This window comes from Ambystoma mexicanum, chromosome 8, assembly GCF_040938575.1.
Source record: "Ambystoma mexicanum isolate Mex_15411 chromosome 8, UKY_AmexF1_1, whole genome shotgun sequence".
NCBI classification, from domain to species: Eukaryota; Metazoa; Chordata; class Amphibia; order Caudata; family Ambystomatidae; genus Ambystoma; species Ambystoma mexicanum.
This window is the reverse complement of record NC_090929.1, coordinates 1,649,793,751-1,649,937,929: the sequence shown is the minus strand read 5'-3', so window position 1 is coordinate 1,649,937,929 and position 144,179 is coordinate 1,649,793,751. Positions and strand designations below refer to the sequence as shown.

The following is a 144,179-nucleotide window of genomic DNA, read 5'->3' as shown; positions in this document are numbered from 1 at the left end:
TTTGCGCCACAGCTGAAGTTTAGGTACTTGACCACACATTTCTTTAGCTCAATTTGGTACAAATACATATTGAAGTTTGGTTTTAAATACAAAAATTATAATCAACTTTATACAGATTACTTTAAAAATGCACAAGTCACATAATAAACTAACCTGATAATGTATATACATCATTGTAGAAACGAGTTGATGAAAATTAATAATGGGGTAATTTTGTTTTGTTTGTTTGTTTGTTTTATTTGCTTATATAGCAGGCTGAACCCTGAGGTGACTAGGCGCTTGACTTGGGTAGAGTTTGTTACATGCATGGTACAAATATACAGTCGTAGGTGAGAGTAGAGATAATATACAAGTACATAGGAAAATACAGTGGGATAGGAATACATACATAGTGGGTAGGGCAAGACAAGTGTGCAAGCGAGAAGAATTTACAAGAATATACAAAAATGTACAAGTTTTTAATCCTAAATTGCACAGAGGGGACCACTCCTGTTTGCACTTTTTTGCAAAAGGGCCCCTCCAGATAATCTGAATTGTTTCCACCAAATACTGGAAAATTAAATAGTAAAACTTAGGCAAAATCGCCTTACTCTTCACTTTTATACTATGGGCCTCATCACGACTTTGGCGGTAAACCTTAAACGGCGGTAGCGCTATTATCGCCGGATTTAATGGTTCGCCAAATCAGGACTTCGGTGGATTTCGCCCCAGCTCTGAGCTGGGGGGAAATCCGCTGAAAATTCACGCTATTACCGCTGGCGGGAAATCTGCCGGCGGTAAGAGCGCAAATATTCCCCATTGAACCCAATGGGGAATGGGGCATTCCCGAATGGGCTCAATGGGGAGTGGGGATTAACATTACTGCCGAACTCGTGATCCGCCGCTATTAGTGCCGGGAAGTTCGGCGGTAGGGCTAATACCGCCAGCGGTACCGCCAAAGTCGTGATCAGGCCCATATGTCTGGAAACCTGTAAATCTCTCCCACAAGTAGTACATGATGTAATCGTCTGGCAAATGTCTTTTTAATGCCTATACACATGCCAAAATGTTTGGCTTTGCGATTGCTTGTTTTAGACGGGTCTCCGGCGCAAGGAACAGATGCAACGACACACATATTGCTTTTAAATCTACTGGCTAAAGACACACGCTGTTAAGAGATTTGTATTACAACAGGAGATCCTTTACAGAGGCAATGACATCATTACACACTCAAGAGAAGGCTCAGATATAACATAAGTGGGTCATGTACAGCACAAAGCTTGGTGTAACTTTGTGACAGAACTAGCTCAAAGTGCACCCAATAGGTTATGTTTCAGTGGGGAGGGGCAGGTATACCATAGGGAATAACATGGAAATCGATGGGTAAATTACCAAATACGCCTACAGGATGTGTGTCTCTTCTAACACCCCATCTCCATCCTATGTGTGTTCCAATGCAATCGTTCTGGCTTATACCTAATAGCCTAATTCAAAGTCTTAAATCAAATCACTTTTTGATTTTACTACTCTCCTGTCCAGAATTTAATTTTGCTTAGTACCAATTTTATTGTTTCACTTATACTCAAGTAGTTAATGCAGCAGAACTTATACGTTGAATGTAATTTGTACGGGCCCTCAGTTTGATGGATGTAAGTCTCAGAGTCAATCAAAACCACTGGCATTGCTTTGGTGGTCAGCCTTCCATACCATTGTATGCACATCAGCCTTGGCCCTGCCACTAATGTGAGCAGCCCTGCCCAAACTGCTAGACCACAAGGCCTAAAAATGCTTGTGTGGCTTGTTTTATCAATGCAGCGGGGACATGGCCTAGCAATTGGGATTCAATTGTGCTGTTTGGTGGCAGAACAAAGACCCTCATCTGTAATGGCACAGACATACTAAAGAACTATGGAAGGGAATGTTGTGCAGAGCAAAGATAGTGGTAATGTTTAATTAAAAAAACTTGCATCAAATGACTTTTTGATTTAATACACTCTCCTCTTTGGAATTACATTGTTCTTACTACCAACCTTACTGTATCCACTGCTACATAAATTAATGCAGCGGAATATACACTTTGAATGGCATTTGTCTGGGTCCTCAGCTGTTTACGCACCTACTAAAAATATCTGTGTCCAAGCACAACTTCATAGGCTTGAAAAAATAGCTACCTTGTAACTGAGAGGTTGGAAACGAAAGTGCATTTACAAAAAGCAACACAGGATCTTGCTAGACAGTTGTAGGCTGCCTGCTTGAGCAAGTGTGCTACCTCTCTTAGAGGTGTGAATGACCCTCCATCTTCCTGGTCATTTCTGCTTTCATGGCTGGGTAGCATACATTACTGCCAGACCAAACAAACAAATCCTGACCGCGCCTCCTGCAGTGCAGCCCCTCAGAATGCTTATTGCTAAATCCCACTGCATGCAACCCCTTTGCCCCATCACCCCCCAGGTTCCAGTGGTGCGTAACACCACTAGCAAGGCCTCCTTTCTAGGGAGGGCCAGGGGGCGGCCTTGGTGGGCTCTGCCCCCCCCCTGCTGGAGCAGACCTAGGCTAACGTTGATTGTAGTCACCCGAAAGACAGGTTCAAATGTACACAGATTGTGGGTGGACCCCCAGAGTCTAAACAGTGAGGTAATTTCTGACAACCTTTCTCTACCAAGCATTTAACTGAACCAAACATGCAATTTAGGGGTGTCTCCCTTGCTAACCCTGTGGGCTCCCTTGCTAACCCTAAAAATAAAAATGTTTAAAAAAAGTTTTTTATTTACAATTGGGGCTCCTGGGATGTGACCAGCAGCATGAGGCTCTTTGTTTCTAGAGTGGCTGGTTTTCTGAAAGCTATAGCCGGTATTATAGCTCAGTGTGTTCAGCACTCACTGCTGCAATGTGTGTGTGATCTGCAGGTTGCAGGTTCGACTCCCGGGAAGGTCAACTCAGCCTTTCATCCTGCTGAGATTGATAAATGAGTACCAACACAGGTTGGGTGATACTGTATGTATATTTGTTCTATATGAAGTTCTATATAATAACACATCAGTATCGTTTGGCCTTGCACGTCTGCTTGCATTCACAGTAATTTGGTAATATGGACCTATATGCACTGTTATTAATGATACATATGGTGATCCTTTCTTGTATGAAATGTATATCACTTTGCAGTGATATCTTAACCATATTTTTCGTAGTGTACTTAGAAACAATGCTATGTGATGCCACTTGCTGTTTTGTCAAGGGGTGAAAGGTCGTGTTCCATTGCTTCCTGTGATGTCACTTCAGGTTGGGGTCAAATGACATCACTTCCTGTGATGTCATCAGAGGTCAAGGGTCGTGTGATTTCAATTCCGCTACCCCAGGCATTTTGATGACAGGACGTCCCCGCATCTAACAGAGCCACATTCTTCACACAAAAAGACACGAGGAGTGTGCCGGAAAGAAGAAATTTGAATTACAAACAACCCTGAGGAAATCACAGCTAACTTTAAAGAAGAAATTCTATTAGCTAAACATGATACTTACAATGAACGGATTGATAAAGTTAGCTCCAGCACCAGAGAACTAGTCACAATTCTCACCCACCCCCCCTTCAGACGACTGTATTAAGGACCAAATCTGGTGTACAAAGATTCAAGATGTTCTGGCTAATAAAATCACAATGCTACAAAATAAAATTGCGGACAAAAACTTAATTTGCCCTGCAAGGCAACACCCGGATACAAATTCCTAACCTCCCCAAACAAACCAACTCAATGTTTAAATTCACTGCATTATCCTCCCAAGAGGTGAACAAAATGATAGCCTCCCTCAAACCGTCAAATTGCCAATGGACGCATGCCCAGCCACCGTCATAAAGGAAGCAGCGAGCATACTCCCCCCTTTCATCACCTCCCTAATCAATGCCTCCTTCTGTAGATGCACTGTACCCACTAACCTGAAGAACTCGTGGGTGCTCCCTCTTTAAAAAAAAAACATCTCTTGACCCCAGTAACCCACCAATTGTAGACCCATCACAACAGTTCCATTCCTGTTAAAGATTATAGACAAAGCAGCCTATAATCAGATTCAAAACTATATGGAGACCAATAAGCTACTCAGCCTTCGTCAATCAAGCTTCAGGCCCCAACACGGCACAAAAACAGTCTTGATTGACCTAAAGATCCAGATCGATGATCTGAAAGATAAAGGAAGATCAGCCCGCCTGCTTCTGCTGGACCTGTCGGCTGTCTTCGATCTGGTTGATCACAAGGTTCTGCGAAAACACCTTTCTACAGCATCTCACTTCTCAACAGAAACAACAGCTTGGATGAATTCCTGCTTAAACAATAGGTCAATGAGAGTCTTTTCCGTGTTGGCTGCAGCTGACCCGATCCCCATATCTTGTGGAGTCCCACAGGGATCGTGCTTATCACCTACCATGTATAATGCATTCACCAAACCACTATTTGATGATCTGGACCATCTGGGTTTCACCTACACGAATTACGCAGATGACACCCAGACCCTTATACCACAGACAGGTGACTATGCTGAAGACCTGGCCCTCATAAACAAAATCTATCTCATCATTCAGGCTTGAATGGCCACACACGGTGTATGCCTGAATGATGAGAAAACTGAGTTGCTCCTCCTAGCCACTCCTACCAATATTATCAAATTGGGCGATCAATACCGTTCCTTTAACATCGATGGAAATAATATCAAGGTTGCCAATGAGGTACAAACGTTAGGCTTCTACCTAGACTCCTCTTTGAATATGCGCAAACAGGTTAGTGCTACAGCTCCGGAAAGAACATATACCTGTAAACTCATCCGTGCCTGCAAACTCTGCCTCTTCACAAAAAGTTGTATTACTTTGGGGATAGCCTTAGTACGATCCAAAATTGACTATTAAAATGCATCATACTTAAGGGCAAATAAACAGATCATTAAGAACTTCAGATCCTGCAGAATAATGCACTTAGAACAGCCTTGAGTATTCCGTGTAGTCAACACATCTCTTCAACCAGATGAGATAATAACTGGCTCTCTATCAAGGAAAGAATTAAACTTAAAAAAGCATCCTTAACTCATAAATGTCTCAATAACTCAGCCCCTCCGTACCTTATAGACACATTTTCCAAAGCCCATTGTGTCCGACTCACTAGATCCTCCAACTCAGGTTGTTTACATATACCTAAATACAAACTGAAAAAATCAGGCAGCAGTAGCTTCCCAGTCGTGGCAGCCCAAATTTGGAAATCACTCCCCACGACACTCAGATCTGACTAGTCCTTCCATAAATTTAGGAAAGAAATGAAGAATTGGCTCATCACCAATGATGCTCCCTGCTAGTCCCATCAACCCTCCTTAATCATACTCTGTATAACACTTTCTGCTCCACCTATATAGACTGTACATACTGAGTTCACATCTCCGGCCTCATTTGTACATAACCTTTATTGTAAATAATATTAATGTCTCCTACGTGTAAATGACTATATGTCTTCTTTTATTGCCGATTGGATATTTTCTGTGTGTAACTATGAAACTGTAATGGGCCCAGATACCTCAGGGTGAGGTGCACACTATAAATAATAAACAAACAAACAAAAAACAAACAAACAATGCATATAATGCAAGGGGCAGGTAATGCAGCCATCCTTTTTCCAGCGTTAACTTAAGCTTGGCTATTCTCTCTTTGAGCAGTCTGTTGAGCCTTTCAAAGATTCCGTTTGCTTGCGGGTGATAAACTGAGGAAAACGCATGCTTTGTACTGAGCAAAAAGTTAATCTGTTTGAACACTTCATTAACAAAATGTGAGCCATAATCTGATCTAAATACCTCACATATTCCCCATCTAGGAAATACTTCTCGGAATAAAAACTTTGCAGCACAAATGGCATCTGGATGTGTGCATGGGCCAGCTTCGGCCCACCTTAAGAAAGGGCACACCACCACTATCATATATCGATAACCATTATAGACCTGCACCATATCAACATAGTCAATATGTAAATGCTGAAATGGACCATTCGGTCGAGGAATAACACCTCTGACTGTTTGCAGCAGGTGCCCAGCAGTAAACCTTTGACATACGATGCAATTTACTACATAAAATGCAACGTGTTCTAATAAATTTGGTACAAACCATTCCTCTGCAATGGTTGCTGCAAGGCTTTCCGTAGTGACATGCACAAGGTAGTGGATCTGTTCCAATGCCACCCTTAATAAGGCTACAGGCATCACCGGTTTAACAGTGCTTTCCTGTCATCACAATGCCTCGGAAAGGGGATAAAGAACACCCCTCCGTTTCTACAGACCTTTTTCATCCTGTGGTGCCTCACCTTGAATTTCCATCAGTTAGGTCTTTGGTAAGTTATGAAAGCTTTAATTTACAATCATCATCACCACCATTCTTTCATTCACATCAGGTGTATCAAAGATCATAATGTCTGCTGAATATTCAACTCAATTTGCTTCTTCACCTGTGGCTTGATTTCCGTGTGAGATGAAATCTGCTCTCTTAGTGTGCGCTGAGCACTTTACTATTGCAATGGCTACTGGGAGCTGTAGTGCTTTAATAAGTCTGTCCAATAAGGTGGCGTGCTGCACTGGAGTGCCGTCCGCTCTGAGGTAGCCCCTCCTTTTCCAGTATGCTAGCCCTATGTGAACTGTCGATGTCACATAGGCGAAGTTTCTGTACACGGTTACTCCCTGGTCTGCGTGATTCTCGAGCGCGACAAGCAGCACCACTAATTCTGCAGCCTGTGCTGAAAAGTGAGACGGTAGCCGTGGACTTGTCATTACTTTGGATTCCCCGTCAGCCTGTTCCTTACCACAGCGGCACCTGAATATCTTTGCGCATCAGTTTGATCAATTTTTGAAGAACCATCAAAGAGAATTTCCCCAGCTGCCAAAGCATTTTCTTTCACCCTCGGGATCTCATCATAGAATTCTTCATAATTTGAGGAATCATGTACATGCTCGTCTCCTTCCAGTGGTTCAGCTAAAAAGGTGGCAGGGTTCACTATTTTACATATGACTATTTTGATTGCTGGATTCTAAAGAACCACCTCATAAGCAGAAGCTCTTTGAGATGTCAATGTACCCTTGGGTTTTCTAAAACAGCAAATAATGCATGCTCAACACACATCGTAATGGAACACCTCCTTACTATGCTGGCTGACCTTTCAATAGCAAACTCGGCAGATGCCAGCGATTGTTCACAAGCGAAGTGACCCGTATTTACTGGGTCCACAATCCCACTGTAATATGCTAAAGGCTTGTACCCCAAAGTAGTTCTCTGCATGAGTACTGCTGTCATAACTGTGCCATTAGTGTGTGAAAATAAAAAGAATTCCTCAGAATAATTAGGAATCCCTAGAACTGGAGCCGTGCAAATAGCATTTTTTCAATTTATCAAACCCTTTCTCCTCAGTCCATACAATCTTCTCCTGACTCACTTGAGCCTTTTTCAGGGCCTGCAACAATGGTTTTGTGTATGAGCTATAATCAAATACCCATGCTCTTACATAATTGCACAATCCCAGAAATTGCTGCATGTGCTTTATCGTGTTTGGTTTTGCAGTTGTCAAAACTGCCTCCATCCTTTCAGATGTGACTTTCTTTCCCTCATTCAAGATTAATTGTCCTATGTATAACATCTTTTCTTGGCAATACTGCAATTTTTCTTTGTCCACCTTCTATCCTTTTTGTGGCTAAGATCATCATTAGCTGAACTGAGTCACATCTGCACTCTTCCTCTGACATGCTTCAGACTAAAATATCATCTACGTATTGTAGCATGACACTTGGCAAATCAATATTGCTTAAGTCCATCTGCAGGACTCTATTGGAAATTGAAGGAGACTCACAATACCCCTGAGGTACTCTTGTGTTTGTTAAATTAGTCTGTCTGAACATAAATAATGTCAGATCTTGAGGCTCTTTATACAATGGGATTGAGAAAAATGCATTTTTCAAGTCAATCACAGTTAAATATCATGCCTCAACATGAATACTACATAATATCATCGCCGGGTTAGGAACTAGAGGAAACTCAGCTTCTACAATCTGGTTAATCAGGCGCATGTCCTGAATTAAACACCACAACCCCCCCTTAGATTTTTTGATAGGTACACTGTGGTATTGCACATCACTGACATCACTAAAATGCAATGATCCATAATGGTGGGTGTTGTTTTAAAAATACCTTCATCTGCCTCTGGAGACATTGGATACTGTTGTGCTTGAGGTAAAATTGCTCCTGGCTTCAGTTTAATCTTAACTTCCCCAACTCCCTTTAATAGGCCTACGTCATAGGCGCCTGTGGTCCATAAAGAAAATTGCACTTTCACCATGTCTTCATCAAAAAATGTGGGACGATGCCTCACTATCATCCAGTGGCGGCTCCTTACACTGGGCGGGGGAGCGCCGAACACCCACCCCCCACAGAGAGAGAAGAAGAGAAGAGAGTCTCTCTCTTCTTCTCGACTCTCGACTAAATGCAATTAAATTTGTGCAGAGTGGCAGATTAATTATTTATTTATTAATCTATTTGCCACTCTGCAATGCTGGGCTGCTGGCCTGTGCCTGGCCTGCTGCTGCGGAGGCCGGAGGCGCGTGTCCCGATTTAGGAAATATTCTGTAGAGTGCGCGGAACTTGTAGCTCCACGCACTCTATGTAACTATTCCCCCATTCAGGAGGCTGGCGGGGTGCTGGAGGGGTGGCCCCGCCCTCTTGGTATTGTCCTGTAAGCCCCTCCTACCTACTGTATGCAGCATACCAACAGGTAGTTGTGGATTGTCATTGGCTGTTTGGCAGCTAATGACAATCCGTGTGTGGTGTGGGTGGAGTCGGGTGGGCATACGGTGCTTCACCTTCTCTTTCTCGTTCTTTCGATCGGGCCTTGCTGGTGTGGTGGTCGTGTGCGTGTTACTAGACCAGGCAACCATGTTAACAGAATGTGCACCCCATAATGAAACACTCCTGGTTCCAACGGTACTCCTTGTGTGGCTATTTGTCCTGTAAATGCCATAATGAATTAGCTCACATTTAAATAATGTATTCCTGTTGTTGAACACACTATGCCTTCATCAGTAAAAGAAATCGTCATGTTGAACTTTGTCATTAAATCTCGACCCAAGTATATTAACTGGTGTCTGTTTTGAACATGTCGTATTCTCCTATACAGAGTGGTAATTTCTCAGTAAAAGGAATACTACTTGTAGCTCCTGTGAACCCTTGAGCATTCATGGCATTTCCTGACATTAAAAATGTTCCCTCTCGTATACATGAGCGAGTTGCACCCTTGTCTACCAAAAAAGAAAAGGATTTGTCTCCTATCGTGATTTCAACCCTCGGTTCCTCTTGAGGATTAGGCATTACAGATAGTACTGAACACATCAAGTCATCCAGTGAGCTGTCCTATTGTGGGTACATACTTATTCCTGTGCCCGTGAAAGGATGCCCACCCTCTATAGTGACACCTACTATCCTGGGAGTCAATAACTGTCCTGTGTTTGCGGTCTGCTATATCTGCATGGGTGCATGCTGGGACTGCCCTTGTGCGCGGATTCAATGGTGCTTGCTGTGATTGCAAAGCCTGTTGCGTTCTCTGTGCTTGTGCTTGATACACTGTTTGATCTTGGGCAATCCATCCCTATTTTGTGAGCTGTATGCAGGAGGATAAACTGCCCCCCCCTTGGGAACTGTCCATTCTGTACGTACCCTTGACTCCCACGTGTTCGTGCTATGTGTCCTGTCATTCCACATGTCCACCATACAGGGGGAAGTCTGAATCTGCCCTCCCTGCCTTGATTATCATTCTGCATAGACTGAAACCCACCTTGGTTAGTCTGGAAGTTTCCCCTGATTATTCTGAAAGCCTCCTCTTCCGCTGAAGTTTCCCCTACCTCGTGGTGCAAATCCATTCCCTCCTTGATCAAACGGCCGTTGGTTATTCACCTGCGGCATACCTGCTGCTTGCTGCGATCCTGGCCCTTCTCTCGTTTTTTTGTTCAGATTTACAGCTTGAAGATTTTTTGTTTTCTTTTTCTGCTGTTCCTTCTTTTTAGATTATTTTGTACGTTGATTTTTAGCGGTAGTTGCTGTGGGCTCTTATAAATATTGGTGTTCTGGTGCTCTGGCTCGGTTGATGCCCCCTGTAGGCTGCACTCAACCTGTATTGGGGCAACATCCCTCAGCTGTATATCAACCAGCACTGATGGGGTATCAGGAGTGGTACTACATTCCATGTTAGGTCATACTTGAGTCCAAAGGAGATGTTAATGGAACTTCCCATACGTCTTCATCCCCAAGGTTGCATTTAAGAGCAGTTGAAATAAGTGTTTGAAGTTGTTGATTTTTCAGCAGTTTGGACATCTTAGAATCCAATATGCCCATTTTGTTTGAGTTGCCATGCGTGATGTCTTTAATATTATCGAATAGCCTAAGCACAGATTCTTACACCAGATGGAGTGCTGAGATCGATGAAGGCCCCAAAGAATCAGACTGTGGGAATATCATGGAGTCTCCTCTCATATCGATGTTCCTGGACGTAAAAAGAAGTTGCCCGCCGGGGGCTGCTTTGGAATAGACTTTGGGTTAAAATTTGCTGTAGTCGGTGAAGCAGACAGGCTATTTAAGGGATGGAAATCATTGGAATAGATTGGAGTGAGAGCCCCGAAAGAATGTGACCTGTAGGTTCTGTTAGCAATTCCCTCCAGATTGGCACATAGTGTTTCAAAAGATTCATCCAGTGTCATTGAATGATTTAGAATTGTCATTGAGGCAGTCCTGATAGCCCAATGCCACGAGCTGCGCCAGTTAGAACTTGTGAGAAGAAAGGGGGGGAGAGGATATATTATGGGCAAGACATAACAAGGCCTGCCGCTTGTTTCTCTCCTGGGGGGTGGGTTATTTAATGTCCCCGTTGTGGAGGAGGTGCCCTCTTGGTCAGAAAAAGCCCACCCCCCCACTCTGTTTAAGGGCTGCTACCCCCTTCTCAGTGATTAGGAGCCTCCCGCTCCTAAGCTGAGGTGCTGGTGTAATGCTTAACTATGGTTGGAAGGATAATGAGGTGCACATTTGGGTGCTTACCATACCGTAGTTGTGATACGGGAGTAAGCGCCACACAGCACACTAGCCCACAAGACCAAAAGACCACTTGCCACCACTTGTGCTCTGTGCACGCTCCGCACAGAAGTGGGGCTTTTGTGTAGTCAGCCGGCTCTGGAGGCAGTGAGGCTCCTCCCACTGTAGTCAAGCTGGTAAGAAGACTCCCCGTCTGCTGGAAACTGAAAGTAGCTCAGCGCTGTAATGTTGTAACGCTGAGTAGAAAGGGCTCTGTGAGTAAAGTTCGGACTTTATTCCACAAAGTCTGAGAAATGGAGCACAGAGCAGTGGACCAAAAGACCACTTGCCACCACTTGTGGTCTTTCACTTGTGGGAAAGAGGATTGGCTCCTCTTTCCCACCACAGACGACTGTCCATTGTCTCATTCGGCTGTACCACATGTTTAGAAACCACAACATTGAGCTCTGCAGCTCACAATTATGAGGATTTATTTGGTTTCTGTGCAGCTGGTCCCCTTGTCGTCTGGATATTGGAATGTGTCCTCATATCTCCGACCTTGGCTGTGGGCCTGTCTTTTCACGTATTGCTTTCTGTGCAGCCTGAGTCAGCTTGGCTCGTCTCATATTCAGTGGCTTGAGGCCTGCTGTAATTTTCCTAACCCGTATAATGTGGTTTATACATTGTCCATATTATGCTATGTGTTTATAGGTTAGTCACACTTGGTCCTATCAGGTTCATATATACCCCTGTAGTTCCTTACTGCAAGCTTGCTCAGGATATCTTGTGCCTTGTGGTTATGCGTTACTGCATTTGGCTAATGACAAAATAATAAAAGAAATGACAGTATGTATATGTGTTTGTCCCCTAGCTATAGAACTTGGCACTCATGTTCTTCATGTATATGAGTATGTGTTTGTGTGCTTCATGTCTAATGCTGCTACGTCGTGGTGTCACTACTGACGTCAACATCGTGGCTTCGTAGTGCTCAGTCGAGGCTGTCCATACAGGCGTCTCTGTCCATGATCACAGGCTCCTCTCCAACATATGGAAAGATTTGCATCGCATTCGGTCTGCATGGTTGTCGGTATGGTTGGCTGAGAGGGTACCTTTCAGTGTACTTGTCAATCATTGGTGCACATTGGTGCACTTAGGATTCGTCCGAAATAAGATGGGCAGCTGCGGGCATTTCTGTGGTAGTCTCCAAACAACAAGAAACCATGCCAACTCCCCCCTCCCTCGCCCTCCCCATACTCCACTCCAATCCGAAGTAACTGTAGCCAAAACATTGCTGACACTCAAAAACTTAAGGCGTCAGCTTAACACCCCAACACTAACAAGACCTAAAGGACTACCGGTGGGGAGCCTCTCCTGGATCTCCATTTCCTGCACCAATTATTTGAGTCCTTCGTGCTGGATTAGGTTATACAGCAAAGAGCAGAGTTCAAGGAATACAGCGTTGTTGCACTGCAATGGTCCTTGATGTTTCTTAGTTGTGGGACCGTAGTTCATCCTTCGTTCTGGTTCACTGCTTGTCCTGGGGCCTCCGGTTCCAGAGAGACCTTTCGGGATCTCTTGCGGGGGAGGCGCGACCTAGTCTAGGCCGGGGTCTCCCTCTTTGTCTCGTTGGTCTCGCCCTCCAGTCGCCTTCAATGTGGGCTTCTGCCCACTTCCAGGCCTCCTGCGGGTCGGTGAAATGTACTGTGGTTCCCTTATGGTAAATTTTAAGCTGTGCTGGGAAGAGCAGCCCGTATTTTACATTCAAGAGGGCCAGTTGCCTTTTTAGTGGTTCGAAGGACTGCCACGCACGCTGCACATCCCGGGTGTAATCAGGAAAGAATGCGATTCGGGATCCATTGTGGGTAATTGTCCCTTTTGAGCGCGACATCTGGAGAAGGGCATCCCTGTCTCGGTAATTGAGCAATTTAGCAATCACTGTACGAGGTGGCTCACCTGGGATTGGTCTGCCCGTGGGCATCCTGTGGGCCCTTTCCACTGAAAAGAATTTAGAAAAGGAGTAGGGTGCAAAGATATCCACAAGCCATTGTTCTAGAAATAGCTCCATGCTGTGTCCTTCCTCTCCTTCCGGGAGTCCGATAATGCACACGTTGTTACGACGAGCTCTTCCCTCCCCTTCATCTACTCGGGATTCCAGAGTTTTAAGGCGAGTCAGGGTTTGCAATAATTGTTGGGTGATGCCTCTAATGCTGTCTTCTGCTTTGGAGATGCAGTGTTCTGCTTCTCCAGTTCGGGAGGTGAGTTTTTGGAGATCATGGCGTAGAAAGGAGACATCCGCCGCGATGCTGTCCATTTTGATCACCATGGAGGAGCGTGAGCTGGCAATGGCGGCCATCACGTCCCTTAATGAGAGATTATCCTCACCTGTGGGGGAGGTCGGCCGCGTTGCTTGGCCCGTTGGTGCTGGAGTGATGGCGACCACATATTGATCCATGCTACTCTGCGTGGATGCTTTCTTCTGTTTGTCTTTGCCCATTTTACGAATCGTGGAGGTTCTATGTTCCGCTGTTGTAGGATTAATCCTTGTTGTGACTGGGTACCTTTCCAGTGGTGCATTGGTTCAGGGTAGCCGGCCATCCATTGGCCAAAACCTGGGTCTGCCCGGTTGGTGCAGTAACTGCAGTGGCGTGAGGCACCAATGCCCTCTCTCACCCCCTGATCTTGGTCTGGTCTTTAGCACCAAGTGTTCCTTTTTTCGTCTGCCCTTTTCTTCAGTTAGGGTTCTCAGGGTCGGTGGGACATTGCACACCGGTGTCAGGCAGACCCTCTGCCAGCAGCAAGTATCGCGGGTCGAGAGTAGCAGGATCCAGAGGGCCCCTCCAGATGTTTTACTGTGGTGTTTTCGGGGGCAGCACCCCTCCTTTTATCAGGTTGGTGTTAGTCAAACAGTGGGCCCTCATCCAGCCCCCCGTTCGTGTGATCTGGCCGCAGAGGGGTTAAGTGGCTCTGTCGGGTCTCCTGATCCTGAGTAACCGGACTGCCTGTCTGTCTAGTCACTGCACCCAGTGATCTCACTGTAGGTCGTGCATGGATAGGCCCCCGGTCCAGGGCTTTGTGCCCTTAATTTCGGGAGGTTCTGTCAGTCTGGCAGCCGTGTCCCTCCCTGTGCACTGTGCTCCTGTGCTTCCCCACTCTCTGCAGGGTGATTGCTGCCATGTACCCAGCAAGGAAGGTAAGGGATAGCTGCCCCTCCCCAACTCACTCGTTAGTGTCAATAGCTGTGCTTCAGCTATCCCTCTGCAAATACCTCCCCTCTCGAGCTCTTCGCTCTTCTACCTCCAACTCCCTCAGGGTCAGTCGTTTTTCAAAGAAACGAGCTGGGGGTAGATCTCTGTCTTCGGGTGGGGCCTCCCTCTGGAACAGCCTCCCTGCCACTCTAAAACTTGAGGAGAACCATCTCCGGTTCCGTAAGCACCTCAAGACCTTCCTCTTTTCTTCTGCCTTCGCTCCCCCTCTCCCCTGCTGATCTGTTCTCTCTTGGCACTGTGCACCTGGCCACCCTCTGTCCTTTGGGCCCAGGTACCTGCTCACCTTGCCACCCTCCCGCACTGCCTCCGGGCCACCCCTTGCACTGGGGTCTGCATCTGTACCCATACAGCCCCCCCTTTTTCTTCCTGCACTTATCAGACCTACCCTGTCTGCTGCCTTAAACCTAGCACTTGCAAATTGCTGGCTGCATTACCACTGTTTGTTGCCTTTATTATTTATTTCTTGTTATTTATCTGTTTCTCCTCTGCTTCGCACTTTCCACTTCTCCCTCCTTCCATGCACTTTTCCCCTTCCCCTCTCCCATGCACTTGCGTGTTCTCAATGTCACTGGGCCTAGTAAGATTGCTGTTTTCCCCTGCTCCCCTCACTTGCCTTGTCGGGCCCTGAAACACTTGTGTACGAGTGCGATAGAAATAAAAAATCAATTAATCAATATGGCCTTGAAGACGGGAGTCCCGCTGCGGGGGTTATGCTCCTGGAGTGCGGCCGGAACTGATGTGGTAGACTCCCCCTGGGCCGAACTTACTTGTGGTATGGTGGTTTTTTCGGTTCTTCTCCCCCCGCCATGCGAGTGGATGGCTGACGGGGGTGTTCCTTCCTGAGGGGGGTCTCTCACTGTGGTGCCCGGGCAATCAGGAGTCCCAGGCAGGAGCGCAGGTCTCCCTGCTGTTCCCAGCCAACATCTATCAGCCATGTAGGATCTTGCTCATGGGTCTGGCAGTCCGCTTGTTTGCTGCATGGTGTGTTAATTGTCGATCACCTCCGGCTGCATGGTGTCCCGTTTAAAAGCGCTCAGGCACCACGTACAGTAAAGCGTGCAGCACTGTTCCGGCCACCACCCGCTTCCCGCTGCCGAGGTACACCGGGGGCACGGGTCGCACCGCAGCACCCCAGTCGGGCAGCTCCTCCGGATACACAAGACGTGCTGCTGCGCGCCCCTACTCGGATCGAAGGGATGCCCACCAGGCAAATTCACGCAATCCCCTCATGTGCACCCGCTTTCACCCGCACCGCAACCACCTGGCTTCAGAGTGCGGGCTGGTAAGAACACTGCAGGGTGCCACTCGGTTGCAGTCCTCAGGTGCTGCCGGACATTTTGAAGCTGTGCGCCAGCTTTCTGCTGCCGTATTTGATTTCGTCGGTATTCCACCGAGTGGTGGCAGCTAACTCGGCCCGTGGAGGCACCAAACGCTTAGGAATCGGTTTGTGCCACTTTTGTCTTTTCTGTCACGAAGGAGCGAGCATATTATGAAGGATATGTTCGGCGCCCGCAGGAGCTCCCAACACTCACGTCTTCAGCGCTTGCTAGCAAGCCACACCCTCGGCTGCAGGCATTTCTGGATTTTCGTCTTGTCATGAACTTGATGAGGCAGAGGGGTGGTCTTGGGATCCCGACCCCCTCTTCATACCCACAAATGGCTCCTCACCATCGCTTCAGTAATTTACCCACACAGCCCTGCTCCTTACCCTATCTGTAGATATTTAATCAAACAGCCCTGCTCCACACCTATCTTCAGTTATTTACCCACACAGCCCTGCACTTTACCCTATCTGCACATACTTACCCACACAGCCCTGCTCCTTACCCTATCTGCAGATATTTATCCATGCAGCCCTTCTCCTCACCCTACCTTTAGTTATTTACCCACACAGTCCGGCTCCACATCCTATCTTCAGTCATTTACCTGCACAGCCCTGCTCCTTACCCAATCTGCAGAGATTTATCCACACGACCCTGCTCCCCACTGAAGAGGGATGGGGAGCCTGACAATCTCCTCCCCTCCTACTAAATTCATGACAAGGAAGAAGGCCAGGAAACACTGCAATCACTCATTCTATTTCGGACGAATTCCTAGTGGACCCATGATAGACAAGAGGTATCCCCTCAGCCAGGCATAGCGACCAAGGGACATACAGATCTATCCATGCCTGAATGAAGAGCTGCAGGCCATGATCAGGGACACCTGCTTGGACTAAGACACCAAGAAGCCATGTTGCTGACGTTGTTAGAGACACCACGACATAGTAGCGTTATACATGAAGCACACGTACCATCCGCACTTCGGGACATAAACACACAGTCAAATACATGAAGAACACAAGCGTACAGTTCTATAGTTGGCGGACAGAGACGAGCAGAGCCGATTCAGGCTGGACAGAGACAAAGATATGTGAGACAGGACCCACAGCTCAAAGTCAAGAGATACGAAACCAGCTCAAATCTGTGGTCTCTGAACACGTGACGCGGCCACAGCAGACAATGGACAGCGATCAGCGCTGCGAAAGGAGAGCTGGTCCCAGGCTGTCAGACACAGAAATTAATTGATATTTTATTTATATCACGCTCGTACACAAGTGTTTCAGAGCACGACAAGGCAAGGGAGGGGAATAGGGGAGACCAAAACAACAATCTTACTAGGCCCAGTGACATTGTGAACGTGCAAGTGCATGGGAGAGGGGGAAGGGAAAAGTGCATGGAAGGGGGAGAAGTAGGAAGTGCGGAACAAGGAGAAAAAGATTAATAATAATAAATAAATAAAATAATAAAGGCAACCAACAGTGATAGTGCAGCCAGCAAGTGGCACGTGCTGGGATTAAGGCAGCAGATAGGGTAGGTCTGATAAGTGCAGGAAGAAAAAAAGGGGGTGCTGTATGGGTACAGATACAGACCCCAGTGCAAGGGTTGGCCCGGAGGCAGTGCTGGAGGGTGACAAGGTGAGCAGGTACCTGGACCTGGAGGGCAGAGGGTGGCCAGGTGCATGGTGCAGAGAGAGAACAGATCAGCAGGAGAGAGGAGGGCCGAAGGCAGGGGCAAAGAGGAAGGTCTTGAGGTGCTTCTGGAACTGAAGATGGTTTTCCTCAAGTTTCAGAGTGGCAGGGAGGCTGTTCCAGAGGGGGGCCCCATCCAAAGACAGAGATCCCCCCCAGCGCATTTCTTTGAAAAACGACTGACCCTGAGGGAGTTAGAGGTAGAGGAGTGAAGAGCTCGAGAGGAGGATATTTGCGGAGGGATAGCTGAAGGTATTTTGGACCCAGGCCCCAGAAAGCCTTGTGGACAATGCAGAGGGTTTTGAATTTAATCCTTGCATCCACAGAGAGCCAAAAAAGAGATTTCAGTGCTGGAGAGATATGATCCCAGTACATGATGCCAGGGACACGTCTTGCAGTCCTGTTCTGGATTAGTTGCAGAGGGCGGAGACTAGAGGCAGGCAGATTTAGAAAGAGGCTGTTACAATAGTCCAACCTAGAGAGAACCAGAGCTTGGGAGACAGTGATCTTCTGAGGGAAGCAGAGGAAAGACAGAGTAGCTCTGAGGAGTGCAGTAGGAAGTTTGACTTTTTAGAGCCATCAGAGATGTGGGCAGAGAAGGAAAGTGTGGAGTCAAAGATGACCCCAAGGTTCTTAGGCCCGCAGGTGGTGGTAGGAGGAGGGCCAAGGGAGGCCAGCCAGAGAATGAGGGGAAAGGATGGTGAAGGTGTGCCAATGAGGAGGATCTCCGTCTTGGTAGCATTCAGACAAAGATCGTTGGCAGCACACCAATCTTGAATGGCAGTTAGGCAATCAGAGATGAGAGAAGGAGAGGAGGTGGCGAGGGCGGCCTGAAAATGAGTTGAGTTTCCTCAGCGTAGCACTGGAAATTTGAGCAGAAAATGGCAATGCAGTGTGCAAGAGTTGCCAGGTATTGGTTGAAAAGCCAGGGCAAGAGGTTAGAACCCTGGGGAACACCACAGGTAGAGAGGGAGATACACGATAGGAAGGACCCAAGTTGGACCTGGGAGGGTTGATCAGAGAGGAAAGAGGTTAGACAAGCCAGAGCCTGATCGGTGATACCCAGGTTATCACGGAGACGGTTGAGCAGGATGGTATGGTTGACCGTGTCAAAGGCAGAAGAGAGATCGAGTAGGATGAGGACAGAGGAAATGTTAGAGTCAAGGTTGGAGAGCAGATCTTCACAGATTTTCAGGAGAGCAGTTTCCGTGCTTCTGGCAGCTCTGAAGCCAGACTGGTGGTCATGGAGACACCCAACAGAATTGGAGTGAAGGTTAAGCTGAGAGATGGCCAGCTTTTTTCAGGAGCTTTCCCAGAAAGGGAATAATGGGAATTGGGCGATATTTAGCTGGACAAGAAGGATCAGCTGTGGGTCTCTTGAGAAGAGGATGCACAAGGGAGTGCTTCCGAGGGAAGGGGAGGGGAAGGATCCTGAGGCAAAGGAGAGGTTGCAAAAGTCGGCATGGGCCAGAGTAAGGGTATCAGGTGGTCCTTCATGATTTTAGAGGAAATGGGATGAACCTGTTTTGATGAGGCTTTCATAGATCGAACTTGTCTAGCAACCTCACCAGGGGAGAAAAGAGGAAAGGATGAGAAAGAGGGTGGGGGGTGGCTGAAGGAGGGTCAGCATGCATAGATGGAGAGGGGAGAGGAGAGGCAGGTGAGGTGAAAAGATGTCCTGTTTCTTTTTAGATAAAGTGAGAGGCAAGGGCATTGCAAAGAGCCTAGGAGGCAACAGGAGGGGTAGAGACTGCAAAATGGTTGACCAGCTCCTTGCAGATTTTAAAGAGTTTGGCCGAGTAGTTTGATGCCGCAGAGACATGGGCTTGAATGTGGACTATCTTCTTGCTGAGGACAGAGTCGGTATTGCCTTTGGAGCAGGCGACAGGCCAGTTTGTCAGAGGATGAACAAGAAGCCCTCCATTTCCTCTCAGCCGCCCTACACTTACGTTTAAGTGTAGCTAGGTCAGAGTCAAACCAGGAATTGCACTTGGCTTTGGACTTCAAATGGATTCTCATGATAGGGGCAAGAGCATCAAGAGTATCAGAAATAGAGGAGCAGAGCAGAGACAGGGCTGTGTCAGGATGTGAGTCAGCCAGAGGTAGGGGGGGGGAGAGGTGGCACATGCTTCATGGGCCAGATGTCTGAGAAGGTAGGTGGCAGTGTTCAGGTAGGCTTGGCTTGGGGGTAGAGAGGGAGATATGAGAGGAGAGAGTGATCGCTCCAAGAGAGAGAGAGGAGTGGTCAGAGGGATGGAGAGGGGGAGGTCAGAGGAGATTAAGATGTCAAGTGTGTGTCCTGCAGAGTGATTCAGGCCAGAGGGGAGGATGGGCATGGACAGGGAGTCACAGAGGTCACGGAAGCATGAAGAGGAGGAACAAGGAGTGTCTAAATGGATAGTGAGGTCACAGAGGAGGAGGAGTTGAGTGGTAGAGGCCAGGAGGGAGTAGGAGGGGTCCTCCCACTCAGAGAGAAATGAAGTGATTTGACCATGAAGCCGGTAGATGGTAGCCACAGTAAGAGAATGGGTAGGAGAGAGAAAGAGAGCCTACAAACAAGGCATTCAAAAGAGGAGTAGATCTGAGTGGGAATGATAGAGGCAGGAATCCAGTCAGGAAAGATCAGGGCTACACCCCTTACCAGACCAGGAGGCTCTGGGTGCATAGAGGATCTTGTAGCCATCAGGTAGGAGAGGGTCAAAGCTTGTGACAGAGCTGGCCGTGAACCATGTCTCAGTAAGACCAAGGAGATCCAGGTCCAATTCTTCAAGGAGGTGGCAGATGTCAGAGGAGTGTTTGACAGCAGAGCTAGAGTTGGGAGTGGCAAGATGAAGAAGGCTGCCAGCCAGGGAGGGGTACAGATCCGAGGTACACCCTGCAGAGGAGAAGGAGCCCTAGGAGGGGCAGAGGAGGAGAGAGTGGGCAAGGTAGCCAATGGGGGAGCAGAGGGGACAACAGGAGATGAGAGGTAATTGATGAGGCGAGGGAAGCGCCTATTGAAGAGGAGTCCATAGATCTGGCGAAGGCATGCCAAAGAGGATGTTGGTGACGGTCTGTCTGGAGGAAGCATTGGAGTAGGTGTCGGCGACAGGAAGACCTAGGCTGGAGGGCAAAATATTCTTTTTGAACTTCTTCCTGCCAGACCTAGTGAGAAAGGAAGGATAGTCAATGGAAATGCAGTTGGAAAAGATAGGAGAAACAGAAAGCGCCATGGGAGTGGAAGCAAGGAAATGAGGGAGAAGCAGGGGAGGGCAAGGCGGGGTGGTGTGGAACAAAAGAGAGTGGTGAGGTCACTGGGCTGGCATAAGAAGCAACAGAATACAAGCAAGTACAGAGAAGTTAGCAAAGGGTCACAAGATTTGACTTTCTAGCAAAAAGCAAAAACACCAAGATTTGACTTTCTAGCAAAAAGCAAAAACACCAAGATCTGACTTTCCAATCTTGGAATCAGATGTTAGCAAAGGGTTTTAAGAAGCATTGTACATCAGACTGTCAACATGGGAGTAGCAAGCAGAAAGAACAGTGATAGTCAAAGGTGGTAGGAGTAAGTCCGGAAGGAGGGAACTAACCCATAGTTCCCGCGGTGACAATGTCAAGGCAGTCTGGATTTCTGAGAGGAGTGAGGTGGCAGCATCATTGTAGTTAAGGTGCAGGTAGGACTCCAATTAGCGTCTCAGAAGCGGACAGTGGCCTTAGAAGTGGTCCTTTGGTAAAGGGCCGCCTAAAGCCTGCTGGTTCCCAATAGGCTGTTACGTGGCACTCAAAGCCAATCGGGAAGCAGGGTGGAGATGAGGCAGCTGAGGCACAATGCCTGATCAGGTGAGGAAAAACACGACAGCCATCTTGCGGGTGCCGAGGCCAGTTTGAAAGCAGGCTGCATCAAGTATGCAACAGTATGCAACAAGTGTTGCACCGGAGAGAAGAGTACTCACCTAAGAAAAGGTGGTGCACACAAGTTACAATACAGACACATAATCGTTCTCATCACCTTGAAGAGGTACACAGTGAGCTGAGAATCTTTGCGGATCCCAGGCCTGGGGACGTCAGCTCTAGCCAATCACAGTTGTTTGGGGGGAGCTAGCACCTTCCTGCACCCCAAGCACTTTTCAATTAGGCAAGACTTCTGTTGACTGTTTCTAAGCACTAGACCACTGAGAAAGCTTTTTTCATGCACATATAATCACACACACAGACGTGGCCAGGCAATAAATGAAGGTGGTTAGTATTTAAATATAAGGTGCATTTATTTAGCACACTATTAGCTGAATACATTTGTAAATGTTATTCTATTTAGGTTTAAAATCTCAAAGCACGGTAGGAGTCAAACATACTCCCCCCTCCCTTTAAGGGGAATTACTGGACCAGATACAAATCTGAATATGATGAGTGAAGTATGGAGAGCATGACAGGAAAATATGTTTATATATAACTGTTCATTGGTAGCAAAATGATGGAAAATTAAGCTACAGTGAATCTTTGCATAGGCTAGTGATATGTAAATTAGTATGACCTAAAACAGAAACCCGGCCATGAAGGAAGGAAGACTGCAGCATCCCTTGTAAGGGAAGAAGCCCAGTTTTGGATGAGCCATACCAATATCCAGTGACCAAGTGAAGTGTATTTAAGCTCCCTGCCTGGCACCAGTCTGGAGGAGCTGGGAAGGGTTAGGGACAGAATACAACATTCAGGGAGCAGAGTTCTTTTCCCCATCCTCATTTCTGTACAGATTAAACTTGTTATCCTTGTGAGATAAAGACTGTTGGCCCTGCTTCCCTAGAGGGGTGCATTTACTCTGGTGTGAGCGTGATTAGGGGTACTGATATAATTAAGGGGTACCCCTATAAGTTGGGCTACCTTTCACAGTTTAGTACCCTAGGGCTGGGTAGCAACACATAAGAACCAATGGTAAGTCCACAACACTGCAACAATGTTATAGTTAGTGACTTGGGGATGGAACAGGCCAGCCACCTGACATGGAAGAGCCAGTAGAATAACATCTATAATGTCCTATATAGGTTATAACACACTCAATACCCAATCACTTGGCCCGATAGGTTTTCTAGAGAGGGTCCCAAGTTGTGACGAAGTGCTGATGTCATTTGGGAGTAAAACCGGCCTGCAAGCTGAGGAAGAGTGAGATGTGCATGAATATTCTCTGGTCCTGTGCTGATCCCTGTTGGCTTTGTCTGTAATAAACTGCAGTTTGAACTTGCCGTTGACTGAGTCCTCTGTCTATCCTGGGGGAGGGTGTGAATCTGCATTTTTTATGGTTAGCATAAAGCTAATCCATTTATTCATCAAAGCCATACAGAAAGATGTAATGTATTTATACTTGTTATTTTGTATAGCGCAAATTCTAGTTTCTAGGCGCTAAATGTGGTCTGTTTTTGTCCATTATGAATCAGCCTTTGCTGAGTGCGCAGGGAAAAGTGTTCATGATAAATTCTGAACGCAGCTGAACAGCAATGTGATGTTATTTAGAAGAGCATGTCTTTTGGCAGACTGTCAGCTATTCTTTAGCCGAGAAAACAGCCTTGACTGTGGAGATAGCATGACAAATGTTTTAGTTTTTGGCTAATTAGGATGTCTTTTATATAAGACAAGAATGTTCGCACAATATGCCTTGCTTTCTAAGAATATTTCACAACATATAATTATGGGATATTTTGGGACTTACAAGGGTGTTGGGTCCTCCAAATCCATGGACTTCCAGTGTCCCTCTGGCATACCTTGGGGTCCGCCCCCCAACAAGTCGGTAGCAGAGTAGATGGTTGGCTGCAGCAGCCCAGCACCAGGTCGTCTCCTCCGCCCCCGAACCTGAGAGGCTGCAGGACCCTCGCATATTTAAAGAAGACGGGAAAACGTGTGGAAGTGGAAAGGCCGTCAGGAGCCCTGTGGAAATCATCCTCCCCGAAGTCCGCGAGGAGTCCAGGCAGACCAGGACGGGAAAGTGAGCACCTTCTGGGGGAGTCGGCAGCTGAGCAGCGGCAGTAGACCACGAAGTGTAAGTATTGATCCAGTCTAATGGCAACTGTGGGGGTGAGGGAGGGTATTGAGTATTGTGAAGTATTGTTTAGCATCACGGGTATTGTCAAACTATTGCCTGGTATTGTCAAAGTTTGTAGGGACAGGAGCGGAGGTAGAAGTCCCTTTTCCATGTTTAGGGCACGCTCGGTTTTAGAGGTAAACGGTTCTGGTGAATAACCTAGACTATTGACTTGAGGGCACGGATGACAGAAGATATGTAAATAAGTGGTTTTCCTGTGGGTTGGGCGTTTTAGCTCGGGTCATAGATGATGGTATCCCTGCAAGGGTTAGCAAGGGAGCTGGCCTAGATTGCAGAAGATGAGTCGACTGATTAAGTCTCCTGGAGTGAGACGTTTTGCATGGTAGGCGACGCAGCGGGTGCAGTTCGATCAAAAGAGAATATTGGTATCCTGTGCCTGGAGGTGGAAAGACAGCAGTGGGGTTTTTGTGTTGTTGGGAGTATCAGGCTATTACAGTGTGCGCACAGTATTTGATTTTTCATGCACTACCTGGGTCAATAGATTGGTGACATCACCCGTAGGTTTACACATAGGACACAGAGAGCATGAGATGGTGAGGAGCTAGTATTGGAAACTTGGGATTTGCAGTCCAGGTGAACCAGCAGTGGTGTATGGAAGGTGCATGCGCAATATTGTGGGTGTGCCTGCAGAGGCAGTGATTGTGAAGGTGGGGGTGTGCGCGGAGCACACATTATAAGTTGTGGAGCAAGAGAGGCTCGTAGAAACTGAAAAGGATTGCCATTATATTGTACCCTTTTCCCTAAACAGTGGATTGTCAAAAACCTTGACTTGAGGTCAGGTAAAAGTATCGAATATGTATCAGGGGAAGTGCAGGGGGACACGCTCCTTCAGCACTTGTGTAAGACACTCCCGCCTTACAGAGAGAAGATTTGCAAGTATAGCATAGAATGGTCCAAATGTACTGAGGGCAAGTTAACTAAACCATGGCCACCTTGTGGAGGTTTCTCCAAGGGCAGGCAGCAATCACTATTGACACACATTCAGGGCGCCTATAAGGGGAAGAAGTTAGCAAAATGCATGGCCATATTCGAGTTGTGGCATATGTTTCAGGAGGGCGAGGAGAATACTGCAAGGCGTCAGTGGATGCTGAGCCAGCAGGAGGTGAAGGAGCTAGGGGCTCAGTGGAAGTGCGGGGGGACACGCCCCTGCATCACTTGTGTAAGACACTCCAGCCTTACAGAGAGAAGATTTGCAAGTATAGCATAGAATGGTCCACATCTACTGAGGACAAGTTAACTAAACCATGGCCACCTTGTGGAGGTTTCTCCAAGGACGTGCAGCAATCACGATTGACACACATTCAGGGCACCTACAAGGGGAAGAAGTTAGCAAAATGCATGGCCATATTCGAGTTGTGGCACATGTTTCAGGAGGGCGAGGAGAATACTGCAAGGCTTCAGTGGATGCTGAGCCAGCAGGAGGTGAAGGAGCTAGGGGCTTAGTGAAAGTGCGGGGGGACACGCCCCTTCAGCACTTGTGTAAGACACTCCTGCCTTACAGAGAGAAGATTTGCAAGTATAGCATAGAATGGTCCAAATCTATTGAGGGCAAGTTAACTAAACCATGGCCACCTCGCAGCAAGCTATCGAGTGAGAGGCAGCAGCGAGGCGCAGAGGGGCGTGAAGGAGCGGCTCAGGAGCATAGATACGAACGAGTGGATAGGAGGACAGATACACCTGAAGCTGGAAGGGAAAATGGATGGAGTGGCATGTTAAGGATTTCAATCAGGCAACGCACACCTTAGTCTCGGCCTAGTATGCAGCGCACAATTGAAATGCTTATGTTTATATGTTAGATTCAATATTGAGATGGGACACCACTCATATCACACCCCCTTTTCAAATACCCCGGGTCACAATGGACCATGAACCAGGCTGGTTGATAAAATATAATATTTATTTATTTATTTGAAAATTAAAAGAAATCATACATTTTTTTTAAATAGCAATCACCAGTGGGGTGATAAGAACAATAGGAATGTAGGCAATGCACTTAGTTAACCTTCTATTGAAAAATCTACAAGACACCAGGGAATAGGAGCACTTTTTGATTTTAGGTAAGATAGCACTTGAGTTAGATTTTCCCCCTGTAATGTTCCCTCAACCCACAAATAATCAATTCTAAATGGATAAACAGAAACAGCAGGTAATCAGGAATGACAAATGGAAAACAGAATTGAAATCGGTTGATTTTAAACCCTGGCAATGCTAAAAATGACACTCGGAAATGGATGAATAAATGAATGAATGTGTGTAAAAACCTTGAAACAAATTTTATTCCTCACTACAGCAACCATGTAGAAGTACAAACAATCACAAGCAAAGTATAACCAAGGGCATACAGTTCAAAAATGAGTGACAGGTTTTAAAACATGTTGCAGCAAATAACACGTTGGGAATTTTGCAAACTTTGCAATTCCCGCCTGAAATTAACAAAGTGGTTTTTCATAAGAACAGGTGAAATATTGTAAATTGCTGTTGGGGTGTAGCTATAGATCATAGGTACAATATGGAAGTGAAATTAGGTCTCTAGCTGGTAAATTGAGTGAGTTATGCAAGATCTAGAAAGGCGCGTTTTTTAGTAAAATGAAGCGGTTAAAAAGAAAAGGAAATCAGTTTTGACAAGAATGTTTCACTCTACACTAGAGCATTCAGGCTAGGATACCAAAGAGGGACACAGTAAGCTCCAGGGTTGATTCACAAATTCAACCCTAGTTCCCCAGCGCCCGCACTGGCGGAACCAGTCCGATCACTCGAAATAGTATTAATAGCTTAATATTTACACAAGACAAAATTACTACAGAGATGGCGCTAGCACTAGAACTCAATGGCTGGTTGGCAAGAACGATAGTGACAGTTTGAACAAGGTATCAGGATAAAGATAGGGTGGCTTAGAGAGTGGGATGAGGACAAAGACAATATAGGCTATAGGTTTAGTTGGGGTGGCAACTGATACTCACAGTCCACTTTTTAGTTTTTGGATTCTGGACAGTCAGCGTTCTGGTCATCACACAGATCTGGTCTAACAAAGGACAGCCGGACAAAATCAGTGGGACAGGATCAGCTGGGCAGGGACTGGTTACCGGGTAGCACTTTTGGACTGGCAATTCTGGTCACTGGGTAATATAGGTCATCAGGGTAGCAGGATGGCAGCAGCATGCAATGAGTGGCAGCAAGCCAAGCTGGATCAGGATGCCAAAAGTACCACAGTTTTCTCCTGGTTAATGGGAGATTAGTGGGTTTTTTATATTGGAGGCCTTGCTGGAGCAGGATCAGCAATGCTTGGCCTTGTAGTTGGGATCTGGAGTCTGGATAGATGAAACAGGAACAGGACGCCGGCGCAGGAAAATCAGGAAGAGTGTGTGTCTCTAGGATCTTGTCAAGGACCCTTATTTATAGTGCAAAATGACATCATCAAGGTGGAGGCTGGGTAGGGTTAACTATGCACGCCCCTAAACTACTTGGATTGGGTAGGGGTGCTAGTCTCTGCCTTGCTCTCAACTGGTTGGATTTCTAAGGGAATGATGTCAGGTTTTTGAGGTGAGTTTTACAGTGTTCAAGAACTCCCACATTTACTTTACTGAAAATCTGATGTTGCCAAAACATACATTTACACCATTGCAAACTCTTGACAGATTATACACACAGGTTACATATTATGTGCAGCACAGATCAATCCTATCCTCCAGTCTGTGCGACCTTGTTTCGCCTTTCAGATACATTTTGGTAATTTTAAACATGAAAGATTTGGCCTAAAAGGCCACCATTTTATACACAGATGTGATTTATCCACAGGAATGTATGTACAAAATGTTATGTTTGCAACACGAATACTTTCCTTGGAATCGGTCATGTTTTGTAACTTCTGTTCCCCATGCGGCAATGAGTTCTACCAAGTTTTAAAAGAAAGCCCATAACACTAGATTTGAAACTGCAAACCTTTTACATTTTTACTAATTCTTGATGCAGAGATAAACAGTCTTTAAAGTTTCTTTAGAAAATATCTTTATAACCAAACGGCAGTCCATTGTTACTAGATCCCTTTTTTTTCTTCCTCCAACTGCAAGCAACTGACATTTCCTTTAAGGCAAGGGGGGTTTTCCATCTTAATTGAAGGTTTTTTTGCCCCTTACACTTGACAGGTTTGTGTCACAGGACTTCTATTGTCCCAGCCTGGAGCACAGATGAATGTCTGATGAGCATGTGAACTTTCTAGCCCATTCAAAGATTTTGAAGCTGGCAATTTTCACTTACGTGTCCTGGATTTATGGTGTGTCTCCTTTCCTTGGGGAAGTTTCATGGCTGGCAACTGGAATTACTGTTTTTTTCTGGGAGCTTGCAAATCCAGCCCATGTGTTTTAAACTCTTTAATTTCTTATTTTGGGTCCTGAAAACAAACCTGTAAAAGAAGATAGCCTATGTGTGCATTAGCACCACTAACACAATCCCTTTACATTGCTAAGTAAGCAGGTTTTCATTCACAATTTATTTTTAAACAAGCCAATTTATTTCTTCAGTCAGCAAAGCCCATTTTTCCACATGTGTTAAAACTGCTAGCATTTCTTTCTTTAAATTCAGTTTGGCAGCTCCCTCAGATGCCCACACTGTCTTTGCAGCTGTAGTCATTTCCTTGAAGCAGGAGTTTTATCTAAAGCATAGATACATTTGCCACTGACCTGGCTCAGAGAGTTAAAGTCTCTTTGTACTGCTGAGCCTGGATACATTTGTAAAGAAAAAAACGCGTGTTCCCATGCGAGTAAAAGTAAAGTCGCTTATTGATTCCTCTCAGAGCTGGTTTGACTGAGCCTGTCACTCAGGAATTATGCCTGGTTTTGGTGAAGCACAGTGAAATATCCTGGGCATGTCAGGGCCTTTTTACTCACAGTGGTTTCAGAATGAACTGATGGAGTTAGCATCAAAGCAGCATTTTGAAAGGGTGAAAAGGTTTCATTTTGAAGGAGATTTTTGGCTTTTGCAGCAATGGAAGGCTTTCTTTTTCACTTGATTCCATTTATAGGTTTCAGAACACACTGGCATACTTTTTCAGTGTGTCCCCTGGTTCCATTTTGCCTGAATTGTGCTAGGCAGGATGGTGTAGCCATTTTTTTTTGTTACTGCCAAAATGAAGTTTTGAGGTCCTGGTGCGCACAGGAGCCAGCGTAGCCAGGTTGCTGTTTTTTTGTGCAAATGCAGCTTAGTGATGTGGGGCAATGCCGTTGAGCGGGTCAATATATCCCACAGGCAGAAGCGGTGACTAAAGCAATGGAGGGTCTGAAGAGAAGCAGCAAAGCATCAGACTGGGTGGACATAATGGATGAAGATGACAGGAGAGAGAAGGAACAAGAGGAGAAACTTGAGAGAGAGGACATGGAGAGGAGGAAAGAAGAGAAGTTGGAGATGGAGGATAGGGAACAAAGAAAGGAGGAGGAAAAGGAGCACATGGAGAGGGAATGGGAGGAAAGAATCGAGAGAGACCTTAAGGAAAGGAAGAGAGTGGAAAGGGAGCTACAGGAAAAAAAGGACAAGGGAGATGGAAGAGATTGAGAGGAGAAGGGAAGTAGCAGAGCAGGAAAAATTCAGAGGGACCAGAGGAAGTTGCAGTTGGATAGATTGGCAAGGGAACGAGTGCACAGGGAGGAGGACAAGCAAGCAATAAGAGCAGTGAAGACACAAGGGACAGTACACAGGAACAATTATATATTTGAGGATGACAGACAGAACCAGACAGCACAAGCTCACAAGTCAGGAGCACCACAGAAAGGGACAGAGTAGGCTTAGGGGGCTGGGGAGGAGGAAGCAGGTATGACTTGAGGGACATCGATCTCAGCACGAAGCCCAACACAGACTTGACATCGAGGAGGCTGAGCTTCGCAGATGATTTTTGTAGCAATATGACACAGGGTCTGATAATGAATACAGGATCAGTGAGGATGACAGGGGGGAGCAGTTCCAACCCCAGTCAACGGGGCCGGGAAAAGAAAAGCGGGTGTCATGGGAGTTTAGGACGCACACAGGAGGAGAAGGGGTGGCTAGCTCGAATGAGCAGGCACGACTGGCAACTGACTTGCACACCCTACATGACACCACTACATATGTCGATAGACTTATAGACCTCCCAGGACGAAGCAAAGGGGAGAAGCCATGGCTTGTTCAAGGGACGGTTAACAAGGAGATATGATGACAGTACCATACCAGAACTGATATATGTATGCGCAGGCATCGAGAAAGAGGACTGACAAGTTAGACTGACTAGAATGACACATGAGGAGGAGGTGGGGTTTACACAGATGCCCTTATTAGAGAGGGGAGGGGTGCAACATTAGTATGTACCATGGAAGCATACAGACAAGGAGAATGTGAATTGTAGTCTACCATCGTTGAGTGCAGGGGCTGGAAAGTGGATCTATGACATGGAGAAAATGACAGCAGGATATAGGCTTGGAGTGGGAGATGTAAAGGGACTGTTAGTGTTGATCTTAGGCGATGCAGCTGAGGACATATGGAACAGGGCTTGGGTTCTGGGGTGGTGTCACAAAACACAGCACACAATGGTTCATCGTTTGCAAAGTGCAAATCAGCAGTATGGTATGCACTAAGGACACAATATCCAGACATATCAGATGTTGGGGCGATTACGTCTCGTAAAATGGGGGAAGACTAAGACCCTGTGCTGTATATTCAGGAGATTCAAGAACATTGGCGCCTTGAAACTCGAGAGTCGTGGGACAAAACAGTAGCAATACTTTATCAGATACTAGTACAGGGGCTACCAGAGCCTGTCCAGAAGAGTTTAAGAAAATTGGTAGGGATGGAGACAAAAGGGTGGCCAGAAATACAACTCATGATAGTTCACCATTGTCGGCTATGGCAGGAGAAGATTAAGAAAAAGGCAGAGGACAAGATAGATGAAGCGAAACAAGTACAGAGAAAACTATCGAAGTACACGATGGAAGGGGCGGCCTTGACCTGCCCCACACCACAGGGGCAGCCGCCGCAGCAGCAGGCACAACCACAGCAGTTTGCCCTGCCCATGGGGGGTGGGTTAATGGGGTGGGGTGGGGTGGTCCACAGCAAGGGATTTGAGGAAGGGCGGCCAACAGAGAGGGCGTGGATTTGGACCACAGATGCATCACAACCATTGGGCTTTTCCGGGGGTGGGTGGGTTCGAGGATATGGGCAACAGGTGCAGTAGAACCCAGAGGATGTTTCGGGGGTTTCCAAGGACAAGGGAGGGAGCCCCAACAGTGTTGGACATGTGGACAGTTAGGACACATTTCGAGAATGTATAGGTACAGGGGGATGCAGCAGAATTGAGGAGCTCAGGGCCAGCAGCCCTATCAAGGGGACCAGGACAATTACTATGCACAGGACCAACAACAGCAAGGACCGATGCAGGGCACACATCAACAGATGAAAAAAGTGCGTGAGAAACCTAATTTTGGAATGTGCGCAACCAACCAATAGATTTAGTTTAGTTAGAGAGGTAAACAAACAGGAGCAGCAGAAGTGGGGAACAGTTGGTTTCTCACTATCAACTAAAAGTGCCTGTGATATGCACTGTAACTAAGCTATAAGACTACTTGTACTGCTGCGCCTGGCTACCTAAGGGTTTGGTGCGCATTATCTAATAAAGAAACAGAAACAGAAACAGAAAGGGTGAATATGATTAACGTAGTTTCCCTCACCAGCCACGTTCACAACCAGTTATTTAGCCAACCCTATCCATTGGTGAAGCAGATGCATTACTCAAATGAATATTTGTGCAAAACAACTTTTAATACAGGACTTAAACTGCCCGCCAAGACTTGGAACTGCCCGCCTACGTGTGTTTCAACCCACTTGGATCGTCATCAGGGCGGATTGATTGAATCAAATGCTGCCTGGACTAAGAAAGGTGAAATTCCCTTGGTTTGATGCGTTATGATTCAGGAAGCGATGTATTCGTAAAAGTAACTCCGGTTTGGTCACTGTAAAGACTGGAGGGGGTGTCTGTACTTCCGCTCTCTATATGGTAGAGGAGAGGCACAGAGGACCCCTGCCAAGATTCTCTATTATTGGTATCGTGGTCGAACAATCAAGGCCTAGCTTCTCAGGAGGTGATGCGAGCTGGTTCTTAAGTACAGTGTAGTCCCCAAGCACCCACAAAGGAATGTCCACACACTGTATTGGTTAAAACACAGTCTTTATATAATTAATATTCAAGGTCATATACACGATCAAGATAACTCACTTTGTACTCCGAAAATCAACAATGGTAAACATATACAATTCTAAAGTGGTACCACTAACGTTATCAGATCTCATTAAAGTGCATACGGTCAGAATGACACACAGATCAAAATAAAGAGGAAACCAGCAGTAGAGAGAGGAAGGAAAGCAAGTTGGTTGAGCAATTGGCAGAATACTGGCCCCGTTACCTAGACACAGTTCTGTGTGGAGATCCCCCCACCTGAGCAACCTGTAGAAGAATGATACAAGCCCAGTCCATATATTGTTCACACTAGACTTTCCAATAGTTCTGCAACCCCAAAGTACCTTGGCGTTGTAGCTTTCCGCATCGGGAAATCAACGGCCCTTCTTGAGTATCCTCCCTTTCAGGCAGGAGTCACGGGTTGTCGAACGTCCGACGGAGAACAGGTCGAGCTACGACGGTGAAGTGGCTGCGTCGTTCCTAGCGGTGCTCGTTGACGGGGAACCGTAAACGTCCTGCCAGGAAGAGGTGTGCGGGGCACCTCGGTGTCGATAGTTCTGGACCGCAAAGAGTTGAAGAACTGTGGCCCAGCAAGGGCGTTGAGTCGTCAGCGTCTCTGTGGTCTTTGGGTGGCGGGAAACCCACCGGTGGATGCTCCTCGGCGCGTCGACGGTCAGGCCTTCTCCAGCAAGATACAGCGACAACGATGCGGACAAGAGCGTCCTTGGATCAATGAAGTTCTTAGGCAACGGGAGCACGGCGGCTCCAGTCGGCGACGGCGGTCGTCGACAGTGGCAGACAACAGTCCGGGCACATCTCCTTGGAGTTCTGCAGCAATCCCCGTATCGGGTTGGCAGCCTGTCGAAGGTCTGTCTACCAGGGAGCTTAGGCAAAGATCCACTTTGCACGATGGTCCCTCGTAGCTCGGGAAGAGGGTGCCTTACCAGGTCCTCTCTGGGTCAGTTCTTGAAGCACAGCAGCTTTCAGATTGTGAAGGAGAGCAACAGCAATACTTCTCGTCCAACAGGGTTTCAAGATCAAGCTTCAGTTACTCCAGTTACTCGTCGTAGTGGACTTCAGCTTCTGAACACGATTCCTAGCAGTGAGAGGTCCCCAGATATACTGTTGATCTCCATTCATTCCGCTGGGTCACACTCAAGCATCCAATCACGACTACGGTCATTTATGCAGGTGCAGGCAGGCAGCCAATCAGGCACACGGGGCATTCAGGCCATTCACTTCTCTCCAGACACTCACAACAAGTTATGTGTATCGGAACAAGTACCGAGCCATTCAACACTCCGAGCTGCATTCATACCGGTTTCGGGCAGGGCTGTCTCAACCATTGTGTCAACCACCAGATACTAGACAGCCACAACATAGAATGTATATTCGTCACACACTACATTCACCCAGGTCCCACCCACAGGCGTACCCACAACATACGGTTGTTGAAAAGGCTCCAGCCAGTCTGGTCGGCACTTCCCCACACTACCATATATGGAACTTCCACCCAACTGCCAGTCAGGGGGAAAGGACAGAGGCAGGGCTTCCCGGGACTTCGGGAAGATCAAGGTAACAGGTGATGGAAGGCAAGAGGCCATGGGGGCCATTTTGTCATCATCCAGAATCTACCAATTCCAATGACAGGGCCTGGGCATCCCAAAATGGAGGACGCTCAGGGCACCAGTCATTACAGCACGGAGCTGCCACCAGCCCGTATCCTGCTCTGTGGGTCACCCACAGGTGCCCAAAAACATACACTAGGGGTGCAGGATTGCACCCCTACCCTAGGGTGCCATCAGGGTATCCCATGGGTCTGTTCACTAAACCAAAAGAGAGAGAGCTGAACCGCCAGGAGTCCCACATGAACTCCTGCACGGAAAACACGACAGAACACACGATAAAAAGCAGTAAAGGACAAGGATACAGAGGCCCTGTCCCTCCGATGCATTTCCAGCATCACAGTCGTCCCCCCCAGACTGAGGTTAGGGTGCCTAATATACCACGGGATAGGAATCCTCATCCAGACGGTCAACATACCTTTTGGAAAGGCCATCTGCGTTATCGTGACTCTTCCCTGGTCTGTGCTCAATGGTAAAGTCTAGTCCTGGCAGACCAATGGACCACCTGAGCAGTTTCGGGTTTTCACCCTTCATCTGCATAAGCCAGTTAAGGGGCATAGGATCTGTTTGAACCTTGAAGGTAGACCCAGTAAGGTAGGGTCTAAAGCGCCTAAGGCTCCAAACTATACTAAAACATTCCTTTTCAACAGTAACCCACCTAAGTTCCCTACCCTTGAGTTGTCTACTGATGAATATGATTGGATGTTCTCTTCCTTTGTCATCCAACTGGGACAAGACCGCTCCAATTCCGGTGTAGCAGGCGTCAGTTTGAACGATAAAGGGCTTGCTGTAATCAGGCGTACACAACACGGGTGCCTGACACAGACTTCCTTTCAAGTCATCGAAGGCCCTCTGACAGTCTTCCGTCCAATTAACCTTCCTTGGTTGCTTGAGTGAAGTCAGAGCTGTCAGGGGTGCAGCTAGCTATGGTTCAATAGTCTGCCATGAAATTGCGATAATACCCTGTGAGGCACAAAAAGACTCTCACCTGGGTTTGAGTAGTGGGAGTCTCCCAGTCATGTACATCCTGCACTTTACTGGGGAGAGGTTGGATCTGACCCCCTCCTACCTCATGACCAAGATAGTTGACTTTCCCCTTAGCTATCTGGCGCTTGGTGGCCTTGATAGTGAGGTTAGCCCTTTTTAACACCTGCAACACTTTATCCAGATGAGTCAAATGCTCTTCCCAGGTTGAACTGCAGACGGCAATGTCGTCTAAGTAGGCCACACAAAAGGCCTCCAGCCCACTGAGCGCATGGTTGCCTAATCTCTGGAAAGTGGCAGGGGCGTTCTTCAACCCGAAAGGCATGACTCTAAACTGGTAGCGGCCCTCTGGTGTTGAGAACGCCGTCTTTTCCTTGGCATGGTCCATCAGAGCTATTTGCCAATAGCCTGAGGTAAGGTCGAAGGTGCTTACAAATTTGGCAGCACCTATAGTGTCCACAAGCTCTTCAGCCCGGGGCAGTGGGTGCGCGTTAGTTTTGGTGACGGCATTCACTCCTTGGTAGTCCACACAGAACCTCCAATCCTTGGTACCTGCCTGGGAACTTTCCTTGGGGACAAGGACCATGGGACTGGACCAGGGACTGGTTGAGGGTTCAATAACACCCAGATCCAACATCTTGGCCACCTCAGCCTTGATGTGGTTCTTGACGGTATCTGACATACGGTAGCACCTGCTTTTGACAGGCACACTGTCACCAGTGTCAATCTCGTGCATACACCACGATGTAAGGCCTGGTGTCAGTGAAAACAGAGAGGCGTACTGCCGGAGAGGAGTCCTGCAGGCCCTCTTCTGCTCTGTTGTCAGATCGGGAGAGAGATGTACTCCCTCCACGGAGCCATCCTGTGGATTGCTATGTAGCAAATCAGGAAGGGGCTCACTCTCATCCTCTTCTTGCCCTGAAGCTAGCAAGAGACATGGGACTTCGGCCCACCTGTGGAAAGACTTGAGCCTGTTAACATGGAATACCTGAGAGGCTACCCCAGAGGCTCCCATGTCAACCAGATAATTGACTTCGCCCATCTTGGAGATGATCCTGAAGGGTCCAGTCCATTTATCTGCCAAAGGCCGAGGCTTGGTAGGCTCCATCACAAGGACCTCCTGTCCCGGAGTCCAATCCACTTGCGATGCTTTAAGGTTGTGCCAGTATTTATTAAATTCCTGGCTGGCCTTAAGATTCGCTGTTGCTTGACCCATCATCTGTGTCATCCTTCGTCTGAGGCCTAACACATAGTCCCCACTTGCTTGGCGGGACCTGGAGGGGTGGTCTCCCAACCTTCTCAGATCAAGGCGAGGGGCCCCCTCACGGGATGTCCAAAGAGTAACTCAAAGGGGCTGAAACCAACACCCTCTTGAGGTACCTCTCTGTAAGCAAACAGCAGGCATGGTAGGAGAAGATCCTACTTCTTCCTGAGGGGCTCTTCCAAAGCACCTAACATGCCCTTGACAGGTTTGTTAAATCTCTTAACCAAACCGTTGGTCTGGGGTGGTAAGAGGTGGAGAATTTGTAAGTTACTCCGCATTCTTTCCACATGGTTTTCATGTAACTTCACATGAAGTTGGATCCTCTATCAGAGACAAACTCCTTAGGGAATCCAACATGGGTGAAAATGCCCAGGAGAAACCTGGTAACCAACTTGCATAACCGTCCGAACGGGTATAGCCTCAGGGTACCTGGTGGCATGACCTACTAAGACTAGGATGAACCGATGTCCACCCGACGTGGGAGGGTCAAGGGGACCGACAATGTCGATGCCCACCCTCTCAAATGGTGTGCCAACCACTGGCAATGGTTGCAGTGGGGTAATGACACTGCCTCCAGTCTTGTCAGACAACTGACAAGTTGGGCAGGTCCTGCAGTGGGACTCCACTTCTACTCCCATCAGAGGCCAGTAGAAATAGGCCGAGAGCCTCTGCTTCGTCTTCTTGGTCCCAAGATGACCAGCTAAGGGCAGCTCATGCGCCAACTGCAGCAGGAAGTGCCGGTAAACCTGGGGTACCACCAACCTCTTGAGGGCACCAGGTTCAGGCTTAGTGGGCTCAAAAAGCGTGTGCTGCAAACTCTCATCTCAGAGCAGGTTATCATGTCATGTTCTTTCTGGAGAGGAGCGCCTGCAACCTTTTTTGCAAGGAACTTGGGGTTGGTCTCCCTAGGTTACCTGGGAGCAACCAGACGTGGACTCCCTGCTCACTGTGCTCAGAGAGGAACAGCTTCACCTCACTGATGAGGCCCAACAAGGCTGAAACACGTGTATGGGGTTGCTGTCGGTACTCTTGTTCAGAGAGGAATTGCCGTAGCATTCCGGTGCTGGACTGCCCATGTGGGCGGGACAAAGACTGATATGCAAATGGATATTTCCCATCTGTGAAAGGTACAGTGAGCAAAAAGCGTGTGCTGCAAACTCTCATCTCAGAGCAGGTTATTATGCCATGTTCTTTCTGGAGAGGAGAACCTGCTCCCTTTTTTGAAGTATTTGCAAGGAACTTGGGGTTGGTCACCCTAGGTTACCTGGGGGCAACCAGACGTGGACTCCCTGCTCACTGTGCTCAGAGAGGCACAGCTTCACCTCACTGATAAGGCCCAACAAGGCTGAAACACGTGTATGGGGTTGCTGTTGGTACTCTTGTTCAGAGAGGAAGTGCCCTAGCATTTCAGTGCTGGACTGCCCATGTGGGCGGGACAAAGACTGATATGCAAATGGGTATTTCCCATCTGTCAAAGGTACAGTGAGCAAAAAGCGTGTGCTGCAAACTCTCATCTCAGAGCAGGTTATCATGCCATGTTCTTTCTGGAGAGGAGCGCCTGCTACCTTTTTTGAAGTTAGTGGGCTCACTAACAAGGAGCTCACCCTCCCAATAAATCCGAAATGCCCTAGGCACTTCTCCTTGTGCCTGGGATAGGGCCTGTGTCCTCAGACCCTGGAGAGAGTGGCACTCTCTCTGTACCTTACAGAAGTCCGCCCGGGAGGGTCCCCCTTCAGCCAACAAGCATTGAAGGTCGGGATGATCCTCCGGGTTAAGAGCCTCTCCCACAGGAAAGTCTTTTGGCTTGTTTCCCACAGGAGTCGAGACGGGAATTACCACTGGACCCAGCCCGTCTGGAGCATGGATCCCAATGGGTGCTGTCGGAACAGCGGGATGAGCAGGGGCTCCCTCCACAGGGGCGGCCTTCTTACTCCTCCTTTTCTTTCGTGCCTTGGGTTTCCCGGTCGGCAAGGGTACCGGGCTCGCAGCCGAACCCTGTGTGACCTGCGATCGGGTGACTGCCACAGCAGCCATGGGTAGACCATGCGTGATCATCCCCAATTCGACCAAATCGTTTCCCAACAAAATGTTCGCAGGCACGTTGTCCTGAACCAGGACTGGAAGCTTTGCTGTCTTGTCTCCAATCGTAATGTTGACTAAGGCTACAGGCGATAATTTGGGAGGCCCACCAGCTAACCTGGTGGTTCTCAGAGGAGCACCTACATAGCCTTTGGCTTGAGCAGGGTCCTGTCCACAACTGTCATGCTTGCCCCAGTGTCTCTCAAACCAGTAGAAGGCTAGCCATTCAAGAGGAAACTTCTCAAAAACCTACGAGTGTTTTGTGGGATAGTCACCAGTACTTCTGCGTACTGGTCCCAGGCCCCAAGGAACACTAAGGAAATCTCTATGGGAGCACCGAAGGTGATCCCAGTAGAGGAGGGGAGGACAGTGGCCTCCACCTCAGGTACGGAGTAGGGGTAGGCCAGGTTGGCAGCCTGGACTCCAAGTGCCTTACCCTTACACTTGGGGTCACCCCTTCGCTGGTCCAGAGCCCTACAATCCCAACAGTGCGAGGAGTACGGGGTACAATACTGGAGCCACTGGGTCCCTGCTTTGCAGCAGGCGGATCACTACTCTTACTCCCACCCACAACAGACTTATCCCCACTAGGTTTTTGGGTCTTCGGAGGAGAAGGATTTGGTTTACCAGACTGTGAATGCTTTTGGGACTCCTCAGCTTTCTGAGAGGCCCCCTTTTCTTTGTCCTTGTCCTTCCCCCTAGAGTCCTTAGGGGACACCCGGTGGGAGACCCACTTGTCAGCCAACCTAGCCAGCTTAAAGGGGTCCAAAATGTTCTGGTCAGCAACATACTGACGCAGCTCTGGTGAACAGGTTTCCGTAAAATGCTCAAAAAACAAGAGGTGAGACAATTCAACAAACATTTTCACTTTGTAACCATCAATCCACCCCATCATGTTCATGTGCGCAGCACTCACCCAGTCAATCCAAGACCCATTCTCTTGTTTCTTAAAATCCCTGAACCGCTTAAGATATTGGGTAGGCGTTTTGCCAAACTTGGCGATTAAGGTAGACCATGCACTCATACTGACCCTTTTCTTCCACACTCAGTTTCAGAATACAGTCATATCCAGTTTGAGGCACTCTGCTTAAAAAACACTTAGCCCAATCTCTCTTATCAACATTGTGAATTGCACAAGTCATTTCAAACGCTCCAATCCATTGGAGGATATCAGAACCCTCCGCATACACACCAACCAAATCTTTCATAAACTTGCTTGCTGGGGACCTGACACTCTCAACTGGTTTTGCTGAAATCTACACTCAAGCTTTCTCTAACTGGATTTGCTGACATTCAGTGTCCTTGTCTTTGAGTTCAAGATCCCTATTTTTGAGTTCACAATCTCGATTCTTGAGCTCCACTTGCTGTGCCAACTCCTCTTTCTTAAGCTCAGCATCAATTTCCAACTTGCGATAATCAAAGGCCAATAACTCAAATTCCAAGGAACTGCTGGGGTTTGGAACAGAGGCAGCAGGAATGGTGGCATTCCCAGAATCAGATTTGGCGACAACCCCCGGGGTAGAGTCCTCATTGGTTGCACCCCCCCCTTCAAGAGTTTCACAATCCATCTGGTAGTCCACCAGGGCAGCTATCAGCTCAGCCCTAGACATATCCACAAAGTCTAATTCCCTGGCTTCACAAGCACTCTGGAGAGCCTCTAAGCTCATCCGAGTCAATTTACCATTCGCAATAGATGTCATTGCTTGTAATGCAGTTATCTTGTAAACGACTAAACCTTAATTTAACGAAGTGGTGATATCCTTCATAAGTGCACGGTAATACACTGAGTCTTAAAACCATAAGCATCCCACCGCTGCCACCAGCTGTAAAGGCCGGAGGGGGGTCTGTACTTCTGCTATATGGTAAAGGAAAGGCACAGAGGACCCCTGCCAAGATTCTCTATTATTGGTATCATGGTTGAGCAATCAAGGCCGAGCTTCTCAGGAGCTGATGCAAGCTGGTTCTTAAGTACAGTGTAGTCCCCAAGCACCCACAAAGGAATGTCCACACACTGTATTGGTTAAAACACAGTCTTTATATAATTAATATTCAAGGTCATATACACGATCACGATAACTCACTTTGTACTCCGAAAATCAACAATGGTAAATATATACAATTCTAAAGTGGTACCACTAACGTTTTCAGATCTCATTAAAGTTCATACGGTCAGAATGACACACAGATCAAAATAAAGAGGAAACCAGCAGTAGAGAGTGGAAGGAAAGCAAGATGGTTGAGCAATTGGCAGAATACTGGCCCCGTTACCTAGACACAGTTCTGTGTGGAGATCCCCCCACCTGGGCAATCTGTAGAAGAACGATACAAGCCCAGTCCATATATTGTTCACACTAGACTTTCCAATAGTTCTGCAACCCCAAAGTACCTTGGCGTTGTAGTGTTTTGCGTCAGGGAATCAACAGCCCTTCTTGAGTGTCCTCCCTTTCAGGCAGGAGTCACGGGTTGTTGATGGTCCGACGGAGAACAGGTCGAGCTACGACGGTGAAGTGGCCGCGTCGTTCCTAGCGGTGCTCATTGACGGGGAAGCGTAAATGTCCTGCCAGGAAGAGGCGTGCGGGGCACCTCGGTGTCGATAGTTCTGGACTGCAAAGAGTTGAAGAACTGTGGCCCAACAAGGGCGTTGAGTCGTCGGTGTCTCTGTGGTCTTTGGGTGGCGGTAAACCCACCGGTGGATGCTCCTCGGCACGTTGACGGTCAGGCCTTCTCCAGCAGGATACATCCAGTTACTCGTCATAGTGGACTTCAGCTTCTGAACACCATTCCTATCAGTGAGAGGTCCCCAGATATACTGTTGATCTCCCATTCATTCCGCTGGGTCACACTCAAGCATCCAATCACGACTACGGTCATTCATGCAGGCAGGCAGCCAATCAGGCACACGGGGCATTCAGGCCATTCACTTCTCTCCAGACACTCACAACAAGTTATGTGTATCGGAACAAGTACCGAGCCATTCAACTCTCCAAGCTGCATTCATACCGGTTTCGGCAGGGCTGCCTCAACCATTGTGTCAACCACCAGATACTAGACAGCCACAAGATAGAATGTATATTCATCACACACTCCATTCACTCAGGTCCCACCCGCAGGCGTACCCACAACATACGATTGTTGAGAAGGCTCCAGCCAGTCTGGTTGGCACTTCCCCACACTACCATATATGGAACTTCCACCCAATAGCCAGTCAGGGGGAAGGGACAGAGGCAGGGCTTCCCGGGACTTCAGGAAGATCAAGGTAACAGGTGATGGAAGGCAAGAGGCCATGGGGGCCCTTTTGTCTCCATCCCGAATCTACCTATTCCAATGACAGGGCCTGGGCATCCCAAAATGGAGGACGCTCAGGGCACCAGTCATTTCAGCACGAGCTACCACCAGCCCGTACCCTGCTCTGTGGGTCACCCACAGGTGCCCATAAACATACACTAGGGGCGCAGGCTTGCACCCCTACCCATAGGTGCCATAAGGGTATCCCACGGGTCTGTTCCCCAAACCAAAAGAGAGAGAGCTGCACCGCAAGTAGTCCCACATGAACTCCTGCGCAAAAAACACGACAGAACACACAATAAAAAGCAGTAAAGGACAAGGATACGGAGGCCCTGTCCCTCCGATGCATTTCCAGCATCACAGTCACCAGTAGAAAAATGCACGTGTGCAAGAGCTGCAATGCTAACTTTCCAAAATATATAAGCCAAAATGGCAGTGTAAGTATTCAATCTGGGTCTGTTGAGTATTTCCGCGAGATACCAGTGACCATTGATTGCCCAGATAGTGATCAGACAGTGCGACGGCAGGTTTGTGTGTACCACTGTTGTACGCTTGAATGCGTGACTAGTGAAAAGCTGCTTAGTTGCAGAAAGCCAGAATGCGACATTCTACCATCATGTTATGCTCGTGGGTGCTGGTATGGCCACCTGGTCAGACCAGGTGGCTGCAAGGGTGCCCGCGAGCAGAAGTCCTAGTATGGTGGTACGTTAGCAACGGTGCCGGTAGCGTTACTGGTGCTGTTGTTGCCTTTCCACCATACTCCTAATGAGGCTCACTGACATGGACCACTGAGATGACTGAGGCATTCAAGCAACTGAAGGAAGCAATAAGCACAGCACCAGTGCTAGCGATCCCAGACTACAAAAATTATTTTTTCCTGTTTTCCCACACTGATGATAGTGATGAATGCAGTACTGAGACAAAAGACAAGCATGGGACACAAGCCAATAGTTTTCTACAGTGTGGAAACTCGACCCAGTAATGACAGGGCACTATCAGTGCGAAGAAGCCTTGGCAGCTGCCACATTTGCAGTGGAGAAGTCAGCAGTAATAACCATGGGGTGCGCTACCACTCTTTATGTGGAGCACCCCCTCTCTGAGATACTGCTGTAGCTAAAGAGCACACTGACTACACAAAGAGCATCAGGGTATAAGATGATACTATCGAATGTAGGTCTAACAATAGTGAGATGCAGAATTGTCAACCCAGCAACATTTCTAGCAGATGTCCTACAGATAGTAGACTATGCACACGACTGTACAGCAAACATAGAGATGTTCAGTGACACTCTCAAGGTAGAGGGGATGCACTTGAGGGGGAGACATGCTCTTCATTGACGGGTCTTCTACAATTGATCAGACAGATGGGGTCAGGCATACAGGAACTGCAGTAGTAAGACTGAAGGAAGACGGGACAAGTGAAGTAGCAGCCAGTGCGCGACTACCATCCCATCACTCAGCACAAGCAGCAGAACTATTGGCCCTAATACTAGCTCTGGAACACAGCATAGAGAATGAGGTGACAATCTACTCCGACTCTTCCTATGTGACTTCCACAGCACATTCTGGACTGTCACGATGGCTCAGGAGAGGGTTCAGAAGGGTGGAAGGGACTCCAGTGCAACATGCACTTTTACTGGGCAGATTGATTTAAGTAATTTCTTATCCAAGACAAATAGCAATAGTGAAGTGCTAAGCACACACAAAAGGGGAAGATCCCATTTCAAGGGGAAACGAAGCAGCAGACCTTTAGGCAAAATGTGCAACACATTTTGGAGAGCCATGGGAACTAGGAGGAGTTCCAAATCTGCAAGAGTGCACCTGAAATATGGTACTTAAAGAAGGGTATAACATACTGCCAGAAGTACAGATCATGGAATTGCAGGGAGCTGCACCCAAGGAAGAGAAGGAACTGTCGACAAGGAGGGGATGCACAATGTCCGCGTCAGATGCCCTATGGCGGCAGGATAACACAAGGAAAGTGGTGATGCTACTAGCATTATTGAACATTGCCTTGACACAATTGCATTCTCCAACACACACGGGGAAGGGTGTCATTGCTACATGCATTGGAGAATCATGGTTCTGTCCTAATTCGGCAGAACACATGGCTGAATTAATTAGCAATTGTTTGATTTTCCAGTAGTTTACAGCAGGGCATACTCTGAGAGTTGTGAGAGGAGCCATACCAAGGCCAGTAGGCCCATTCTATCATTTATATGTGGATTATGTAGACATGATCCAAGTTTGGCACGGGTACTGCTACATGGTAGTGGTTATATGCCCATTCTCCAGGTGGATTGAGGCTGGCCTCTGCTTGCTTGCTCACGCCCTTACACCGACTACATTTCTGTGTGAGTTTCTGCGGTCTGAGAATGGGCCTCACTTCACCAATTAAATGTTCCAGCACATCACAGCACTGTTGGGCATTCAACAGAAGTTCGCCTGTGCATACCACCCATAAGCAAATTTGGTGTGTGAATGCCTAAACGGACTCCTGAAGGAGTGCATAGCCAATACACAGCAGAGCATAAAAGAGAATTGGCTGCACTGCTTACCACTCAGACTGTTTTCTTTGGCAATAATCCTGGGTCCAACCACCATTTAACGCCCCATGAGGTGGTGACGGGATGGCGCATGCATCTCCCTGTGGCTCCTCCCACAAGAGCACTGAAGGATTGTGAGAATAGTGCAGATGTGTTAGGGCAAGAGATGCACGACTATGTTACTTTTTTGGTGGCTAGCGCTTCTTTTATCTCTCGCCAGATACAACGACAATGGGGAGACCTAGGAGACAGCAAAGAGAGCAACTGCGACAGCGCACCCCAAGAATCTGGTAAGTGTGGGGGACATCGTCCTCCTGAGGAACTTCGTCCGGTGCTGGAATGCATCAAGGTTCACGGGCCCGCATGTTGTGGAGAAGATGACTGACCATGCTGTCAAACTTCAGGGAAGGCAGGTCTGGTACCACTTGGCTGACGTCAAGCCCTACAAAGCAGTAGCACCCGCCTGGCAACAATTTCACCTTGAACAACAGGGCCAACATTCAGCACCTAGGAGAGCTACAAGCATGTTCTGAACGTACACGACCGAGAGGAGGACATCCAGTCGTCATGCGCTCGCGAGCAGCAGAAGTAGAGACCGCACTCCTTGTGGCCATAGATTAGGGTACACTGTCTGTTTGTTATTTTTCTTTTCCGCACACAATCTACGTGAAAGCCGAAGTAACTGTTGCTGTTTGTTCATATCCATGTTGCCCTCTGCCCATTAACCAGATACTTTCCCAAACCAATTTGGGAGACTCAGCAGATTTCGAGCTCCATCCCCTGGAGTATACTACCTTGCCTTTGTAGAGTATTTGGCCCAAACATACCCACAACCTGAGCAATGGCAATCCCCCTGTCCTAAGAGACCCATCAGTAAGAAAAGTGTGGGAAGAAGTGTTTGCATTCGCCATAAGTGATTACCTGGTCCGCATGGCTTAAGAGGTACGTACACCACTAACACAGTAAAGCATTTCTTTGCGCTTTTCAGACAGGCAACTGTATCTCCAAGCTGCAAGGATCAGGCAGCGTAAGTGAAAATGAATGACACATTAAAAAATGTGATGTTCTGTTGGTCTTACTTACTCCTAGCGGGGTTATTATATACGTATTTTGGAAAATTACCTGCATTGCTAGTGCTACCGCTGTACCCTCTACTAACATTCCTCCAACCCAGGCAGGTGGAACGACCATGGCAGGTGGACAGGAGAACACTGCTAATAAGGTAAAAAGAGGTAAGCGCAGTGTTGACACAAACATGAAGGGGGTAGACATGTATCTCACCGACACTGCTCGAGTGTCTAATAATATGTGGTAGAAACATATGACCAAATTAGGAAAGGAAATCACTGGGGAGAGCTGTTATCTCTGCTCCTTAATCCTCTATGCATTGAGTGCCTCCAGAACGTTCATAGCAACTGAAATACCAGAAGCAAGAGCACAATGCCTAATGTATCTCTCGATGGTGACAACTCGAGGAAGATTTCAAGGGAAGACAGCAACACTGAGATGGATGTCTAAAGCAACGTTCCCGCATGAAGATAATTACAAAAAAGACTTTAGACATGACAATCAATTATTGGCAGCTAGATGAACTATACAGTATATAACTGATGGGCCTGACAAAGGAGAAACAAAGACTATTACCCTGAAGGAATTGCCATGCCCGTGGACAAGAGTGAAGGAGACAGGAGGCGAGCCTGGTTGCTGGGAAAGACCACAGATACTAGTGTATGGCCAAGGGTAAACAGAATATGGATGGAAGGATAGAGTGGTGGGAAGCAATGCACTGATGCTTGTACAATCACCAGTGAACAAGGTACGAGAAGACAATGACAAGTGCCTGAAGGAATGGGAGGCGAGTGCAAAGCTACTGACATGGGTGGAAATGAAGCTGGTCTGATGCCAATAATACCTCTGAAGACACCAGCACTGTGTTATTTGAATAATGGTGAAGTTGAAGTTGGTGAAAATGTTGAATGCAGAAGCATTGAACCACATGCAGCTATGAAGGCAGGAACAGCATTAATGATGGACCACGACCGGGCTTGCGGATCGAAAGCATACATGAAGCTGCCACCCGACTGGGGAGGAGTTTGCTCATTGGTACACATCAAAATGCCTTCTTGGTCAAAGAAGGATGTGAAGCTCAACAAGTTCAAGAAGTTGGACAATAACAAAAGGAAGAAGATGCCGATTCAGTTAGTACCAACAGCCAAAGCAGAGAAGGCAGAGAAGCCATGTGGATTAAGCAGAGTAAAGAGAAGAGGAAATGACTTCTCAGAAGCATCAGAAACAGCACTAGATGAAATTCCAGCAGAACACAGGCTGTTCAGCAGGACACAAATGTTCTTTGGTTCAATAATACCCTCCGTACAGACGTACATGAAAGCAAAGTGGTTACAAATCACCCACTGGGAGCTGATGGTGACTATTAATTCCACAGTGAATGGGTTCAACACAATAAAAGAATAGCTCCGAGCGATAAGGTTGGTGGTGCTGCAGGATAGCTATGTTCTGGACCTCCTCGCAGCTATGGAAGGAGGAGTTTGTGCAAAGATAGGGAGTTCCTGTTGTACATTCATTCCTGCCAACAATTAAGTTAAAGGAACACAATCAGAGGCAGTGGCACAGCTGGTGCGGATGCAGGCCAAAATGGAAGAAGAAGCAAAGGGGCCATGAAAGGACTAGAGCTGGATAGTGTATATATGGTCATGGTGTCAGATGGAATAAAATTGATGATGGGAACACTTGTGCTGGCGGCTACATCAATGTGTGGGATTAAAATCTGCATGGCCAGGTGCAAGAAAACAGCGGAGGAAGCCATCGGAATGCAGGTCCTGATGGATGTGAACATAGGAGGAGTAAAGGACGAGATTGTGACAGAAAGGAACAGAATAAGGGAAAGGATGGCACAATTTGAACTGTTCCCACTTGGAGCAATGAAGTTGGACAACCCATTCAATTCAAAGCACTATGAAGGAAAGTGGGTTTGGTGTAACCCTGAGGGAGTGTGCTGTTACATGAACTGGTCGTTTGATGATCACACAAACTTCTATGGGCACTGCAGAGGAATAATGAAGATATGGTAGCCAAGAGCAAAAGGACTTTCATATAAGGGTGCGGTTGACAAGTCGACCAAAGGGGGAACTGAAGTGGGATGGGAGAGCCTTCCACCCACACCCCCTACTAAATTCATGAGAAAGAAGAAGGCCAGGAAACACTGCAATCACCCATTCAATTTCATATGAATTACTAGTGGACCCATGCTTGACAAGTACTTTGAGAGGTATCCCCTCAGCCAGCCATACCGACCAAGGGACATACAGATCTATCCATGCACGAATGAAGAGTCGCCGGCCATGATCAGGGACACCTGTATGGACAGCTTGGACTAAGACACCAAGAAGCCATGTTGCTGACGTCATTAGAGACATCACGACACAGTAGTGTTAGACATGAAGCACACATACCATTTGCATATCAGTCTTTGTCCTGCCCACAAGGGCAGTCCAGCACCGAAATGCCAGGCAAACCTCCTTTGAACAAGAGTACCAACAGCAATCCCAGACACGTGTTTCAGCCTTGTTGGTCCTCATCAGTGAGGTGGAGCTGAGCAAACCTCCTTTGAACAACAGTACCAACAGAAGAACATGAGTGTACAGTTCTATTGTTGGAGGACAGATATATATACATACTGTCATTGCTTTTATTATTTTTGCCATTAGCTATATGCAGCAACGCAGAAACCGCAAGGGGCAAGATACCCTGAACAAAGCTTGCAGATGCTTACACGCGAAAAACCCTATGGAACTGCAGGAGCACCTATGGGACCTGACAGAGCCAAATGTGACCAAGCTATGGAAATGTAGCATAGCATGGCCACTGTAGATGTCTCAAGGCTGCTGTGTGCTATATAAATATTAATAAATAATAAATAAAATAATAAATAGAAACTGCATTATAAGGTTTAGGAAAATTACAGCAGGCCTCAAGCCTATGAGCAAGAGATGAGCGGAGCCGATTCAGGCTGGACAGAGAGAAAGACGTGTGTGACACGACCCACAGCCAAGGTCAAGAGATACGGATGACATTCCAATCTCCAGATGACAAAGGGACCAGCTGCAGAAAATACAAATAAATCCTCATGATTCAGAGCTGCACAGCTCAAAACCATGGTCTCGAACATTTGACGCAGTCGGAGCAGAAAATGGACAGCGATTAGCTGTGGGAAAGAGCTGGTCCCAGGTTGCCAGACATAGACCGCAACAAGTATGCAACAGTAGGCAAAAAGTATTGCGCCGGACAGGAGAGCACCCTCATAAGCAAAGGTGGTGCACACAAGTTACAATACAAACACATAATCGTTCTCATCACCTTGAAGAGGTACACAGTGAGCTGAGAACCTTTGCGGATCAAAGCCTTGGGGACGTCAGTTCTAGCCAATCACAGTTTAGTACCCTAGGGGTGGGTAGCAACGGGCAAGAACCAATGGTAAATTCACAACACTGTAACAATGTGGCCATAGCCGGTCAAGTGGCACAGCGAGTAGAGCGCTCGCTTTGACATTCGTGCAGATCCTGCTAACGCAGGTTCGAATCCCGGCAAGGCCAAACTCAGCCTTTCATCCTTCCGAGGTCGATAAATGAGCACCACACACCGTGGGTAATAATAAGCAGCGCTCAGATACCTGAGGGTTCGTAGCGCTATATAAATGCCAAATTATTAATATTATTTTTTTTTAGTATTAATGTTATAGTTAGTGACTTGTGGAGGGAACAGGCCAGCCACCTGACATGCGAGGGCCAGTAGAATAACATCTATATTGTCCTATATAGGTTATAACATACTCAATACCCAATCACTTGGCCCAATAGGTTTTCTGGAGAGGGGCCCAAGTTGTGACGAAGTGCTGATGCCATTAGGGAGTAAAACCGGCCTGAGAGCTGAGGAAAAGTGAAATTTACAAGAATATTCTCTGTTCCTGTGCTGATCGCTGTTGGTTTAGTCCGCAATAAACCCCATTTTGAACTTGCGCTGACTGAGTCCTCCGTGTATGCTGGGGGAGGGTGTTGGACCCTCCAAGTCCGCAGACTTCCAGTGTGCCTCTTGCATACCTGGGGGTCCGTCCCCAACACCACCATGTCTTCATTTATTTACCCACACAGCCCTGCTCCTCATCCTATCTTCAGTTATTTACCATTGCAGCCCTGCTTCTCATCCTATCTTCAGTTATTTACCATTACAGCCCTGTTCCTCACCCTATCTTCAGTAATTTACCAGCTGAGCCCTGCTCCTCACCATATCTTCAGTTATTTACCATTGCAGCCCTGCTCCTCATCCTATCTTCAGTTATTTACCATTGCAGCCCTGCTCCTCATCCTATCTTCAGTTATTTACCATTGCAGCCCTGTCCTCATCCTATCTTCAGTTATTTACCAATGCAGCCCTGTTCCTCACCCTATCTTCAGTTATTTACCGGCTGAGCCCTGCTCCTCACCATATCTTCAGTTATTTATCCACGCAGCCCTGCTCCTCACCCTGTCTTTAGTTATTTACCCACACAGCCCTGCTCCTCATCCTATCTTCAGTTATTTACCAACTAGCATACCACCTGATGTTGCCCGGGTCTGTAGCTGACAAGCATGTGGGGGTCTGCTATAGCCTTGTGTCTGTTATATTGTGTCCTAACTTCCTATTTTAGAAAAATCACAAAATCGTAAATTTCCTGGAATCGCCTATACTGGTAGCGCAGCGCCGGACCCCGCTTCACCCCTGTGCAGAGCGAATGGACGGAGGGGGTCAAGTGGCAGTATCGCCAGTATACCCATGATTGGTATGCCAACCTCGAGCCAAAATTTCAGCCCACCATCTGCTCTGGGACCAAAGACAACAATTGCAAAATCAACAATCTCCCAAAATCGCCTCTACTCACAGCACAGGGCCAGACCCCACCAGGTACAAGGTAAATGGGTGGGGTTGGTCAAGTTTCAGTATTGCCAGTACACTGCAGACTGATATGTCGACCTTGGGCCACAATATCAGCCCACCAACTGTTATGGGGATGGAGACAACCCCGAACATACAAACACACTATCACAAATTACAGGGCCTGCGGTAGTGGCCCTGTAGTTATGGTTAAATTGCTCAACCCATCAGAAGAGCACTTTTTGCACGGCTTATATCTTCACCCCCGTCCCTGAACAAATCCTCACGAAACCTTGCAATACAGGTATATGGCCCTGTCAGATGGATTCTGCGAAGTCTGGTGAGGTTTCGTTAAGGAGGGGCAAAGTTATAGGGTGTCGCAAAATGTGTGTTTTTTTCCCATAGACGCAATGAAACCAAAGTTTTGCTCACGTCTACAGCCCAAACCGCTGGACGAATTTTCACTAAATGTGTGGCAGGAGTGGCAGCTTGGTCCCGAAAGTGTGCTTTTGTAAATTTGGTGTAAATCCGTCCAGTAGTATTTTTGAAAACAACCAAAAAGTAGGTACAGAGAAATTTGTGATATCTGGATTCAGTCCACTGATTCACTTTCCTGTTCGGTTCGTGCACAGGTTTCCGATTGTTCCAGAAGGCGGCGTGAGGTCCACGGACATTGACTACGCCCGCTGATTGGATGGTGAAAAGCATGAGGTGCGTCAGATATTTGGAAACATCTGCCATGTTAGATTCACGAACAGCCGCTGTTGTCCGCGAATATCGCAGTGAAAACATATGAAAAAACATACCATTACACTTGTCAAACTAATTAAACAATCTCTGGGGAGGTGATGAGGATGGGATGGGATGGGATATGGCCTTGAAAAGCCCAAAAAATGAGTGACCCTTCAATTCTCATGTCGGTGAACAGTCCAGATGCCTGGGGCAGTCCTGTGATGTTCACGAACATTTGAGGTGTTCTGGGGCATCTTTGCCTATTTCTGCATTACAGGGTCGGTGAAAAGCAGTTTTTGGATGGCTTATAACTTTGGTGCCACTCAATGAAACTGCATCAAATTTTAAAATGTAATTCTAGACCTGACTCTGAATGGTTCTGCAAAGTGTGGTGGTGTTTTGTCAAGAGGGAACAACATATTTTAAAGGCTTATAAATGTGGTGCCATTTGATGAATTTGCACAAACGTTTGCAAAAAGATTTTAGACCTAGATATTAATCTTTTTTGATGGAATTTTGTCAAGAGGGGGCAAAATTTGAGGGGGGGTTTCAACATTTTTAGATGGCTTATAACTTAGTTGCCGTTTGATGAATGTGAACAATCGTTTTCAGAAGATTATAGACCAACCTTGAATGTTTGTGCAATGTCTGAATGGAATTTGTCAAGTGGGGGCTAAGTTATATTACTATTTTATGCACGTATATTTTGACACTTTAAAAAAATAAAACATGCGCGGGTTAGCAGCAAACTCGTGTAAGGAGCATCGGCAGGGACCTGAAAGCATGGTTTTGCAAATGTGTCTGTGTTTTATTTTTGAAAAGTGTCATAATGTAGGTACAAAAGATAGTGATATACCTTTGGTGACTAAGGTATAGCCTGTGGCCATGGGCAGTGGCCACATTGTCCTGGTCATGGCCTAAGACCAATCTGGCTACTGGCCATGACCACAAGGGACCAGCAATGGGGTTAAAGTGGGCATGGACGCCAGGGACCAGCTATGTGGTAACGTTTTTTGAAATTGGGATAGGTTTGAATGGGAAAATAAATCTGATCGTGGGTACAAGTTGAAGTGCTGGATGGGATCGCAGAAAATATGCACGAGGAGGGCCAGAAAGAACTTCACAGCATGGCTTTACAAATATATTCGGTGTTGTATTTTTTTGAAAGTGTGAAAATGTAAATACACAACACAGTGATATATCATTGGTGTCTGGGTAATGGGCCTAGCCATCAGTAAGGACAAATGTGTATTGTAATTTGCTTATTGCGGCATGGCCAAAGCGGTAGGTTTGAATGGGAATAAATATTGTGCTTGCGGTTACAGCATGAAGTGGTGGACTAAATTACAACAAACTTGCACGACGAGCATTAGCAAGGACCTGAAAACATGTTTTTGGAAGTATGTGTTGCGTTTTATTTTTCTAAAGTGTAAGAATGCAAGTAGAAAAACTAGTGATATACATTTGGTGTGGGCAGTGGGCCTTGTCCTCGGCAAATGCAAATGTATACTCTGATTTGCTTATTGGGGAATGTGGCCAAAGTCCATGCCCCAAGGATTTAGAGACTGGCCATGGATACAAGCCATGGGCACTGGCCATTGGTTACATTATTAGGGTACATGGACACAGTGGACACTGGGCTAGGATGCAACGGAGGTGCAGTGAAATATAGGGGTGGTTTGGTTCAGCTGGGGTCATGGTGGAGCCTTATTCCGTTAGCAATTGAACAATGATTTCCGTCCCCATCATGCCCTGCTGATAATGACAGACATAAGTATGTGTTGCCAAACATATGTTTCTTAAAGGAGGTTTATAGTTCTTTCATATATATGAAAAGAGGAATTATTAATAACTTATATTAAGTGATGTAACACCATGAAACATTTTCTCTTATAAAAACTATGCGTTAAGATGCATCCTGCCCTTATTTATTTATTTATTTATTTATTGCTGGTAGCGCCCAACCCTGGAGGTATCACGGAGCTAAAGGTACATAATAGGATTTCATGGGAAACAGTAAGGTTACATTACAACAAGAGCAAGAGTTAAAGGATAAGGGTAGTAACATTGCAGCTTAGGATGTGGGTTACAGAGAGGGTAGTTATGTTACATCAAGATAGTGAGTCAGGTTAAGAGCAGGCAGGTCTGGCCTGAATATTAAAGATATTTGTTGAACAATGCTGTTTTTACTTTCTTATGAAAGTAACTTGGGACTCCTATGTTCCAGTAGTTAGCCAGTGGCCTCCCACCCACCTTGATATCCCTTGGCATTTCCCTCCTGGGTTCTCATGAGCACTTGCCCATTTGTACTGCCCCTTCTATATATGCACTTCTCTCACTGCACAATGCATATGTGCATTTAAAGGAGCACTGTGTACATTTTATTTGTATAATTAAGGGAAATGGAGATGCAAAAGATTGTTAAGTGGCAGATGGTGTGTGGAAGCTTAAAATATAGATAGGGGTAAATGTACAGAAGTGGTTGGTGGATGGATGTGTGACTGTTTGAAAGCAGGCATAGAGGGAGTGTTACACATATAAAATTAAAAAGAGTAGAAGGGCTGCCCTGTGCGATGGTGTGCACATGCCATCCGGGTCTGTTAATGATCCATGGCCTGGAAAGGGGACAGTGGAGACCATGGATAGTTATAAAGGTTCATCAATTATGGACCTTATTGTATGCTAGAGAAAAGTATTTGGGAAAGAAAATAGTTTCTGTTCATATATATGTTTCTCTAGTACAATTGCCCATTATTCCTATTAGCATAACACAAAATGTTAATGGAATTGTTGGAGAATATTATTCAGTATATCTACTTTACTGAGAAATGTAAAGTAGATCGAGACTATACGATCATTTGTTTTACTTCTATTTTTTAACTGTGAAACGTAGCTCCTAAAGGAACCTTTCCTTTGGTGTTTTTTTATTTTAGTTTTGCAGGGGAGGTCAGAAAGTAAGGTTGGGAGGGAAATGAGGGAAGAGGCACCAACCACAAATATGGAGGGGCAGGTGGACACGGGAAGATGTTGCACGTGTGTTACTTCTAAGGTAGGGGGCAGTGTTTCTCATGCTCCTTGATTACAGCTTCAAAAGCACTTCGAAATTGCTACCCCTTGCAGAGTGGTGTGTTGCAGTATATACAGAGTAATGTTGTTTTCAAAAGATATGGATCAACAGCCTCTTTTATCTCTTGCAAGGTAGCTGATGGGATTGTGTGTCCCACAGAAGTAGGCTTTGTGGTTACAGTCCTGGTTGAGGAAGATCAGGTGGAGGAGACAGGCTACTACTTGCTAAGAAAGGAACAACCTTTCTGAGAGCATTGCAGTTGTTGGATTTGGTGTGGTGGCGCATGGAGGTGGTCCCGTAAGAGTACTGTCCAGGTAGTCTGCGACTGAGTACAACGTTGCACTCGGTGCATTTCACTTTAGTAGCTTTAGCCTTTGGTACATTTCCACCAGTGGTAAAAAAACTGCCATACCCATGATTCTCTCTGGATGCTAGTGGTAGGCACTTCCTCTACCTCATTTTCTTGGTCATCATCATTGTCTTTTGAAGTATTGTGCTTTTTTTGTTGTGTAGATTCTCGAGCTGGTGGTGGTGGTGGCTCTTGGGGAGGAGGGATGGAATAGCTGATGCCATTTTTAAAATAAATAGCAGTATTGCTAATATTCTTCCATGTATGTGCTGTGTGCTAGATTGTTAATGGATAATGAGTAAGAATAGGTGTAGGAGCTATGCAAGGGTACATTTTGAGCTTCAAAGTTCCTTGAAGTGCGGACGTGTTTACAAACACATCATCGTGCCTGGTCACGTGACACTGCCCGTAAAGTCCACAATGACATCAGACGTTCGCAGACGTCGGTGAACACAAAAACAGTGGAGTTTTAAGGTGATACTTTGTAAATTGGACGAAAATGTTGCTATATTGGGATATTAGTAAGTTGTAGGAAATTAGGGTGCACTGGTAAAAACCCATGAAATTCACTGAATAAACTTTGTTAAAGGCACTTTATGGTTAAGTTGCATTAATAAAAACCTATGAAATTCACTGACAAAACATTGTTCAAGGGACGTTCTGGTTAAGTTGCACTAGTAAAAAGCTATCAAATTCACTGAATAAAATGTGTTAAAGGGACGTTATGGTTATGTTGCACTAATAAAAACCTATCAAATTCACTGAAATAAACATTGTTAAAGGGACGTTATGGTTAAGTTGCACTAATAAAAACTTATCAAATTCAATGAAAACATTTTCTTAAAGGGACGTTATGGTTACAAGTAAAACCGAAACCCCTCAGAAATTCGCCAGTTATGGTAAGCTAAGAAACCATAACTCGCACCACCACCGTGCACTGCTATAACTAACACCCAGGACATCAATGATGACATCTCAAATGTAATTGATGACATCACTGATGATATCACATATGAAATACATTTTGATGAAAAGTCCCTACAAGGGGTTGTGTTTGTAATGTTGGTAATAACATGTCAGGGGTGATCGGGAGATCTTTCATGAACTACTTCATGTATTTAAAAAATGAAGTCTTCTAAACAAAACATTATATTGGAGTGTTGTTAATACAGGAACCTAATCATATATAAACATTGGCAATGCCTTCAGCATGCACCATAGAAGTACAACATTTTTAATCTGGTAATTTTGGATAGTAACATAATGAATGCTACCTTATCAGAGTTTTGAGTAATGTTATACATGGAACCAATAGTTAATAATTCTTAGACTTACTACATACTTGTGTTAGTACAAACAATACATATGAAAACTGAAAACCAGAGGGTCACAAGCCAAATAGTCCTCTAACTGGTACTTGTAAAAAAAAAGAGACAACACAGAATGATTGTGGTATGCCAAATGCAAGGTAACCCAGTTGTAATTACAATGTAGAACTGGTAGAAAAAGCAAGATTATAGGTCAAGCTCTCACTCTAGAATTCTCCACACATTAACAGGAAACAGCAGGTTTTATGGGCAATGTGATGTCACAGTTATGTAAACCTATCGCTCCTGGTCATTAGCTCCCTTTACTAAGCTACATATATCATGCTATACGTTCATAACTAGTGATTAGATAATCCTTATCTAAGTTCCCAGCCATGAACTTTCCTATAAAAAAGTGTGTTACTCATCATACTTGAATATTATTGGTAGGCTCTAAATTACTTCTGCAGTGAAAAAAGACATGAGCTCATCGGTTAACAGGCGGTCACACTCTCCATGAACTGGCTGCATGCTGACATGTTTTATGTAGATGAGAGAGAGAGAGAGAGACAAGCATATCGCCTTTGTTTTTTAATTAAATTAAACAGCCCATGTTATCTCCCCTGTCATGACGTCGCCAAGTATCAAGAACGTGTTCTCACATCAGTGATCGCGCCATCCTGTTCTTGACACATTTATGAATAACAATTTTGTGAGTCATTTTGCTTTTACCACATGCATGTTAATTACTTGACTTTTTTGTCAGTTTTGCATTCCTCTGTCACACCTAGCCAATCACAGAGGCATTAACCTGCCAACTACGTCTGACTTTCTGGGATGTTCAGTATGTCCCATAGACTTGAAATGGTCTGCCCTGTTATCGTAACTTAATTTACCTCAACAGCTGGATACACACAATAGTATCTTGTTCTGCCATGTAACACTCCCCTACAAAGCCTTGGGTTTTGACATTCCCTTGAGGCAGCTACCATCTAGCCGGCTACAGCATTTTCCCTGAGCTAAATGTATTTGTTTAAGCATGCTTAACTGGGCTTTTTCTTAAAGCTGCAAAGCTCAATTCTCTGCTGTGCTGGTGCAAAAATGTCAGCTGCTTGTCACGTTATGTTCCTCTGTGGGACACATTTGCTCTGCATTTATTTTGCTATCTACCGAGTCCTGGTGCATGCCTGGCACATGATCACTTTACCTATAGGTAAGCTGCACCATCATCCTACCTATTGCCAGGCTGACCTACTTGTGTGGTGAGCCCCTATCCTGGGCACACACCTCCCTTTCACCTAGTTTATTCTATTTAAAAAACACACTAATTGTGCAAGCTAATGCCTTATTTGTCCCCTACTTGTGTAGCAATACTAACTATTCTTTGTGCCAGCTGCATTTCAGGAAGGCAGAGCAGCACATGCTCTCTAGTCAACAATTGCCCCACTACAAAACCCACAATGCATACAAATCAGAGGCACCTACAGGGAAAATAAAGTAAGGAAGAAAGAAACTTCATCACCAGAAAATGTCAATAACATTAAAGTACATTATCATGTATACGAATAAATTGTGTGCTTATTGCCCCATATATGTGCACCATGAGCTGAGACCAAAATACCTTAACAACATAGAACAGGGTTAGCCTCTACATATATATCACCTTTTGAATTTAAACATTCTCACTGCCAGTGGACAAGCACAACTGGACTAGATATGTCAGTGAACAAAAACAAGTGGGCCACATAGGTAATGTCATCAGGGATGTCATCAATGACATTTGTGATGCCATCTTTGATGTCCTGGGTGTTAGTCTTAGCAGTGCACAGTGGTGGCATGACTTATGGCTGCTTAGCTTACCATAACTGGTGAATATCTGGAGTTTTTCGGTTTTACTTGTAACCATAACATCCCTTTAACAACATTGTTTTTATTGAATTTCATAGGTTTTTATTAGTGCAACTTAACCATGACATCCCTTTAACAAAGTTTTGTCAGTGAATTTCATAGCTTTTTGTTAGTGCAACTTAACCATAACGTCCCTTTAACAATGTGTTTTCAGTAAATATATATATAGATAGATGCAGCCCTCTCCTCACTCTTTCTTCAGTTATTTACCAAAACATCCCTGCTCCTCATCCTATCTTCATTTATTAACCCACACAATCCTGCTCCTCACCCTATTTTCAGTTATTTAGCCATACATCCCTGCTCCACACCCAGTCTTCAGATATTTTTAATCACACAGGCCGGCTCCTCACCCTATCTGCAGATATTTACCCACACATCCCTGCTCCTCATTCTATCTTCAATTATTTAGCCATACAACCCTGCTCCTCACCCTATCTTCAGTTATTTACCCATCTATAACCTGGGGATACTGCTTGACTCTTCACCATCCTTTATTCCGTTCAGTAACCGGGGACCCATGGAATGGCCACTATAAATTCAACAGTAGGCAGCATAAGATAGAAGTGATCAGGTCTCTGTTGCTCTCATAGTTAGACTTCTGTGGGAGAATGCATACTAGCCTACCTAAAAGGAACCGAAACAATAACAGTTGGTACAAAAGCATCCATAGAAAAATATTAGGACTGAAGAAATATGAGCACGTTAATAAAATCACCCTTCATCACCTGTGCAATTTAACATTAAAATCAAGATATGCAAACAAGGTGTTATTAAGTACCCAGTGTCTGATCGAGAATTAGCATACACATGTCCTTAAGGGCTTCCTAATAGAATTTATTATACCATTGCCACTGACCTTCCCAGGGAAAACCCGGCCTGCCGCTTACATGCACACATTCTGTTTGAAATACGTACTCTGGGCCTCACCAGGCCACATTTATTTGTTTTACAAAAATTCTGGTGGGCACCTCTAGCACGCGGTCACAAATAGATAATGTTGATAACTTCTGAATAGTTCTCCCCAAAGTGATTAATTCGAACAGATTATGTGTATGTAATCTGCAGACCATGCAGATCTAAGGATTGAAAAGTTTGCACAAGTGAAAAGAATAATAGAATAGCACTGAGAAACTATATAAGAGTAGGAAATAAGCTGAAGAGTTAATAGTAAAATCCACACCCTTCAGACATGAGAAAAAGAAGTCTGTAGACATCCTACTTGAGGAGTTTAACAGACACCAGATGGAGAAAGTAATAAGAAGCCTAGATGCATTGTATAGAACTCAAATAGGTTTGATGCAACCTACCAACATATGATATGACAGCCCATGGCTACACTATAGGAGCCTCCTGAAGAATGTCGAAAAATGCCTACAGGGGAATGTAACATGTCAATCACAGCCATCTTTCAATCAAAAACATTATGAAAACTTTGTGAATTTGTTGAATTAATCAGAGTTTGTTAGAGCTAAGCAAAATATGCATACTAAAGCATAATTGTGTTTATGGTGTAACACAATGGATACATTTCAAATACATGGCTGTTAAGAGTCTTAAATAGACAGGGATGTTTAGGAATTTAATGATATGCAGCAATTTTGGCCTGAAGCACAATACGTTTTTAATACGTTTTTAAATATATTACATGGCTTGTGAATGAAGTATAGTTCGACTCTCGTCCATACACTGAAAGAGAGTGTTGAGTTAGAGAAAACTCCCAGGTAGATACTGGCTACTAGGAGTTCACTGATCCAGAACTCATGAAGGCTCAACTCCGTCCCTTTCCCAAAAGGAATGCAGGCCCTGACAGTCAGCAAGTTGAACTGCAGTTTATTACAACCAAAACCAACAGGGATCAGTACACAGAAGGGGGAGTCCAGGCACATCTCAGAGAGCTTTGGCTCGCAGGCCAGTTTTGTATCATAGTTATATCACATTGACATCACACTAGGGCCTGTCTCCAGAAAACCTATCACACCCTGTGATTGGTCGTTGAGTAGTAGTCCACCTAGAGCGGACGCTACAGTCGTTGATTGACTCTCTCCTGTCAGATGGCCGGCCTGGCTTGTCCCCAATTATCTAGTTTCTACAATATTGCAGTGTGAGGGTCTTGTCATTGGTTCTTGCCCATAGCTACCCACCCCTCGGGTCCTGGAATGTGATTGGCTAGAGCTGTCGCCCCCCAGGCCTGGTACCCAAGTTGATTCTCAGCTTGGAGTGTACCTTTTCAAAGTAATAAGAACAACTATGTGTCTGCATTCTTTCATGTGTAAACCACCAGACACTATGATCGTGCCCGTTCTCTGCATAGGACACTCAGCTTCTTCTGTAATAACTTTGTTGGAAGCCATTGTCTGGATTGTGAGACTGCTCTTCTCTCCCAGCTGCCAGTTTCGGTTGGCTCTTAGCCTTGCTGGACCACGTGTTCAGAGGCTGTGGTTCTGAGCTCTGATTTAGTCTGATTTCATGATGAATTATTCTGATTTTCTTGTGCTGGTGTTACTGCAGTTCAGGGAATGGAATGTCACTTGCAACAAGGTGGCCTTGACAGCGCGCCCTGTCCCAAACGGTTACTCCTGTGTTCATGTTGAATTCAGCTCTGCTTCACCCTTTACTGAGATAGTTGTGGGCTGCTACTTATTTGCTACTCTATAATATCCATAGGTTAAGTGTTTATGGCACTGTCAGGTCCCTCAGGTGCTCCTGCCACTCCATATCGTTAGTTCCATATAAGCATCTGCAAGCCCTTATCTGTCCTCTAACTAATAGAACTGATGCATGTGTTCTTCATGTATTCAGATGCGTGTTTCCGTGTCCCAATGTGCGGATGACATGTGTACTTCATGTCTAATGCTGTTATGTCATGGCATCTCTAACGACAGTGGAGCATGTCTTCTTGGCGCTTTAGTCCAGGCTGTCAATTGAGGTGTCCTTAATAGCATCGAGGGGTTCTTCATTTACACTAGGCAAAGGTTGGTACTGCTCCTGGACTATAGGGATGATGGAGGGGGTATCTTTCAACGTACTTGTCATTCACTGGGGCACTGGGAACTCGTGCAATATGGTGAAAGCGATTGCGGTTCTTACGGTTCTTTTCCGGTTCGTATGCCTGGCGAAGGAAGAGAGAGAGGGAGATTTCGCCCATTCCTCATCGAGAGAGAGAGAGAGAAAGAGAGACAGAGAGAGAGGCGAAGAGCTTTAGAGTCAGAGAGAGAAAGAAATCAAGAGAGAGGGATACAAAAAGAACGTTCCTGACTACACTGTCTGAGAGAACAAAGAGAGCGTACCAGACTAAACTGTCAGAGAGAACAAAGAAAGCAGTCCTGACAATTTGACTCTCGTCCATACACAGTGAGAGAGAGAGAGAGAGAGAAAGAGAGACAGAGAGAGAGAAAGAGCTTCAGAGTGAGAGAGAGAAAAAGCAAGAGAGAGACAAAGAGAGAGTACCTGACTACACTGTCCGAGAGAACAAAGATAGCATACCAGACTACACTGCCAGAGAGAACAAAGAGAGCGTACGAGATTACACTGTCAGAGAGAACAAAGAGAGCGTACCAGGCTACACTGTCGGAGAGAACAAAGAGCGAGCACCAGACTACACTGTCATAGAGAACAAAGAGAGCATACCAGACTTCACTGTCAGAGAGAACAAAGAGAGTGTACCAGATGGCACTGTCAGAGAGAACAAAGAGAGAGTACCAAGCTACACTGTCAGAGAGAACAAAGAGTGCATACTGTGAGAAACCTGAAGGTGTCTCACTTACTCGTCCCCAGGGATCTGTCTCCCGGGCGGCCAGGACACTATTGGATCCAGTTCTTGGGGGTGGACCAGTGAGGGAGGATCATCTGGATAGGGGGTCCTCGGGGAGTGAAGTGGGACGCCGAGGGGTGACACGCGGTATCCCCTTCTTATAATACCTTTTCTCCATCCTGCCATGCAAGATACTCACTGTACCTCCCCTTTTCTGATACAAATACTTCCGCACATCACGAAAGACGACGGACAAACACCAGAGCCGTTTACCAGACATGTCCCAACACAAGGGTCAGGCAAAGTCAGGTAAGTGACCAGGATCACACACACCTGACAGCCCTTTTCATTCCCCACATGAATAAAAGGTGGATCACGAGAGCACAATACGAGCAAGGCAGACCGCATGACGGGAGAGCTAACTCAGCATGGCAGTTCAAGAGGAGTAGCAAGACGGTGTGAACCGAGAGGGTGACAAGGAGCGAGGCAACCTTGCCGTTTCTGAGCCAGGCCCATGAAACCTCCACAGAAGGAATTGTAAGACTGCAAACTATAGCCAGCGTGTGTTACAGCAGATGTCAACGGTACACAGGGACCTCCTCTGATGATAACCAAGCCGGGGAGAGATGCTTGCCACTGGGGTACCGGCCTAGACACCAGAGACAAGAAAAGCCAAGCAGTTCATCATAGCCGGTGAGTCGAGGGGGGAGCTGATAAGAAACCGAACTGTGTTGAACGAAAGTAGAAAACAGCTGGCTAATTGAACTGTGAAACAACTGTTAATGTGAGAGGGGAAAACCAGCAACAGAGGAGTCAGGTACCATGTGGGTGCTCACTAGGGAAACTCTGGGTGATTACTCTATTGCTGAAACTACTGTTACCAGAAGGCCTTGGGAAGTAGATGCCTCAGGGCTTGATGCGCTCTACAAATAAATAAACTAAACTAAACGAAAGGCACGAGAAAGGGGTCAAAGTAATCATACAGGGGTCTAGTAAAATCCTCTGTACAGTCAAAAGTCTTTGATCGGCAGATGATTGTAAAACTAAGGGAAGTGAATCCTGCACCGAAGAACTCTCAAAAGAATTGTGTGATTAGCCAAGTTGGCACGAGTGAACCCAATGGAGGGACACCGATGAAAGGGGGGCAAAGCATGAACTCTCAATGAATAGTGTGCTGACAAGAGTGAACCCGGCAGAGGGATGTCCACAGTGAACTGTTCAAAAAGACATTGGCCCTCATTACGACCCTGGCGGAAAGTGACTGACCTGACCGCCATAGCGTAAATAGCGTTTCCGCCATTGCACGACGGAGCAAAGTGCGTCTAATTCCGACCCATCGGGCACGAGCACTACGCCATGGGGGAAGTGCAAAGTCCGCGATGGCGGAAATGTCCCCAAAACGGCCCTCACCACCGCCGTACGGCGCCCTAGGTGCAATTCCGCCACCCATCTTAGCGGTCACCGCAATGAGCGGCAATCGGAAAGTACGGTGACCGTAAATATACGGAAACGGAAGTAAAAACATGGTCCCGGAACGGGAAACAGCACGCCGTACACCTATAAAATCACAATTTCCACACAACCATTAAAAATACTACCCTGAGACTCATCCCAACCCGTCATCCACCCTAGTGAAACCAATAAAAATGGGAAAAGTAGCGAAAAAAGCGTGCGACCGCAAGCGGCAGGTCCACTTCTCCCGTGAGGAACTCACCGTGCTCACAGAGACCCTCCAGGAGAATGCTGCCATCGTCTTCTCGACGCAAATGACCAGGACGGCACTTGCGAACAAGAAGGCCATATGGGCCCTGGTGGCACAGCGGGTAAGTGCGGTGGGGACCGCACCCCGCAACCCACAGCAATGCAGAAAGCGATGGGACGACTTGCGGATACGCGTACGGAGCATACTATCCGCCAACCGTAACATTGCCACAGCTACCGGGGGAGGATCGGAATCACCCATCAAGTTGACCCCCTGGGAAGAAATCTGTGCCTCCACCATTGGAATGGAGAGTATAGAGGGAGTCGGAGGGATGGAGAAAGGAGTGCAGACATCCGAAGAATCAGGTAGGTGGGCCAAATAAAACAATGCTAAATCCACAATGTCCAATCATGTGAAGTACCATGTGTCCACATAGTGCAACAGTAACACATGTCCAGGAGAACGTCCACATACATTGGCCTGATAGCGCACTTTAAAACTCACATTAAATACATAAATAATTAAAAATCCTAAAAACACCCTCTACACGTGCAGCAGGCACACCCTAACTGCAGGCTGCAAAACAACTGCATCCTCAATCCACACAAAAATGAAACCACCTCCAAGGCCCCGACCCAAATCACCCTCAGGTACCACCCCAATGCATGTGATACATTGCCATTCCAATTTCCACAGACCCAGTAATAACGCTCGCCCTCCTTTACTCCACCACAGGGTCCGATTCAAACGACGAGCTCCAGGACACCCCTACCAGCACACCTGCAAAGAGGGCCAAGACCAACGGCCAAAGACCCTCCACCTCAGCTGCACGCATCAAGACACGGCAGCAGCACAAATCAAGTGGCAGCACACAGGAGGGAACTTCAACAGGCACCCCAGCAGCCAGCATGCCCACAACAGCACCACCACAGGTCCCCCCAATGGATGCCACAGAAGGCACTGCTTCTGGTGGCAGCAGCACCATAGGTGACACTGCATTAATGGCAGCATGCTCCGACACAGAAAACGGGGATGTCGAAGTAAGATCCATCCATGACCTGTCTCAATCCCCCTGTTTGTTCCATCCCGTACACCATGAGGATACCACGCAGGGGCACCCACAAGACGACGACTGGCCATCCCCCACAAGCCCTGTGGCAAGGCAACATGAGGTGACCAGCCCCTCTGTGACACCACCGCAAATGGCCATGGCACAGCAGAGGCAACAGTCCCTCGACCAGGTGATCGTGCAACAGCAGCAACTGGCCACGCTCCTCAAGGACCATGCTGATGAATGTGGGGGTACTAAGGCAGCCATAGAAACATCAACTGAGACACTTAGGGCAGAAATGGAGAGAAGTACAGAAACACTAAGGGCACAAATGGAGAGAAGCACCGAGAGCCTGAGAGTACAAATGGAGAGAAGCACCGAGAGCCTGAGAGTACAAATGGAGAGAAGCACCGAGAGCCTGAAGGGGGAACTGCATGCGACGTCCAAAGACGTATGTGCTGAACTTGCCGCTGTGCGCCGTGTGCTCACTGAGCTCTCACAAACCCTTAGGGACATGCATGGACGTGAGCAGGCAGAGACATCATCCGTTGCAAGTTCCGTCCAGGGCAGCCCCCAACGTAGATCTGGGAGGAACCTGCGCTCCACAGGCAGGGGTGCCCCTGATACCCGGAGAGGGGGCTTGCAATAGCGTCTGCCCACTGACAATGAGCATCTTCGGACACTGGTGTTCGGGGGGGAGGTAGGAGGATGGAGGGGGTGTGTTGGGCTCACTTGGGTGGCGGGTCGATGGGGTGTGTAACATAATTTCACATATGCCATAAACAATGCACGATCATCCAATGAGATGTGTGGACATTGATCTTTGTGTACGAGGCCTTAATAGGCGTACAGTCCATATTGTGCATGTTCCAGACACACACAGTGCCACAAGTCCCGTGTCCATGTATCAGCCACCAGGCGTGAGTGCTAGAAGCATGCATCTATGATATGCTGACGAATGTCACGGCCCTCCTGTGCCTCGCAGACTCCTTGAGGTGCTGCCACATCCCCACCCTCATCATGACCATCTTCAGGTGCTTGCAGTTCTGCGTCAGGGGGCATGGGCACATTTCTACGTATGCACATGTTGTGTAGCATGACACATGACATGACCATCTTTGCAACCTTCTCATGGCGGTACAGGAGTGCCCCGCCAGACCTGCTGAGGCAGCGGAAACGAGTCTTCAGTAGGCCGAATGCCTGTTCTATGACTACACGGGTACGTGAGTGGGCATGGTTGTAGTCCTCCTCATGCTGGTTCTGTGGGTTCCGGAGTGGTGTAAGGAGCCATCTCTTCAGTGGATATCCGGCATCACCTGTATGTGGACAATAAAGGATGTTTGTGGAATGACATTGCTACGTACGCACCCCCCCCCTTCCTGCCAGGTCATTGCCGCATCACATACCCCACATTATCATGCATGTAATGAGACTCACCGAGTAGCCAGGATCTGTTCCCTGCGTGTCGCTCCATGTAGCGTGGTATTGTAGAGTTCCTCAAGACCATAGAATCATGGGTTGATCCAGGAAATCGGGCACAACAATGTGTAATGATCCTGTTGGAGTCACACACCATTTGTACATTCAGAGAATGAAATTGTTTTCGGTTGCGGTACTGGGCCTCCATGGCATGTGGGACGACCAATTCCACATGGGTGCAGTCGATGGCACCAATGCAACCCGGTATGCCGCCAAGTGCATGGAATCCCACTTTTGTGTTCGTAATTTCCTGCTCCGAGCGTGGTAGAGAGATGTAGTCGTCTGCGTGCTTCAGGAGGGCATCGAGCACTTGCAATAGTGTCCGTGAGAACACTGGCTGTGAAATGCCATGCAACTGTCCGACTGTGTGCTGGTAGGTGCCTGTGGCCAGGAAGTGGAGTACAGACACCACCTTCAGTAGGGGTGGGATGGCGGTTGGGCTATCTATCATGCTGACAAGGTCAGCCTGTGTCATGTCCACAATGGCGGTTATGGTGTCCCAGTCCAAACGGTAGAGGGTGTGGATCTGCTCAGCAGTGAGGTTGAACGGATGTGCTCGGAGGCGTGGGATTGCGGGCTGCCTGCGTGGTGGTAGTGGCTGTGCTGGCGGCCCTTGCTGGCCCTGCCTTGCCCTCCTCCTCCTCCTGCGTCTCCTCTGTGCGGCCGGTTGTTGTAGTAGTTGGTGTTCGTCTTCTTCTTGAAGTTGGAGTACTTGCAGTGCTATCAGGTCCCCCAGGGCCAACATCGCTAGTCCTGCCGGTAGCATTTTGGAGTGGGTGTGGTTGTGGGAGGGGGTTGGGTGTGCAATTTATGTGTTTTCAGGCTGTATAGCCTCCACCTGTGGTGATTCATTCCACCTGTGCAAGCTGCAATCCCCTTTGGGCGAGCACGTCCCGCACACAACGCTGCAATTCGACGAATGGCATCTTGCTATTACAATCATGTATTTGTTCCCGATGGCAGTGAAATATTGGTTCATATGTTCATTCTGCTATGGTCCCATTGTTTCACATACTATCTTTGCAGTCGCGAACAAACTTGTGAAGGGTCAGTGGAATGTAGTACTTGATTAATGGTGGACCCTCATGCAACACTGTACCGAGGTTCACCGACGGGTGGGGCGTCCCATTTGTGAGTGAAGCCAGTTGCCATTTTCACACACTGCCGCACTACATGGATGAATTTGTGATTTCAAGCGGTCACAGATGCCTTTTCGACGTGATGTTGCAAATGAGGAATTCGAAGGACGGCGCTTTCGGTTTTCAGCTAGCGGCGAGGAGATGCCCACAGGTCTGACTGCAAATATAACGTTCTATTGTTCAATGTCCTTGGGACAGGGGCCATGGCGAGAATGCAATGATTGATATGAATAGTATGGGATGCGCAATAGCATAGTGGACGATGAGGCCGGACGTTCCCAAATACATGTTACTTCACAACACTGGAATTCCGGGCTGGAGCACAGTGGATTTTGCAGACTGCATAACGCACAGACTCAATGGAAATTTCACATGTTATGTGAGTATAAAATCAGGCGTTTTCAAACCGGGATGAGGGAATGATGTATGGATGCATGGACAGATGATTTAATACAGAGTTTGCCATGTACAGGGCTTTTTGGAATCTATCCACCTCCCCTGCGCTATGTGATGCAGAGCTGCCACAGTGGGACCATCGTCTATCTGCCCTTGTTGAACCCTCCCTGTCTCGACGCGCCTTCAAACACTTGTGTCTATGCACGTTACTAATCCCATCTAATGGATTCTGTTTTAACAGACGCATGCACACAAACACTCGTTTGTAATAGTGTTTTCACCTCGATTTATATAGTTATGATTCGCAAGTGGTTTTTGGGTGGAAATAATCCTTTGGAGTGGGCTAGCATGCATATGGCTGTGGATTTAGTGTGATCATTGAAGTGAGTAATTCAAATGAAATTCGGATGCCCATACTATTCTTTTTCATTTCATTTGGGTGACAGGTATCTCCTCCCCTTTTGCCACTGCCATCTGTATGCCACTCCTGCAGATGGATTTTACTCCCGACACCTGCTGCTTCGTGTTAATCAGTGGAGCACCATTACGATCTTATGGGACGATCGCCAATGGGCCACATGCCCTTACGCAGTACTAGTGGCTAGGAGCAACATATCGGCCTTTCAGATGGACTAGTGCCTACCTAATGGGACGGCCCTGCTGCTCTAGGCGCTTCCATGTTGCCTTTTTGAACGTGAATGTAGCCCCTGTGTACCATGAAGGAACAGGGCGTCACACAAGAAGAAGCTGGTCATTTATTGCGGATGCAGCCCACAATAATGAAATCTATTTTGGAGTTCATTACCTAATGGCTGTATGGGCTTGGTGATTTTGTTGTGCATTAAATTTCTATTCTGATATTAACCGTGTAGCGTTCTTCTTTGCAAGTGATGTAGCATATTCCTATTTGTGGAGCGATGTATTGTGAGGAGATCTGCATTGGGTTCCAGCTTCGGAGTATAGTTCCGTGGTACTGTACTGGGCGCGTTTGCCTACGAAGCCCAGTGAGGTCAGGGATAGGGGCTGCCATTATGACTGTTTTAATGATGTCATGCTCAGGGGCGGGGGATTAGCTTTTGTGTAACAGATGCCGGTCAGCCAGGTGGATTGGTGGAATGATGTGATTATCAGAATATGGCTGGTCACAGGTGCCTGTGTTTGCGTGCGTTTCTTGGAGGGAGACTGAGGTCATGTCCATTTGAATAGCTTCTGTATTCGTGCCATCTGTGCCCTGCAGCTCCCATTGGCCCCTCTTGAGATGAGCCTGGCTGCTCAGTCACTCTGCCAACTTGTGTGGTACATGCTTATGCTGATGGTTGGTTTGTTTACTGGCAGGAGTACAGGGCTGGTGCAGTCTCACTCAGGATACTGCTTTGAATGTTGCCTTACACTGGTGTCAGTCGATGGGGGGGCCTGTTTTTGTTTGTCTCATTTTTCTGTTCATGTTGCTGGACTTGACCCTTCACATGCCTGTGCTGCATCAGTGCGGCAATGGTGCCATGGCAAATATGGATGGCCACTCACAAGGCACTTGGAGCCCCTAGATTCATTTGTTCGTTGGCAGGCATGGGTGACTTGTACATTTCACTGGTTGCATTGTGTGACTTCATTGCACCTACGAGGAGTTGTGCAATGTGGCCAGGGAGTGGTGTACAGGCACTCAGTAGGGCCGTTTACGGTTGGTTCGCGATGCCGTACTTCTCACCATGGCGGAATGGTACTTTCCGCCATGCTTGATGGCGTTAGGTACATGTCCGCTAGGGTCAGAATTCGCGTACCGTTGCGCCATGGTGGTAATTACGGTTTCGCATGGCGCGCGTGCGCGTACTTGGTGCAGTTAGCGTTGGCGTTCACTACGGTGTCGCTAATGGCATCGTACTTTACGGTGACGGGTCATAATCGCACCGAGCGCTATTCGATGGCGGTATTGCATTTCCACCATCGTTTTTCGATTTCCGCCAGGGTCGTAATGAGGGCCATTGAGATTTGTGAATGCCACAAGTGAAGTTGATTGAGGAATGCCATAGCGAACCCGGCGCAGGGAAGCTAACATTCAAGAGCGGTCTGAACCCAGAGGGGTGAAAAAGCATCACCCAACCTATGTGAATGTTAGAACTCATATTGATTTGAAAGGATTAAATTAGAGAAGGATCTGAGCCGGAAGAGGGGGATCCTAGGGTGAAAGTCATCATCCACTGGAAAAAGCCGTTCTGAACTCAAAGGAGGGAGGCTGAGATTCACTCGGGTCTGAGTCCAGAAGAGGGGTGCCCAGGGATGAAGGATTATCACCCCAAGTACAATCAGGAAAGATCTTTTCTTTATTATTTTGGAGCTCATCAGGCCCTCAGAAGCAAAAAACGTAACTACCGATGGTCCTGATATTGGCAAGAACTTTTCATGGATCGGATCCCGGAAGAGGGGGATTCAGGGCTGAAGATCATCACCCAACGTATATGTGGAAAGGAACTTTTTGTTTATTATTTTGGATACATCAGGTCCTTGGAGGCAGGAGACTTTTCATAGAAAAGAGACTTAACCGCTGAAGGCCCTATATAGCTGAGAGCGGAACTGTTAGCTTGTGCTGGGAAAAGCTTAAGCGTGTGCTGTGCTCCGGAATCCCACCTTGTCTCGTGTTCAAAACATGGGGAAGGGAGAACCCCAGCTACCACATCATGACTTATCCTTTGTGTGCACTTCTTTCTTTCTCGTGAACATTATCCCATACTCTTTTGCAATTAGCGTAAGGATTGGCAATAGGTTTCTTATTATAGGCCCTTTTATTTTGACAAGACGCCAATAGGACTGCCTTATTGTTATTGGATGGTCATAGCTTGCTCCCATCTTAGATTTAGATTTAGAGTAGGCATTTGTACAACCTTCCTATATAGTTTAAAAAACACCCTTGAACTGTGATCACTTATTTCTGTCTTTACTGTTGCCACCATGCAGTCCTTATTTATGGTGTTAGAGTGGGATATGATTCAACTGATAAAAATTGAAAACCCATGCTAATAATTGTGGTACCACAGGAAGGGGAAAATAAAATAGTTGATCTCCTAAATTCTGACCGCGTATCCACACTGAAAGAGGTGCTGTTCTCTCAGTTGTGTATTCCACCTAGTCAACAAGATCTATTCTTTAAAACACAAGTGTTGCTGGACACGCTTCCTCTCTTCCAATACAACATACAGCCCTGGAACTGAACAATCCTCAAAGTTTAGACCTGTGTTTTCTTTTATCAGACCTGGTGCCCTGAGTCCCCCTCCCTCTGAACCTTTTTGGAACCCAGTCTTCATCTGTTGAGGGACCCTCTGTGTTAACAACACATTTTCCCCCGCCTACTCCTTCGACAGACTCAGACTCAGAAGATTGCGAGGATTTTGAAACCTTGTCAAAGTGAGTCGAGAGCTGTTTGTTTTCTGATTCATATACCACAGAGGGAACCCTTACACCTCCTTAAGAAAAGGACGACTTAGCCCACATCATTGCTCAATCTGCGGCCCATCAGATACAGGCACAGAAAAGGCTCCAACAAAATGTAACAACATTTATTGAACTACAAACCCGGCCATTACTACCACAGGGTGTACGTAAACCATATCTGGAAGGCGAAGAGTTAGGATTTTCTTTTCTAAATTTCGAATGCCTGGCTGACCAACTGGGATGGGAAGAGAACCTGCAAAGATGCTATTTGGGTCCCTTATTAAAAGGCAAACTCCAAACTTCCTATCAACTACTTAACCTTGCACAGACAACCACCTTTCTATCTATCAAAGAAGGGTTACTAAAGAGAGTGGGCAGACCTGTAATTTTTACCGACAAAAATTACGGATCATAAGGTTAAACCCAGGAGAAAATTCTTTAGAAATGGGTGAACACATTAAAAATACAGGATTAATAGCAAGTCCTTAGAAGAACTTACCTTAGAACAATTCACAAATCCCTTGCCCCCTTATTTGCAAAAATCTGTCCTTCGGTTTAATCGGCCTACTCTAGCCACGGCCATTGAGAATGCACAAAACCATTTGCATGCAGCTAAACACTTCCATTTAACCCTTCGATGGGAAGAACGGAAGGATCATAAGTCCATCCATCGAACTCAACCGCAAGGAGCAGAAAAACAAGGGGGGCCACATAGGATTAAAGAAGGAACACCGCAAGAGAGAATAGAAAGTAGAAAAATCGATCCAAAGGCTAAGGATGAAAGTAGAAAGGAGGAGTTAAAAGGAAGCAGACCATCTCCTCTGATCTGTTTTTCTTGTAGAGAAACAGGACATCTAGCTAGACACTGTCCAAAGAATATAAAAGACGAACCCATGGAAATAGGCTGTTTGAAGGGCAAAGAATGGGAAGAACCCGAGGAAGCGCTAGAGACCTTCAGTATTTGCTTGTGTCAAACTCCTGTTGAGTTTACCTATGAAAAGTCTTGGGTGAACAGGAGCTAAGTGAAGGGCCTGATAGACTCAGGTAGTAAGCAAACCGTTATACGGGCTGATTTAGTTAAAACAAAAGATCTGGACTATGCAGCCCTAGTTAGAGTGAAATGTGTACATACCCCAAAATACCAGTAATAATTGAGATCCAAGGTGAGTCCTGCAAAATATCATCCGCTATAATTGCTGGACTTCCTGAAGAAGTCAATCTGGGGTGGGATTTCTCCATTTTATATACTCTCTTACAAGGTTCTCCACCCCCTCAGAGATTTTCTACCCCAAAGATCATGGCAGACGAGCGGCTACTTCCAAAACTCCCCAATGTGGCACTGGGAAAACATTGAACTCGAAACAACCCCTAAACCCCAATTCATGGGCTATTGTAAAGAGACAGGTGAACCCATTTGAATGGTCTTTTAACCATCAGCTCTGCTACCACGTGAACTGGGGTGACCAACCCTGCCCTTTAAGACGAGGTAGCAATACTTAGAGATGGATGGTAATGCAGAATATACTCAAACATCAATAATCAAAACTGACTCAGGAAGTTGGCAAAGTTCAACTGTTTTAATGTCAATTATCTAAAACAGGGAGCACAACGAGCATCATCAGAATTCGCACAAGCAATCTCAAACATAATATGAAAAAACAGCCTTCTTATACTAAACATTCGTCATTGCTGACGTCAATCTATGTGGCAAAGTCTAAAAACCTACTTGGAATGGTGATAGGCTTACAGGGAACATCTAGGTATATGTTCCATACTGGTTAGGCAAGGTGATTGGGTATTTAACATCAGGTGGGAAACTAAGCCCTCCTCTAGTGTAGGTCATCATGAACATCATTAAATACACTACGGCTCTCTATTACGTTTCCCTCTATAATTGGTTGGCATGCTTGTACCCCTCTGTAATATTCCACATGCGTAAGCAGCACACAGGCTGGCACCTAGGTACTTGGTGGGAGAGAGAACAAAGAGCATACCCGACTACACTGCCCGAGCGAACAAAGAGAGCATACCAGACTACACTGTTGGAGAGAACAAAGAGTGCAACCCCGACTACACCGTCAGAGAGAACAGAAGAGAGCCATTACATTAGCCAAAAGTAATACTTTTTACTCACTGCACTGAGACATGTCAAGTAGTAGTTTGGCAAGTGCTATCTGTGGGGAAAATAGCACACACATATTATACAGTTTTCCCATTGGACTTTCCCAGGTGGTCTCCCACTTGAATTCCAATACATGATTGGGTAGCGGGTGGTGATATAATCTGACGAGGCTCTTCTGAGTGGGCATAATGGAAACACGCTTTTATGCGCTGACTATCGTGGAAAATGGCATGATGTGCTCAAGGGGTAAGATAGCAAATGGCAACTATGTACTAACCGGGCATAATGGAATCTGGCCTGGCTTTGCTGCCTGGGCATGATGCTACGCCAACTGAGCTTATTCAGATCTGGTCAAGCAATGCCACGTAAGCTTTCTGCAAAATGCCAATATTGTGCAAACTGAACATAATAGAATCTGACCATGTTGTACTACCTGGACTTAGTGGCATCCTGCCAGGTTGTGCTAGGTGGGCATTGCATTATCAAGCCAAGCATTCTATGGGTTCAATGGCATCTGGTCCAATTGTTATTTGTCCATACTGTGCTAACAGGTTATGTATGTATGTACATATTGGGATTTATAAAGTGTGAGCCTAGATGAGATCTAACCGACCACTGCACATTGAGGACACACCCAGGGGGTTACAAGTAAGGGTGCAGGGTGGAAGAGGAGCTGGGATTCCAGAGATGGAGCAGTAGGGCTGAGTGGAGGGATCAGTAATTGGTGAGGTGTTCACAAAATGATAAGTCAGGATGGTAGAGCAGGGGTCTCCCTTCCCCATGTTTTTAGCATGGGTCAAGGTGGGACTTCTGATCACAATACACAACTGGGTTTCTTCCCGGCACCAGGCGTTTATTGGGACATTTAAAAAAAAAAAGAGACTGAAATTGACCTAGTTCATATCGGCCCACATTGTTATTGGACGCCCCTTGGAAGTTTTTCATCACATTTGTGCATTACAGGTTTGTGAAATGGGTGACAAGTAACAACGTTTTGGTACTAATAGCAGATGACTTCCGCGGAGGGATAAGAGCCAGGGAGCAAGCGCAGGCATGAATAGTCTAGTCAATATCATTAGAAAGTCATCACTCCTCCTGATGGGCACCTGCAGAGGAAACGACAATGCAAAGAGGAAAACAACAACATTACATTGAGTCGGTGAGGATTCAAAAACGAACAAGAAATTATTATTTAGAAAATGTACAAGACGCCGCATTCATAATCACATTGAAAAGAAGAGGATATGATGATAAAGGAAACAGAAAAACAGCATATAGTCCCTCGGAAGATACGTAAATTACAATGTACTCAGATTTATTTTTTATAAGGATCAAAAAGCTATTTAAAACTGATCCATAAAAATAAGAGAAGTATATATGTGTATGAATGGATTGTGGAAGCACAAAAGCACTCCATACATGTCACAATTTGCAATTTTGCAATTTCCGAGCACTTGGTACAGGACTGTCTTGATGAACGGTGGAAAGATCTCCTATGTGATCGCAGTGGTCTCATTTTTGATGAAATTGTTTAAGGACACTTTGAGGTTTTAAGCATAAATCATGATGGACGGAAAGCAATATCATGTTTTTTTGACTACTTAGCTAAAAAATGTAAATCAATTAAATGCAAATAAAAAAATGTTAAAAATAAAAATTACAACATTGAAAGTTATCTAAGAGGATGGGTCCCTAGCACTGCATGCAGCTAAACTTTCCTACATATTGAATTATTTCAGAAATCGAAAAGCTGACTCATATTTGCTACAATAGATACAAAGGGGCCGATTCATGGAACAAATGTGCGCCGAAAATATTGGCGCAAGCGTGAAAAAGCAAGCGCACGCGCATGCGTGGAATTCATGATAGGGCCTGCACGTGTTTACTGCGGGATGTGCACCAAATCCGAGCGTGGCGCGCACGGTCACACACGTCACAGCAACATCCCGAACGCTGTGCGCGACGCGCACAGCGAAAGTTCACAACGTCGGCACACACACCAAAAAGGGAGCGGAACACGCGGAATGGGGAACAACGCATGAAAAAGAAGGCATAACTGGGGAAGTACTGCAGGGAAATACACGGAACGCCCACACACACGCGAACTACACGTATTCATGGAATCGAATATGGGAAACCCGCACACGCTAAAAGACGCGCACAGGCGTGAACAAACAACAAACACATATATACAGCTACGATAAATGCCCCATTTGTCGCAGCACTGATCGTGGAACACCGCAGGAGGAGGAGAATAGCCAGGCCCCGCATTTCTGTTGCCCTGGACCAGCCTTTTTGGGATGCCTGACAACCAGGTCTATGGCAGGTATAGGTTTCCACCTCGTATCATCCTAGACCTGGTCAGGGAGTGGGAAGATGACCTTACATCACCCACCCTGTGCTCCCAAGCATTGAGCCCCTTGGAGAAGGTGCTCAATGTCCTGCATTTTTTGGCCACTGGGTCATTTCCGCGGACAACTGCCATAGTGGGGGGGGTCTCACAGGCCACGCAGTCATGCTGCCTACACCAGGTGTTGGCAATCATGACTGCGCGCCCCTCAGTCCGCAGGCACATATACATGCCCAGAACACCCGCAGAAAGGCAAGCCGTGGTCCAGGACTTTCACAGGGTGGCACACTTCCCCAAAGTGCTTGATGCTATAGATTGCACCCATGTGGCCCTACGTCCACCGAGGGCCACTGAGCACAGCTATCGAAACCGCAAGCACTGGCATTCCATCAACGTGCAGGTTGTATGCGATGCCAAGGGAATCATCACCTCTGTCTATGCAAACTACCCTGGCTCTATCCATGACAGTTTCATATAAAGAATGTCCGCCCTGAGCCGGGCCCTGGAAGCTGGGAAGCATGGCGACACATGGCTCCTAGGTGAGTACAAATGCCTGTGCACATGCATGTCACACACAGACAAATACACAAACCCAACTAATCACAAACATTATCACCTCCACAGGGGACAGTACCTACCCTCTGAGCAACCACATGATGACGCCAATCTGGAACCCCACCACACCACCCCAAGTAAGATACAACGCTGCCCATATTGCAACCAGGGGCATAGTGGAGAGCACATTCGGAGTGCTCAAGTCACGCTTCCGCTCCCTTGACCGCTCTGGCGGCCAGCTACTATATGCACCCCCAGTAGTGTGCAGAATCATTGTGGCAGCATGTGTCCTGCACAATGTTGAAACATGGCGGGACGTACCGGTGGACATGGTGGTGCCCCCACATCCCCAACCACATGCACAGGCACTGCCCATGGGAGGGGAAAGTGCACGTGGCGAGGCAGCCCGGACCCAGCTTGTGGCCACATTTTTTCACCTAAACTCCCAGCCGTGCAGAGTGCACACAGGCCTGGCACATACCAGGTGACAATCGATGATGACAAAGAGACAGTCAACTGTCACAACCTTACCACCCTGAGAATGTTGCCATGGAAGTGCTACATTGTGTGCATCCCTAGCTACTTAAACATAACCAACCCTGTGTGACCAAAAGGAACACATGCAAGGTGTGTATCACACCACCCCCTGCAAAACAGGCCATGACAATCATTGGTATGTCACCCAAACCCTCCAAACCCACATCACCCTTGTCTGCTACACCATGACATGGCATGCAACAGCAAAAGCCCAACACATGACCAATTACATACGAAGTGACATGTGATAAATGGAAAGTGGCCTGAGACAATGACGCCTGACATGGAATCAGATGAAATGACTGACCAACAACCTCCCACACATACCAAGTCATACACAAATGCTTGCCACCAGTGGTAGCATCACCAAAAGACTGAATGCCTGTTCACATGCACATTGGGCAAGCCAAATTCGCTACTCCCTAAACCGTGTGCTGTGTGTGTCTCCTGCAACACACTGCTCAGCACACAGCACAGTGAGCAGCCATTGAGTTGGGGATACACCTTGAGCATCACATACATATTGACGCATGTACACGATCCCCAAATGGTAAATGATCATGCGCTGCAGGGACACAGCGTGCCAGAGAAGGCAATCTGTGTGCACCTGTGGGCATGGAAAAGTGGTTGTACGTGTGGTGGAGCATTGTGTAACTGTGTGTGTCAGTAGGGACATGCACTCAATATATGCATGTGAAATCAAGTGACCCTCAGTGTCCTGTACACATCACATGTGAACATTGCCCATGTGTACACCCCAGCATGTCAAACCACAACAATCCCCTGACACCTGAAAAGTAAACACAAGACAGGAACAGCCATTGACCAGCAGAACACATCATGTATATAGTACCCCACAATGACAATGTCAGAGAGTGCCCAAACACTGTAGCCCAAGCTTACTGTCCAACAACAAAAGGCACTCCCTCATTTACACATCACCATGACCTTCTGAACAACTGTGTCTGGGGTATGTAGCCTTCTCCCTTTAAGACTACCTGGCTACAGGATCCTCTCCCCCCTTGGTCATCATGTTCTACCTTGCGTGTAAATGGGGTCCAGCCCCCTCAGAGGCCACCTTGACTTGTAAAAATACCAAATAGCAGAGAACTCCAAGGAGCCAAACCCCCAAACCAGGGAAAAAGCCTATAGGCACAAAAAAAACCTGGAAGAGTCTGCAGTAGATGACTTGAAGTTGCAAAATAATGTCCAAGCACATGTACGAGCAGAATGCTAGAACAACCAAGGTAGCACAGTTCAACAATGGTTCAACAGGATGGGTACCATTTTCAGGACACAATATACAATGAGGATGCAACAACTGATGGGTAGTGTCACAGCTCCGGTCTCCAGGCGCAGGAGTGGTACGAACCATCCACCCCCTGTGTGGTCTGGGCGGCTGCAAGGTAAAACTTACACAGGCCTCTGAGACCCCGGTGGGGAAAGAGGGTCGGGGATCTGTTGTTTGGACAGGCATTGGTATTCAGGATAACCGGAAAGAGGGGCAGGAGAGGGGAGTTGGATTGGCAAGGGAAAGCAGGCAAAATACAAAATACAACTATTGACAATAACACATACTCAATCAGAGAAACCATGTTCTTCATGCACATTGTACTAAATGAGTCAAATGCAAGCCAAAGAGAGACGTATCTCTGGGGTGAGTGCTGGCCTCCTGCCTAAGCACTCTCAAGTCCGGTAACAGGAGCAGTTCAATGCTGCAAAGAGAGCTTGAGTTACTAATCTGTGTGTGTTTTCAACACTCGCACAACACCATTCATGCCTCAAACTAAGTGACTTCTCTACAAACAAACACTCTTGTCTGCTGCTTTGTTCGTATACGTTAGCTTGCCCCCGTGAAGGTTCATACACTGTCAATGCAGTAAGGCAGGCGCACGTGGCCACGCGGTAAATGGAAGACCAATGTGTCAAGAATCACGTATGATAGAATGGTCCCTAGGTGAGCTGCAAGAAGCGTATGGCGAGGTGCAACTTCAGTACAAGTCGTGTTCTGGCAGCCGCGGATTTCAATAGGTAGTGCACGTGGCAATTTGCACATGCAAATGATTTGCACTGCACTCGAGTCTGTGCCTCGCTGGGTGCCCCCGTGTGCTGTATTAGTTTTTGGCTAGGAATGCTACTGCACTAATAACTCAGCTTCTATGGAGCAGGGGGGACTCGAGGATATGGGCGATGGCCCCTGCGTGTGCCCTGACAACTTGTAAAACTACTTGGCATTTGTTCCTCAACGCGTCTTAGCTGTACTGTGTGCTTCTTCCCCAATGCCTGGCCAAGCTCCCCAGCACTGGCGCTACTTAGCATGCATGTGCAAGGGGCCTAGTGGAAGGTTGGCTGGAGTGTGGCCCCTTGTGCTGCTCACCTTGATTGGAGCTCCTGGAAACACGTCTGCTTCTGTCTGATGTTTGGGCACAAGCCCTGTGCTTTTGCTTGCGCACACATGCGCACGTGTGCACCACCCAACGTGAGCAGGTTTCAGTAGTTCTTGGCCCTGTGTCTGCTGGGAAAGGAAGTCTGGAGGCTCATTTTCCTGCAGAAAGGGCATACAAGATATTAATAAGGCTGGAAAGTTCCCTGTGTATGTGTCTTCATGCTAGTTGTCACTGGGCCATGTTTGAGACCCACATCCAAACTCCTCCCTCCATCAGTGTGACTTTGACAGCCAAAGGGGGCAGGCTACTGTCTACAGCATGAAGTGCATCAAGCAAATATACAGGCAAGAAAAGAACACACAACACGATCAACATCAATAAATGGACATATCAACCATGTAGTCACCAAAATTGATTGCAGACATGCCGTGGAGAAAACCCACTTAATCTCCACCAGGGGTGTTAACACAAGTAATACAGCAGCAGACAGGCCACAGATATGACGAAAGTCCAATGCCCTTGTGTAAATGGTTGTAGCACCGAACCATCCTTGCGAGCCCATGGATAGGGGAAGCAGGAGTGGCATATGTGAGTCAGGACCCCAAGCTGCAAACACATACATGAGACAAGCTTGAACGGCCCAGCTGGAACAGACAGTGGAGGCTTTCAAAAACCACAAAGCACCACACCGTCACATGAATGCACAATAGACAAGCAATTTTAAACTATATTAACTAATTAAACTAACTATAAAAAGCTATATTAACTAATTAAACTAACTATAAAAAACAATATGAACTAATTAAACTAACTATAAAAATTGGCCACATATGACCTGGTTGGGGGGCACCCAGGAGGGGGTCAGTACAGGGTGCACCTCAACACCCACATGCAATGATGTTGAGACAAAAGAAAAAACCTCCATGGGCTCAACGCATGCACAGCCAGACCTGTGTGTGACATAAGTCGTCATCCTCATCACCCTCTGGCTGAAAAGGTTGACGTGGCACAGTACCCTGACATGCCTACATGCAGCTTGCCCCTCGTCTGCAGCATGTCTGCGGGACGGGTGAGCCTGGTTCTGTGCGGCGATGACACGTAGGTCAGCATGCAGAGCCTTGCATGAAACGCATGCTTCCTCTTGCAAGGTAACACGTGTAACAGGTAGTTATTCCTGCATGGCCTGGCTGGATAACTGGTACACCTCCCGGCAAGCACGTAGCTCAGCCGAGATGATATTCTCAAGCTGCTCCAATCTCTCCTCTGACAGCAGCCTCTGGGACATCAAGAGCACACCCAGAGTAGATCTGAGGGATTCATAATCAACCCTCATGGCCTCCATGTGTGCCTCTGCGTGAGCAGCAATTGCTTGATGCAGAGAGACCATTTCAGCCTGGCTTGCCGTGTCCGAGGCCGCCAGGCCCAGCCTGAGCTAGTGGGCCGTGGACTGTGCTGCCCGCTGCTGGAGTTCCACCTGCCTAGCAGAGGGGAGCACGGATTGGGCCACACGTTCCATGCTCTCAGCAATGTTATCAATTGTTGCCCCTGGTGTTCTGAATTGGCAACCATGGCTTGATCCCACTCAGTATACCCCAGTGGCGCGCAGCCACCACGTCGCTGGGCTTGACACCTGCAGGGCCCAAGGAGCTGCCATCCTTGTTGGGTTGGCACTGCCCGCGGCTGCAGGGCTACATTCCTCCATTGACGTGATGCCCAGGGCACATCAGCAACTTGTGTGGAGTGTGACCCTGCATCCCGATCCACCACAGGCAGAGGTCCCACCACCGTCTGGCCCCTCAGTGCAGGTGTCACGGACAGAGGAGCGTCCACATCAGAATCACTCACTGTTGACGAATGGACCCGACGCACATCCAACTCGACATTGTTGTCAGAGTGATTATCCGGGCTAGACTCATTGTCAGCCCTAGACACGATGGTCTGGAACACAAGTGGGTTCTTGTGGTATACTACCCCACAACCCCCACTTGTGCTGGGTTGCTGGTGTGATAGCAACCCTGTGCCTGGCATGACAACACCATCCTCTGGCTCCATTGTGTCATCATCTGAAAAGTGGGAATAAAACATGAGTACACATATCAGAAGCACATAACCCACACACACATAGACATCACAGTGACAGCCAGCACATGAAGCAGACATGTCACACACAAATGAGAACCTGGCATGCATCCAGTGGCCTTGATATGCAAACACATCGCAAAGCAGAAATGGATGTGTCTAAATAGCAAAGCCTACACAAGTACAAAATATAGTATATGAACTCCATCAGACACCACCTCTGTCAGGCACATGTCACAGGCAGAAAAGACAGATGGCAGCAAAGAGATGGAACACACCATAAGCATGTCTGAACTGCAAATTGATCACTGCTGCAAGTGAATCCAAACACACAATGACACAGGTAACATGCATGTACACATGCATCACTAAAGCATCATCAGCAATATAGCTCCATCCATCTGCAGCTCGGCCCGTACCAGGTGGCATGGGCCATGTAGATATAGTGAATGTCCCAAGCAAAGCAAGGGCCTGCAACCAGGCATGAGGGACCATAACGGACCCATAACGGTCCAAGCTGCAGGACATGAGGCCTCCACAACACCCCTCAGGGCTTGAGTGAGCACATTGGGCTATGAATGTGCCCTATTCTATCATTCCTTGTGTAAAATCTCCACGCCCAGGCCCCACCATATTAGCTAAGTGGGCCTGGGTGTACACATACTGCACAACCGTGCACCTTCAGGATCATGCCAGTTCAACATAACATGTGCAATGCAGACATCTCACCAGCATTAACGTCTATCAACTACATATTAGTCAGTCAAGAAAAAAGCAGCGGAAGACACATGTGTAAATGAACACTTTCACAAACACATAAGTGAGTAGTCGCAATGTTGCACTACACAACGTTGAAGCTGCTTGCATATGTACATGTGAAAGCGTTCAAAAACACCCCTTTCCCCTTACACCTGTATTGTGAACATGAACAGCATCCAATACAGCAAAGCAAGCAGCTACAACGCTGCTTGCTTTGATGTATGTGAAAGTGTACACATACACATGTGAAGGCAGCCACACAGTCATTATAACCCAATTGGCAGGCTAAATTCAATCTGCGCCCTATTCCAGTTGGAATAGGCCGCAGATTGACCAAACAACTTTGCTAGACAACCACTAGGGAGATCCATTACTGAGTACATGTGTCACAGGATGCACCTGTGCCCGTGGCATTCATGACAGAGAAGGGACGAAAATCTGACCATACATGCCAGGTCACATTGACATTGCAGCAGTGAGTAGGCATGTAGAACGGTGTAACACGGCTCAGAAGTGGGTTGATGCAGTGCATAACATGTGTATGTTACCCACTATCTACATGAACAAGTACATTATGATGTCTATCAATAAACGTGAAGGCAGTGTAAGGGCAAGTTCAGGCATCGCGTTCAATGTGCATGCAATGGGTTGCATGGCTACAAGCAAACCCCGCCCCAAGTGAAAATGCAGGGAGCCATTGCATGGCAGTGAAAGGGTGACCAGAGACCTGTGTATTGGCAGACAGTGTTGACTAGCGTCAATTGCATCATCTGAGTCAACTGACAACACAGCAGATAATAATGGGACAGTAAGCAGGACACAAGATGAACCCTCAGTAGTACCCCCATGTGTGCAGAAGCCACTACACCAATTGAACAGAGTCAGGGGGCCTGAAACAGGGGGAGCCCTGTGCCCCACACAGACTGTGACATCCTAAACATGTGCGTGATGCAGGACTGAGCCAGAGTGGGCATGGAATGGATGATCAAATGCCATGACATGTAGGTCATCCTGGACATGTATGGAGTGCACATGGAGCATGAATGGGCACTCATGTCCCAGCTGAGCATCTGCCATCTGCACAGTCCAAGTGAGACACCCTGCATCAAGGACAAAGGATGTACCCCACTGTATGTGTCTGGCAGGTTGGCTGGGGGAAGTGTGCATGTACACAGGAGCCTTGAACAGGCCATTGCAGTACTCCAACATGATACACACCAGTTCCATGGTGAAATTGGGGTGCAGGGGGGTGGAGGGGCAAGGGAGCATGCCTACGTGGAGTAGCCGCATGCAGGTAGAACACACATGCATGTCAGTCATGCAATGACATAGTGCCAGTGCTGAGAGGAAAGACACCCCAGGCTACATGCAGAAGGGCCAGTGAGCTGGAACATGGACCAGAGGGGCAGCTGGGTGACTAGCATGTGAGTAGGGTGCAAGTGTGGTAATGAGGACAGTCCCCGTCTGCTCTACATGTCCAGCATGCTGCACAGCAGCCACGCTTCAGTGAAGCATTGCATGACTCGCACATGAGAACCATGTACACATGCCATGTAGTGGCAGTCAAGCACAACACATCACACAAGCAAAACACACATGGTCTTGACAAACACGCAACAACACTCACTGGATGGGGCATCTAAGTCCTGCATCTCTCCCACTCCTTTGACCAATCCTGCTGGTATGAACTCCGCAGCGATTGACTCATGCAAAGTGAGGTCTTCCTCCTGAGCTGGTGACCCACCACCAGTCAACCCAGTCACGGCATAATTGGAGGCACGCTTCGCCTTAGTACTGCGTCGGAGGTCATCCCAATTCTTTTTGCACTCTTGAGCTGTGCGCACCTCATGTCCGAATGCACTCACACAATCCGCAACTTGCTTCCAGTGGGACATACGATGGCCAGCCGTAGTGTGACAATTCGGCCCCACTAGCATATCATGGTTGTGGTCCCGCACGTAGTCCACAAGGAAGTCCAGTTCCTGCACGAAGAAAGGCTTCTTCCTTGACGTGCCGGAGGCCGGAGCTGTGTCTGGGGTCCCAGCCTCTACTGCAGGTGCAACCTTCCTCCTCTTGGACAGTGATCTGGACCCTGACTGGCAAATGCCGCCCTGATCAGTATGGGCAGTGGCGCTGGTGGATTGAACCAAGGGAGTGGCAGGTGGAACAATGATGGAAGCCCTGACTTCCGTCGGTGTTACGCTCACCTGGTATCTACAGGGACGCCACCCAGCCGGGTTACTCGCTGGTATGCTTCTCAGCTTTGCCCTGATGTGGTCTGCGGGGAAGGTTCTGCCTGAAAATACAGGAGGACTGTGTTCAAGACTGACCGACTGGGGTAAGTATCCTCCCTCCATCCCCGTATGATTTCAGTCCCTCTGGCACCCTCTCCTCACCGTGTGGTAGAATTAGGCGTGCTCTCCGTCCTGCCTTCTTTGCAGGGGCGCGTTGTCTTTCATGGGCGAGTGCAGTCCAGTTGCTTCACTGACGCCGGCCCGTTTGATATTGTTCAGGTAGGTCTTATTGCTGTTCTTTAGTTTTGTTGCTATCCTGCATGCATTTCTTTGTTTAAAATGTCTCTTTTTTCTCCCTTAGGTATGCAGAGCTTCAGCGCGGCGAACTGGCTTGGTTGAGCACCACTGGTAAATGATGGCGCATTAAGAGCGCTACGATGCGGTAAGTAAGCGCTATGCGCAGCGCTGCAAAGTCTTGCCTTTGCTAACCTGTGTTTTCCTTCCTTGTAGGTTGCGGTGTTCTTCAGCGCGAGTGGAATGTCCGGAGTGGTGCCAGCCCAGAGGCGACCAGCCATGTAAGCCTTTTGAGCAGTTAGTAATTTGTAAATGTCTCTACTGCTTTCTTTAATGTTGCCTCTATCTTCCTCTTTCAGGTCGTTCTGTCTGGGAGGCATGCAGATTCGAGGAAGCTGTTCTCAGTGGCTGTGAGGGTTCAAAGATGAAGACTGCAGGTAAGATGCTGCTGCTAATGATGTTCCTTTTGTCTCCAAGCAGGTTCTGGTTCTCCGAGGTTCGAGGGAATAGCTTCACGTTGCAAGCTACAAAGTAACGCGAAGCGTGTTGTCTTGCTCGGGTGTGGTTCAAATAGCCCCAACAAAATTGTCCAGGTAAAGTAGTCCCTAGGCTACCACACCCAAAACACTAGACCGCATAGCTTGGTTCTGAGGAACCAAGCTATGTGGATGCCTCCATGTTGGCTGACAAGACAATAAAGTAGTTCTCAAGCACATTATTTTTCATGGTGTATGAGCCTGGCGCCATAGGTTCCAGGACTGGCCCCATGAGGGCTTTTGAAGAGGATGCCAGGCTCTCGAGGCCCGAGTCCTGACTCCACCTGGCCAATAGGTTTGCCAGAGGGGGTTTTGGGCGAGGGTCGTGACAGTCGGTGGCTGCTGGGTGCCCCTGACTTGACCCTGCGCAGAAACATCTGCTGTGCTAAGGTCACTGACCGGGACTGTCCTGGATGGTAGGCTCACAGCCGGAGTTGTGTCGGCTGCATCTGCCCATGCACTTGCTGACACCCCGCTGCTCGGGGCAGCAGATGACAATACTGACCCGGGACATGTGCCTCAGTCAGGGCAGCCCTGCGTGCACATACCCTGTGCCTCCTGAACTTCTGGAAATCATCCAGGGACTCTTCCGGTGCCAACGCAGCATGTGATGGCCCACCCTGAGCCTGGGTGGTGGTGTCCACAGCTGCACCTGCAGCTACCACTATGCTGCATCTCCCGTAACCACAGGGGGTGGTGGCATGACTGCACCAACATGTGGCATAACATCGTGCCAAACTGGCGCACCCCTGCCTCTTCCCCCTCTGCGGCCACCCAGGACAGCCTGGAGTCTCCCTACATCCGGGTCATCCCTGCCACATCCCTGACCATGCCCGCCACGTGGAGTACGTGGAGTACACCCAGCTGAGGCGCCCCTCACATTTTGTGGCCTCCCAGCCATGGCACAGATGGAGTAGTGCCGGCACAGATGGAGTAGTGCCAAAGGGAGGTGTACACGACAATTGTCCCAGGCAATTGGGGTAAAGGGGGTGGGATACAAGTTGTTAACAGCACCCCTATGCAAAGCTGTATATGACCCCGGTGATAAAGTGACGGGTCACGCAATGCTCAGGTACCCCAAAACTGCAGTAAAACTGTGCACGCAACCCCTGGTAGCCCACGTTTGTGGAATTGACCTACTGCAGTACGCGGTGGCACCCAGGGACACGAAAAACATGTACGCGTGGGACACGAAGGCTATTATGACCTCGAAAATGGGTATGCAATACACAGGGGCACTCGCAGTGGGAAAAATAGCGTGCGTGACTCACTGTCAGACTAGCGTGATAATGAAAAACACGAGTAGCCAATACCCCCACCAAAAGAAGAGATACATCCTTCATCTGCTGTGAACTTGTGATGGCACGCAAAACAACACGAAGTAGCAACACACACGTCAGTCTCCACGAAAGACACGTACAGGGAACTGCTGGCCCCGTTCACCTTTAACCTGTGCTGAGGGATATGCCTGCGCGCGCCACTTCATTACGCGCTTAGGCCCTTTCCTCGAATACACGCATTGACACGCGGACGTGTTGTTTTTTCACGTGCTGATTCACTATGCACCCATCATGAGGGAAACACCCGCGTGCATTACGTTACAGACGCGCTGACACGCTAAGGGCCTTTTCTCAAATTACACGCTGACATGCTATTTTTTCATGTGCCAATTCACTCTGTATCAAGCTGACCATGTGACAACACAAGGAAGACCACGTACCTGCCCAGAAGGCCATTTTCCTGCCCTCCAGAGCCCTAAGCATGCTCCCACCTGCCATCTGCTGCTGCCTGCCTGCCTGCTGGCCACGTGCCCTGCTATTTGGTGCCTGCACGTCAGCCATCTGCAGGGTTCCAGTTGCTGTGACCACCCCTGCTGGAACAGAAGACTCCTGACTGAAGTTCCATCGCTCCACAGCCCAGCACCAGGACCCAGTTGCCCACCCACACCTGCCTCGGGGGTTGCCATGTCGGGGGGAACACCATCGGAGACCACTGGCAACCCCCAGCCAGAGAGGCAGAGGGCTACCAGCTTCAGTGCCACAGAAGTTGGTATCCTGGTGGAGCAAGTCCTGGTGCATTATGATGCCCTCTTCGGAAGTTCACGCGCCGACAATGAAGGACGGAAGAGGATCTGGAAGGACAGTGTGGCTGCCATCAATGTGGAGGGGGTGGCAGCCCGTGACATGCAACATGTCCGGAAGCGCTCGGGGGACTTCAGGTCCAGGACCCTCAGCAAGGCCCGGCACCTCTTGAAGGCAGCGCATGCAGAGGGGTGCCGGGTCCACCTTACCAACATCCAGATGAGGGTCCTGGAACGCACACACCCAGCACTCCACCTCCAGTCCTTCAGAGGCAGACCCGTCCGGAGTCCAGTGGTAAGTGTCCATGCGTACTGATTGGACGCAGTGCATGTTGAGGTGTGCTAGGAGTGTGCAGGTTGGACATATGTCTTGAAAGGCCCATGTATGGATGTGTATGTACAGGGACATGAGCCTGCCGCATGTGAGTCCAGTCATGTGTGAGGCACATCAATGGTGTATGTGTTCAAATGCATGATGCCCAAATGCATGTGTGGGTGCACACATGTTTAAATTTCTGTGTATGTACTGTGGTATGGTTGTGGTGTGACACATGGATGCTGGTTCCACCTTCATGTATGTGCACAATGTACATGTGCGTGTGTGTGTATTTGACATTTGTGCCACTGTGATACACCATGGATGCATGTGACACCGACATGTAGGAGGCTGATTGGCAGATGTGACGTGGATGCCGATGATATCACTGTGACAGGTGGTAGAGATGTACAGATGCATGTATGTCTGGTGGCCTGTGTGCATGTGTTCTGCACTCCCCGTGTTGCATGTGACGTCAGGGTAACCTTCGGACGCTCATGCTGTTGTATGTGTATGGATGGTGCTGCCTGCTGCAACATTCCTGTTAATTTGTGCATTTGTGTGGGTTCAAATGATATGTGTGTTGGGGAGTGTGATGCCATGTGTGAAGTTTGAGACTGCCACTCATGTGCAACTGTCATGTGTGTATCAGACCATTGTACAGTGCCCTGATGCCTGTGTTCTGCCTCTCCCTGTCTGCAGCGTCAACTGATGAAGAGGGCAGAGACGGTGCTCTGGAGCACAGCGGCAGGGATCCCACTGCCAGCCGGAGACGCAAGGCCCAGCTCCCCTCCCATGTTGTCATCTCGTCAGGGAGTGAGGAGTCTGGTGCCGCGTCCGTGGCCGCAGCTGCTGAGGGTAGGTCCAAGAGGCAGAGGTCGGAGGTGGACTCCTTGGCAGCAGAAGGGGCAGCTGAGATCCCACAGGGGCCTAAGGAGGAAGATGGCATGGAGTCATTCAGGTTGGTAGGGGGTTTGGTTGAGGAGGAGGCCCTGGAAGGCCCACGCACGGGGTCTGGAGGGGGGATTCCACTGATGCTAGTGCTGCAGTCCAGGGGCAGGGACAGGGGGCAGCACAGGCGGCCGCGGAGGTGCTTGTGTGTAATCCTGTCCCTGATCCTGTGACTGCATCATCCCGCACCAGCAGGGATGCCTTCGTCCCGACCCGTTTTCAGGGAGGAGATGCGCACACAACAACTGGCCTTCCTCTCCCTGCGGACGTGGCAATCCGGGTAGTGTTGAGCCTGTCCTGACTTTTTCCACGCAATTTTCCTGGCACGAGCGGGGTACGTTTATTCCGAGGGGTGCATGAGGAGTTTTACATGCGATTGGCCTGGCGCGAGCGGGGTACGTGTATTCTGAGGGGTGTGCAGGGAGTTTTACACGCGATTGTCTGGCGCGAGCGGAGTATGTGTATTCCGAGGGGTGTGTGGGGAGTTTTACACGCGATTGGCCTGGCGCGAGCGGTGTACGTGTATTCCGAGGGGTGCGCGGGGAGTTTAACACGCGATTGGCCTGGTGCGAGCGGGGTACGTGTATTCCGAGGGGTGCGCGGGGAGTTTTACATGCAATTTACCTGGCGCAAGCAGGGTACATGTATTCCGAGGGGTGCGCAGGGAGTTTTACACGCGATAGGCCTGGCGTGAGCGGGGTACGTGTATTCCGAGGGGTGCATGGGGAGTTTACACGTGTTTTCGTGGTTAGGGGGCTGTATCCTGGTCCACTGGCCTTCGCGCCATGTACTGGATTTGTGCAATGTTTTTGGCGCACAGGGCGGGGTTGGGGGCGTAACTGGCACTGCTGCAAGAGCGCTGCACCATTCTGCGCCACGGCTGCCTATGGATGTATAAATCCATGAATACGCTGTGTGAGCCGAATTCTATGAATTACCCCCAAAATCAAGCATGACCCAGTGCGGGAGCCAGAGTACATCACTCCAGTCTATTTGGTGAAGTATTCTTCTGAAGTTAAATGCAATAACCACCATAGTGCCTTTCATCGATGCATAAGAATAAAGGTGCTATGATCTTCAAAGCCGGGAGAGCACGAGAACTACCTTGATGCCAAAGGGCAAAGAGAGTTGCCGTACGGTCCTAAATAGGATTGACTGGAGATTGAAGCCAATGCTATCATGGACGGTGCATGTCTTGATGGTCTGGAAGGATGGATCCAACAGCGATGAGGGCAAATGTTGCGCGTCAGTGACGCACAAATCACACAGTCACATTCCCATACATTTCTCGTAGGGGTTAAAGTTCTGGCATAGGATTTTCTTATTTTTTTGGGTATTTCCTATATTTCCCGACCAACCCAATAGTGTATAAGGTTTTAATTAACCAATCTGCACTTTAAATTCAATTAAAAAAAATATTCTTGACCAACCCAAGACGCAAGACCAAGACCTTCCGAAAACAAAGGTGAACCCGACGACCCTAGTGAGGCGGGCAGACCAGAAGAACCAGAAGGACAACAACAAGAGGACCAGAATGAGCAACAACTTTAAGAACTGGACAATGGCACTTCGAAACCCCTTGACATTAACCCTTTGACTGTCATTAGGATGTATACATACGTCCCAAAAATGGTGCAGTTGTATACGTCCTCATTTTCACTGGGAATGGTTACATTTCTTGCAGGCTGGCCTCTCGATTGCTGGCATTCAAAAGGTTAATTATGGATGTCAGAGGCATCGTTTGTTTAGGTATTGGGCAGATGTGCCAAGGTACTAGCTAGCCGTCACTAGGAGCCCACCTTGATCCCAAAACTGTGTTCATGAAGGAGCGGTCATCGAGCATGCTCAGAAGGCTGGTGTATGGCATACAAATAGGTCCACACATTCCTCTGCAGCCTGACGCGCTCCAGATGCATTGAAATAGGAGTTCCATGATCCTTCCACATTGATTATGATGGCTAGGGCTGATGGGAGTTGTAGTCCGAAACATCTGGAGAGCAAAAAGGTTACAAATCCCTGATCTAGAAGATGGGAAGAGAAAGCCTGTGCAGTTAAGTGTGCAGCAAGCAGGTCATACTTGCTGCAGTGCAGTACTCTTGTCATAAGGTGGGAGAATGCATGATATGATATGATAGTTTATTTTTACATGTGCATAAGCTGAAGCTATTTCAGGGTTACACTAGTAAATGCAACGAGGGTACTCTATTGGCAGGCTGACGGCATCAGGCTTCTGGAATGGGAAGCAGGGCCTCAGACACAAGGTGCCAGCCTGCATGCCGTCTAGCACAGAGTGCCTGGAGGCGCTTTCAAAATGGCGACCGGCGCTGTATTGCAGGAGGGCACAAATTGTTCTGAAGAACCAGCCCGTGAATTGGTGAATGCTGACATAATGTGGGATGATACACAAGACGTGGTGGCGGCAACAAGCATACCTCACACAACGCGCAACACAAAAGCGCGGGCGGAGGGCAGTGCGGCAACACCTAGAATATAGTGTTGCCAACAGTATTTTGTTGCCTATGCAACTTTTGTGGTCATCTTCTTTAATGCATTTTATAGACTTGACATAGATTTAGAATATAGAAATGGTTGTTGTTATTTCACCAGATACGTCACTTGTCAGTTTGTAAATATTTGAGCAGGTAGTTTGAAGTGCCTTCATATAAGGAGGTTGTGTTCTTTCATGGCAGATGTTGCAAAATACTGCAGTCCGTCTGGGCAAGGGCATTCCCTGTGGCAAGGCAGTATCACCCATTACATCCATCTTTCACCCCAACTCACCAGAGGCGTAGCCTGGATGGTGTAACAAGCGGGTCCTTGAGCTAATGGAGTAGGGCCCACACTAAGAAGAGCCCTCAGAAGGAAGGGCACTTGTTCTGATCCCAGCCAAATGCACAGGAGTGACAGAGAGAAGTGAGGGAGGGTGAACCAGTTAGGGGGGGAAAGGTTGTCCCCTTAAGAAAAGATTTTAAATTATGGGTTAAAAGAGTGCATTTTTCAGTACACTTTCTGTGATGAATTAGCTAAAAAGCCACACAGTTTACAATCGGTTTTGCAGGGTGAGACATAAAAAGTCCATTAGATGCCAAGCCACCAACAATGCACAGGAGCGTTTTCAAAGACATTTTCATGATGCCTTTGCCCACTATATGCCAGTACTCTGCAAGTGTAAAAAAGCCTTTTCATATCGATTGGGCTCACACATGTCCATTCTGGTGCACCTATATATGCCACTATTCCCACATAGGAAAATACTCCTGATTGCTTTGTCCATAATGCCAGTAAGGATACTATAACAAAGCATGTTTATGCTGGCTCTGCCAGTACATGCCAGGTTCCCTATGCAAGAACATACTCCTGTTGGCTTTGCCTTAATGCCAGTGAAAAAAAGCCATGCCACAGTAAGAAAAACACATCCCGGCTGGCTACACAAACCCCCCACTCCCCATATAAGAATTCTCATCATGTTGTATTTTCTCCCTAACAGCAGTAAAAATGTCATGCCACAGTAAAAGAAAAACATTGCCTTGCAGGCTGCACAATTTAGATTGCTTTTGGCCTTAACACCAGTAATAAACGGCAGTGCCACAGTAAGAAAACATGCTCTTTCTAGTTAGCCGGTAAGATAGCTCAGCGGGCTGAGCGCATGCTGTTGTAATCGGAGTGTGATTCGCAGGTTCAAATCCTGGCAAGGCCAACTCAGCCTTTCATACTTCAAAGTGACCTCCCTGATCTCTACCCTCCTCTACGGACCTTGTACCATTATGTTGCTTTTGCACCTTGTTACCTCTCTCTTACTCTGTACAGAACTGTGTTTTCCCTGCTCACCAAGTTGTACCAGTGCTGTGATACTTACAGGTTTGGGTGCTGTCAAGAAATGCAATAAATAAAAAAATAAAGCTCATTAAATCAGTGCAAACTTCCATTGATTGAGACATTTTATGGAAATATGTTCTCTGTAGAGCGCTTTGGCGAAGAGCTATATAAATAACATATTATCATTACACAAATCCCCCCATAGAAGAACACTTATGCTGCACTCATCATGTTATATTCCCCCATGTAAGAATATGTATGTTGCCTTTGACCTTAGCACCAGTAAAATAAAAAGCCAAGTCAAAATAACACTCATGTTGGCTTTGCCATTAATGAGAGTACAAGATTACATGCCTCAGTAAGACCCAGCCAGGCCAGCCCCACTGTTGTATTTCCTCCAACACCCCCCTCCAACCCCATCATCACATAAAAACACTCAAGTTGGCTTTCCTTTGCCCAAACACGGCAGTAAAACATGCCATGCTCTTGTCAAAAAATGTTCATGCTCCAATGCCCTTCCCCAGGCCCCAGCGTGCATACACACAGAGAAAGACACTTTCAGACACATTCCCCCACCAGTCATGCCCCCGCACAGCTGATCTGTCACTCACAAGAGCACCCAGAACATTTAGACTCTGTCTCTGCGCTCATTAACACGCGCAGTCACACCCATGTACACAATTCACACTGCGTTCATTCATAGGTATGCGCTTGCAGACACCTCCTAGTATACACACCTACACCCACTTACACACTCCCTCGCATGCATGCACGCATGCATACATGCATACATGCATGCATACATACATACAATCCCTGCATGCACACAAATACACCTTTTTTTAGTTAATGGTAACTATTGAAAGCATGGGCCATGCAAAAGCTGAGCCAGCAGTTAAGCCTTTAGCTGCAACATGGGGGGTGGGGGGTGCACTGATGGTAGGCTTTTGTCCTCTACCTTCACTTCAATGCCTGTTTTCCTTGGAGAGCCATGTATTTGCTTAAGTAAATGCACTGCTCTCCAGGTGAGAAATGTGACAAGGTTCTAGCAGTCTGAGCCTGGGCTGGGCATAACAGCAGAGTGACGCCTGCTGCGTCAAGGCGGGGCGAAGGGGCTTGGAACGGTGGGGGGAGGGGGGAGCGTGCTTTCTCAGTGGCCAGCCCAAAACTGTGGAACTCGCTTCCCCTTTCTCTTGGAAGCATTCAGGAATGTAATATTAAGGAACGCCTGAAAACGGATCTGTTTCTCTAATTTTATAATCTTCCCATCTGCATCCTAGCGCCCTGATGCCAACGGCGAAGGTTGTGCTACATAAATGCTTGAGTGATTAATGTATGATGTTTTGGTACTGTGACATGAAACGGAAATGCACACCAGGGTTCCAGACACATGGAACATAGTTTGTTTTCCTTCTTTAAGTATGCCAGGGTCATATTCACGAAGACCACGTGCCTGCAAATATACGGAAGCCGTGAAGTGAACTGTCAATACTATTCACCGTCATTTGCCAGTAACACTTGCATTTTGCAGGCTTCCGCTTCTCTGCAGATAAATAATAAAAGAGCATAACACATGGAACGGCACTTTTCACTTATCACTTTACTTTAATGATGATGGAAAGCCTGGCCAACACGCAGCACGGCTTGCTGATTTGCTCATACAGAGTTTAGGGGAAAATGTTTTGCACCATTTCCGGTCTTCCACGTGAACATCAGCCTGTGGCCTGTCATCAGCGGGGGTGGGCTGGTGGCCAATGGTGGTCTGGAAATGTCATCCAAAGGGTATTTCACACTTTTCGCAAATTTGTTTAGCTGATTTTTTTACCACTTATTTTTTAACCGCAAAACTACAGATGGTATGTATGGGGGTGGTATATAGAGGGGCGTGAGGTTAGGGGTGTAAGAGGTGGGGATGCAAGGGTCTCCCCTTATTTTTTTATTTTATTTCCTTGTTCATTTATAGCACTACCAGCCAGTGGTCTCTAAGCGCGGAATCGGGATGCGAAACTATGTTGTGCTGAATTGTCTTGCTGCTGGGACAAACGCGTTGCCCTTGAGCTATCCCTGCCCGGGATACCGGCAAACTGACCTACCGTTTCCGTTCGGGATGCGAAACTATGTTGTGCTGAATTGTCTTGCTGCCGGGACAAACGCGTTGCCCTTGAGCTATCCCTGCCCGGGATACCGGCAAACTGACCTACCGTTTACGTTGCCTGATATCCTGTTATTACCAGTATATTCCAGATGGCGGAAAGGGGGGGTAAATCCCCAATCCATGGAGTCCTCTCCATGGAGGGGTAGCTGGTATTACGTTGACGGTGCCAGTAATACCGGCTGTTTTTTGACACTGGGGCCTTGTGCTTTTGGCTGGAGGTAAATCAGTGACCCCCACCAACGAATGTGTACTTTTGCGATGCAGGAAAAGTGGGGGGTAACGGAATTACCGCCAGTTTAACCGGCACCCTTCCTGCACCGCAAACGTTGTAATGACCCCCCTATGTGTGATAAACCCTTTCTAAAGTTGCAACAGCTGACAAGTGAGGAAGACGAGGATGGGTTTGAGTAATCACAACATAATTGTGAACTAGTCAATCTCTCAGAGAAAGTGAACAATGACCGACAGTTAAGCGGTGTGCAGTTAGGACACTGAGTATCTGTCTGACCCAGTAGCCTAGTGAATGCAGATCAGCAGAGTGCCTTCAAAGAGACACTCCTTGGGCAGGAGGTCAGAAGTCTTCCTGCTGCAAACTTCAGCCACCTCAGGAGCAAAGTGATAGGTTTCAGCTCCGGCATCTATTGTTGGGCAAATCAGAGACCACCCATTTCATCTTGGTTTAGGGGTTCCGATCCAAGAAGTGCGTGCTGGCACATTGGCCCCACCTACTTCTTGGTGACTTAGGGCAAGTGCAAAGATGTCCCTGTCTACAGGGTTTCCCAATTAGGTATTCTTCATATGGATATAAGTGCCCGTAACCAGGCAAAACTGAAGGTTGATGGCTGGAAGGTTTAGAATGCATCTCAACCTCTGCCATTGTTCTGGGCAGCCCCCCAGACCATCATTCTTTAGCCTGTCAAGTCATTAAAGTAAAGGGAAGGACCAGTTAAGGAAATCTCTTCGTTTTTACCAGTCCAAACCCAGACCAAAGTAACCTTCTGCCCATTCCTGCCATGCTTAGAGATGCCCCATCTCACACCAGGAAAGGAGACAGCTCGACACAGTAGCACACCGTTCTGGTTTTAGCCATTCTAAGCTCATGTGTGTAGAGCTTGTTCATTCAGTAACAAAAGAATGCCATTGTGATAGTCTCCGCCTGTGGATTTTGGATTTGTTTGGGAAAATGCAAGGCCAGAGGTCTGTTTTCTGGACTGGGATGTAAGCGGGACAGGACACCTGTTCATGGATTTCTTCATGATGAACAGGGCCATGTTGTGGAAACCAAATATTAATACTTTTCTGTAGGGTATACAGCGTTTATATCGAAATTTGAATATTGAATGCCAATATATTGAATTTTTTTATATTGAAAACCTTCATAGTGAATGCATTTAGGGGTGCAGTAAAGGGTTAAATATTTTTGGGGAAACGGTCGGGTGGGTTTTCAGGGGTTGGAAACGGGGGTTTGGTGGGGCATTCCCCCCAAAAAAAGAGCGTTCACTATAAAAGTTTTCAATGTAAAATATTCAAGCAATGCATTCAATATACAATATTTCGATATAAAGACATGTAATCTTCTGTTGTACATTAATCACAACATGCGTTTGCTGTAGCTGCAAAGCGCTACATCTGAAATAGCCCACTGAATTAATAAGAGCGGTGTGTTGCACATCGTTTGCTACGGCATTTCACTCCTTCCCGGAACTTCTTTACTTTTTTGTTTCATGGTATGTTTGAGTTAATATTGTAGGTTTTGTGTTTCTGTTTTTTTCCTTTTAGAAAACGAAACAAAAGAAAAAGAGGAAAAAAAAATGCTTTTGGGTCCTGATGAAGGCTGTTGTTTATTCTCATGATTTATTCATTTGTTTAGTCGAAACTAGAAGGGATGAAGGTCTTATGAATTAGAAGGTTTGTACAATCGGACCAGTTTGATTTGAAAACAACAGGAGGGACACAAAAGATACTAACTGTACATTCATGACCTCAGCGAGTTGACCTATATGTCCGAATATTTTCTTTATTACAGTGTTCTTATTAGGCAACAATATGTTCTTGGTACTCGCCGTTCTATTTCTTGCACCGTTTTATAGTCACACTTTTCTTTTTCTACCAAGCACTGATTTGCACTGTATTCTGATATATATTTAAATGTTTTTAGCATAAGTGTTTTTCAATCAGTAGTAATTTGCTCGTGTCCTATGTTCTAGTATATAACAGCCTTGTCAGGAAATGTGAAAGTATTTTTGGTAACATTGTTTCTTAGTATTTCTTAGTATTTCGTATTATTTCGTATTTCGTTCTGGGATTCTGTTGATGCCATCCCTATTTAGTAGTGAATGTTGATGATTGATGGTTTGAATTCATCCCATGCAAAACCAGATACTTTTTTGTCATAATATATGATCAACACGATAAACAAGCTTGATTTATGCGCCCTTAATTGTGGACACAGATTACAGTGTTCCGCGCTTGCTTTATTCTTATGCTAAATAGCGTCAAATTGCAAGGATGAGCTGCCTGAGCAGTGCACTCCCGTATTGCTTAGTGGATTTCCCCTTGCATGTGTACTTAAATAAAACAAATGACTAGCAATGTACGCATTTATTTATTTATTTTGTTGCTTATATAGCGCGCCAAGCCCAAAGGCATCGGGGTCCTTTCTTACAGAAGAAAAGGTTACAGTTGTTACTCAGGTTACATATATACAAAAGTCATAATGCAGGGTATATACAGTACAGAGAAATCATTATAGATACATCAGTTACTGCCTCTCATTGATCATGCACTGGACATCCATGGCATGATCAATGAGAGGCAGTCCTTGAGTCTTCAGACCCTAGGTTTGAACCTTAGTTAGACTGACTCAGCCGGTACCTTTCTATTAACCAGAATTAAAACCTTTCTGTTTCTTGGGGTGGCTTAAAGTCTTCTACTTTCCTGCTGGCTCATGGAAGTACCAAGGGCTCTGTCCTGTGTCCTCTTCTCTTTTCTCTCTACACCTCTCCCTTATCCTCTGTGGTGTCATCCTTTGGTCTTTCTGCACATTTCTACACTGATGACTCTCAGCTCTTTGTCTCTTTCTCCTCTTTTTCCGACACCCTTCACTCGAATATCTCTAATTGCCACCTGGCCATCCAGTCTTGGAGGAGTGGCCATTTCCTACATCTGAATGCCTCTAAGACTGAAATCGTTTTCTTCCCTGCCTCCACAATCCCACCTGCCTCAATTCTCTTTCTGCCCTCCACTCTTCCCTTTTCTTCCTCCGCCCTGAATATAGTTGCCACCTTCGATTCCTCTCTCTCCTTTACCCTTCATATCACTAATATTTCTCATTCCTGTCATCTAACTTAATTAAAGCTCATCCTTTTCTCGCTTGTCATGCCACCACCTCCTTATTAGTGCTCTAGTTTTTTACATCTTCATTACTGCTCCTGCCTTCTTGTTGGTCTTCCTGCTTCTCATCTGGCCCCTCTTCGTTCGGTTTTTAATTCTCCTATTCACACTCTTTGTTGAATATCGTCTCGGCTCTCTATTATTCCGTCTTTGCACTCCCTCCTTTGGGAATCTTTTTTTTTGTTGAAAACTTTATTTATATTTTACAATAAAAAATGTGACAGAATCAACACTATGTAATAATTCTCCTAATAATTGTCCTGACATCAACATTAAAACACTACAAAATCATCAGTGAGTTACATGGTTAAATGAGAAATTCCTAAAAGATTAAATATGTCTAATGAGTACATTAACAAAAACATCAATACCCGACTGCTGTCAACCCTCTGTACATTTTCTCTCGATTACTTGTGAAGGTTTTCATGGACTTGCTCTTCCTTATCTCTGATCTCTTGATTCTTTGTATGTCCCTTCTCGATCCCTTCAATATCAATCTTTTTTTTTGTTAACTGTTCCTAGACCACCTTGTGCCCAATCCCGCTTTCGCTTGTTCTCGCTTCTAGCCCCGAAACTCTGGATTTTTCCTGCTCTCCACATCAGGTCTGTTCCATCCTACCCTCTTTTTCGCACACCACTAAAAACCCATCTACTTTCTAATGTGGCTTAGTTTTTCTTTCTCTAGTTTTTTTTGCTAACTATTCATGTGTCATTCTTAGTGTTTGGCGCTTTGGCGAAAGCGTCTAATACATCAATAAATACAAAATAAATCAGATAATTGTAACATTTGTGTAATAAAGTGACTTCCTTAGGCTCGCAGGTAAGTTCCGGTTACTTTAGTGTAGGATATGCAGGTTACATTAAGTTAGCTTAGCATGAACAGATACTAGGAACAAACACTGGCTCCCACCACCCAGGCAGGGGCTCTCCCACTGCCTGAGCGTAGAACCCTCCCGCCACAAGCATTCCCTCACTCACACCATAACATCAAACGCTTCTACATTCACTCCAAGCACAATGCAACACATCTCCCTTTCTTCCAAATATCACCACATACCCACAAACAACATCATAACAGTTTGCTTTTCACAGTATGAACATATGTCAGAAAGAAAAACTGCTGTGGCAATTGCTATCTCAAAATCAAGTTATTGTTGCCATAATATACCTCTTCAATGGGAAATCAGCATACAAATATCCCAGTGTTCACCCATTGCATTTCCTATAAGGCTCCTACTTGCTTTTCCATAGGAAACACATAGGAAGATTTTGTAGAAGCTGGCTGATTGCTTCACTGGTTGACTCCGCCCATGTTTTTGGTCCAACCAGCAGTGGTAGAAGTGTACCAAAATAAGTAGTGGAAATGTGACCGCGGCGAGGGACAGAGTAGGCAGGAAAGGAGAAACATGCCACACATGATTACTGGTTGCAACCATGCAGGTTGACAGCCAATCAAGCTGAAACAGATTTAAGTTTAGCCTTAACTGCTATTGGATGGTAAAGCAGAAAAGTAGCAAATCCTGTATCCCAGAATTAGGCATGCACTTCTCCCAGAGTGAGAGAATCCATATTTCAGAATTAGGCATGCACTGCTCCCACAGTGAGAAAATCCTGTATCTCAGAATTAGGCATGGACTGCTCCCAGGGTGAGATAATGCTGTATCTCAGAATAAGACATGCACTGCTCCCAGAGTGAGAGGATCCTGTATCTCAGAATGAGGCATGGACTACTCCCAGAGTGAGAGGATCCTGTATCTCAGAATTAGACATGCACTGCTCCCTCAGTGAGAAAATCCTGTATCCCAGAATTAGGCATGCACTTCTCCCAGAGTGAGAGAATCCATATTCCAGAATTAGGCATGGACTGCTCCCACAGTGAGAAAATCCTGTATCTCAGAATTAGGCATGCACTGCTCCCAGGGTGAGATAATGCTGTATCTCAGAATAAGACATGCACTGCTCCCAGAGTGAGAGGATCCTGTATCTCAGAATCAGGCATGGACTGCTCCCAGAGTGAGAGGATCTTGTATCTCAGAATTAGGCATGCACTTCTCCGAGAGTTAGAGAATCCTGTATCTCAGAATGAGGCATGCACTGCTCTCAAAGTGAGAGAATCCTGTAAATCAGAATTAGGCATGCACTGCTCCGAGAGTTAGGGAATCCTGTATCTCAGAATGAGGCATGCACTGCTCTCAGAGTGAGAGAATCCTGTAAATCAGAATTAGGCATGCACTGCTCCGAGAGTTAGAGAATCCTGTATCTCAGAATGAGGCATGCACTGCTCTCAGAGTGAGAGAATCCTGTATCTCAGAATGAGGCATGCACTGCTCCCAGGGTGAGAGAATCCTGTATCTCAGAATGAGGCATGCACTGCTCTCAGAGTGAGAGAATCCATATTTCAGAATTAGGCATGCACTGCTCCAAGAGTGAGAGAATCCTGTATCTCAGAATAAGACATGCACTGCTCCCAGAGTGAGAGGATCCTGTATCTCAGAATTAGGCACGCACTGCTCCCAGAGTGAGAGGATCCTGTATCTCAGAATCAGGCATGCACTGCTCCCACAGTGAGAAAATCCTGTATCTCAGAATTAGGCATGGACTGCTCCCAGGGTGAGATAATGCTGTATCTCAGAATAAGACATGCACTGCTCCCAGAGTGAGAGGATCCTGTATCTCAGAATCAGGCATGGACTGCTCCCAGAGTGAGAGGATCCTGTATCTCAGAATTAGGCATGCACTTCTCCCAGAGTGAGAGGATCCTGTATCTCAGAATGAGGCATGCACTGCTCTGAGAGTGAGCGAATCCTGTAAATCAGAATTAGGCATGCACTGCTCCGAGAGTTAGGGAATCCTGTATCTCAGAATGAGGCATGCACTGCTCCCAGAGTGAGAGAATCCTGTATCTCAGAATGAGGCATGCATTGCTCTCAGAGTGAGAGAATCCTGTAAATCAGAATTAGGCATGCACTGCTCCGAGAGTTAGAGAATCCTGTATCTCAGAATGAGGCATGCACTGCTCTCAGAGTGAGAGAATCCTGTATCTCAGAATGAGGCATGCACTGCTCCCAGGGTGAGAGAATCCTGTATCTCAGAATGAGGCATGCACTGCTCCTAGAGTGAGAGAATCCTGTATCTCACAATTAGGCATGCGCTACTCCCAGAGTGGGAGAATCCTTGTCTCAGAATTAAGCATGCACTGCTCCCAGAGTGAGAGAATCCTGTGTCTCAGAATTAGGCATGCACAGCTCCCAGAGTGAGAGCACTGTTCCCAGAGTGAGAGAATCCTGTATCTCAAAATTAGGTATGCACTGCTCCCAGAGTGAGAGAATCCTGTATCTCAGAATTAGGTATGCACTGCTCCCAGAGCGAGAGAATCCTGTATCTCAGAATTAGGCATGCACTGCTCCCAGGGTGAGATAATCATGTATCTCAGAATTAGGCATGCACTGCTCCCAGGGTGATATAATCCTGTATCTCAGAATTAGGCATGCACTGCTCCCAGAGTGAGAGAATCCATATTTCAAAATTAGGCATGCACTGCTCCCAGAGTGAAAGGATCCTGTATCTCAGAATTAGGCATGCACTGTGCGGAGTAGCTGCAGAGTAGCAGTCTCTGCTACATTCTACGTGTTCCTTGGCTCCTGTGTGGCTGTGGAGTCTTTCTACAGTATTTTTGACCGAGAGGGCGGTCAAAAACCCCTCTCATTCCGCGGAGCGGCCGCGTCTCTGCAGTCTATGGCAGCAAGGGCGGCAAAAGGAAAAGGCAGTAAAACCGCCACACTTCCCACCACCGCCAGACCGCTTCTGCAATCCGACGTAACACAGCCGGTGTCAAAAGGCCGCTGCCTACGGAGCTCCACAAAAGGCATGGCCCCCCTGCCCCCTTGGTTAGGCATGCACTGCTCCCAGAGTGAGAGGATCCTGTATCTCAGAATCAGGCATGGACTGCTCCCAGAGTGAGAGGATCCTGCATCTCAGAATGAGGCATGCACTGCTCTCAGAGTGAGAGAATCCTGTAAATCAGAATTAGGCATGCACTGCTCCGAGAGTTAGAGAATCCTGTATCTCAGAATGCAGCATGCACTGCTACTAGAGTGAGAGAATCCTGTATCTCAGAATTAGGCATGCACTGCTCCCAGAGTGAAAGTATGCTGTATCTCAGAATTAGGCATGCACTACTCCCAGAGTGGGAGAATCCTTATCTCAGAATTAAGCATGCACTGCTCCCAGAGTGAGAGGATGCTGTGTCTCAGAATTAGGCATGCACAGCTCCCAGAGTGAGAGCACTGTTCCCAGAGTGAGAGAATCCTGTATCTCGGAATTAGGCATGCACTGCTCCTTGAGTGAGAGAATCCTGTGTCTCAGAATTAGGCATGCACCGCTCCCAGAGTGAGAGCACTGTTCCAAGAGTGAGAGAATCCTGTATCTCGGAATTAGGTATGCACTGCTCCCAGAGTGAGAGAATCCTGTATCTCAGAATTAGGCATGCACTGCTCCCACGGTGAGATAATCATGTATCTCAGAATTAGGCATGCACTGCTCCCAGGGTGATATAATCCTGTATCTCAGAATTAGGCATGCACTGCTCCCAGGGTGATATAATCCTGTATCTCAGAATTAGGCATGCACTGCTCCCAGGGTGATATAATCCTGTATCTCAGAATTAGGCATGCACTGCTCCCAGAGTGAGAGAATCCATATTTCAAAATTAGGCATGCACTGCTCCCAGAGTGAAAGGATCCTGTATCTCAGGATTAGGCATGCACTGTGTGGAGTAGCTGCAGAGTAGCAGTCTCTGCTACCTTCTATGTGTTCCTTGGCTCCTGTGTGGCTGTGGAGTCTTTCTACAGTATTATTGACCGAGAGGGCGGGACTCTGCTTAAAACCCCTCTCATTCTGCGGAGCGGCCGCGTCTCTGCAGTCTATGGCAGCACGGGCGGCAAAAGGAAAAGGCAGTAAAACCGCCGCGCTTCCCACCACCGCCAGACCGCTTCTGCAATCCGACGTAACACAGCTGGGGTCGAAAGGCCGCTGCCTACGGAGCTCCACAAAAGGCATGGCTCCCCTGCCCCCCCTAGTGCTGCACTCCTCTCCCCCGAGTCGGGAGGGGGAGCCACTCGCGGTGAGGCAGGTGCCCCGCGCAACAATCGAACTTGAACCAGCTCTCACGGCGATGGACCCGGCACAGCTCCACCCTCCTGCCCCCAGCCCCGTGCTGTATGAGGCGGGTTCAGCGTCTCCCCTCGGAGGAGAGGAAATGCCAGCCGCTCAAGGTAAGGAGGCTCTGGCGGGAGGATTAGGGAGTAAAGGGGTCTGTGCTTCGCCCGCAGCATTCCATCTTGTGTCAGTTGTCGGCGAGGCATCGCAGAATCCGCCTTCACCCCTCTTCCCGTTCACCACCCCTCTGCCGACAAGAGAGGGGCTGCAAGACCAGAGCGGGGAGGGGGTTTTTCCAGCCCTGACAAGTCCAGGAAACATCGCCCCATGTCCGACAAATCTGACAGTGGTGCCCATCCTACACCACCCCCGCACCCAGCCATTGGAGGGGCTGGCTGGGGTGGGGTCCTTCCCGTCTGGAATGACGGAGGCTGAGGAGCGGCAGGACACACCTGATGAAAGGGCACAAATGGAGTCGGACACGCCCGCTGTCAGCCCGAGAGATCAGCTGCAAGGCAGTAATGCCAAACTCCTACATGTCTCTGCTAATTCCATTCAGCAAAAGAAAAAGGGGGCACCGGCAAGAAGGAAACAATGTGCCCATCTGTGACTTAAATGTGGCCTCAAAGCGCAGTCGACCTCGCGCATCAGACTGCTAAACCCTTCTCCAAGGCCCCTGAACTTGCCCCCAACGGGGGAAGTGTCATTATCAGCAGCCAGCAATAAATTCTTCGCAAATTTCTTAGAAAATAAACCAGATGTCAGCGAAGAACTTTCAGATGCTGAGATTCTGAAAGCAATTCTGGACCAAACATCTCTTACAAAGAACTCTGGGGGGACACCAGCGGCGGGTCTAGCCTCCTCGGCCGATTCTGTACGAGACCTTTTCACCGGCACCGTGCCGGAAGCAAGAATCAGATGGCACTTTGGCTCACTGCTTCCTGGTGTCTCGCCCTTATCAAAACTGCACGCTCCCCTCATCCAGGATGTGGAGGAGAACTGTACATCACAGCCCCCGAGATGCCTGGTAACACACAGGAAGGCCTCTCTAAACCCAGGATCACAAACGGGGAGGCCGTCGATCCCCTCCCCCCTCTTTGCGGCTGTGTCGCCTACCCCCGACTCAGTACCAAGCCATCCGGCACCCGACCGAGCTACGGAGGCCGCAACAGACGCACCAAATGCTCAGGAGCGACATCCCCCTGATCCGCTTCAGTCAGCGCTGGGGCCCTATACGAAAGAATTCGGCCCCCTCGACACCATCCAGGTCCCCTCCTCCCCAGGAGCGACCGCGGGGGCTCTCCAGGGAGGAAAGGAGGCCCCACCCCAACCCCAGGCTGCCGTATCCTTAGAGACCAGGGGTGATATCACACCGCCTCCTGAAAACTCAGCACCCCGCGGGGCCCCTGCGTGAGACCAGAGCCTGGGCCCACACATCCCATCAAGTCCAACGAGATCTCGACGCTCAAGCGAGCAATCAGGAAATCTTCCTAAAAATTCCCTGGCAAAGAAGACAGATCTAAGATTAATTATGTCCACAGTAACACTGGCTCTCACACCATTCTGTAAATTGTATGAGTCTATAAATGACTCCTTGAAAGACCACACCTCGATTACAGCAATGATGAACAGTTGCTTAACCTTTCTGGAAGGCTACATAAATGCGTTAAACAGCAGAATGGAGAAACGCCAGGCAGAAGAAGAGAACGCGCAAGCCCAGGCTCGGGCACCAAAAGACAGAAATGCGCCCTCTCAGGTACTCCCACGAGCTCTTGTCAGCGACTTTAGCTCCCAGACCCCTCCCGCCTGGTTGACCTCTGTTCCAAAAAGGCAAACCGAAACACCAGGTCCAGAGACTGCAGGTCAGGGGACCGCCGGGAGCAAACCCAAGTCAGTGGCCACAACCAAAAACGGCGCCATCAACAATGAAGTGATCCTAATCTTACCAGTTTGTGACCTGACCAAAGATCCAAACGAAATGGAAATTGCACATGCAAACAAAGAATTCGCTATCTTTGATAATCAGAAAACAACCGTAAACCCAGCCCCATCACAGCTGAGCCAGCCCAGAGAATTGTTTGTTACAAAGGAAGGCAGACCCCGCATCTGGACTGAGAATCCTGTCCACACAGAACCACCGGCAACCATTGTCCGTCAGGAAAACTCAAAAAGGGAGGCAGAGAGACCCCTCCCGGACACTGCCCCTGTGCCCAAGGTGGGAAAACCCGAGGCAGAGGAGGACCTACTCAACCTTAGTGTCTACTCGCTTTCTGATAATCATGAGGTCAGCGGCCAGTCTCCGTACAGGGCAGAGGAGACCTCACCCTTTCAGACCCTGGAAAACCGCTGCAAGATGCTCATCAAAAAGCCTACCTGGGGCCGGCGTCCATCAGGTCCCCCACTCTGGAACTTTCAAAACGCATTCTCAAAAAGGGAGAAGAAGGTCACTCAAATCGTTCTCACTCTCCTCCTAGACGGAGGGTGGAGAAAGCCGCCCTCCCCCCTGCACCAGCCCACGTGCAAATGCAGAGATGGGTGCACGCCACCCGAGTTAAACGGCAATCTGGCACGTTAAAATACGCCAAAAACTCCATCCCAGAAAACAAGACTAAAAACGGCCTTAACTCTAGCCCAAAGCGTGTCCCGGGGAAAACGGCCCCTCGCATTAAATCAGAGTGCACTTTTAAGATTGAACAGCTACTGGACAGAAAAAAATACGTGGTTCTTAACCGCGGCTTTGTGCTCCAACTCTTTAAATGTGTGCCGTCTCTCAAACGAGTGGAAACCAATGACATTGTCTTGGTCGAACCCTTCCATGAGGGCAAAACTGCCAGTGCATACTTACATGTGCCCTCCAACTGGGCGAAAACTAGGATTTCGAGGCGGCCGAAAATCTGCTAAAGCTGGGGTTTGACCTGCTCGAACTAGATGAGAGGGGCCCTTCTACTTCATCACAACCAACTTCCGAGTTAGCTAGGCCCCAAAAAACCTGCAATCTCACGAGCTCAAGCAGCAAGTCTAAAGTGTTCTGGAGGACTGCTGACTCGACAAATCATGATCAGCAAGTTCATAACGACGACTCAAATACTTCAGGGGGCCCCACACGGGACGCAACTACGAGACCTTATTCAGACCAGAGACCAGAAAGCGCGTATAAAGACCCCTGGGAATAGGAAGATTCCCGGTCGGCCCAACGGCCAAGATCCAACGCACCGTCACCCAACGCCTCAAACCGGAGGACCCCAAACTCCTCCAAACTGCTAAACAAACCCCACTTATGCAAATATGGGGCTGGATACCGAAGGCCCTTTCGCTTAAAAAGAACAAATAGCAATGCGCCAAGCGCCCCTCCGCCCCACTCTCCACAAAGACAATCATTGCGAAAGAAGAGATGACGCTGGGGTCATGGAACACTCTGGGTTTCCTTCATCTGACAAAGAAAGGCAATCTGAACCTTGGATGTTTCGACATCATTTGCCTTCAAGAGTCCTGGATGACAGAATGCCCCACAATGGACGGATATGACATAGCGTTTGCTCCAGCTGCAAAGGGGGTCTTTGGTCGTCCTTCCTTCGGCCTGATAACAGCAATCCGTTGCGGCTGCGGCTTACACCTACAGAAAACATTGAAATCCTCCACACATCTGCTTGTTACAGAGATAAGCTGGGATCTACCCTCAGAAGAAAAGGGCTCGTTTACCCAGCTGCCCTTAATTATCATCAACGTCTACTGGAACCCTGTAGCTACAAGCGATACCTCTTTCATAGCCTTGATTGGGCAGTCCATCGATGAAGCCCGTGTAAATTTTCCTGAGGCTCTCTAGATACTCTGTGGCGACCTGAATTCCACATGGCCCCCGCATGGCGCAATTTGCACCTACAGTTCTCCTGTATCCCCGAGAAATAGCCGGGGATCTAAGTGGCTGTCTTTGATGTCCTCTAGAGATTTGTTACGTGCTGGTGACCTGTTCTCAAGATTAAATCGACCACCAACTTGGGAGAGAGGAAACTCACACGTGGATATCGACCATATTTTTATAAGTAGACATCTGGCAGCTTTAACAAACTCATTCGATGTACTAAAATCGACAGCCAGCGATCACAACTTGCTGGTCTTGAAGTGGAAGACCCGCTCAACCAACAAACTTCACATGCGTGCACAAGTGGAGACCAATAATCAAAAACACTGTCTCAAACTATCGGTAACCTCCCTCATGAAGATCACGAACTACTATCTAAAAGTAGAAACCAAGCACTGTTCAAAGCACGAGCAATTATTACCAGATTACCAGCCCCTCCTGGTACCATACATATCCGTAAGTAACAAGTCTAGACGCCCCAACAAACCTTTCACTCACGAGTACAGCAATGAACTGCTGGAGAAAAGGAGTTTAGTGAGGAAAATGAAAAGACAATTGCATGAACATCTTACGCCAAAATATCAAGCAAGTTTCAACAAGGCTCAGCGAACCTATAAATCCTGGATAAGACAAAATCGATTACACTTATACCAACAGGACGCAGAAGCCATGCTGAAGCTGATCTCTGGCCACCATCCGTGAGAATTTTGGTCTCTTTTAAGATCAACATCCGCCCCTATTGAGGATTCACAAACAAACCCAATCAGTGAGAAAGGCTGGACGAACTTTTACAAAACCCTCTTCCAGCCACCGTCGGTGGAAACCTCTTCGGAGCCCAGCACTCAATTGGATCCCTGGGTCGATCTAACCGACGAAGAGGAGATAATCGAAGTTCTTCATAAGCTTAAACCATCGAGAGTGCCGGGCCCGGATGGAATCACGAACTTTGATCTTAAACAAAACCCAAAGGAATGGTCCATGCTGATAAGCGCAATTTTCAAACGCTGCAAAAAATCAAGACCAATTCCCTCCTCATGGACTACCTCAACTGTGGTGCCTATATTCAAAAAGGGGCGTAAAGAAGATCCAAAGAACTACCGCCCGATAGCATTAATGGACACCATCGGTAAAGTCTTTGGAGCACTACTACTACAACATTTCCAGAGATGGGCCCTTCGGGCTCCATGCGCGGACCCGTTTCAAACTGGGTTCACAAAAAATAACGGTACGGTGACAAACATCTTGTACTTGAGCGCACTGAAGAGCAAAGTCCTTGGAGGAGGCCCTCGCGTCTTCTTGGCGTTTATCGACCTGGCCCAGGCCTTTGATCAGGTAAACAGAACAACTCTGTGGGACAAACTGAGACACTGGAACTGTCCCACAGAAATCGCCCAACCCATCCGAGCGCTGCATCAAAACACCAAGCTCCGAGTGAGGCTGAACCAAACTGGCCTACTATCGGCAGAAGTTCCAGTGGGAAGAGGAGTGAAGCAGGGCTGTCCATTAGCTCCGGCCCTCTTCATTGCTTACCTCGGCGACTTGAAAGACTCCGAACAAGATATCCGCTCTTTTCCCCCGTCTATGGGCGAGCAAAAAACAACAAGGCTACTGTACGCAGATGACTTGATCCTGATGGATTTGACCCCCATAGGCCTCCAGCGCCAACTAAACAACTTGGCTGCTTATACTCGAGCAAACGGTCTCACCATCAACGTATCCAAGACGAAGATATTGGTCCTGGAAAAAGTCAAACGCCCAAAAGAAAAACTGTCCTGGTACTTGGAGGGGACTGCACTAGAAAAAGTCGACAACTTCAATTATCTGGGAGTCACTTTCGGCTGTTCAAGAATCAACACAACCTTGCAGTGTTCTCTAACGGACAAAGTAAAAAAACTGGCGGCACAAGCACGTGCACTGGATAAAAAATTCGGACGCTTCTCCTTGTTGCAGTTGGTTCAGTTCTATCGCTCAAAGGTGGTTCCGTCCCTCACTTATGAAGCGGAAGCTCTTCCGCATACGCCAGCGCCCCTGTGGCAGAAATTAGAAGGTTACTTCTGGCACACGGTTCTAGGTCTCCCCAAATCAACCTCCATGTTATTAATCAGAAGTGAGTTAGGTCTCCTCTCCTTGGGCGGGACGACGGAGATAAAGAGCATGATGCTGTACAGGAAAACACTGCTCCTGGACGGACTGCCCGCCTGTACTCGCTTTAATACGATCAGAAACTGTGAGTGCACGCTGTAGCGTGCTAAAATCTTGGGAAGAAGCGTGCAAACTGAAACTATTGGAAATCAATTCTTCGGAGGTCGAGCTTCTCCGACATCCGAAAAAAATAAGGAGAAAAATGGCTGAGCTCGACTGGATCAAAACCCTGGATAACGCAGCAAATGAAAAATCAGTCAAACACCTTCCACCTTATCAAAGCAAACTAAACATCGTTCCAAACTACCTGAGCAAGTTTCCTAGTAAATCTGCCAGAAACCTATTTTTGAGAGCACGCCTAAATCTTCTGGAAACCAACAAAATCCTAAAACTTAGAGGGCTAAACACCTTCCACCTTATCAAAGCAAACTAAACATCGTTCCAAACTACCTGAGCAAGCTTCCTAGTAAATCTGCCAGAAACCTGTTTTTGAGAGCACGCCTAAATCTTCTGGAAACCAAAGAAATCCTAAAACTTAGAGGGCTAAGTAGTTCAGAAACCTGCCGCTTCTGTAAAAACGAAAAAGAGGTCGAAACCCTACGCCACTTGTTACTAAACTGTCCAGCAACAAAGACAACAGGCGAAAATATTTTGCTACCACACCTTTCGGGATCTTACACAAAAGAAGAGGACCTCTGGTGGGGTCGCTTGATCAGCGGAGAAAGGACCAACTGGACAATTGCCACCACTCAGACTCTCAAACACATTCTGTCTCTGTGATGTAAACGCTGGGTTCTTGAGCAACTGAGCATACACAGCGACCTTGAGGACACAAACTTACTCACCTACATTATCGCCTGCAACCATGTTCTTCTTTCTCCTTGCTTCATCTACTTCATCTTTCTTCTTCTTCTCCTTCTTTTTTCCTTCTACATATGTTGTTCTGTTTTGTTCTCAGCAGTTTTCTTCTTCTACATTGTTTTGTAAAAATCATTAAATTGATTAAATCAAACAAATAAATAAATTAGGCATGCACTGCTCCAAGAGTGAAAGGATCCTGTATCTCAGAATTAGGCATGCGCTACTCCCAGAGTGGGAGAATCCTTGTCTCAGAATTAAGCATGCACTGCTCCCAGAGTGAGAGAACCCTGTGTCTCAGAGTTAGGCATGCACTGCTCCCAGAATGAGAGCACTGCTCCCAGACTGAGAGAATCCTGTATCTCAGAATTAGGCATGCACTGCTCCTTGAGTGAGAGAATCCTGTATCTCAGAAATAGACATGCAATGCTCCCAGAGTGAGAGAATCCTGTATCTCAGAATTAGGTATGCACTGCTCCCAGAGTGCTAGAATCCTGTATCTCAGAATTAGGCATGCACTGCTCCCAGGGTGAGATAATCATGCATCTCAGAATTAGGCATGCACTACTCCCAGAGTGGGAGAATCCTTATCTCAGAATTAAGCATGCACTGCTCCCAGAGTGAGAGAATCCTGTGTCTCAGAATTAGGCATGCACTGCTCCCAGGGTGAGATAATGCTGTATCTCAGAATTAGGCATGCGCTGCTCCCAGAGTGAGAGAATCCTGCATCCCAGAATTAGGCATGCACTGCTCCCAGGGTGATATAATCCTGTATCTCAGAAATAGGCATGCACTGCTCCCAGAGTGAGAGAATCCATATTTCAAAATTTGGCATGCACTGCTCCCAGAGTGAAAGGATCCTGTATCTCAGAATTAGGCATGCACTGCTCCCAGAGTGAGAGAATCCTTGTCTCAGAATTAAGCATGCACTGCTCCCAGAGTGAGAGAACCCTGTATCTCAGAGTTAGGCATGCACTGCGCCCAGATTGAGAGCACTGCTCCCAGAGTGAGAGAATCCTGTATCTCAGAATTAGGTATGCACTGCTCCCAGAGTGCTAGAATCCTGTATCTCAGAATTAGGCATGCACTGCTCCCAGGGTGAGATAATCATGGATCTCAGAATTAGGCATGCACTACTCCCAGAGTGGGAGAATCCTTATCTCAGAATTAAGCATGCACTGCTCCCAGAGTGAGAGAATCCTGTGTCTCAGAATTAGGCATGCACTGCTTCCAGAGTGATAGAATCCTGCATCCCAGAATTAGGCATGCACTGCTCCCAGGGTGATATAATCCTGTATCTCAGATTTAGGCATGCACTGCTCCCAGAGTGAGAGAATCCATATTTCAAAATTAGGCATGCACTGCTCCCAGAGTGAAAGGATCCTGTATCTCAGAATTAGGCATGCACTACTCCCAGAGCGGGAGAATCCTTGTCTCAGAATTAAGCATGCACTGCTCCCAGAGTGAGAGAATCCTGTGTCTCAGAATTAGGCATGCACTGCTCCCAGAGTGAGAGCACTGCTCCCAGATTGAGAGAATCCTGTATCTCAGAATTAGGCATGCACTGCTCCTTGAGTGAGAGAATCATGTATCTCAGAATTAGACATGCAATGCTCCCAGAGTGAGAGAATCCTGTATCTCAGAATTAGGCATGCACTGCTCCCAGAGTGAGAGAATCCTGTATCTCAGAATTAGGCATGCACTGCTCCCAGGGTGAGATAATCATGTATCTCAGAATCAGGCATGCACTACTCCCAGAGTGGGAAAATCCTTATCTCAGAATTAAGCATGCACTGCTCCCAGAGTGAGAGAATCCTGTGTCTCAGAATAAGGCATGCACTGCTCCCAGATTGAGAGATTCCTGTATCTCAGAATTAGGCATGCACTGCTCCCACGATGATATAATCCTGTATCTCAGAATTAGGTATGCACTGCTCCCAGAGTGAGAGAATCCATATCTCGGAATTAGGCATGCACTGCTCCCAGAGTGAGAGAATCATGTATTTTAGAATTAGGCATGGACTACTCCACGAGTGAGAGAATCCTGTATCTCAGAAATAGGCATGTACTGCTCCCAGAGTGAGAGAATCCTGTATCTCAGAATCCGGTACCTCAGAATTAGGCATGCACTGCTCCGAGAGTTAGAGAATCCTTTATCTCAGAATGAGGCATGCACTGCTTGCAGAGTGAGAGAATTCTGTGTCTCAGAATGCAGCATGCACTGCTCCTAGACTGAGAGAATCCTGTATCTCAGAATTAGGCATGCACTGCTCCCAGAGTGAGAGGATCCTGTATCTCAGAATTAGGCATGCGCTACTCCCAGAGTGGGAGAATCCTTGTCTCAGAATTAAGCATGAACTGCTCCCAGAGTGAGAGACTCCTGTGTCTCAGAATTAGGCGTGCACTGCTCCCAGGGTGAGATAATGCTGTATCTCAGTATTAGGCATGCACTGCTCCCAGAGTGATAGAATCCTTATCTCAGAATTAGGCATGCACTGCTCCCAGAGTGAGAGGATGCTGTATCTCAGAATGAGGCATGCACTGCTCCCAGAGTGAGAGCACTGCTCCCAGAGTGAGAGAATCCTGTATCTCAGAATTAGGCATGCACTGCTCCTTGGGTGAGAGAATCCAGTATCTCAGAATTAGGCATGCACTGCTCCCAGAGTGAGAGGATCCTGTATCTCAGAATGAGGCATGCACTGCTCCCAGAGTGAGAGGATCCTGTATCTCAGAATGAGGCATGCACTGCTCCCAGAGTGAGAGAATCCTGTATCTCAGAATGAGGCATGCACTGCTCCCAGCGTGAGACGATCCTGTCTCTCAGAATGAGCCATGCACTGCTCCCAAAGTGAGAGAATCATGTATCTCAGAATTAGGTGTGCACTGCTCCCAGAGTGAGAGAATCCTGTATCTCAGAATTAGGCATGCACTGCTTCCAGATTGAGAGAATCATGTATCTCAGAATTAGGCATGCACTGCTCCCAGAGTGAGAGGATCCTGTATCTCAGAATGAGGCATGCACTGCTCCCAGAGTGAGAGGATCCTGTATCTCAGAATGAGGCATGCACTGCTCCCAGAGTGAGAGGATCCTGTATCTCGGAATGAGGCATGCACTGCTTCCAGAGTGAGAGAATCCTGTATCTCAGAATGAGGCATGCACTGCTCCGAGAGTGAGAGGATCCTGTATCTCAGAATGAGGCATGCACTGATCCGAGAGTGAGAGGATCCTGTATCTCAGAATGAGGCATGCACTCCTCCCAGAGTGAGAGGATCCCGGATCTCAGAATGAGGCATGCACTGCTCCGAGATTGAGAGGATCCCGTATCTCAGAATGAGGCATGCACTGCTCCCAGAGTGAAAGGATCCTGTATCTCAGAATTAGGCATGCAGTACTCCCAGAGCAGGAGAATCCTTGTCTCAGAATTAAGCATGCACTTCTCCCAGAGTGAGAGAATTCTGTGTCTCAGAATTAGGCATGCACTGCTCCCAGAGTGAGAGCACTGCTCCCAGAGTGAGAGAATCCTGTATCTCAGAATTAGGCATGCACTGCTCCTTGAGTGAGAGAATCATGTATCTCAGAATTAGACATGCAATACTCCCAGAGTGAGAGAATCCTGTATCTCAGAATTAGGCATGCACTGCTCCCAGAGTGAGCAGATCCTGTATCTCAGAATCAGAAATGCACTGCTCCCAGAGTGAGAGGATCCCGTATCTCAGAATGAGGCATGTACTGCTCACAGAGTGAGAGGATCCTGCATCTCAGAATGAGGCATGCACTGCTCCCAGAGTGACAGGATCCTGTATCTCAGAATGAGGCATGCACTGTTCCCAGCGTGAGACGATCCTGTCTCTCAGAATGAGCCATGCACTGCTCCCAAAGTGAGAGAATCTTGTATCTCAGAATTAGGTGTGCACTGCTCCCAGGGTGAGAGAATCCTGTATCTCAGAATTAGGCATGCACTGCTTCCAGAGTGAGAGAACCCTGTATCTCAGAATGAGGCATGTACTGCTCCCAGAGTGAGAGGATCCTGTATCTCAGAATGAGGCATGCACTGCTCCCAGAGTGAGAGGATCCTGTATCTCAGAATGAGGCATGCACTGCTTCCAGAGTGAGAGAATCCTGTATCTCAGAATGAGGCATGCACTGCTCCGAGAGTGAGAGGATCCTGTATCTCAGAATGAGGCATGCACTGCTCCGAGAGTGAGAGGATCCTGTATCTCAGAATGAGGCATGCACTCCTCCCAGAGTGAGAGGATCCCGGATCTCAGAATGAGGCATGCACTGCTCCGAGATTGAGAGGATCCCGTATCTCAGAATGAGGCATGCACTGCTCTGAGAGGGGGAGGATCCTGTATCTCAGAATGAGGCATGCACTGCTTCCAGAGTGAGAGAATCCCATATCTCAGAATGAGGCATGCACTGCTCCCAGAGTGAAAGGATCCTGTATCTCAGAATTAGGCATGCAGTACTCCCAGAGCAGGAGAATCCTTGTCTCAGAATTAAGCATGCACTTCTCCCAGAGTGAGAGAATTCTGTGTCTCAGAATTAGGCATGCACTGCTCCCAGAGTGAGAGCACTGCTCCCAGAGTGAGAGAATCCTGTATCTCAGAATTAGGCATGCACTGCTCCTTGAGTGATTGAATCATGTATCTCAGAATTAGACATGCACTGCTCCTAGAGTGAGCAGATCCTGTATCTCAGAATTAGGCATGCACTGCTCCCAGAGTGAGAGAATCCTGTATCTCAGAATGAGGCATACACTGCTCCTAGAGTGAGCAGATCCTGTATCTCAGAATCAGAAATGCACTGCTCCCAGAGTGAGAGGATCCCGTATCTCAGAATGAGGCATGCACTGCTCACAGAGTGAGAGGATCCTATTTCTCAGAATTAGGCATGCACTGCTCCGAGAGTGAGAGGATCCTGTATCTCAGAATGAGGTATGCACTGCTCCTAGAGTGAGCGGATCCTGTATCTCAGAATCAGAAATGCACTGCTCCCAGAGTGAGAGGATCCCGTATCGCAGAATGAGGCATGCACTGCTCCCAGGGTGAGATAATCACGTATCTCAGAATTAGGCATGCACTACTCCTAAAGTGGGAAAATCCTTATCTCAGAATTAAGCATGCACTGCTCCCACAGTGAGAGAATCCTGTGTCTCAGAACTAGGCATGCACTGCTCCCAGGGTGAGATAATGCTGTATCTCAGAATTAGGCATGCACTGCTCCCAGAGTGAGAGAATCCTGTATCTCAGAATTAGGCATGCACTGCTCCCAGGATGAAATAATCCTGTATCTCAGAATTAGGTATGCACTGCTCCCAGAGTGAGAGAATCCATATCTCAGAATTAGGCATGCACTGCTCCCAGAGTGAGAGAATCCATATCTCAGAATTAGGCATGCACTGCTCCCAGAGTGAGAGAATCATGTATTTTAGAATTAGGCATGGACTACTCCAAGAGTGAGAGAATCCTGTATATCAGAACTAGGCATGTACTGCTCCAAGAGTGAGAGAATCCTGTATCTCAGAATCCGGTACCTCAGAATTAGGCATGAACTGCTCCCAGAGTGAGAGGATCCTGTATATCAGAATAAGGCATGCACTGTTCCCAGAGTGAGAGGATTCTGTATCTCAGAATGAGGCATGCACTGCTCCCAGAGTGAGAGAATCCTGTAAATCAGAATTAGGCATGCACTGCTCCGAGAGTTAGAGAATCCTTTATCTCAGAATGAGGCATGCACTGCTTGCAGAGTGAGAGAATTCTGTGTCTCAGAATGCGGCATGCACTGCTCCTAGACTGAGAGAATCCTGTATCTCAGAATTAGGCATGCACTGCTCCCAGAGTGAGAGGATCCTGTATCTCAGAATTAGGCATGCGCTACTCCCAGAGTGGGAGAATCCTTGTCTCAGAATTAAGCATGAACTGCTCCCAGAGTGAGAGAATCCTGTGTCTCAGAATTAGGCATGCAGTGCTCCCAGGGTGAGATTATGCTGTATCTCAATATTAGGCATGCACTGCTCCCAGAGTGCGAGAATCCTTATCTCAGAATTAGGCATGCACTGCTCCCAGAGTGAGAGGATGCTGTATCTCAGAATGAGGCATGCACTGCTCCCAGAGTGAGAGCACTGCTCCCAGAGTGAGAGAATCCTGTATCTCAGAATTAGGCATGCACTGCTCCTTGGGTGAGAGAATCCAGTATCTCAGAATTAGGCATGTACTGATCCAGAGTGAGAGAATCCTGTATCTCCGAATCCTGTTTCTCAGAATTAGGCATGCACTGCTCCCAGAGTGAGAGGATCCTGTATCTCAGAATGAGGCATGCACTGCTCCCAGAGTGAGAGGATCCTGTATCTCAGAATGAGGCATGCACTGCTCCCAGAGTGAGAGAATCCTGTAAATAAGAATTAGGCATGCACTGCTCAGAGATTGAAAGAATCCTGTATCTCAGAATTAGGCATGCACTGCTCCCAGAGTGAGAGGATGCTGTATCTCAGAATGAGGCATGCACTGCTCCCAGAGTGAGAGCACTGCTCCCAGAGTGAGAGAATCCTGTATCTCAGAATTAGGCATGCACTGCTCCTTGGGTGAGAGAATCCAGTATCTCAGAATTAGGCATGTACTGATCCAGAGTGAGAGAATCCTGAATCTCCGAATCCTGTTTCTCAGAATTAGGCATGCACTGCTCCCAGAGTGAGAGGATCCTGTATCTCAGAATGAGGCATGCACTGCTCCCAGAGTGAGAGGATCCTGTATCTCAGAATGAGGCATGCACTGCTCCCAGAGTGAGAGAATCCTGTAAATAAGAATTAGGCATGCACTGCTCAGAGATTGAAAGAATCCTGTATCTCAGAATGAGGCATGCACTGCTCACAGAGTGAGAGAATCCTGTATCTCAGAATGTGGCATGCACTGCTCACAGAGTGAGAGCATTCTGTATCTCAGAATTAGGCATGCACTGCTCCCAGAGTGAGAGAATCCTGAATCTCAGAATTAGGTGTGCACTGCTCCCAGAGTGAGAGATTCCTGTATCTCAGAATAAGGCATGCACTGCTCCCAGAGTGAGAGGATCCTGTATCTCAGAATGAGGCATGCACTGCTCCCAAAGTGAGAGAATCATGTATCTCAGAATTAGGTGTGCGCTGCTCCCAGAGTGAGAGGATCCTGTATATCAGAATAAGGCATGCGCTGCTCCCAGAGTGAGAGGATCCTGTATCTCAGAATGAGGCATGCACTGCTCCCAGGGTGAGAGAATCCTGTATCTCAGAATGAGGCATGCACTGCTCCCAGAGTGAGAGGATCCTGTATCTCAGAATGAGGCATGCACTGCTCCCAGAGTGAGAGGATCCTGTATCTCAGAATGAGGCATGCACTGCTCCCAGAGTGAGAGGATCCTGTATCTTAGAATGAGGCATGCACTGCTCCCAGGGTGAGAGAATCCTGTATCTCAGAATGAGGCATGCACTGCTCCCAGAGTGAGAGGATCCTGTATCTCAGAATGAGGCATTCACTGCTCCCAGAGTGAGAGGATCCTGTATCTCAGAATGAGGCAAGCACTGCTCCCAGAGTGAGAGGATCCTGTATCTCAGAATGAGGCATGCACTGCTTCCAGAGTGAGAGAATCCTGTATCTCAGAATGAGGCATGCACTGCTCCGAGAGTGAGAGGATCCTGTATCTCAGAATGAGGCATGCACTGCTCCGAGAGTGAGAGGATCCTGTATCTCAGAATGAGGCATGCACTGCTCCCAGAGTGAGAGGATCCCGTATCTCAGAATGAGGCATGCACTGCTCCGAGATTGAGAGGGTCCCGTTTCTCAGAATGAGGCATGCACTGCTCTGAGAGGGGGAGGATCCTGTATCTCAGAATGAGGCATGCACTGCTTCCAGAGTGAGAGAATCCCATATCTCAGAATGAGGCATGCACTGCTCCCAGAGTGAGAGGATCCCGTATCTCAGAATGAGGCATGCACTGCTCCCAGAGGGAGAGAATCCTGTATCTCAGAATGAGGCATGCACTGCTCCGAGAGTGAGAGGATCCTGTACCTCAGAACGAGGCATGCACTGCTCCTAGAGTGAGAGGATCCTGTATCTCAGAATGAGGCATGCACTGCTCCGAGAGTGAGAGGATCCCGTATCTCAGAATGAGGCATGCACTGCTTCCAGAGTGAGAGAATCCCGTATCTCAGAATGAGGCATGCACTGCTCCCAGAATGAGAGGGTCCCGTATCTCAGAATGAGGCATGCACTGCTCCGAGAGTGAGAGGATCCTGTATCTCAGAATTAGGCATGCACTGCTCCCAGAGTGAGAGGAACTTGTCTCTTAGAATTAGGCATGCACTGCTCCCAGGGTGAGAGAATCCTGTATCTCAGAATGAGGCATGCATTGCTCCCAGAGTGACAGGATCCTGTATCTCAGAATGAGGCATGCACTGCTCCCAGCGTGAGATGATCCTGTCTCTCAGAATGAGCCATGCACTGCTCCCAAAGTGAGAGAATCATGTATCTCAGAATTAGGTGTGCCCTGTTCCCAGAGTGAGAGAATCCTGTATCTCAGAATTAGGAATGCACTGCTCCCAGAGTGAGAGGATCCTGTATCTCAGAATGAGGCATGCACTGCTCCTAGAGTGAGAGGATCCTGTATCTCAGAATGAGGCATGCACTGCTCCGAGAGTGAGAGGATCCTGTATCTCAGAATGAGGCATGCACTTCTCCCAGAGTGAGAGGATCCCGGATCTCAGAATGAGGCATGCACTGCTCCGAGATTGAGAGGATCCCGTATCTCAGAATGAGGCATGCACTGCTCTGAGAAGGGGAGGATCCTGTATCTCAGAATGAGGCCTGCACTGAGGCATGCTTCCAGAGTTAGAGAATCCCGTATCTCAGAATGAGGCATGCACTGCTCCCAGAGTGAAAGGATCCTGTATCTCAGAATTAGGCATGCAGTACTCCCAGAGCAGGAGAATCCTTGTCTCAGAATTAAGCATGCACTGCTCCCAGAGTGAGAGAATCCTGTGTCTCAGAATTAGGCATGCACTGCTCCCAGAGTGAGAGCACTGCTCCCAGAGTAAGAGCACTGCTCCCAGAGTGAGAGAATCCTGTATCTCAGAATTAGGCATGCACTGCTCCTTGAGTGAGAGAATCATGTATCTCAGAATTAGGCATGCACTGCTCCCAGAGTGAGAGAATCCTGTATCTCAGAATTAGGCATGCACTGCTCCCAGAGTGAGAGAATCCTGTATCTCAGAATGAGGCATGCACTGCTCCTAGAGTGAGCAGATCCTGTATCTCAGAATCAGAAATGCACTGCTCCCAGAGTGAGAGGATCCCGTATCTCAGAATGAGGCATGCACTGCTCACAGAGTGAGAGGATCCTGTTTCTCAGAATTAGGCATGCACTGCTCCGAGAGTGAGAGGATCCTGTATCTCAGAATGAGGCATGCACTGCTCCTAGAGTAAGCGGATCCTGTATCTCAGAATCAGAAATGCACTGCTCCAAGAGTGAGAGGATCCCGTATCTCAGAATGAGGCATGCACTGCTCCCAAGGTGAGATAATCACGTATCTCAGAATTAGGCATGCACTACTCCCAGAGTGGGAAAATACTTATCTCAGAATTAAGCATGCACTGCTCCCAGAGTGAGAGAATCCTGTGTCTCAGAACTAGGCATGCACTGCTCCAAGGGTGAGATAATGCTGTATCTCAGAATTAGGCATGCACTGCTCCCAGAGTGAGATAATCCTGTATCTCAGAATTAGGCATGCACTGCTCCCAGGATGAAATAATCCTGTATCTCAGAATTAGGTATGCACTGCTCCCAGAGTGAGAGAATCCATATCTCAGAAATAGGCATGCACTGCTCCCAGAGTGAGAGAATCATGTATTTTAGAATTAGGCATGGACTACTCCAAGAGTGAGAGAATCCTGTATATCAGAACTAGGCATGTACTGCTCCCAGAGTGAGAGAATCCTGTATCTCAGAATCCGGTACCTCAGAATTAGGCATGAACTGCTCCCAGAGTGAGAGGATCCTGTATCTCAGAATCAGGCATGCACTGTTCCCAGAGTGAGAGGATTCTGTATCTCAGAATGAGGCATGCACTGCTCCCAGAGTGAGAGAATCCTGTAAATCAGAATTAGGCATGCACTGCTCCGAGAGTTAGAGAATCCTTTATCTCAGAATGAGGCATGCACTGCTTGCAGAGTGAGGGAATTCTGTGTCTCAGAATGCGGCATGCACTGCTCCTAGACTGAGAGAATCCTGTATCTCAGAATTAGGCATGCACTGCTCCCAGAGTGAGAGGATCCTGTATCTCAGAATTCGGCATGCGCTACTCCCAGAGTGGGAGAATCCTTGTCTCAGAATTAAGCATGAACTGCTCCCAGAGTGAGAGAATCCTGTGTCTCAGAATTAGGCATGCACTGCTCCCAGGGTGAGATTATGCTGTATCTCAGTATTAGGCATGCACTGCTCCCAGAGTGAGAGAATCCTTATCTCAGAATTAGGCATGCACTGCTCCCAGAGTGAGAGGATGCTGTATCTCAGAATGAGGCATGCACTGCTCCCAGAGTGAGAGCACTGCTCCCAGAGTGAGAGAATCCTGTATCTCAGAATTAGGCATGCACTGCTCCTTGGGTGAGAGAATCCAGTATCTCAGAATTAGGCATGCACTGCTCCCAGAGTGAGAGGATCCTGTATCTCAGAATGAGGCATGCACTGCTCCCAGAGTGAGAGGATCCTGTATCTCAGAATGAGGCATGCACTGCTCCCAGAGTGAGAGAATCCTGTATCTCAGAATGAGGCATGCACTGCTCACAGAGTGAGAGAATCCTGTATCTCAGAATGTGGCATGCACTGCTCACAGAGTGAGAGCATCCTGTATCTCAGAATTAGGCATGCACTGCTCCCAGAGTGAGAGAATCCTGAATCTCAGAATTAGGCATGCACTGCTCCCAGAGTGAGAGGACCCTGTAACTCAGAATTAGGCATGCACTGCTCCTAGGGTGAGAGGATCCTGTATCTCAGAATTAGACATGCACTGCTCCCAAAGTGAGAGAATCCTGTGTCTCAGAATTAGGCATGCACTGCTCCCAGAGTGAGAGAATCATGTATCTCAGAATTAGGCATGCACTGCTCCCAGAGTGAGAGAATCATGTATCTCAGAATTAGGCATGCACTGCTCCCAGAGTGAGAGAATCATGTATCTCAGAATTAGGCATGCACTGTTCCCAGAGTGAGAGAATCAAGTATCTCAGAATTAGGAATGCACTGCTCCCAGAGTGAGAGAATCCTGTATCTCAGAATAAGGCATGCACTGCTCCCAGAGTGAGAGGATCCTGTATCTCGGAATTAGGCATGCACTGCTCCCAGAGTGAGAGGATCTTGTCTCTTAGAATTAGGCATGCACTGCTCCCAGGGTGAGAGAATCCTGTATCTCAGAATGAGGCATGCACTGCTCCCAGAGTGAGAGGATCCTGCATCTCAGAATGAGGCATGCACTGCTCCCAGAGTGACAGGTTCCTGTATCTCAGAATGAGGCATGCACTGCTCCCAGCGTGAGACGATCCTGTCTCTCAGAATGAGCCATGCACTGCTCCCAAAGTGAGAGAATCGTGTATCTCAGAATTAGGTGTGCACTGCTCCCAGAGTGAGAGATTCCTGTATCTCAGAATAAGGCATGCACTGCTCCCAGAGTGAGAGGATCCTGTATCTCAGAATGAGGCATGCACTGCTCCCAAAGTGAGAGAATCATGTATCTCAGAATTAGGTGTGCACTGCTCCCAGAGTGAGAGGATCCTGTATCTCAGAATAAGGCATGCACTGCTCCCAGAGTGAGAGGATCCTGTACCTCAGAATGAGGCATGCACTGCTCCCAGAGTGAGAGGATCCTGTATCTCAGAATGAGGCATGCACTGCTCCCAGAGTGAGAGGATCCTGTATCTCAGAATGAGGCATGCACTGCTTCCAGAGTGAGAGAATCCTGTATCTCAGAATGAGGCATGCACTGCTCCGAGAGTGAGAGGATCCTGTATCTCAGAATGAGGCATGCACTGCTCCGAGAGTTAGGGAATCCTGTATCTCAGAATAAGACATGCACTGCTCCCAGAGTGAGAGGATCCTGTATCTCAGAATGAGGCATGCACTGCTCCCAGGGTGAGAGAATCCTGTATCTCAGAATGAGGCATGCACTGCTCCCAGAGCGAGAGGATCCTGTATCTCAGAATGAGGCATGCACTGCTCCCAGAGTGAGAGGATCCTGTATCTCAGAATGAGGCATGCACTGCTCCCAGAGTGAGAGGATCCTGTATCTCAGAATGAGGCATGCACTGCTCCCAGGGTGAGAGAATCCTGTATCTCAGAATGAGGCATGCACTGCTCCCAGAGTGAGAGGATCCTGTACCTCAGAATGAGGCATGCACTGCTCCCAGAGTGAGAGGATCCTGTATCTCAGAATGAGGCATGCACTGCTCCCAGAGTGAGAGGATCCTGTATCTCAGAATGAGGCATGCACTGCTTCCAGAGTGAGAGAATCCTGTATCTCAGAATGAGGCATGCACTGCTCCGAGAGTGAGAGGATCCTGTATCTCAGAATGAGGCATGCACTGCTCCGAGAGTGAGGGGATCCTGTATCTCAGAATGAGGCATGCACTGCTCCCAGAGTGAGAGGATCCCGTATCTCAGAATGAGGCATGCACTGCTCCGAGATTGAGAGGATCCCGTATCTCCAAATGAGGCATGCACTGCTCTGAGAGGGGGAGGATCCTGTATCTCAGAATGAGGCATGCACTGCTTCCAGAGTGAGAGAATCCCGTATCTCAGAATGAGGCATGCACTGCTCCCAGAGTGAGAGGATCCCGTTTCTCAGAATGAGGCATGCACTGCTCCCAGAGTGAGAGAATCCTGTATCTCAGAATGAGGCATGCACTGCTCTGAGAGTGAGAGGATCCTGTATCTCAGAATGAGGCATGCACTTCTCCTAGAGTGAGAGGATCCTGTTTCTCAGAATGAGGCATGCACTGCTCCTAGAATGAGCGGATCCTGTATCTCAGAATCAGAAATGCACTGCTCCCAGAGTGAGAGGATCCCGTATCTCAGAATGAGGCATGCACTGCTCACAGAGTGAGAGGATCCTGTTTCTCAGAATTAGGCATGCACTGCTCCGAGAGTGAGAGGATCCTGTATCTCAGAATGAGGCATGCACTGCTCGCAGGGTGAGAGAATCCTGTATCTCAGAATGTGGCATGCACTGCTCCTACAGTGAAAGAATCCTGTATCTCAGAATTAGGCATGCACTGCTCCCATAGTGAGACAATTCTTTATCTCAGAATGAGGCATGCACTGCTCCCCGAGTGAGAGAATCCTGTATCTCAGAATGAGGCATGCACTGCTCCCAGAGTGAGCGAATCCTGTATCTCAGAATCAGGCATGCACTGCTCCTAGAGTGAGAGGATCCTGTATCTCAAAATGAGGCATGCACTGCTCCCAGAGTGAGAGGATCCTGTATCTCAGAATGAGGCATGCACTGCTCCTAGAGTGAGCGAATCCTGTATCTCAGAATCAGGCATGCACTGCTCCTAGAGTGAGCGAATCCTGTATCTCAGAATCAGGCATACACTGCTCCCAGAGTGAGTGAATCCTGTATCTCAGAATCAGGCATGCACTGCTCAGAGAGTGAGAGGATCCTGTATCTCAGAATGAGGCATGCACTGCTCCTAGAGTGAGCGAATCCTGTATCTCAGAATCAGGCATGCACTGCTCCTAGAGTGAGAGGATCCTGTATCTCAGAATGAGGCATGCCCTGCTCCCAGAGTGAGAGGATCCCGTATCTCAGAATCAGGCATGCACTGCTCCTAGAGTGAGCGAATCCTGTATCTCAGAATCAGGCATGCACTGCTCCCAGAGTGAGAGAATCCTGTATCTCAGAATCAGGCATGCACTGCTCCCAGAGTAAGAGAATCCTGTATCTCAGAATCAGGCATGCACTGCTCCCAGAGTGAGAGAATCGTGTATCCCAGAATCAGACATGCACTGCTCCGAGAGTGAGAGAATTGTGTATCTCAGAATCAGGCATGCACTGCTCCGAGAGTGAGCGAATCCTGTATCTCAGAATCAGGCATGCACTGCTCCCAGAGTGAGAGAATCCCGTATCTCAGAATGAGGCATGCACTGCTCCCAGAGTGAGTGAATCCCGTATCTCAGAATTAGGCATGCACTGCTCCCAAAGTGAGAGGATCGTGTATCTATTTCAGAATTAGGCATGCACTGCTCCCAGAGTGAGAGAATCCTGTATCTCAGAATCAGGCATGCACTGCTCCCAGAGTGAGAGAATCCTGTATCTCAGAATGAGGCATGCACTGCTCCTAGAGTGAGTGAATCCTGTATCTCAGAATCAGGCATGCCCTGCTCCCAGAGTGAGAGGATCCTGTATCTCGGAATTAGGCATGCACTGCTCCCAGAGTGAGAGGATCCTGTATCTCGGAATTAGGCATGCACTGCTCCCAGAGTGAGAGGATCCTGTATCTCGGAATTAGGAATGCACTGCTCCCAGAGTGAGCGAATCCTGTATCTCAGAATCAGGCATGCCCTGCTCCCAGAGTGAGCGAATCCTGTATCTCAGAATCAGGCACGCACTGCTCCCAGAGTGAGCGAATCCTGTATCTCAGAATCAGGCATGCACTGCTCCCAGAGTGAGCGAATCCTGTATCTCAGAATCAGGCATGCACTGCTTCCAGAGTGAGATAATCCTGTATCTCAGAATCAGGCATGCACTGCTCCCAGAGTAAGAGAATCCTGTATCTCAGAATCAGGTATGCACTGCTCCCAGAGTAAGAGAATCGTGTATCCCAGAATCAGGCATGCATTGCTCCCAGAGTGAGAGAATCGTGTATCTCAGAATCAGGCATGCACTGCTCCGAGAGTGAGCGAATCCTGTATCTCAGAATCAGGCATGCACTGCTCCCAGAGTGAGAGCATCCCGTATCTCAGAATGAGGCATGCACTGCTCCCAGAGTGAGAGGATCCTGTATCCAGAATGAGGCATGCACTGCTCCCAGAGTGAGTGAATCCCGTATCTCAGAATTAGGCATGCACTGCTCCCAAAGTGAGAGGATCGTGTATCTATCTCAGAATTAGACATGCACTGCTCCCAGAGTGAGAGAATCCTGTATCTCAGAATGAGGCATGCACTGCTCCCAGGGTGAGAGAATCCTGTATCTCGGAATTAGGCATGCACTGCTCCCAGAGTGAGAGGATCCTGTATCTCGGAATTAGGCATGCACTGCTCCCAGAGTGAGAGGATCCTGTATCTCGGAATTAGGCATGCACTGCTCCCAGAGTGAGAGGATCCTGTGTCTCGGAATTGGGCATGCACTGCTCCCAGAGTGAGAGGATCCTGTATCTCAGAATGAGGCATGCACTGCTCCCAGAGTGAGAGGATCCTGTATCTCAGAATGAGGCATGCACTGCTCCCAGAGTGAGTGAATCCCGAATCTCAGAATTAGGCATGCACTGCTCCCAAAGTGAGAGGATCGTGTATCTATCTCAGAATGAGGCATGCACTGCTCCCAGAGTGAGAGAATCCCGTATCTCAGAATGAGGCATGCACTGCTCCCCGAGTGAGAGGATCCTGTATCTCGGAATTAGGCATGCACTGCTCCCAGAGTGAGAGGATCCTGTATCTCAGAATGAGGCATGCACTGCTCCCAGAGTGAGAGGATCCTGTATCTCAGAATGAGGCATGCACTGCTCCCAGAGTGAGAGAATCCCGTATCTCAGAATGAGGCATGCACTGCTCCCCGAGTGAGAGGATCCTGTATCTCAGAATGAGGCATGCACTGCTCCCCGAGTGAGAGGATCCTGTATCTCAGAATTAGGCATGCACTGCTCCCAAAGTGAGAGGATCGTGTATCTATCTCAGAATGAGGCACGCACTGCTCCCAGAGTGAGAGGATCTAGTATCTCGGAATTAGGCATGGACTGCTCCCAGGGTGATATAATCCTGTATCTTAGAATAAGGCATGCACTGCTCCCAGAGTGAGAGGATCCCGTATCTCAGAATGAGGCATGCACTGCTCCCAGAGTGAGAGAATACCGTATCTCAGAATGAGGCATGCACTGCTCCCAGAGTGAGAGGATCCTGTTTCTCAGAATTAGGCATGCACTGCTCCCAGAATGAGCGAATCCTGTATCTCAGAATCAGGCATACCCTGCTCCCAGAGTGAGAGAATACTGCCAGAATTAGGGGAAAGGGAATTATTAATGATAGTTTGTTTATTTCAAGTGGTTCAACGACGCCATCAATGGAACTTGGATAATACTTTAGAAAACACAATATCAATAGTGACTCGACAGGGGAAAAAAACACATGCGAAACATAATGAAAAATGCACAAATTTGTTGATCAGCCTAATGGATGCTCTAGTAGGCAGCTCATGAACACCCTTTACAAAAATGTAGCTTCTAAAATGTTTTTAAAATGGGCTAATGCAGAGAAAAGTATTGTCACAAGGGATCAAAAGGGACACATTTAAAAAAAAAAACGTTAAAAAGGACAAACAATTGCGACTTTTGTAAAGGAGCACATATTGTCAGAAGTCAGTGTGTGGATGAATATTTATTTATTTATTTGTCATTTGTATAGCGCACCTAACCCGGAGGCATCTGGGCGTGGGTTATATAAGAAGGTTGGTTGTCTTAGCTACATATAGCATTAAGTTAGAGGTTGTGTTACAAATATGCAATTGCATGCAAGACAATGGGGAAAAAGGTATTACACAATTAAAATAGCAGCTGTAATCCTGCATTTTTTAAACATCCTTTTATCAACATTTTTCAGGCTTACGTAAGATGTATGTATCAGTGCTCGTTTAATGTGATATCTTCTTAGCCAGACTACTTGACTTTCCGCTGAGTCAGAGTCAGTTTGACTCCAGAGACGCTTCTTTTTTCTGGATCAATGTGTTACGGGTCATTGGTGCTTGGGGAGCAGAGCCTGTGCGGTTAGGGAGAGTTGGACTGCGGTAGGGCTTGGACAGGTTCGGCCATTTTGCCAGACTATGCCATGGTCTGCAAGGTGGGCCTGCTGGCAGCTGGGGGAGGTGGGAGGGGCATATTAGCCGTCCTAATCTACTCAAGTCATTGGGACCTTTTCTGCAGCAGGCCTAGTGCATACAACACGTGATTTTGTGGCCAACCATTTGTACTCGATGGAGGCGGCAACCTTGCATCCGCAGAGCAGGCCATGCTTGTAAGGGAACACATTTGCCCAGCTGGCGCGGTAGCCATTTAATCAACTCTGGAGATTTAATATCTGAGACGATCCACCAGGATCCGAATCTGTGACCCCCAGGCTAAGCACAGATATCTGGGGGCAGGGGAATTGGCCCCCGTAGCTCTCCACTGCAGTTCAAATCGGGACATGACCATCAATCAGGCTGGCATCTCGCCCACCCTCCCGCACAGACAGACATTTCTTATAGTTAGAAGGGAGATAGGGAGAAATGAGCGCGCTTCCGCACGGATTGCCTCCTTCCCCCTTCGGCGTGCCCCACACACACATGTGCTATACCTACATGGAAGGGAGTGAAACATGTGTTACTTACAGCAGGATGCACATGTACTGCACCGGTAGTCCTTGCACCCTCTGACCGCCCCACGCATTGGCATTGGTTACACCTGCAAGGAAGAGAGGGAGGAATGGGTTGGCTTCCAGCAGGATGTACAAGGACTGCACTGTTTGTGGCTGGCAAAGACTTGGACACTCGCCATGCATTGTGAAGTCATTCTGCTGCAGGTCACATGCTAGCCACCAGCGTGCAGGACATGAGTAATGCTGTGCACAGAAGAGTGCCTCAAAATAGCAGCTCCGGCACAAACAACATGCTGACTGCGCCCCGTTCAAATGCAGGACGACTGGCGGACGCCGTGCCCTGGTGGTAGGAGGATGCAGTGACACAGGTCCAAGAGTCCCTCCTTTTTAGTTTGGGCTATTGCAGCACAAGATAGGGAGCAATGACATATGAGGAGGGCAGGGATGTTGATTCACCAAAATGCCAGGGTAGCGGAAGCAACATCACATGATGACATCACTGGAAGTGATGTCACTTGACCTTTGCCCCGGATGGAATCAGTTCCTCTTTAACCCTGGTGACATTGCAGGAAGTGGCTTGAAGACGTAAATGCATAAACATTTTAAATACCAAATACATACTGAAGCAAGCACAAATATTTTAGATACAAACCACATGTTAACAAGGATGCTGCCTTCCTATGCCATCGATGGTGTCATGATATAATAGGGTTAGACCCAATAGTATAACATAGGCCGAAGCAATATTCGTTCCACCATCGGGTTCGCTACATCTTTAAACACTAATTATGCCAAAGCATTGAGCAGTTTTGGGGAGTACTGTGACCCGATTCTTCCTGAAATTGACTCAGACAAGCTTACATTGATGGAAAGCCCAGGGAAGATGTACAACAAAATGAAAATTACAAAGTGGGGAAAGATAAACAGAGAATGTCATTGCATAAACTACAAAGGGAGAGAACCACACTTCTGAGGACATATAAGGAGATGGCGTTCTCTGTGATGAGATTCCCAGGGCCGAAATATCGTTACATTTACATGCACTTACATCTGAACTTACTAGGCTCCCTGCAAAGGTGGGATCTCATAAGAGGGATCACTTGCCAAGCAAGAAATTGTCAGCGCTGTAAAAAGCCGGGGGAGACAGAAACGCTAAAACATTGACTAATTGGCTGTAGCGCAACACTAGGGCCGAGGAAAATGTGGCTGGGAAAGTTCCTAAGGAGATTACAGGATTTAAACTGTGAAGTCATGTGGGTTAGGCTCGTGTATGGGTACTCTAGCTCAATGACTATTGCTCTAGTGAATATTTTAATAGTGATACACAAAAGGTTGGTGGAAAATGATTTTATCGATTAGTCTACCATAATGAAGCAGGGAAGGGAGTAATGTGTTGGATAGGTGGAAAAAAATAATCTTGGGGTAAGAAAGGGCAGCCCTGATAGGTACTAAGTATATGTTATGATAGTGTACTCAATTAATTAATGTCTGTAATGTTTGTTTTAATATGTTGTGTCTGAAATAATTTCCATTTGCAATGAGTTAAGAGTTGTGAAGAGTAACGTTTTTAATAAACTAAAAACACACACACACAAAATGGCCGAGGCACTGCCATAGATATGCCACTTCAGCATTGTATGGCCAATTATTTCCATATTATGCCAATTTTAGCTGCATGTTGAGTATTGTCATTATATGAAAAGTAGATCCCCTATATTGCCAGTTGCTGCAATAATACAGTATCCAAAAATCCAACTCACTTTCAGTGCACATGACCACTGATGCTTTAATTAATTATTGTGATTTATATAGCGCTTTCGCCAAAATGCTTTACATAGCACATATTTATATACAATTATCATCCCAACCAAAGTTGGTACTCATTTATCAACCTCAGAAGAATCAAAGGCTGAGTTGGCCATGACAGGATTTGAACTTGCAACCTTTAGATCAGATCGCAGCAGCATGCGCTCAACCTGCTGAGCTATCTTACCGCTTTGCTATTAAAAATGCAATGCCACCATAAGAAAGCATGTCAAAACTGGCTGTGCAATGTAGGCCAGACATGTAATAACACTTATCATGTTTGCTGTAGCCATGATGATGCACAGTAAAAAAATGCCATGCCTCAGTAAGACAATCCTAGACTAGCAGCACCAAAATGTCAATCTAACCACGTAATAACACTTATCATGCTTACTTAATCATAGCTGGCCAGAAAAATATACAATGCAGAAGTAAGGAATGCCTGCACCCAAATTCAAGTCCAGCAAGGTAATTTCACTTATCATGATTGCTTTATCAGAGATGTCAAGAACAAAATGTCGAGCCACAGTAAGAAATGGCCAGTCTAACTGCAGCAAAATACTAATCTAGACTCGTAATAACACTTATGTTGCTTACTTCATTATAGATGCCTAGATAAAGATGTCATGACATAGTAAGAAATTACTAGGCGGGTTGCACTCAAATGCCAGTCTAGACAGGTAATAACACTTATCATGCTTACTTTATTATAGATGCCCTGTAAAAATGTCATGCACATTAAGAAATTACTAGACTGGCTGTACACAAATCATTACGTAATAGGGCACCCCCCTCTTGCCCCACCCACTGACACGCCCCCTCTTCCTCCCACTCTCATCCTTCAACCCCAAAATCTGCCTCTTGGCACCAGTTTTACCTCCACATACCTCTTCCTCCTCCCAGTTCTATGTATGGGGCAAGGTGATTCATGGGCAAGTACTGGGGTGAAGAAGAGTAGGACTAGGAGTAATGAAGATTACAGGTAATTAATAGGTATTGAACACAAGCACACCATTTACATACTCATTTAAATTTCACCCATCCATCATTCACTCACACATCCAGCCACCCATACATCATGCACTCACTCACACACATTACATAATATACATATACATACACATGCACACCCTTTCATGCATGCATGCACACACATTTACAAAACACCCACTTTCTTACTTTTCTCTAAATCCATTGCTGCACAGAGGAACTCCTGTCTGACTACAGGAAGGCCTTTCTGTCTCCCATGCTTCACGCACACAAGGCCTGTCATGCACGGAGCAGAGAGCAGGTGAACCAGAGCGTTCCATGTCCTGTGGGGGAGGGCTCTTTTTGAAGTCATTCTGATTTAAAAAAATAATTGTTTCCATTACGGAAATAATTTCTTTTTGAAGTCAAAAAGAAATTAACTCTGCCTCTGCAACACGCAGGGGTCGCAGAGGCAGAGCCAGGGGTTGGTTGTGAACAATGGTGACCCCCAATTGACATCTCTGGAGGAGGGACACAGGTGTTGTTTGGTTATGGGCCCACCCATTGCTTGCCCACGGGCCATGCTAATCCCTGTGGCCATTCCCACCCATTCCTACCAATGCCCGCCCAAAACTCCTGCTCATGGGAACTCTTTGAGCTCGCTTTAATGAAGACTTACCTTCAAACATTTCACTCAAAGTGCCTGCCAGTGTGTGTTCAAAGCAGTCTTCTGAGAGTTAATGACTTAATTGGAGTTGTAATCCCGCTGCTGGTGTAATAACAATGTGTTATTCAGATCTGCCTTCAGCAACTTGATTTATAAGCCCTATTCATATCCTTCACTGTAATCCTGGTAGAAACAAGCATTGGCAAAGTCACTGAAGTCCTGTTTAAAACAAGCATTGGCAAAGCCAACATTTTTGGCTGTGAACACGTTTTAAGCTTTTACCAGAGACTGCTATTAGATGCCCAGGTACTCGCACCATTTGACTCCTGCAACCAAAAATAGATAGTTATTACCACTAAGGCGTTGCCTGGCAAGTGCCTGTCCCATGCATACACAAAGGCCCAAACTGTTGGCATTGCCAATGCGTGTTTCATCTTGAGCTGATTCCTTGGTACATGCTAATAAATACACATTATCTCCCAAACATGATACTGCCAGAAAAAGGGTTAAAAGCTATTCAACACCCGGAAAGGAGAGAATCACCAGTCTCCAAAATAATCCTTTAAATTAAAACATCTCCCCTCCTCCTCTTTGTATACATTCCTTGAATCCATCTTAATAATGACGGTGGGCTTGACTGCATTGAGGGCAAAATGCTGGGCTTAAATGTCCGGCTACCAGCTGATGCCCCCATGCGACCTTGCAAGGTGAGGATTTCAACATCTGGGTCGATACCCCACAAAGGCCGCCCCAGGTAAAACCAGTTTTGGGCTCGCAGACTACCACACAGCCATAACGTGAACCTAGAAGAAAGGCATTTAAGTGGGCTGTATAACATGTTCCTGGTACAATGGACGTGGTTCACCTGGAATGCTCACCTTCTAACGTGGGAACGTACTCAGAGTTCAACTTTCTGCTTTCCTTTGCACACATTAGTTTACGCACCACCTGAGGTGAGGCTTGCTTTCACTTATCCTGGCCACTCTCCACGATTGAGGGTCCACAAACCGATGGCAGTACCTTCAACCTAGAATACCCGCATTGAAGTGCACAGAATAAAGTGTTGTTGCTGACATAATTTATGTGTTTCGCTTGGAATGCTCTTGATCTAACATGGAAACTTGCTCAGAGTTCCACTTTCTACTTTGCACATGTGTGGGAATGTCTGGAATTGAAATGGTGTGTGCTCTCCTAGCACACTGCTGCATTATAATATTGAGTAGGTACTGCAAACTGCCATGTTTAAACACTGTTTCTTGTCCACGCGAGGTGAGGCTTTGGGCTTTACTGCGCATGTCCTGGCAATGAAAGCTCTTCACCTAGTGTGTAGCCATGCTCGCCTTTACATCTCTCGCTCCGGCGGGTTTCTTTTTGGCATATGGAAGCGTGTGATAGGCTCCCGCTTTCTTAGGAAAAGCCGCTTTAGCAGACGGATGTGCTTATACTGTAAGCGTGCTCGCCTGCCTCAGACCATGCATGAACTCTGTGGAGTGTAGTCAGCTCAACCAAATGTATCACTTTATGCTGTCCTTCCCGATAACGCTTTCTCCACGTGTGAGAACGCTGCTCATATCAAAGACTTATGTAGTGGGACTTTGTTCCCTGCTTGCAACATTGTTTCAGTAGGATTCCCTGCCCTGTCTGGACCTCCCCTTCCATTGAAATGCATGTGTTCCTTTGGGTATAAGAGAACAGTGTTTGGAGGGAGGTGGGTTCTCACTTGCGTCAAAGTCTCTGTCTTTCATTGGTTTGTTGTTGTCCTGTTGCTTACTTTCTACTAATAAATTGTTCACCAATCCACCGGAATCGTCAGCGGTCATTTTTCCACGACACATACTTTATGCACCACCATAGGCTTCTTTTCACGTATCATGGCTGCTCTCCTCCATTGCATGCCCACAAACAGTACCTTTCGACCTAGAATTCAGGCATTGAAGTGGGTGATAGAATGTGTCGCCGGTATAATAGGTGTGTTTCACTTGGAATGCTCTCCATTTAGCGTGAGAACTTACTCAGAGTTCCACTTTCTGCTCTGCACACTTTACGCACCACTATTGGCTTGCTGTCGCTTCTTTGCGCCACTCTACACATGCCTGGACTGAGACGCTCTCGTGATCTTTTCCGGGAACATTGGGAGTCATTATGCAACATTTTACTGACCACAAAGCTGTACTACTGGGCTAAAATGGGAAATGCTTAGAGCAATTTGTGTCTCTGCCTTGATGGTAATTAACCAATACAATGGCTACAAAATCTGCCAGAATATGGACATTCATGCTTGCAATCTAGTGACTTTCTGGCATGTTTGATGTGGGAACTTGTGCAGTATGCCACCTTCTTCATTACACACCATAGACCTCACCCTTACTCACACTCTACCTGTCTCCACATTAACAGTGTAATTCATAGAATTTCACACAAAAGTGGCGCATGCGGCTGGCGCACAGTGTGCGCGTGCGAATTTCTGCGCCAGCCACGTGCGCTAAAATCGATATCCACGCACAGCGTATTCATGGATTTTAGCCTCCAAAACCAGCCGTGGCGCAGAGTGGCGCAGCGACCCTGCAGCAGCGCCAGTTACGCCCCCAAGTACGCCCTCACGCAAGGAAAAGCCATCAAAATTCCCAATTCAGCGCAAAGGGCTGCGCTAACCCTGGACCAGTATACAGGGCTGCCAAACAGCAAACGCCGAGTGGGGAACATGTATTACTGGGGTGCGCGGGAAGTGCCACACGCGATTTCAGCAGGGTACGTGTATTTCTGGGGTGCGGGGAAGTTTAACACGCGATTTCAGCAGGATACGTGTATTACTGGGGTGCGCGGGAAGTGCCACACGCGATTTCAGCAGGGTACGTGTATTTCTGGGGTGCAGGGAATTTTAACAAGCGATTTCAGCAGGGTATGTGTATTACTGGGGTGCGCGGGAAGTGCCACACGCGATTTCAGCAGGGTACGTGTATTTCTGGGGTGCGGGGAAGTTTAACACGCGATTTCAGCAGGGTACGTGTATTACTGGGGTGTGCAGGAAGTTCCACACGTGATTTCAGCAGGGTACGTGTATTTTGAGGAGCGGGGAAGTTTAACACGCAATTTCAGCAGGGTATGTGTATTACTGGGGTGTGCGGGAAGTTCCACACGCGATTTCAGCAGGGTACGTGTATTTCTGGAGTGCGGGGAAGTTTAACACGCAATTTCAGCAGGGTACGTGTATTACTGGGGTGCGCAGGAAGTTCCACACGCGATTTCAGCAGGGTATGTGTATTTCTGGGGTGCGGGGAAGTTTAACACGTGATTTCAGCAGCGTACATGTATTACTGGGGTGCGCGGGAAGTTTCAAACGCGATAGGCCATGTGCGAGTGGGGTACGTGTATTTCGGGGGTGCAGGGGAGTCCTACACGTGAATTGGCAGTGTGGGTCCTCCCAGGTGTTCCCTCTACACCCTCCACGGCCCCTGCAGGCAGACCACACCACAGAGGACTACCCTGCACCTCTGGTCATGTCCCGCAGGCAGCCCATCCACCATGGGCATGCCCCCCCAGCCAAGCCACATGTCACCTTGCACTAGTGATCACCAACGCATTACCCCCTTGCACCCCCACCCCCCAACAGTGCAGGGCACCTGCCAGCAGACCCCCGCTCATGTTCCCCAGCACCCCCACCCCCCAAACAGTGCAGGGCACCTGCCAGTAGGCCCCCACTTATGTCCCCTTGCACCCCCACCCCCCAAGCAGTGCAGGGCACCTGCCAGCAGGCCCCCACTCATGTCCCTCAGCACCCCCACCCCCCAGCAGTGCAGGGCACCTGCCTGCAGGCCCCCACTCATGTCCCCCAGCACCCCCACCCCCCAGCAGTCAGGGGCACCTACCAGCAGGCCCCCACTCATGTCCCACTCATGTCCCCTTGCACCCCCACCCCCCTGCACTGAGGGGCACCTGCCAGCAGTCCCCCACTCATGTTCCCTTGCACCCCCACCCCCCAGCAGTGTAGGGCACCTGCCAGCAGGCCCCCACTCATGTCCCCTTGCACCCCCACCCCCCAGCAGTGCAGGGCACCTGCCAGCAGGTCCCCACACATGTCCCCTGCACCCCCACCCCCCAGCAGTGTGGGGCACCTGCCAGCAGGCCTCCACTCATGTCCCCTTGCACCCCCACCCCCCAGCAGTGTGGGGCACCTGCCAGCAGGCCCCCACTCATGTCCCCCAGCCAACACGTCATCACAATCTAGATCCCTGGCCCTTATGGCCAGCCTCCACATGCCAAAGACCCACACAAGTATTGCATCCACCCACATAGAAATGCCAATTACATGATACAACCCCAATGGCAAGTATGTAAATGAACACATGTCCGTCACACACACACAATGGGTGCAAGTGAATGTCAAAACCCATATCATGACATGCATGAAACCAATGAGATGATACCACAAATGGAAGTATAAAAAAATATATATTAAAGATAACATGAACGTAAATCAAATTAAACACACAACAATGGGAATAACAAAAGAAATGGTCCATGTCCGATTTATTATGAAAATCAAGAAAACATAAGCAAAAGAAATCCAAAAAGAAATGTTGTCCAAAGTCACAGTTCAAAAAATCAAATCCAAGGGAAAATAAAAAGTAAAAACCATTGCTCCATGGTGAAGACAAAAAAAATATTAAAAAAGATGAATCCAATGTAGAACTATGTGCAATTGAAGAATCCAGGGTCCATGAGCCCAATTTAAGAAATGAAACCTACCAAAAACTACTACCTAATAAAAAAACTATATACAAAAATGTGGTCCATTGTCCAAGCGGTCCAAAATAAAGAAAAAATGAAAGGAAACCTAATACTAACTAACTAACTATTTACAAGGGCAGCGGGCAAGTCCAACGGCTCACTTGTTGATGTCCCAGGCCAGGGCATCATCGAACTCCTGCTCGATGTCCCGGAGGCGGTCCTCTTCCATGGCCCTGAGGGTTCGCAGGGATGATGACATCTGGAACTCCAGGTCCCTGCGAATGGCCTTGAGGCACTCGGCCCGCCTCAGGGCCCTATGCATGGAGTTCTCCACCCTGACCATCGTGAGCCGTGACTCTTTCGCCCGCTGCCGCTCCGCATCTATCGCATGGCCCAACCGCTGCCACACGGAAGACACTTCCCGTCCAGGGTCCTCCTGCCTTCCGGCCGATGCCTGCCCCTCCGATGTTCGAAGGCCCCGAGCCATCATGGCTCCCACCTTGTTGCTGCTGCTGCTGTGCCTCTGCCTGTGTCCTGGCTCTTGTTGCCTGCACATCCTCCTCCGGCTGGGGTGCAGTTGTTGAGGTGGCCACCCCTGCTGGACGTCCGATTCCCGACTCTGGCAGGGATGTGTCCTCCACCAGCCTGGCCGCAGGGTCAGAGGCAGCTACACAGGGCACCCAGGTGATAGATGGATGGGAAGATGGCACGGAGGGCGACTGGCGCATAGGGGGTTCAGTTGAGGAGGGGGTCGGAACAAGGTCCAGAAAACAGAGGAATCCGGCCCTGGTGAGCTGTCCCAGTGGGTCAAAGAGGTCAACGAGCCATGCGAGAAAACATGCAGTCTCCTCATGAAAAGACTGCAGGTCAGCTCGCATGGCACGTTGACGAGACGCCACCCCACCCAGTACAGGCTCAACCTGGTGCCGGATAGCCACATCCGCAGGGAGAGGAAGGCCAGTTGGTGTGAGCCAATCCCCTCCCTGAGAATGGGTCTGGACGTAGGTATCCCTGCTGGTGCAAGATGATGCAGTCACAGGATCAGGGACAGGATTACACACAGGCACCTCTGCGGCGGTCTGTGCTGCCTCCTGTCCCTCCCCCTGCACTGCACCACTAGCACCCTTGGAATCCCCACCTCCAGACCCCGTCTCTGTCCCTTGCACGGCCTCCTCCTCCACCAAACCCCCCACCAACCTGGATGACTCAGTGCCATCTTCCTCCGTCGGGCCCTGCGGGGTCTCAGCTGCCCCTTCGGATGCCGAGGAGTCCAACTCCAACCTCCGCCTCTTGGACCTCCCCTCAGCAGCTGCGACCTGGGACGTGGCACCGGACTCCTCACTCCCCGACGAGATGACAACCTGGGAGGGGAGCCGGACCTTGCGTCTCCGGCTGGCGGTGCGATCCCTGCCGCTGTGCTCCACAGCACCTTCTCCGCCCTCTTCATCAGTTGACGCTGCAGACAGGGAGAGATAGGAGACAGACATCGGGGCACTGTACAATGGACTCATACACACATGACAGTTGTACATGAGTGGCATTGTCAAACTTCAGACATGGCATCACAATCCACCTCTGCCAACTGTCGCAGTGATGAGATTGGCATCCATGTCACATCTGGCAATCAATCTTCTACATATCAGTCTCACATGCATCAATGTTGCATCACTGTTGCACCCTTGTCAAATACACACACATGCACATGTACACGGTGCAGATACATGCAGCTGGAACCAACATCCATGTGTGACACCACAACCATGCCAATTTACATACACAGTAATCCAAACATGTGTGCTCACACATCTGCATTTGGCCTGCATGCTTACCCACACATACACCATCCATGTGTCTCACACATGAAAGGACTTGCATGTATCAGCCTCACAGCCCTGTACATACACATCCATACATGGCCCTACAAAACCACATGTACAACCTGCACACTACTGGCACACCACCACACGCACAGCTTCCAATCAGTATGCATGTACACTTACCGCTCGACTCCAGACGGGTCTGTCTCTCAAGGACCTGGACGTGGAGCGCTGGGCATATGCGTTCCAGTGCCCTCATCTGATGTTCCGACCGGTGGCCCGGCGCCCCTTAGCATCCGCTGCCTTCAAGAGGCGTCGGGCCTTGTTGAGGGTCCTGGACCTGAAGTCCTCCCAGCGCTTCTTGACATGTTGGAAGTCGCGGACTGCCACCCCCTCCGCGTTGATGGCAGTCACGATGTCCGTCCAGATCCGAGTCCGTCCTTCCTTGTCGGCGCGCAAACTTCCGAAGAGGGCATCTTACTGCCCCAGGACTTGCTCCACCAGGACACCAACTTCGGTGGCAGTGAAGCTGGTGCCCCTCTGCCTCTCTGGCTGGGGGTTGCCAGTTGTGCCAGATGGTGTAGTGCCCGACATGGCAACTCCAGAGGCAGGTGTGGGTGGGCAACTGGGTCCTGGGGCTGGGCTGTGGAGCGATGGCATAGCAGTCGGGAGTCTTCGGTTTCAGCAGGGGTGGTCACAGCAACAGCACCCCTGGCTGACTTGCAGGCAGCAAATGGCAGGGCACTTGGGCAGCAGGCAATCAGGCAGCAGCAGATGGCAGGTGGGAGCGTGCTCGGGCCTCTGGGGGGCAGTAATTCGGCCTTCTGGGCAGGAGCGTGGTCTCCCGTGTGTGAACGCGTGGCCAGCTTGATACGGAGTGATTTGGCAATTTGAGGAAAGGCCCTTAGCGTTTAAGCGCATCAGCACACGTACGCGATTTCATTGGACCAAAGGCCCTTAGCGTAAGCGTGTCTGTGACGTGACACGCGCGGGTGTTTCCCTCATAGCACATGATGTCAGAGCACATGTGGAAAAGCTGCACGTCCGAGTGTCAGCGCGTGTAATTGGAGGAAAGGACGCGTACACGCATAAGTGACGTGTACGTGTGGGGCGGTTTAAAAGGTACGCGTAGAACGCCATTTTCTTGTACGTGCTTTTCGTGGAGAGCGAGTGGGTGGATTCTGTACTTCTTGTCGGTTCACACGCGATTACTTCACAGCGTTTCAAGTTCGTACTCCCTGTTACCTCTGACAGCTTTCGTTTTTTTACTTTTTTTGGGCCTGTTTCCTCAAACAGTGTTCACTTCTCCTTTTGTCCTGTCTCCTCAGACAGCGTACAATTCTTCTTTTGGTGGGGGTGTTGCCAATGCGCACACGCGCTTATTTTTCACGTTCTTATTCCAGGCAGACGGTGAGTTCCGCACGTACTTAGCAACTGTGCTTGCCCCGTGTGTCACACTCCCCTTCAGAGGTCATTTTAGGCTGCGTGTATTACGCGTATGCTTATTTTTGTGTTTCTGGGTGCCACAGCGTAGTGCGGGTTCATTTTTCCACGCACGTGGTCTACGAGGGGTTGCTTGTACGTTTATTTTTGTTTTTGGGCTGCCTGTGCGTTGCGTGACCCGTCATCTTCCCCCAGGGGTAACAGACAGCCTTGTTAGAGCACTAGGGTACGAATTCCATCTAGTACCCTACCCCTTTGACCCCCAATTGCCCAGGACAATAGTTTACTGCTCCTCCCATACGCACAACAACATCAGTGCCATGGTTGGGAGGCGATCAAGCGGTAAGGGAGGCAAAGGTGGCCGACCTTCAAAAGGTGGACGTGGTGGGCACGGTAGGGGACGTGGCCAGGATTTGCAGGGTGCCTCTAGACCCCCATGTGTGGAGGACCAATCAGGGACACCCATGCTCCCCCCTCCATGGGTGAGGGAAACGTGGCTGAGACCATCCCAGCTCAGCCCCTGTTGGACCAGCCCATTGTGGCACCTGACCTGGCACAGGATGACTCCCTGGTGACTTTCAGGTCAGCAAGTCTAGGCCACGTGTGACGGTGCAAGTTGTCACCAAGGTACGTGTATCTGGGGCAGCTGTGTCATCTGCTGCCCCAAGTATGCAGGGTGGTGAGGCTGCAGGGGCAGCTGCAGCTCCATCCGCCCCAGCTCTGACTCTCCCAGCCAGGACAGTGTCAGTCCTGGTCCATCATACTGATGTTCCCCCTGCCAACATCACACTTCAGACAATGCCTGCACCAAGTCCTATGGTAAATGTGCATTCGCACACTCCAACAACCCAGTCCACCGGTGATTCTGCCCCTATTGACCAGAGCGGCGTTAGCCACTCTGGCTCCGCTCCACCTTCTAAAAAGAGGAAGAAGGGTGCTCTGGCACGACAGGCTGAGACCCCAGACATGGCTACACACTCCGGCACGTCAAGGAAGCCTTGCTTTAATGACGCAGAGCTTAATGCACTTGTGAGCTATGTGTCGCAACATAGCCACAAAATGGTGGTGACTGCAGGGTCCAAGACCACACCTGGTCAACGTAAGGCACACTGGCAGACCATCGCCAACCACATAAGTGCCCTTGGATTTGTGAGGCGCTCAGCTGATGATTGCTACAAGCGGTGGAACGACCTGAAACGCAGAGCAAAGGACAAGCTGGCCTCAAATCATGCCGCTACTCTGGTGACTGGCGGTGGGTCTCCACAAGAGGACAACAAACCCACTGAACATGAGTCTGTTGCTGGGACCTTCGTCACAGAGGAACAGATCCGAGGTGTGGGAGAACTACCTGATTATGACACATTGTCCGGTGAGTGCCCATGCGTGTGTGTGTAGTGCATGTGTATGTTGTTTGGGTGGCGGGTTCTGATTGAGTGCCAGGTGAGGGTGTGTACTCCAGAGTGTTATGGGTCACCCATTTCCTTCCTCACATGGGATCATGTGCCTTGTATTTGACTATGACTGCATCCCTTCTGCCCACAGTATCCTATTAGGTCCACAATTGTGCAGTTGACTTTGTACTGCCATCTTGCAACTACATTGGTCAGAATTTGTAAGTGTGCCTTCAGGATAATATTTTCCACTCTCCCCTTTTTTGCTAGACATTTATCAACCATATTGTGACATATGTGATATGCTTCGGTCATTGTTTACTGGCCACACTGGGGCAATGTTTTACCTGGTTATGTACACAATGAGACCATTCAGGCTTATGGAGTATTGGCCAGCACAAATGTTTAGATGAGTGCCTGTTTGCATGTGGAAAATGACAGATGTTTCCTGTGATGTCAATGTGACGAAAAATAGATCAGCCAACTATTACTGTATTCTTGTACCTTGCATGTGTTGCAGTGAGTGGCACATGTGTACTTAGTCACAGTATGCAGCATCTTTCATGTCATCATGTCCATCTCACATGGATGGGTGACAGTACTCAATCACTGACATATGGCTGTACTTGTCAAATGTACCATGGCTATGCTAAATGCCATCTGTGTGCTGCCATGTGTCATTTATGTGTATTGGACATGCCACTCAGAGGCCAATGTGTGATGGCAGTGCTACCCAGCATGCAGCAAATGTGTTGCTCTCCCATATTGGTGTCATCAGTGTCTGCCTTTTGCCTCCCCTTCCAACTCAGTGACAGTGCATGCATGGGAGGGTTATAGTCATGTGGGCATGTGTGAATCATGTACTGGTTCTGTAGCTTGTCAGGCCTATTTGTGTGCTATGGTGCTAATGCCTGTTTCCATTTTTTCTCTTTCATGTTTTTGCAGGGGATGACACACTTGATGCTGTTGAGGTTGAGGAGATGGTGCAGACCCAGGAGGAATCCCAGACACGACCCCCAGGTGGGTGAGAACCCAATCCTCCTGCAGACCATACTTTCCAGGGGTGTCTCTGGGTGCACCTCCCCAGACCTCTATTCAGGTGCTGATTCGGATGATGAGACCTATGTGCCATCACAGGTGTTTCTGGCAGGGATTCTGTTCTGTCCAACCCACCTGCACTAGGGGTAGATCCCTCTATGGGGATGTCAGTGTTGGTAGAGGCGCCTTTGGCGGTTACGGATGCAGGGTCACACTCCACAGCATCTGATCCTGTTCCTGGGCCAGCAGATCAGAGGGGGAATACAGTCCTGCTGCCTCAGGTGGTGCCAGCAAAGCAAGGTGCACATCACCTTGCCCCAAACAGGTGTGGTGCCCATTGACGCGGTGGCTGTACGCCACCAGGAAATAGCGTATGGGAGAACTCCATGTACGCTATGGCAACCCAACAGGCAGCATCAGTTGAAATGATGGCTCAGGCAATGGAGAGGGTGCCACTTCCATTATCACCCCTGAAAGGCAGATGGAGCACCTACAGCAGGCAACAGACTCCATTTGCCAATCACACAGGGAAGACATGTTGGCGTCCAACAGGGACCGACTGGCGGCACTGGAGACTCTGCGCCAATCCATCTCAATAGAGTCCCAGGCCCACAGGGAAGCCCTGAGTGAAGAACTCCATAACCTCAGGCAGACTCTTCTTGAGCTTGAGACTTCCGCTAATTTTAGGGCAGAACAGCGGCTGGAGCACCTCACAAGTATGGTGTTGCATGGGGATCTCCGCACTATAATCCTCCAGAACGAGACCTTCCACACCCGCATGCTTGCTGCCATGGAGGACCATACCAGGGCTTTGCGTGCGCTGCCTCCCATAGCACCACCACCTCCTGATGCAGCAGCAGAGGGTCATGAGAGCGACGGCAGCAGTTCCCCACATTGGCATAGCCGTGCAGGCCATGAGCCCACGGAGGTGTTTTTTTTCCCAACATCCACACAGGTGGCTGTTGGTGCGCACCCTGTCCTCGGCCCTCCTGGGTGGCCTTACACCCCCCCGGCCCCCACATGGCCGTTTTTGATTTTTTGATTTTTTTTTAAAATTTGACACTGTGTTGCCTTGTGTGGCTCCCGTGGGCATCCACTGTATTCCGGCTAGGCACATGCAGGCTTGTCCTGAGTTTGGGTTAGATGCTTAGGTTCATGAGACACACACCCCTCCTGCTTCCCATTTCCATGGGCTTGCAAAGGGTGTGACCAAGTGACAGTGATGTACACAGTGACGTTGGGCTCCCATGAGCTGTGTGGGCAGTCTGTAGTCAATACTGTATAGACATTCCTTGTGTATATTGTTGTTGTATTGTACACTGCATGGTGTATTAATGTATGATTTTGCTTCCATGTCTCCCTCTGAATTTGCAGGTTCATTCCTCATGTCTTCACAAGGCCGTCTACTTTGGAGATGGAGTTCATGTTGTATGCAGTACACAGACCAGTTTTGAAGGCTGCAAGACTACAGTTTGAAGGAGGCGATGTGGTGGCATATTCAGGTTGTATGACTACGACTACTTTAACTTAGTACTGTCATGTTTTAGAAATGTTTGAACTTGTCTAGATGCATTGTTTAGTTGGTAAGTATTTGGTCATGTGTGTTGTTAGTTCAACATTACTAGGAGCATATTGTGTGTGGCCAGTTTCCACTAGGGACACTGTACTTTGTGACACTTGTGTAAGTTTTTTGGGATTGCTTTGTTTGCTCTCACATACCATGACATGCCATGGTGTGTTGGGTGGCAGTGCTGGGGAGGGGTTGGGTGACATGGCACTGTTCTCATGTTGTATTTTGCAAGGGGGTCAGGCATTTAGCAGCATATGTGTCTTTTGATGACACAGCATTGGTGGTGTTTCTGTAGGTAGGGATGCACACATTGTGACACTTCCAGGTGACCAATCTCAGGATGGTATGGTTGTGACAGTTGACTGTCCCTCATGTCATCATCATTGATTGTCAGCTGGTATGTGGCAAGGCTGTGTGCACTCCAAAGGGATGTGATTCTAAGTGAAGTAATTAGCCACCAGCTGTGTTTGGGCTGCCTCACCCTGTGCCCTTTCCCCTCCCATGCGCAGCGGGCGTGCATGTGGTTGGGGATGTGGGGGCACCACCATGCCACCGGCAGGCCCCGGCGTGTTGCAACGTTGTGCAGGACACATGCTGCCACTATGATCCTGCACACTACTGGGGGAGCGTATAACAGCTGCCCACCAGAACGGTCAAGGGAGCGAAAGCATGACTTGAGCACTCCGAATGTGCGCTCCACTATGACCCGGGTTGCAATATGGGCTGTGTTGTATCTTACCTCGGGTGGCGTGGTGGGGTTCCGAATTGGCGTCATCATGTGGGTGCTCAGAGGGTAGGCACTGTCCCCCGGGGAGGTGGTGATGGGTATCATTAGTGGGGTTGTGACATTACTCAGTATCTGGCATGCATGCTTGTGCTGTGGCATTTATACTCACCAAGCAGCCATGTATCGCCATGCCGCCCAGCTTCTAGGTCCCGGTTTAGGGTTGACATTCTGTAAATGAAACTGTCGTGGGTGGACCCTGGATAGTTGGAATATACTGAGGTGATGATTCCCCTGGCATCACACACTACCTGCACGTTGATGGAAAGCCAGTGCTTGCGGTTTCTATAGATGTGCTCTGATCCCCTGGGGGGACGTAGGGCCACATGGGTGCAATGAATAGCACCTAGGACTTTGGGGAATTGTGCCACCCCGGAGAAATCCTGGACGACAGCCTGCCTTTCTGCAGGTGTTCTGGGCAGGTATATATGCCTGCGCACTGATGGGCGTGCAGTCATGATGGTCAAGACCTGGTGTAGGCAGCGTGACTGTGTGGCCTGTGACACCCCCCCCCACTATGGCACTTGTCTGGTGAAATGATCCGGTGGCCAAAAAGTGCAGTACATTGAGGACCTTCTCCAGGGGGCTGAGTGCTTGGGAGCAGAGGGTGGGTGATGTGAAATCATCCTCCCACTAACTGACCAGGTTGAGTATTATGTGAGGTGGAAACCTATACCTCCCATACTCCTGGTCATCAGGCATACCAAAAAGGCTGGTTTTGGGTGTGAAAATTCTGGGCCTGACTATCCTCCTCCTCCTCCTGCGGTATCCCACGACCACTGCTGCTAGGAACAGTATGTTCATCCTGGCGTCTGAGCTTGCTTGTTGTTTGCACGCACTTTTATGCTGTGCGGGTCCACGTACGCCTGCTTCCTGCTGGTGTACGTGTTTCCGGATTAGCGCGTCTTTTTTGGCGCGTGCGTGTGGGCGTTCTGCGCATTTGCCTCGTGTACTTCCCCGCCCACCCCAGATTTACACGTACCCCGCTCGCACAGGCCCAATCACGTGTAAAACTTCATGTAAGCCCAACTTCCCGCGAGCCCAACTTCCCGCGAGCCCCTGAAGTACACGTACCCCGCTCGCCCAGGCCCAATCGCGTGTGAAACTTCCCCCGCACCCACGAAATACACGCTATTGTTGACACAGCGGGTGTCCGTGTTTGTCGCGTACCCCTTTGCACATCATTTGTCCTAGAGGGCCACAGTATGGGAAATTCATCAGAGCTGTATGTACGTGCTTTTTGATAGCGCACATTTTTTTAATGCGCAGGGACGCTACCGCCTGCCTTCGTGTGGCGGACATGTGTTGATGTACATAGTTGACTTTTGGTTTGTGTCATGGAATCGCCATTTCACTGCTGGGGGTGGGGGTGCAGGGGGACATGAGTGGGACATGAGTGGGGGCCTGCTGCCAGATGCCCCTGACTGCTGGGGGGTGGGGGTGCAGGGGGACATGAGTGGGACATGAGTGGGGGCCTTCTGGCAGGTGCCTCTGACTGCTGGGGGGTGGGGATGCAGGGGAAATGAGTGGTACATGAGTGGGGGCCTGCTGCCAGGTGCCCCTGACTGCTGGGGGGTGGGGGTGCAGGGGGACATGAGTGGGACATGAGTGGGGGCCTGCTGGCAGGTGCCCCTGACTGCTGGGGGTGGGGGTGCAGGGGGACATGAGTGGGACATGAGTGGGGGCCTGCTGCCAGGTGCCCCTGACTGCTGGGGGGTGGTGGTGCACGGGGACATGAGTGGGGGCCTGCTGGCAGGTGCCCCTGACTGATGGGGGGTGGGGGTGCAGGGGGACATGAGTGGGGGCCTGCTGGCAGGTGCCCCTGACTGCTGGGGGGTGGGGGTGCAGGGGGACATGAGTGGGACATGAGTGGGTGCCTGCTGCCAGGTGCCCCTGACTTCTGGGGGGTGGGGCTGCAGGGGGACATGAGTGGGACATGAGTGGGGGCCTGCTGCCAGGTGCCCCTGACTGCTGGGGGGTGGAGGTGCAGGGGGACATGAGTGGGACATGAGTGGGGGCCTGCTGGCAGGTGCCCCTGACTGCTGGGGGGTGGGGGTGCAGGGGGACATGAGTGGGACATGAGTGGGGGCCTGCTGCCAGGTGCCCCTGACTGCTGGGGGGTTGGGGTGCATGGGGACATAAGTGGGACATGAGTGGGGGCCTGCTGGCAGTGGCCCCTGACTGCTGGGGGGTGGGGGTGCAAGGGGACATGAGTGGGGGCC

At 48.0% G+C, this 144,179-nt stretch overlaps 1 long non-coding RNA gene across 1 annotated transcript; it reads right to left on the bottom strand.

Moving 5' to 3' along the window:
• Positions 1-71,147: 71,147 nt before the first annotated feature.
• Positions 71,148-125,880, bottom strand: LOC138473829 (uncharacterized). The gene is made up of 3 exons (XR_011268942.1): positions 125,758-125,880; positions 108,149-108,274; positions 71,148-72,809 (listed from the first exon to the last, which is right to left on the bottom strand). It is a non-coding gene; the product is annotated as an uncharacterized lncRNA (long non-coding RNA).
• Between the last annotated feature and the right edge of the window lie 18,299 nt (positions 125,881-144,179).